Below are 132402 nucleotides of genomic sequence, written 5' to 3' on the forward strand. Positions count from 1 at the left end.
GGGAAGCCGCACAGAAGTGATTCAAGGAACACTTGAAAGCCTGAAGTCCGCTTTTGCCGGCATCCACGATCTAAATCAGATTCAGGAGTGCGCGGAGGCCCTGAAGTCGACTTCCCTTTTTCCATTTCTTCTCGATTATGAATATTATACTCTGGAAAATTGGTTCATGACCGACTTTCACCTCGTTTTCAGCAGTCCTACTACACATCGGGGATTTGCACGCCTCACAATCGTTCCGGAAAGGTCCCGGGCCCGTCCGTCCTTCGCGGTGGACCACTACGCACAGCAGCGATCAATCTCAGTGATACCTTCAGAGCTGCACGCACCCTGTAAATCAGCGTCTCGCCTTCGCTCATTGCTAAGTTCTGCAGCCACCTGGCTGACTGGAACTGTTTATGGGAAGCGTACCTTTTGTTTTAGAAAAGTGGAATATATAAGAGGTACCGGTAAGTCCAAAGCAATGAAGCATAAACAGTTGTCACGGAGAAAACTGGTGAACTGTGCAATTAATTAAATCATGGTAGCGCCCCATCTCGGCTTCTGCGTATACTTATTATACTTCAAAGGCATTACTCAAATTGCAAATCGACGGCGTATGATAGCGCATTAATTGGTTAGATTTTCAACATCATTGGATTTTGTGTACCCGACTCAGGTGCAGAGCGTTTATCTTTTACATGGTTTAGTAGTGGAAAGCTGCAAAAGATCGAGCTGGCTGTACAAGCACTGAACCAACCAGTAGCCAAGTTGCCGAGAAGAGATCGGAGGGAGGTATGTACCCATCTGGCAGCTAAAAAGCAAGGCGACACATTTTCTCTGCTCACTATCCGCCTGATTTTGTAGTAGATATGCATTCCAGATATGCTTGATACAGTAAAAAAGCAAAATATCTTTTCATGGAGCATTCTGCTTTCAGGCGATGGTCAACCGTGCAACTGTCCGCCTACTCAGAAGAGTAATGAATACTGAGGCGTCAGAGACTGGTACCCTGGCTTACCCATCTCTCAGATGGCTGGTGTTCAACTATATAGCTAGCCGATGTGTCCTAGCTGGAGCTTTTCGGAGGGAGAGATCGCTATTTGAAGTTTCAGCTGACACACAGAATCAGGCCTCAAAACGGGCACACAAAGAACAGTACTCGCTAAAGATGAACTTCCTTAAAGAAAGTCGGATTTCAACTGACCCAACGTGGAGCCTTCGCATCAGCGCGCTTCTGAAGCAATCGAAGTACGAGGAACTGGTAGCAGCCTTGGGTTCGCGGAAGGATGTGTTTGTAGATGCACTGGCGAATGAGTACACGAATTGGGTGAACCGCTGGCAGACAGCCTCGTCAGCAACCCAGGAACAAGTGCCAACAGAAGATCAACTAGCTGCCATGTGCCCAGAGAATTCGGATTTAGTGCAGTGCGAAAAAAACTATGGAATGTGGGGGTCTCTCTTCTTTCAAGAATCCATGATAGAGTTAGGCAGTGCTATTGCACAGAAGCGTATGGTTTCACCTTACCTTTTTAAGTACTGGAAGATCAACGAAAAGGTGTCCAACGCTCAACTTGCTATCGCAGATTTTAGAGATTTGGAGGGCTACAAACACAGAATGGATCGAACTCATAATATTGACGTGGTTGGCACACTTCAACCCTCGATTTCGGTAATGCTTGGCAAATATAGTCAGGTTTTGGAGGAAGAAAATGCCGGTAAGGATATTATGAAAGACCACAAGTATCAGCTATTGAAGTATTTTCATCTGCAAATGCTTGACGTATTACAAGAAGCGAAGAATCCACGTGAACGTGTCACAACGGCCAGTCTGTCAAGCAGCCTACGAGCCGCCGGATACGACGTTCTTGTTCGGCTGCCCCTTGCCCCTGAATCTTCGCCCCAAGAAGAGAAAAAACAATTTTCGGTACTGGAAGGGTTGGCAGAATCATTTTATAGCGACCTGCTGCTACCTACGAAGGGCATGCACGTGCGCTCGCTCTTCGGCCTCAGGCTTGGGCTGTACGGGTCGAATGTTTTTCTCCCCTTCGCTAACAAGATGAGAAGAAGCAACCCCTTAGCTACGCATGCAGGCTTTCATCTTTTCCCAAAAGACAACGACATCAGAAAAATCTGCAACTACCGATATTGTCCCCACTCGGTCGTTATGTGGAACCATGTCTATGTTACGCTTCTTGTGCTCGCTCAACTTGTTGAAGTGCGTGGAGCAGTAGCCGAGCTACTCTCTGCCGACACATTTTATAACGTTACCGGGCAGGAGCGAAATGACAAGGACCCTAAGCAAGTAGGTTGCCCTGCGAAGCTTCCAGGCTGTACTGGAGAGCACTCACGGATTGCTTACTGAAGTGCTGATTCTTCGGTATTGCTTGCACGCTGCTGCGTTTCTGGCGTGTGATGTAACAGATCCCATGTTTTGCATGTTCACATGCTGCAGGTGCCTGTAACCTTTGAGGAGAGCTTTATCGCATTTAAAATTGGACTGGGTTATATATATAAGATGAGGGAAAAATATCCAGAATCCGAACCTTTCTTCTCGTCGCCTCTTTCCACACAAACTACCCTCGCGCTGCTTAAAGCGTTTTATGACAAAGACAAAGATTTCCGGTTGCTTTTGATACACATGCCTCCCCCAGAAACCGCGGCCATTCTGAGTTCCAACAATCGTGCAGCCCTTCAAGACAGTACCTGGAATGCTTTCATTGCCCTATGGTCATTCCAAGAAGTTTTTGGCAGGCTTGCGGTAGGCCTATCAGTTGTAACCAATATATTATATCTTTTAAAGCATCGGTAGCTCGTTAAAGGCAGTGTATTGAAGCTGTGTGCCGTGAGCGAGCTTGACCTATCATGCGGTCAAGTGCTTTGCCGATTGTTACTATCAACACGTCTGGCCACACAAACGATGTCAACGGACTCCACACAGCACATTGCCTGACTGTGAATGCGTACTGAGTAAATAGACTACAGTGTTTAGACTACTTAGAGCAGCGAAGTACCGCAAATGGGATTAGAGCTACCATTATGGCTCAGTGAGTGCTCTAGTCTGATTGGTGTGACCCGTTGGATTTCTCAGTATTCTGCTCTTTATGTCCTTATATGTGTCCCCTCAGGTGGACGTTTCTAATATGCTGGCACCTTTCCCGTCATTTGCGCCTCCACCTGTCCGGTGGACTCCTGGAAATACCAGTTTTTGGATGCCGCAATGCGTCCTGAACCCCGTGAAGGCTCAGCTAAAGAAATTGTTCGAGCCCATTTCAAAACCGATTGCGGCTGTAACTGCAGTTGAACGAGCAGTCGACTCGACACTTTATGAAATAAGGCCGAAACTTCGAAAAGAAGGATACATTAGCTTTTCAGATCCCCAGATAATTTCTTTATGGTGGGAGATAATGGCCATCGCCCTTGAACAACAACCTGGCATGGAGGAAGAAATAGAGGGTTTTTTTCGAATTCCTAAGAACACTGAAGAGTTTTCCGCTATAATTCAACGGGGGGCAACTATTTCCGCGTTCGTTTCCCAGTTGCAAACAGCTGAAACAAAGGACGTGCTCGTTCGAGAAGCCCAGCGCTTCGGTTATGATAGCTGGAAGACTCTGGTATCCAGCTTCACAAAAGAGAGGCCAACGGAAGAGGTGGTGAAGAAAACGCTTGACCGTATATTTTATTTGGTATGCCGCATGATTCCAGCCACAGCAGAGACAGCAGCGATCAAGATCCTCGGGAAAGAAACGGATGACATTCAGTTATTCAGGCGACTTGTAGATGCCATCACCACGAGGCTCATGATATTGCAGGCCAATGTTCCAGAAACGCTAACGCACTATCCACTATGCACTGCATTGGAGAATGTCAGTTGCGGAGGTCTGGACGTTGCTGATCAACTGCTTTCTAAGCTTTGCCAAGAGCTATACACTGTCAAAATTCGCATTTCCTCTAAGACCAGATTCTCGCCAGATTTTTGTCAGGCAATCAAGCAAGCAGAAGAGCCATTGAAGGAAAGGTGTGAATGCGCGGAAACTCAACGAAATCATTCCGTTCTCAAGGAATTCTTCGTGGACTACATGAGTGGGCAGCTTGAAAGCAGCGCTATCAAGAGTCAGTGGTCAGTTGTGCTGCAAAACCAAGAGCTCAAATCTAGTGAACAAAAAGTGTTTCCCCTTGCAGACAATACACTAGCCTCCGTGGTGCACGAAGCCAGTATTCAGCTGGCTGAGGAAGGTTCCGCTGCCACTTCCCAAAACTTGCAGAAGATCGCAGAGGATGTCTACCACACAATGTGCAGTTTTGTGGACTATATGAGTGAAGCCACCGAGATGAAAATTTCAAATGCTTGCCATTCCATAACAACGCCTCCGCTTCTTCTCATCGAGGATATCTCTGAGATTATTGAATCGCACATATCGAGAATACAGCTGAGCAGGTTTACCCTGAAGATTCTCCCGTTTACAACACTCACTCTTCATCAGATTTTGGATTCTGAACATTTGCCTAGACACCCAGGAGCCATTTTGACAACGGGAGTGCTGCGTCTTTTGACCAAATATTTTTCGGCAGAAGCAGGTCCTGGGAACCAGAGACTTGCAGCGGCCTACCAGAATGTCCACAATGGACTCGTCAATATGTTCAAGCTGCTTATGAGCAAGCTTTACAAACTAAAGCCAAAAATGGTTGCCTGGCAGAACAAGGTGGTGGAAACGCTGCAGTTTATTCTTAATCATATTGTGAGGATCGTTCTGCGTTCGGCGGAAGGGCTTACATACGTCAACAGAGATGCTCTGCAATTGCAACGCACCGAACAAAGCATCCAAAGAGAAATGCGTCAACGGCTTCAAGGCACGCAAAGCCAATCCAGTGAGTTGTCTCAGAACGGCAAAGGCGGGCAAACAGAGGCAGAGACACCAGTTGGTTTGGTGGAGATCACGGGTGGACAGTCACGAGCAAGTCGTGTTACCTCTTCACCCAGCCAATCGCCAATCTGGAGCAGCATGGTGCTTTTGCAAACGTATCCTGGCCCCACATCAATTTCAAAGGAACGAAGTGGGATGCTTGGGGTAGTGAGGCTTTTGGCGTCCATGCTACTTGCTGATGTACCTCGCTTGGTGTCTGGAGTGGTTCCAACGGTCTTGCCATCTGTTTGGTATTCGATATCGAGTGTGCTTCGAGTTAAAAAGAGTGTGGTTGGTTCGGTCAAAGATACAGCTGAGAAAGTTTGTATCCGTGTGCTGGAGAGCATTGTGCTGCCAAGCTTAATAAGCACAAATTCCCTGGTTCCGGAGTCGTTAATCAAGACCCAGCTGACCCTTCTGGCAAGGAACATCCATTTCGCTGTTATGCCAGAGTCCACTAAGGTGGAAAGCGACTTCAAAGCAGCTGCTGCACGCAGGGGATTTCTCGGAATCGGCGTTTTGACTCGCGGATTGATATTCGCCATCGCAGGTCAATTGGAGGAGTTGCTTCAGAATACTGCGTTCCAGGAACAGGTGGTTAAAATCGTACACAGAAGAGTGAGAGAGCTCTCTGCGGTTATACAGATGGCCTTTAAAAGGTATCTTGTGTCAGAGATCATCTGTCAGAGCGTGGAGGTCGTCATTGACGTTGTGGCCGAGCTCATCAACGAAAAGAGAGACGATCTGGCACATTCATTACTGGAAGTAGTCGAGCTTGACTCTCTTGGCCGTCTTTCCATTTTATTGGAATCTACTATGTGGCGGCTACTAAAAATCTTGCTTGATGGGAAGGGAGCAGTAAACGTTCTTTCACAGGTTCTAGGAAACGTCGGGTTCTTTGGGGCTGCGAAGGATACTGTGAAAGCAATGTGGGACTGGTACGTGGGGAGTCCATAGGCATCTACTATTGGAAGACAGGCATAAGGATACGATGGCTTGGTAGCACGCGCAAATTTAATGTAGATTCATCTACTGTACTGACCAATGCGTTATATCTATTAAGCGCACAGCTCTACTCGGACTGGAGGAAGTTGGCTGCTTTTTTAGTCTTTTCCTTGTGGTGGAAGATTGGATTTATAATTTGGTAGACGCAAAAAAAAATCGATTTTATTTATTTTTTGCAGCTTTCCTGGTGGATTTCCATTCTTGTTTAGTAGGCATACAGGATGCACCACGCATTCCGAAAATGCAAGTAGAGAAAATGCAGTTATGCACAGTAATCACACAGGCATATAGTCTTAGCAGCCAATTTCGCCGGCGAGCTCTCAGTCCGTTTTTAACAAAGGCATAAGTAGTGGAAAGTCACGAAGACATCACAGCGTCTGAAAGTCCCACCTGCGTTCCTTCTTAGTATAGTGACCGATTTATCATTCGGCACCCGGGGCTAACGTTGAACACGATTTTTCTGCATGATACTACACCGCAGATATCCAACTGCCATTGCGGCTGGATGCTATTACCAGATAAACTTTTTCAGAAAGCTAAATACATCCGGGATATATACACATATTACAGCAGTTTATGCGCTTCCTGGTGTACCGCTACGTACACATTAGGCCGCGTAATTCGCTTCGAGTCTACAGTATTAATTCTTCAAAACACCCCTTGTGTACCTGTATGCTTCGAGTGCGCTTAGGCGTTCCTGTATGCACCGTCTGTTCGCTATGCATATCCGTAGGAATACGGATGAGATCAAAGCGTCTAGTTCTACAAGGATCAAACCTGTGTTCCATCTACTCGTACAAGGATTTGTTTCGTGAAACTTTGCACTCCAGCTGCTGATAGAGTACTTGATTGTTAGCAACGGGTCCTAGCTGTCCCCCACCACTCATGGCAGGAACTCTGGGGGGCGCGATCAGGAGAAAGCGGGAGCTCATTTGAGGAACACGCACTTTCCCCTCAGGAAAGAGAACCAATAATTGCCGGTAAGCAAAAGGATTAATTTATAATGCACAAGAAATGCAAATACAGCGTGCTTCGCGTTCGTTGATGCTTGTCCTCTCCAACGCACGTTCTGGCTTTAATTACTGCCTTTATCCAGAAATCTGCTTAAACCTTTGACAACACAACCGAATAGGAAGCCCAAAGTAGGAATAGAACTCTTCGCATAAAATGCGAAGAAGCCGAGGCCCCCAAACAAGTTCATCCGTGCTCACACAAGTAAAAACTCCACGGCAGGATGAAACTGTAAAAGCTCACCTTTTAAATTGAAGAGAACTTCGGAGGAGAGCAAGGTCAAGTGGATCACAGTGTTTCCGCAAACGTCGCAGACATAGGCAAGATGGCGGTAAGCTTAAAATATAGAGGGCGCATGGATGCGTTCTGACTATCTAAAGACAAGACGAGGATCAAGGTCCAATCAGTGTTGAATACCTTTAATTAACGATGCCGAGATATATCTTGGGATCTTATGTAGATAAGGTTGCCTGCTGAGAAAAGTGTTTACTTGGAAATAAGGGATGCAAAACAATTAGCAGCCGAGAGGAGGAACGAGTTCCCGAGTGACACTCAAGTTTCTTGTTTGGAGCTTTTCCTCTTTCCAGATAGATTTTTACTATTCACACTAAGAAGATTCTGTTAGGCTGGATAAAGTAATGAATAGCACCATCAACGAGGCAGATACCGGCTCCATCTGCACTGTGCTTACCGAAATGCCTATTGCTGTGTTCGGCTGCCTACCGGCGAAACAGTGCACGGCGACGTCGATAGGCTCATGGAAATAGCCGTGATGAGAATTTCAAGGAAGAACAAAGAGTTACTATATTCCTTTACTCCAGTAGCCAGATACTTGCTGCGCACAGCTGTTGCAAAAAGATATCCAGCGAGTCAAACATGTACAAGGTCTTCTATGCCACTAGCTGGTAAGATAACCCATATATTAGACGCTAATCATCCTGGGGAATTAATTTCACAGACTAACGTTCTGGAGAACTCAGTTATCCTAGTCGGCGCTCAATCAAAGATCTCCGTGGGCGGGACCTTCGCTCGATATTCTGTACAAGCTTCACAGAGCGACGTAGTCTTTGCCACAAGCGTTTCCTCCTTTCCCTGCCTGCGCTCCGCAGATTTACGACACGAGAGCACGTAGTTGCACCCTCTCAGCACTCCAAAGGTTCACGAGTAATTGAGCCTAGAATCTAGCACATGAACTCAGCATTGCATCTTGTTGTACAGAGCTAACAGTACTCTGCAAGGGATAAGATATACGACCGACCAAAGCCAATGGTAATTATTTCAAGAGTTCTCCAAAAAGCTCAACGAATCCAGTGAAAAGTGTTGAAGGGTTATCATGCTTCTTATATCTTTATATTGACCCTCATCCCGTTACCCATCACACTCCAAACAAGTGCTCCCCTGCTCCGTTCAGGTCCGTCTAGAATAACTGCATGGAGGACAGCGGAAGCGTTGCCGACCTATCGGCCCTTTCCAAGCATGCAAGAGCGTGAAACCGCGCAGCAGAGGAAAAATGTGCACATGAGCCGAAGTGAACTACAGGAGAATAAATACACACGCTGCTTTTGCAGCTGGGGCTTTGTGCTTGACCTCGTTTACAGCCTTTTAATCAGGGCTGTTTGTCAGACCACTTATCTGTCCCTAGAGTTTATACATCTGAGGATCTCCATAAGGAAGCCTTTACTGGCAAAATTACGCCTTAACACAATATAATCCAGCATTATCTCAGAGAAGCTGCTACCTCTGCTTATCCTCCCCATACACGATTTCAGCAGGAGGAAAAAGAGGTTAACACGTAGGCATATTGATGCGCCCTCCAGACATTCTGAGCATTAGAATGGAGCGAGGACATGGAAACATAGAGCACAGGAACTAGCCATATTCTGAAAGAGAAAGTACACAGTGGGCTCATTCTCTAAGCGAGTAAGTAAATGAAGCTTTGTTGTATGGTACCATCGTAATACAAACAACGCTCTTGATCCTTGCATTCTTGGAAATGCTTTCCTAAACTCATGGATGAGGCTCTGCATGACTTATATGCATATCTCGGGCTGGCAAAAAGAGTATGATGATGTGATATTCATACAGCAAACGAGGCTGGACGTTTTCGCCGCAGACAAAACAAGTAGTGTGGCAGCAAGTTAGCTTAAAGGATCTTGCACGTAGTAGAAGGGATGCGTTAGGACATAGACCTATCTCACTAGATTGTCAACCTCCTCATAATTTTAATCTTGTGACCATTGGATTCACATGGGGTGTGGCCCTTGACGCCAGTCAACATAGTGGACGCACCTGATGTCTGCTTTATGGATATAGGACCACCCCAATTGTAAAAGGCAATCCTACACTTTGGCAGCTTTGCCTGTACCAGTCACATTTACTTAATACGTAGCAGTGAAATTGTTAGGTGGTCTTCCTAGATAGTCTATCCTACTTATTTGCAGAATACGCTAGCTCAACAGAACACGAGTCGGCGTTGTGTGCATGTGTTAGATGTTGTGTGCAACTCCTTGTAAATGCTCGAAGTGCTTCAAGAGAAGAGACACGCGGATCCTAGCTGTCGCACTTCCCTTATGCCAGGAACTCTGAAGGGCACGGGAAGGGAAGTGACGGAGGTCCTTTGAAAATTTTCCGATAGCTTTGCAGTGGGCTTGTACTGTGTCTGGACTGCAACATACCACTAAGGATTCATCTGATGCAGTGTTACAGATGGTTTTACCGCACGCTTTACACCAGCTGTTCCCTTACTCCTCCACTCGCTGTCGATGCAGTGGAATTTCGGCTGTCCCTAAAACAAGTATATGGTTTTGATCAATTCATTTAGTGATAAATGATTTGTTTTTCGTTGCAAAAGTTGAAAAATATATCGTTTGGACTTGGAAGTAGTAAACGGCCCAACGCCTGTTGGGCCGGCATAAACCCTCCTAGACGTTACACCAAGCCGGTATGGATCCAGTAGCTCCACTGCTGTCAAAGGGGCATGGCTCATCCCCGATACAACATGTAAGTATGTGCTGATGAAGATATGCAGACAGAAAAAGACAGGGGCCCCAAGGACGGGTAAGTACGCAAATATTTAATCAGCCGGTTGGAGGTGTACTAAGGCCTATAACTCCAGAGATAAAGAAAACCGATCGCAACTTGCGAAATAATCGGAGGAACAATTATTTAAGCGTGGCTATTCTTGCAGCAAACATCTCATACCCACAGGGATTATTACAGCTCAAGCCTTCAAACCTGCCCTGACTCGTGGGGCGTTCGGCAAGACAAGCGCAACAGCAAGCTTAGGATGAATATGACTGCCTAAGAAGGGAAAGCTATCAATAACTCACTATGTCAAAAGTATGAGGCTTTGGTTTGCACAAGCCAGAGCGTGGACAAACAGCTACTCTATCCATGTTTCATCTAGTGTCTACCCAAGGTGATACTTCAGCCAATCTCAGGGTGGGCAATGACTCAGCGATTGAGCAAGCGGCCGGCGGAACTTCCACACATAATAAACCAGGTGAGCTTTCAGAAGCAAAGTAATGCAACTACGACGTCTTTGGCTGAGAAGGAAGAGTCAAGTAGAGATTCAGAACCAATGGATCTGGTCATCCTAATGCTATGTTCCGCGGCATGGGAAGCCCCCACGACATGAAGAGGAAATTCTGGGACGGGCAGCTGATTTGTAGGAAAATGACCAAGTGCAAGAATAGAATAGCTTTTTGACGCCTTATTGGGTGTTGATGCCTGTAAAGAGTGGAAGGAGTAGAAGATGGGGCGTATGCGTTACCTCGAATCCCCTGAGCATGATCACTTGAAGCAAGACGTTGCCAACGCCTCACATTAGCATATTACTTAATGGTATACATGGTTCAGTAGTACACTTGACAAGTGATGTCACAAGCGCCTAACTGTAGATCACCTTGCGACCTGGAGACAGGCGCTAACCGCGTCACACACTTACACCGCATCTTCCTGTGTATATGTATACCATTTGGGCTGCCCAATGACTCAACGGAGCTAAAATATCAAACCCCATCTCTAGATTTGTGCGCCTATCATGAAAGCCTGGAGGGATGTGTCATGGAAGGCTTCTCAATACTCAGCAGAAAGGTTCAAGAGCACCTAAAGCGAGTATTTGGGTTGTCGCGAGTAAAGCAGTGGTATGCTAATGTTTGCGAGAGTCCGTTGTATATAGGAAAACGTGCAAGCGTCGGGTGTGTATTCGAGCAATTGTGTTTGTGAATCCGTCTCTTAAGTGCAGGAATTGAGCCGGATCCAGCAACTACTCCAAGCCATTCTGGGAAGAGAAGGTAAACGAACTTGCCTTCCTGAGGTGCTTCACGGTTTCTGAGGAATGTGCTTGCGTCCTATGCTTTTAGCACTCATGCGTCCGCTACTTCTGCCAACATCTAGAATGGCAATAATGTGAAGCACTACAACGTTGAGGATGACCTGCTGAGGCTTCAAAAATCATGCGGACTCCGACGATTGTACACTGTACCTTCTCTCCGCAGTGCAGCGCTGCGCAAAATACATTAACATGATCTCTAGAGCCACGTTGAGATCTAAGCTAGAGTGGGAAAGCTCTCACGGTCTGTATGGAGGCTTGAGATCAGTCCCACGGCAAACCAGTTTGCGCTGTCGCTTAGATTGTCAGCAACTGAAACCGTCCAATTCTTCTGGACCCGCTGTTTTGCAAAGCCCTTCTGTGCCTACAGGGAGCTTTAGACCCTGTGCTTTTTTGCTGTACTTTCAAAAGTCCAGACCCAGGAAAAAAGCCCACGTTTCTGCCGACAGGCACAGCAGACAAGCTTATTTCATGCCTTGCTCCAGCGTTGTCACGCCTCTGAAGGTCGCTCAAAAATTCCTATTTCGTGTCTGCAAGCTTCTCACACTCTCGAAAAGTGTCATTATTGATAGCGATCCGAGCTTTGTTAGTGCATTCTGGTGTGCACTCACGACCTTCAAATATATAATAATCGCCATTTGACGATTACGAGCCACCATGATGCAGGCGGAAACATAGAGGGCACCAACTGCGCTCTTCTGGAGCAGTTGCAACTCCATGTTCACACGCATCCAACTGCTTGGCTTGAGCATTTATTCGTGTCGAGTAGGTTTGTGGAACAGCGGTAGTGTTTTCTACCCGTTGCTTTTCCGCATCCACAGCATACCAGAAAGAGCTGTTCCCCAACTCAAGCCTGGGCCTAGTGGTCCGGAATCAGCAGCCACCCTTAGCGAACGAGAAATTCAGAAAACTCATGAACCGTGCATGCGAACGTATTGCAAAGCTCGAGTGAGGCAACCACGCGATTGTGATAGGCAGTTTGTGGCGGTAGCTTGTGTGTTTTGACGCTCGTAGTGCTTACAGTTTGCAGCTACGTTCACCCCAGCAATTTTTCGTCCCACATTTCGAGAATTCTTTGGGGCACCGCCACAAGAAAGCAAAAGCTCTTTTGGCAAACACGCATTTACTGGAGAAATCATCAATATGCCATTCTTATGTTTATTTACGTTTTGTGAGCTGGGGGTCCTTTTCCTGACACACCAGAAAGCATGTCGTTTGTTTTGGAGTCACGATGCAAGGAGAGCTGCATATATGCACATAGCATATCTTCAAGTAAGGAGTCAAACATGCTTTGAAACAGTGCTGGTATGAGAAAAGATTAATCGTACAGTTAACTTCCAGCCGAAATTGGAGTGTATACAAACTAGATCAGTGGGAAGTTCAGTTATAGTACCTCTGTAGAGGGTACTCAACAGAGCTAATACAACTCAAGTGGCCAACTCGCTTGTGGACGACCACTCAAGTCCCCGTCCTTTGGTATAAATGAAGGAACAAAACACATCCTGAAGCGTTGAGATCACTACTGCTGAAGAAACTAGCACTAGCCGCTCAAACACTAGCATTGTGAGAGCAGTCCCGCCTTTTGTTACCTTCTGTAGCTGTCTCCTTGTACTTGGAATAACTGGTGGATGTTCGCGGTGCAGGCATACGTATAAGCTATTACTGGCACCTGCTTTTCTCGATTCGTAGCAGCCTGCCAGGCTAAAAGTGTATCCGGTGGTGCCTTGATGCGTATGCTTTTTTGATCCTTGTGCATCTGCAGACCTGAACGGCAAGGATGCTTGAGTCTTTACTTTCTGCAGTTTTCTGAAGATACTGATCTAAGAGTCATTGTCACATATATTTGTTCGTTCACTTGTGTGTTCGTGGGGTGCTGCGTCTCTTCTTTGGCTTCTCTAGTAGGCAGCACCCTGGTTTGAGAAACAAGGAAACAGCTACAAACTAATTTCTCTGTTATTGGGGCATATCCCATACCAAAGACGGAGCGTATCCCGGAAGTTGTTACTGTGAAATCGACGGAATATGGGTAAATTGACAACGCCATGCTTACATACAGCCTGATGCCCCAATATGATGGCATTTCCACAGCGTGCGCCAAAATGTTCGGGCGCACTTACAGCCCTGATAAGGAGTCGACTGGGAAAGCGCACCAATAACGTTTCATCCACAAATGATCGGAGGGCAGTCATAAAAATCAAAGCTTCGGTTAATTCTTGTTTTTCTCATATTCGTATCTATTTTCCTTATTCGTTTGGTGATGCGTATGCAAATATCTGGTCATGGGAGCCACCGACTGACGCCATCAGACCTTAAGGACGAGTCTGCGGTTCTCTTGAAACTCACAACAGTGAGTCGTGTTGCCGAGGCCACACGACTCTCTTAGGCCATCGCTAATGGTGTGTCCACTAGGGTGCTGCTGATAGATGGGATGTTCGTTCCTACGTCATCCCACCTAAGATAGTGCCTAGGTGCACAATTAAAGGGGGGTAAGTCCCTAGCGAGACATGCACTTGAACGCGTATTGCAGTAAGTGATAGGCACTTTAAGGAAGCTCCGAGCAGCGGCGCGTCACCAGGCGGTTATTAAGGTACAGCAGTTTCCTGGCGCCCTATCAGTCGTCCTTTCACAAGAGGTGGAAACTATTCTGCAGAAGCAAGCACGACGTGACTACTGTCAAGCACCCCTGGATGCTCTTTTCTGCCAACAAAAAATTTCGACGTCACACGAAAGCGGGGTGACGACCCTTGTGAACGAATAAAGCTTGCACAATCATCTAAGCAGGAACCTAGAGCGGAATCCGTCACCGCTGGCTTCAAAGACCTTTCGTGACCTGAAAGCTCTATAAAATTCGCCTTGCTTGAACACCAAATTCATGAAGCTGCACTATACAAGACAACTTAAGGGCACTCGCGAGAACTTGTTGCTGTCCTTTGAGTATTACAAATAGCACATTTTCCGGGTAAATGTGTTTAACGGTAACTCGAGGACCTTGATGATTCCGCTAATAAAGGGCTGGGAAGAGAAACAATAACCTCCAGGCCTTGTTCAATAGTTACGAGGTCCAGTTTAACAAACTTGTTGAAGCTACGGACCTCGGTACTGAGCCTGCGAGACTGTGCGTTAATGCAGAAGGCGGAGGCAGACCTTGAGCCATTTCGACCGAACATAGAGCCCCTCACAGAAAAAAAAGAGATTTTTTGACGGGATACAGGGGAATGCGGCAGGTGCAGCGAAGCACGCGTAAGAGCAACAAGCTGATGTGGACCTGGCCGTAGAACGGAATTACTTGTGCAGCAGTGATGTTGGCAACAGCAAGCTCGTGATCGCGAACCTAATCAACGAGCTGACAGAGCGCCCACAACAATTATCTAACGCGGCGATGGTAGATGCGCCTGTCAACTCGGTGGACAAAGTGGAGAACTGCGGGGGCAAAGACAGTCATAATAAATCATTGTTTATGGTGTATTCGCAGGTACATATCGCCCAGGTTGAGGGCTAGTGGCTTCACCTGGAATAGCGTTTTTGGGCGAAAAAGTTAATGGATGCCCGCACAACTTTTCCTGTGGTGCTCTGCACGGCTATAGCAGTGAATATACACATATAGTGTGTACGCAACCGGAAAAGCTGCAAAAAACGCAGTGTCACTGTACTTGCCCATATCACTGCCAACGTGCGGAGGATTTCGCAGGAGATAGAGAAGTACACAATCCACTATTCTCTACCCCACAGTGACTGAACTGGGGGGCAGTGTGCGCAACAGCAGGCCTCATGCAAGAAGGACCGCCACTTCCTCCCGAGATGCATTCACACCGCAGCGACCGTGAGTGCAAACCAGCAATTGTGTGTCGACCGCAGACCGCTGCACCAATCTGCTACGCGAATATCTAATGTATCTCAAATCCCTGGTATTCTTTGGCGGGAAGAGGCCGCCAGTGAAGCATGTGAAATCCTCTACACGGATGCTCATATCATCACAGTGAATCGCTGCGCATCTCGCTTTGTTTTCGGCCGATTATCAGTGAAGTACACAACCAGTTGTACAGCGAAACAAAGAGGGCACTTGCCTATTGTGATAGAAAGAGAAAAAGGCTCATGCACCTGTTGAATGCGTTTTGTCACGAATGTCTTCGTTTGCCTCTTGGGTGGGGTTCATCGCTACGTTGTAGAGATAACGCTTTGGGACTCTGGCACCAGGTTTAAACGTACGTGGTGAGTTTTGAAGGGGCTGGAGTTTTTAAACTTATACCCGATCACCGTTTGCAGTTTTCTGCACTATCTCAAAGTGGCTGAGGTGTGACCCAGTGCAAGATCACAAAATCTGGGCATGTCACCAAAACCCGAAGCTGAGAATGTAGCTGCTGATCCCCTCTAATCGTGCATCACCAACTGCTATTTGGCCCTTTTTTCGAGGCTGACCTAAAGTGGCAGAGTTGCAGAATGGGCAGATCCGCCCTCGACTACAACTACAACAGGACTCGGAAAAAGTGTCAGTAATTTAATGAGAACAAGTTAAACACAGGTACTGCTCGTCAGCTGACGATGAAATGACTCCGAAAACCTCTCTGCTGCTCCGAATCCTCAGCCTAAAAATATCGCAGCACCAGGGCAACCCTCTATTTCATTCTTCACCCTCCACAACATGACATAAAGCCCTGATACATGTGCATACATGCAGTGCCCTGGCTTTGTGCAGGCATAATGCACAATTCGGATGACGCAGACCAATGGACACACTCTGCTACATAGTATCACCGGAAGCTCAGAACAAATAGAGACGCAAAGCTAAATTCCGCTTGCTTAGAAAACTTTGAAGGGCCCTATTTTTAAAAGCATTCTCACAGTGCGCTGGACACCCCATGAATTAATCTGGTTTTGGGGAAGGCACAGTTTAGGATTTTTAAATTCGGGGTTTTCATACCTTCTCTTTTCTGTCGAGGATAAAGATGACCAAGGCGACCAACAGGAGGCAAACGAGCGTAGTCTGAATGAACGAAGCGCAATAGAAAAGGGCATTTTTTCGTGCAACTTCCCACCCCGCGAAGGAAATCCTGGTGCACTTGGCCATTTTAATCATAACGCAGAGCAAGATATCGACGGAAAAGGGGCTTCCACAGATAACCGATTGCACTGTCGAACACGCCAACCTCTTCGAAATTGGGTAGCAAGGGGGACTACATGGTGGAAAAATGGCTTCGAGCTTAAAGCAGCTTACAATCAAAATATTGGCGAAGCTGCAACTGGGGTGTACAGAGAGCTCAAGCTGCCATGACTTGGGCTTTTCCAAGGGGTACGGCATCACTATAACTTGGGAGTTTGGAATGAGAGAGACCCACATGCTATACGCCGCCTATGTTAGCGCAGCACAAAACAGAAGAGCAATCATTATTACGCTCCAAGAATGACTGTTTATCTAATTACGACCATTTTCCTTTTAATTATTGTAACTCATTTAAACTTTTATTGCGCGCGAGGTCAGCTACTTTTAACTCTATATCACTACCTTACAGCAACGCACCAACTGAGCCAGCGGTAACCCAACAAAGAACTCCTCAACATAGTTGTTGGTTTGTCCTAAGCCGAAAAGCTCAAAGGGAAGAGATAGCGGTGCGTGTGCACTCTGTGCCATTTGTGCTCCTGAGACAGAACATACAAGCAGGGAAACACGCAGAATAGAGTGAACAACGAATACTCACTTTCCGAAGATATAAGCCAAGAACCCCTTAGAAAAAGTAGCACTCCCACATACATTTTCGTGGTTTCTTTCTACAAGACAGGCGCATTGCCCCAAACCCCGTATCTAAATCTATGCATCCCCTGTCAACAACCCCAAAGTCTTAATTTGAATCCCATTAAATTCAGCCACTAAACCCAGAACCGTAGCTCCGCTGTAGCGTACCAACACGCGGCGTTTTGGTGCCATTAAGATCCGTCACTGTCAATTTAAATGTGGCACCTGGAGGAAAACAAAAACAAAAGCCAAAGTACCGGACTACCTTAAAGTTATGACAACCGGTGGCTGTTCTCAAATATTTTTCCTGCACGCATGACTAGATAAGAAACGCTAAGCTTGAGAACCAAAACCAGCACTCACCGACAGCTGCTGCACCATAAGGTGGCGGCATATCTGGCACCATCTGCAGGGAGAAAGGCTTGGCCGCTGTTTTCTTAGGTCCGCCTTCTGTGCTATCGGGTACAGCGTAAATGTTGTTGTTGGTGCCCCTGTCGTAGTTGAGGGTGGTGGGTGCCGTCGTCTGTACATCAGAGAGCGATGACAGGGTAGGACGGGTGCAGAAGGAGAAGGGGCATGCCCCGTTTAGCGAGGTGGCTTTGAAGAAGAGAGAGTCTGCCGCCGTCTCCACTGGCCGCATGTAAGTACGCATAGTGGCAAAGGGGCCGGAGGCGGAAGACGATGACTTCGGCTGGCCCTGACAGACGAGATCCAGAGCCCCCTGCATTTTACAGACATAAAAAAAACGAATATGCATATATGAAGGAGAGCATTTCGAGACGGAAAAAAGAGTAAGGAGCTTTTCGCTCAGATTCCGTTACATTAGGCACACCCACAAATAAATCAAGCACCAAAAAGATGACAGTGCGCTGTGGATAGAGACGAACTTCGCAGTTACTACACCACAAAAAATTCAATGGATACTCCATATACGTGCGTGATTCCGCATGTGAAATCACAGGATATAAGAAAGAAACTCTACTCAGTAACAGTTGGAGAAAATGCCCACTGAGTTGCCACAAGCTGCTGCCTGGCTGCAATGTACTGTTAAACTACAAGTACACTCCTAACCTTTTCTCGGAAGTCGAAGAAAGCGACTCGGTTGCAGTGCAAAGTCTCCCCGTCAACCGTCGCCACAAACTCTGCCACCAGCTGGAAATACCGCACTGTTACATTCTGAGAAGACATATAAGGACACCCAACCCAGTGCATTAGGCTATTCCCTCTGAATACTAACGTGTTAACCCACATGGATTGTGAATAGTAAAGGCCATACTGTCATGCTTTGATGTCTAGGAGAACAGCCTTTCCATTCTGGATTGACCCAACGTCAAAAACAGCCCCATTCCTGAACTGGACTCTAAGCCATATGATCTAAAAAATATTCGTGAAACCTTTGTCTGCCGTTTCTTGCCTTGCTATCAGCAGGAACATTCCTGTAAATGCGGGCTGCCCTGATTCCTCCCTCCTTCACCGCCACAAGTGCCACGTCAGCAAACCCATCCCCATCGACGTCTCCAACCTGAGCGACAACAGACGCACACAGTGTACATGAGAGCAGAATGGTACCGAGAGACAACAGAGGACTTCTAGGTTCTCGGAAGTTGTATAATAACAAAGACATGTTACTGACTAGTCCTGTAGCAAGAATAAGAACTTTTCCGAAAACAGGAAGCAGTAAACTGCCCTTACGCTCAAAGTCGGAGGCTTTGCAGAGTCCCCAAAAAAATGAATTGTGCTGTCATCATCAAGAAAAGACTTGGTGGCCTTTTCACTATCGTCTGCAAGGCCAGAAAAAGACATATGTGAAAGATACATATGTCGTACAACCAATAACTGGAGGCAATGTCTAGCGCCGCTGCATTGATGCTTCAGGCAGGCACATGGCTTGTTTGCACTTACAATGAGCAACTGAGAAGTCCTCATTCGGGTCACACAGTTCGAACGGCCGACGGCAATTCTCGACTGTCCGCGAGGTCCACCAGAACGAACCACATAGGCGGGGTTGAGAATTGGCTGCAGAGAAAACCTTCACATACATCAGGCTTTTATTAGGATTGAGTTATCCTTTGCACACAGAGTGTATTGCACCCAAACTATCGAAGAGATTTATCCCCCCATTGCAGTGTGTGTACCTACAGCCCATATGCTGTCTTACGTACACACACACACATCGACACCAAAGCACTAGGGAAGAAAAAGCCTTGAAATAAGGTAGACTCACTAAGCATAACCAAAGCGTCACCCTTAATACAAACGCCTTCTTCATTCTTCTCGCAGACCGGTACAAGGACATCCAAGGTACCTTAAAACAAAAGCCCGAAAGCCAGAAAGCGATATACCGATTTCAAATCTTCATGCCGTAATCTCTTAGCCCTTGCCTCAATATTTAAACACGCAGACCCAATCCCAAGCCCCGAAAGCCCCTGACCACCCCCTGTCAACCCAACACGCAATGCCAGGCACTGTATGCCCATGCCACATGCTTCAAAGTGTCGTGGCTCACCATCTGCATCGAAGTCTGCGAGGACGAATTGTCCCGCTCCAGGGGGCAGCGCGATATCTTCCGTGTGTCTCTTCCATTTGGCGTTCGTTCCGTCGAATCGACTCAGCCAGATTTCAATATGCAAGGAGGAGGACCCCGGAAGCTGCACAGTCTGTCCGGACACCATAGCAAACCCCAAACCTGCTCAAAAGTCAAGTACCAGTAGAACCCCTTAATCCACAGCAAATCCGTTTTAGCAGTAGTAACACTTTCCCCAATATTCCTAACATACACAACCCTACCAGAAGCAAATCAGCGCGGCAGTCCCCATCGATATCTGCAATCGCGCTGCTGTGGGGGTTGGGAATGATGTTGTCCATCTGTTGCTGCTGCTGTGGATCTGTTAACTCAGGTGTATCCGTAGTGCCTGCCCTTTTAAACAAATCAGAGGCAGAAGACCACTTGCGGGGTGCGAAACCTTCTTTTCCTTGGCTCGCGAGGTTTACCCAAAAGAACCGAAACACGCCATCGTCCTTGCCCCCATGGCTGCTGCTGCCGTTCACGCTTCTCGGCGCTGTTTGAACCAGCAAGTCAGGGAAATGGTCGAAGGTGAGATCGGCCACAAGCGGCTGAATTCCTGTAAGGCCGCAGTCCGCCAGCTCCTCGTCTGTCATATCAGCTGTAATATAATCCGCCACAGCAGCTGCAGACGAAGAGAGAGGCTCGAAGACTGCTGTACTGCTTGGATAGCCTTCTACGAACACTCCTGTGGCTCTGCGTGCTGCCTCTGTGGTCGCCTCGGCTGTTGCTTCGTCACTGCGTGCGTGTAGCCTGCCAGCCCCAAATGCAAAAGCAGCAACCCCCACAGCATCTACCGCAGAGTCCTCGACGGGAGGAGACGCAGCTGAATCTTCTCCATTCTCAAGTGTACCCCCTGTGCTTGTTCCTGCTCTCTCATCATCATGCCCAGGTCCCAGCAAATCCTCAGGAACAGCCGCTTCCGGCATCCCGATATCCGGTTGCTGCTGATGCTGGCCCTGTCTGAGAAGCTTTCTGTGCTGCAGCAGCTGCTGCACGAACTGTTGGCTATCCCATACTCGCTCCAGAGCACCCGAAGGCCGCTGGACAAATGCTACGAGTCCGTAGACTCTCTGAACTGTAGAAGCTGAGCCCCTTGCTGCAGCGGTGCCAGCATGAGGCAGCGTTACGGCAATTATGTCTATTCGGCCGTCCTGAGTCCAATCAACGGCCACGATGCTGTCCACGGTCTCCTTCAGGTGTACTGACACCTGATGACGGAAACTGCTCGACTCGGGAGACCATACATACACAGATATGGTGCTACCGCAGTGGCTGCTGCCATTGGTGCTGCTTTCGTTAATGCTGTGATCCTTGTTCATGGGATTGCTACTCTCACTGCTGCTGCCACTCGGAGCTGCTTCGGTAGAGGGAAGCTGTTCTGTGCCGGCGTCAGCGAAAGCAGGGGGCACTGTGCCCGTGGTACTGGTGGTCGTATTGTGGGTCCTGGCTCTAAAGAACCTGCATTGCGGAATGTGTGCACTGCTCCCTAGGAAGATAAAGTCCACGTGCATGTCGTTGTTATAGTCTGCAAGTGCCCCCACCTCGCCCCTCCACCCTTCAGCCTCCAGCTGTTTCAGCAGGAGCTGCTGCTGCTGCTCGGGGGAAAAGAGGTCAGAACCGGGGACAGGCGTGAAGGAGGGGAACCGTGCAGATCGTGAGCCGAGGGAGAGAAGCACAGACTGCTGCTGTTGCTGCAGTTTCGTCTGATGCGGAGGGGGTGTCGCAAACGGAACGGGAAGAGCAACGTCCTTCAAGTCCTGCTGGTGCGGTCCAGCAGTTGCTGCTGCTGCTTGTGTAGGCCCTGCTGCCAGCGCTGCCGAAGATGCAGACAGCGGGCAAGACAGCAGGTACTCATAGTTGCCTCCATGGCGTGCTGCCCCTGCTGCGGCTGCTGCTACTGCTGCTGGATCTGCTGACGGTATTGCAGCAGCTGCAGTGTATCCTGGCAAGTGCTGCACGAAAAAGGTGCCTTGGGGAGCCTTGCGGCGGCCCCCTAGTGCCGCTGCTTCAGCAACCCCTGCTCCAGATGAGCCCGATGTTGGCTCTTTTGCAGCTGCCATAGACACATCTGCATCTCCTGCTGCTGCATCGTCTCGCTGCCAGGGAGAAGTGAAAGTGCCGCGGGGAGATGCGTCTGACAACTGCTTCTGTTGGTGCTGCTGCGTCTCCTGCGCTGTCTGGAGAAAAAGCCAGAGCACTACCAGCACAAATAGGAGAGCCCCAAGCAACAGAAGGGCCACTAGCCAACGCTTCCTCCGCAGCATACCTACTGCTGCTGCTGCTGCTGTTGCGGCAGCTGACGCAGCAACAACTGCCGCTTCTGTTACCGCAACGACTTGCGTTTGAATCAAGTGCCCGGATGATGAACTAGCGGGAATATTGGAGGGATGTACGTCGTCGGAAGACAGGGGAGAGAAGACAGCGGCAGCCACGCGTCTCTGCCTGCTTTGTCTGCTGGAGGGAGACACACTATGCCTCCCGTCTTCCTTGTCCTCAGATCCTAAAGGCCCGAGCCGCTGCATCTAAACCCTTGCAGCAGCTGCATCCGCTGCTGCTGCTCTTGATGTTGCAAGTGTTTCTATGGCTGACTCCGCTGCTGCAGTTTTCGATGCTGATACTAGTACTGCTTCCACCAGTAACGATTCTGCCATAGAAGTTGCTGTGTTCGCCGCCTCCCCTATTGCTGTTGTTGCTAGTCAGACCAAGCACTCCGAATCAAACAGTGTGCAATGAAAGATAGGGGAGCAGGCCAGCGTCAGGGAGTTGTGAAAAGAGCCGAGGTGTGTGTAGGCTATCCGTGCCGGTAAAAGGCGGCAAAGCAGTCATGGCCAACTCCCTTATTTGTTCGAATGCCATGACACCAAAGCAACGGTTAATCAGAAGGCCTAGAAGTTGAGGCATGCGTCGGCCAGTTCGGGGCTTTCAAGCCAAGAAACTTTTCTGCAGAAATACGGCACAAAAAGGCTTTATATCTTGACTCAACAATGCTGACCGCTAATTTTTTCGGGCTTTTACGGCAGGAAAAGGGGTCTGAACTGGATGGCTTTGGGTCTAGCAGCCCCAAACGTCCAACAACCAGCCCTATAGCTGGTTCTTCAACTATGTCGCAATTATCTAGGATTCAGTTCCAATCATTCAGTTTCTGGAGCTCAGTACAAGCTCAATACTCACCCTAGTGTCCCGATAACTTGCCACAGGGGAACGGTATGGTTCAGTTTTGCCCTCCGTAGAAATCTAGCGGAGATTTGTGGCATGCCTGTCTTCTGGGACTTTGTAGAGCTGAGTGTTACGACTCATCGTCACGCGCGTGTTCAGGCTGCATGAAGCACTACGCGGAGCTTTAGCAGGCCGTGCAACTGATCGGCTGATGGTGCGACTATGATCTATTAAATACTATTTTTTCCGATGAGTATATGGCTTAATGATTTTTTCACATGTTTCAGATCAGGCTTGGCTCCACTGTACTAGATTTTGGGCTGTGTATTTCTGCATTAACCACGCTGCGATTGCAGTGCTATGAGAGCGCTGCTCACGAATTCCATCCGTAGAGGGCTCAGTCCAATACTTCCTATCTTGCTACTTCCAGTGGCACAACAAATAGGAACTGACCAAATTAGTTTGCATGTCGTTTCTTTGTTGCAAAGTGCTGTAATTTCCATAGAAGAAGGCAATATGTGAGTGTGCGGTATCTGCCATGTGCAATTACCTGTGAACGCCCGGAGTGCCTAAATAATGCATCTACGCGAAACGTAATTTTTCTTCTCCTTGCATGTCAGGAACTCGGGGAGGCGGGAATAGGGGAAGGAAGCAGAACTTCCACGAAACAATTACGGGAGCCTTCTTTCAATTCTTAGCTGTGTCTGGATGCAGGTATTTCCCTACGGAGACCTAGATGCATCGTTGCAGTTAACAGCCCTGCATAATGCGATGCAGCTTGTCTCCTAGTATACAGTGGTCTTGAATGCAGTGGAACTTCGAGTTTCCCTCAATAGCTGTCTGGTTTCAAACTAGTTGGCAATTCAGAGCTGGAAAAACTTTTAGCAAGCAGTTGGTGGCACGGTGCCTGTCGGGATGGCATATGCTTACCTGCAGGCCGATGTGAACGCAGTAGCGCAATAGCTCTTTAAAACGCACAATATGTGAGCCGAGTAAATATATAGGAATGTGTCGATGAGATGAAGTCGACCAGAAAAGTATGACGGCCCGAAGGAAGGGAAAGCACTTGAAATTCCATCAGCCGTGTGAAGACGTGCCTCGCTTTGTATCCTAGGGCTAAAAAGAAAAAAAGGCACTTGGTGGCATGTTCATTGGAGAAAGAAGTACTTCAATGCGACTCCATGCAGAGGAAGTCGTCTGCCTGCAGGGAGCACTGCAGTTCAAACACTCCATGCACGCAACGCTCTATCTAACTTGTCCGAGGGGAGACACTTAGCTCGAGATCCAGCTGTAGACTGCTTCTCTGTATAACTGCACCCTTCCCCTGCTTGTGTCCCTCCGGGCTTTTGACATGGGGGAAGAGGGGCAGATACGGTGAGTTTCGCTCCATCCTCTCAGCACTCTGAGCATTTACAGCTAGCACGGCATTGCATCGGGCGCACAAATACAGAGCATCGCGCGTTTGTTATCAAGCTTAAAGTCCTCTGCGATTAATTAGATAAACGAAAGCCGAATCAATGGGTCCATTTCCCCTAATTCTTATTTTTGGCATAAGTAGTAAGGTGAATAGCATTTGGCTGAGGGAAATGGGAGAGCTACGGTCCGCGCAGCTACATCTTTTAATCTTTCTTTAACTCGCTCATTATATTTTCATCCTCCTCCTCGCTCCCTGTATTAGAACGCACCCTCCTCGTGTTCCACACATGTACCACTGCAGTTCAGCAAAAGACTCTCTGCTTTATCGCCACTTTTCACGTAGATAAACGCGAAAACAATGCGATTGATAAAAATTCAGTGCTCATCACCGAAACGAGGCAAAATCTGCGGGAGGAAAGGCGCACTTCCTAGCCAACAGCGACCGAGGAACTAAACCAACACGGCCGCGGCGGCACGATGTCTCGCAGTCTTCAAAGCGCTGAAGTGTTAGCCTTTTATAGCGAGAAAACAGAAGACAAGTAACGGTTGTACAGTAAAAATGAAAATAAAGAGTATTTCGTCGGTGCCTTCGCGCCTTATGGATCAATGTCTGCCTTCAAATACATCCGTCTCATGCAGCATACCGAATTGCAAAACCCCTGAAAAGGCACAAAAAGGGAGCTAGAGACAACATACGTGAGAGTGCCTGCGCATGGAATCAAGTGTAGAAAACGTCTTGATAATTATTAGAGCTTCGAGGCAGCATCCAATTACTGAGGTAGCTATTCAGGGCTGAGCATGCGCTGGGAGAGGGCAACTACCAAGAAACGCGAATATACCGTCCACCGAGACTAGTGTTGTGAGGCAAGCAGACCTGCAAAACATTTCACAGACAACGAAGCCCAAAATTTCTCCTCGGTCAACCAGTGAGGTCGGGGAACCCGACTGCGCCAGAGACTTTCTTCCAGTGTGTCATCGGCGCTCAAGTCAAAGAGTCTGGCACCTCTACGGCTCTATGTGGGTCCTTGGCATTCGCTTAGTAGCTTGTGCAGCAAAGTGTGCAAGTGAATTGGCGAGTTCTAAATGTTCTTCAGGCCGCCAGCGTTGATAGTTCTGTGGCACTACTAGCTTCTAAGAAAATCGATAGAGTGAGAATGAACATTGGCTCGTGGAAACAACGCAAACGGTACTGAACACTGGATGATAAAATGCTTCATCTGGTCATCCTCTAGTGCACCTTCTAAGCGCCTGCCGATACACCACGACCAAGGCCCCACGCTTGAAACACACAGGCGACCGCCGCTTATTAGAAGTACATGCTTGTCTCGCTCGAACACGGCGCATATATTAGCGAGCACCTGCCAGATCTCCTCTAAATCCAGCCATTAGGATAGGTCGCTGACCTCGGAACGGCATATGCAACGCCACATCGGAGGGGGGATTCTTGGTGTAGACCACAGATGTGGGCGAGCAACGAGCAGACGAACGCACTGTCAGATTATTAACCCACTCAGCATTCATAGGAAAACGCAGCAGAGCAGTTGGAATTTTTGTCGGCGCATAGTCACCGACATTGCAGATTAGTGCAGATTGTGGGTTCGGTTTCTCCATCTGCTTCACGGGGGTTCGCAGTGGTGAGAAGACACTGATTATAAAGATGCATCATGAAGGCAAGCCGGAATGCACAGATGAACTTTGAACTCTTAGTAGTGACGATACTTCATAGAAATCCAGACGTGAGACACCAACAACCAGGCAGAGAATAGGCATATTTGCCAAGTCTGTAAGCAACGACGTGGATGCCGTTGTGAAAGCTGACCTCCAGCAGTCCCAACATGAAGCCCAGAGTTAGATCAGTTCAAATCCTTCCAAGACCTTGACTGCGTTGCAAGACAGTAACTTTTACGATATTTGTGCAGATTTGGGCTGCTGATAATCTGGGCATGAGAGTGCATTCTCCTTGGGAGAGCACATTCCAAGTCATCAGAGAGATTGTAGACGGTTTTATGCTGTTATTTAAATCCCTTTATGGCCTGAATGACCATGTTCACGTGTATTACGCAGTAGAGCGCTGGATAGAGTTCTTAATGTACGAACGAAGAGGTTCACATTCTATTTTTGAGTCACAGGAGGTCATCGCTGAAGTAGAAGTGACCTTTCGCCGTACTGGATTCTGGCAATAATAGGGAATGCACGAATATCAAAAGCGAAAGCTGCACACATCTTTGGTGGAAACTTTGAACCATTACAGACAAAAGCGGGTGCGCTGCACGAACATGGAGCTTTGGGTGGTCGTATGAGCGCATCAGCGACCACATTGGCAATGTACTTCACATATTACATTGTAAAGTTGTGCTGCTTGATGCACCCAAACCAGCGAACACCTCTGGAGTTATCGTTTATAGTAAAATAGGTTCTAAGATGTAATAAGGACTGGTAGCCTATCTTGATGGTAAACATGCTCATATAAATAGTGTCGGAACGCTTTTCACACTCCACTGCACCACATGGACTTCGTTTTGCCCAATTGGATAGCGCGGTCTTGGTTTCAATGAAGCGAGCAAAATAGCAAGCGATAATCTGCTGTCTTAATTTTCAGGATGCTGCGCATCTTCCAATACCACTTACCTCTACGTCACTAGCATCCGTTGTTATGAAGTGTTGATGCTCATAATTGAGCAGTGCGAGAACAGGAGCCGTATGGGCTCTGATGTACTTCCTTGCTGCCGCATCAGTCTCCTCACCACCGATAGGTGATTGCATTGTCTTGAGTAGATTTCGTCAGAGAAAGGCGGTCCAAGCAAGCCCACGAACACACAGGGAAATGCGATGCATACCAGTAGAGCGTCTGAACTTCCTTCGGTAAACTCAGGCTTGTTCGCTTCAATTGATGCCAGATCTGCCTCAACCGCTCTAACCAAACCATGAAATTTCAAAAATCTGAGTGTTTCCGTGAAAAAGCAAAAACTTGAGTGCAATCACCTACCACCACGTGCCCCGCGCCAGCCAAATCGCGTGTCGTAAGGTGCTGTAGGCGCTCCTGAACGTTTCGGCTAGACACTTAGAACTCTTCCAGAAAGACTCCCATCGGCCCCTCCCTCCTGTCTTCGCAAAGCTCCCCAGTACTTTTTAATGCAGTCCACAAGACTCACTAAAAAGTCCAAACGCCGTGCATGTACACTGGAACTTGCGAGTGAGGGCCAGCCACCAACAATTTGTGCCTTCTGTCTGAGTGAATGGGGATTTCTTAGAAGGGGTATATGAAATCAACTATCCAAATGTTGGTCGTGTAGGCTGCCAAGTAGTCTACCAATATGGCACATCAAGAGCTTCTCATCCACAGTCTTCTTGTTCAAAGGCCAAATGTTCACACGCAGGTGCCACCTTCTCTATCTTCTGGCACCTACACCCGTGTGTGGACATAGGTGCTGGTCGATTCCCGCACGCTGCCCTATCCATCATATTATGCTCCTGACGCTCAAACGCCTCTCCACTGTGACAGTGCTTCCAATACAGTGGAACAAAGCTTGGTGCTGATACGAAAATTAACTCAAAATGGTGCGCTGGATGAATAGCAATTGGGCAGCCTGCTCACAACTCTTCATCAACTAATCCATTCGCGAACTCCCTGATAATTGCCGGTCCCTCCTGTTCCTCAGCTAAACCTTCAGTCGCATCATTCGTGATGAACGTGTTCCAAATACACGCTCAGAACCGTTTTCTCCTACTTTCCTGCAATGACGCAAGCCTGAAGACGCTGTCTCACTACGGCATCGACTCTATCTCGCTCATCATCGATAAAGTACGCGCTGTTGAGAGTACTGAAAGCTGCTGCTTCTCAGCTCTTTCTAGCACACTAAATCTTACTGCGCGCAGCTGTGGCTGCATGCACGCCTTCCCCTGAGTCACCCTTCGCATGCCCTGGATCAAGCCATGGAGGGCCTGTCCAACATAGAAGCCACAGCCATGCTGATAGGGCCCAACAGGGACTTGAACGGCGCGTGGGCGCCGCAGCCTTGCCAGTAATTTCGTCCTTCCGCCCCTCAGCTAACTTGAGCATTGGGGCCGGTGCTCACGAACGGGCAAGCAGATTGCCCATCTGCGCCGTTTCCTCGGATATCATACCAGCTTCACATTTAGTGTCGAGTAGCGGCACTTTCTTTCGAGCATTTTGTTATGAGCGTAAATCAGCGCAGCATTGGCTCTCTGGTGGGCTCTTAACGACTGCTCGATCTTTTGTAGCCCCCTTCGATGCGCTGCAGCCTCGGTAGGGGGCTTGCTGTTTATCTGATGTGTCTTCTGTATTCTCCAAGAAGCCTGTTTCGGCTAGGCATAGCTCCGCTGCTCAAGATCTTCGGCTTTTTGTATGCGTTCTCAGTTCCGGAACATAAATTCTAGTTTCCTACTCCTACAGAAAGGCAGGTACGCTGCTGGACGCCATCTGGGGCTGCATACGAAAATGGGTTTCTTCTCGCTTTATAGCCCATCCGCCATACACTGTAGACTAGGGCTTAATGGCACAATCCCGATAGCCATAAGTTCTACATCCCATTTGTCTGCTCCTTTTCAGCTGAGGGTGAGGGCCTACCGCTTATTGGGTGTTGATACATCAAGAGTCCATTATTTTGACAGCGCCACCTAGCAATCGTTAAGCTGCTGAATGAATGCTCATTGTACGACGACCTCGCAAAACGCTACACATAGGCATGAGAGTAGCCACCGATAGAGCTGCTTTTCGTCTACGTTGGGACTTTTGCAACCCAAACTATCATTGTGCCCGAAAAAAGCTCTATAAATAGGTTTCACTGCTGGAAATTTTGCAGTTTCTTTAAAACTCCTATCAAAATTTGTTCAGTCGATCTCGAGATGAACCAATGGACCAGGGTTTGAATGATGAGTGAACTGCAATAATCTTTGCAGGCAGACGACTTCCTCTGCATGAATAAGGGCAGCATTGAGCTACTCTCTTGATATAACTATTCGTCATTAGCACTTGTATTTCTTCAGGTCTAGGATACAAAGCGAAGTTCATCTTCAACCGGCTGACAAAATCGTCAAGTACTTGCCCTTTCTTCGGGCCGCCATATCTTTCTGGTAGGCATCACCTTATCGACGCATCCCTGCACATGTTCTTAGCTATCGAGTGTGCCCTGTTACCAGCTGTTGTGGCTACTGCGCACATATCGTCCTGCAGGCCACCGTATGCCACCCCACCAGGCATGTTGCCAACAACTTTCTGCATCTCTAAAAGGATTTCTCCGGCATTGAATCATCAAATAGGTCAATCGAAATCATGTAACTAATGAATTAATCCTGATATTTTACTGCATTGAGGACCTGTGGATGATAGGGCTAAAGCTGCATCGAATTGTGCGGCGCTACCAAGTGCAACGCTCCTTCAGAGGTGTCTGTGGGGAGAGACGTAATTGCAGATTACAAACACAATAAAAAATGAAAATTTCCTATCAAATTTTTTTTGAAGGAACTCCATCTATTTCTCTTCTCACTTTCCCGATTTTCCGATCTGCAGTGAGAGGGAGAGCTACGGTATGCGTAGCTGCGCCGTTTAAGCACTCGGAGCAGTCACAGGTAGTTGAGCATCTAGGGCACGAGCACACATCATACTGCTTTGATGTATCGGTACTCTGTAACGAATTAGATGTATGACAGGCAAACTTATTAGTCAGTTGCTCGCCAATTCGTATGTTAAAACAAGTTATAATGTAGAAAGTGTTGGAATCTAGCTTCACCCGCTGCATTTTAGCTGTCCCTCTCCGGTCTTGTCGAAAGCTGAAAAAGAAGACCACAGGGAGTGGGGGAGTTCTTTGAAAGCACTCAATAATCTCATGCTGACCTTATATTGAGTCTGGTGTTGTGCGTCTTTCCATGGAGGCTTTGGATGCAACTTTGATATTCGTTACTAGCTGCAGCACTGCTCGTGCTGTGCAATACTATGCGTTGGGAATGAGTAGACTTGACATGTTTGCGCCTGCAGGCTATTGTCGTTTTGGCTGTACAGAAATAGCATGGTACCTCAGGGGAGACAGTGCTGTGACATGTGCTCCAGTGAGTTCTGAGACAAACAAAATCACTGCCCCAAAGCCAAGGCCTCTGGAGCACCTGTCCACTCTGAAAGCCTCATAAATAGCTCTGTACACACTTGTCAATACGCCAACAGCTAGAGCATTAACAACATGTCCTCGTGATGTGGACCGCATACATTGCTAGTTCCTACGATGGTACAGCTAAAAGGTCTTGCGCCGTCTTGGCCTTCCAAAAACCATAAATTAATTAGCCGCATTGAGCAGATTGGCCCTTTAAAAATACAAAAATAAGAGAGAATAAACGTGAAACAGAGGCACTTACAGGCATACCGTCTGCTTCTTGTCGGGGTGTCTTCCAGTGGGGTCACCGCTGGCCAGCCCCGCCCCGGTCGCCCTTTCCATAGACGCAATTTGCTTCCACGTTGTGATCGTCCAGTCTTTAATCATTTTGGTAGTTTAGGCATATAGTGGGCTTGATGAAAGGGAAGTCCCTTCTTGGCGGAATGCCGTATTACAAACAGATCCCTCCACCTGGTACTCGACGAACTCCTGCCGCTGCTACGCGAGCAGCAGCAGGATTGGCAGCACGAGGAAAGCCGATTGACTGCCTAAAGGCATTCATAAATCTTCTATCCGCTACTTATAAGTGCCTACTGATGTCCAGTGTGCGCGTGTCCCCTCTGTCTCCTCTTTGTGCCACTATCTTCAACCGCTACTGCCAACGCTCAGGGAACATCATAGATCGAAAAACTCTCAGCGACAATCCTTGTGGTGTAAAAATATGCTTTATTCTTGGTTCTTAACTGCAATCGCTTACTCAATGTCCCCGATGAGCTCTAGAGAAGCGTAAGGGCTCACAGTAAAGCCTGTGACGACAGCAGCATCGCACATACCAGCTACTCCTAGGGGACTAATCGCTACGGCCCATCCTATGTCGTAATGGCCCAAGGAATGGGAGAAAACACATGGGGAGCTGCCACCGAGGCGGCCTTTCAAAGAGGAGACGAAGCAGCAGCACAAACTCTCTTGCAAGGGCTAATCGATGAAGTCCGACAGCGTCACCAGCACAAGCAGCAAGAACATCAGGAAAATCAGGTCAACAAGCAGCCTCTTCAGCACACTAAAAAGTCCTCTTCAGTGCTCACAGCCCTGAGAGACATACGGGCCCCACTCGCATTCGCCCTTCAGGTGTTTGAAGCCCAGAAGGGGGCCCTTAGTTCCTTGAAGGGAAATAATTCATCCCTTGAGGGTTTCCTTGCCCCCTTTTCTTCTGATAATGTATGTAATTGTGAGTTTGGAAGCCATTCAATGAGCCCTGTATCTTCCGAAAGTGACCTCACTGCAGGTGAGCGAGCTTCACGTGCAGTCGCGTATTCCGGAGACCTCCAGCATCCGCTTCTGTGGCATTCAGTCACTGCAACTGCTCATGGACTTTTGCTTCCTTGGATGGGGAACAGGCTGCAGCAAGCAGCGGAAGTCGCACAGAAACGAGCACAGAAGCCCCAGCACCAAACTAGCCAACCACGCGTTCTGGAGGACTGCGAGTGTGCTATACTGCTTCATCGTCTTTTGGTCGCTGTTGAGAAGCTGGCTGCAGCCGGCGCAGCAGAGACTGCTGATGCTGTGAAGAATTTGGGTGGACTGCCCTCCGGAAGCTTCTGCTGCTGCAAAGGGAGGCCCTTTATAGCTCTGGAGGGGAGCAGTCCAGAAGCACCAGGTACACCAGGGTTGCTAAGTCTGGTGCCCGCACTGTTGCTGCTTCTTGAAGCCTCGTCTAGAGCTGCAGCCCTGCTCCCTGCTGCTTCCCGTACGGCAGCTGCCATTATGGAGTTTCTTGTGCAGCAGCAGCTGTATTCTTTCCTTTGCTGGCAGCAGCAGTCCGAACGGACAATGCAGCAACAGAGGCAAGAGACGTTTTTTGATGAGGAGCTACGGCGTTGCGGCGTGAGTGCGCGCCGCTCTGGGTTGTGCCTCATCCTGCAGCTTTTGGAGACTGGTGCACAGTTTAGCACTAAAGGCGAGCAGCAGGATCGCGAAAAGCACACGCCTAATCAACAATGCCCACACCAGGGGGTCCAGCAACTACAGTTGGGAGAGAGAATCCGTAAGGAGCATACGGGACCGCCTGCTGAAGCAAAGAGCTGTTCTACCCGCTGGCAGTGCCCCTTTACAATGGCCAAAAGGCTTTTGCTGCTGCTGATTCAGCTTTCCACTGCCACAGGCCTTAAAAGAGCTTGCGAACTTTATACACACCAGCCACACACACAGGATGAGGGCTGCACAGCCGGAATCGCTTGGGGCATCCCTCTTCTCTCGGAAGCTGGAGCAGCGTCTTGGCTCTTTTGCAGCCTCGTGCGAGCAGCAGCAGGTAATCAACATGTAGCAACATCCGCAGGAGCGCCAGCAGTAGTAGGACTCTCAGACGGAACAGCTTCAGCTGCTCTGCGGGTCGTGCAGACTACGGAAGACGTCCATCCATTTTCCTTGCCATTTGAATTTTTAGGGGCTCCGGAAAAGGCTTTAGCTCATGGTTTGTGGTGGCAAAGGATCTGCTGCAGTAGAATGCTACAGCATCGCAGTAGGCAGCATGTATGGCATCAAGCGGAGCTGTTGTTGCAAAGCACAGTAGAAGCCGTCTGTTCGGCTTTATCCCGTGTAAATCTACCAAACGAACAGCAAACCGATCAACAGCACCGCCAACAGCATCAAGTATCCAAAAGCTGTCCTAGATGTAGGTCCACTGTGGCAGCAGTAGCGCTCTATTTCTGTTGCCATGCGGCAACTCGCCTTGCCCACGGCACCGTTCAACAGGGAAAGGGTGGATTCAAAACGTGGGCCTCCCAGACTTTCTGGAGGGTAACTCGCAGGCCCCCTGTGGTCACAGAGACCTCTGCCTTGCTTGTAAAGGCACTCAAAGCATTGCCTATGATAGAGGGGTCTCATACGCACTCAGCAGCCAGTAGCTGCAGTGCCACCAGCAGTGGCAGAAGCATGAGCACAAGGGGCAGTGCTACTACTATTCGCTCGCGAGAGTTGTGCGCTTTTGCTATTCGGCTCACAGCTGTAGAAGTACTTCATCTATTAGGTCCTGCGGAGAGAGAGAAGGCAACAAGGAGCCTTGCGCGAGGATTCGAGGAGTGCCTGCTTCTGCCGCCTTTGTGCGTATTACGCTCTATCGTACAACAACAGCACCACCAGCAACAGTTGGTAAGTCAGCCCACTCAACAGCACTGCCAAAAGGAACATCAGTTTGACCAGCAGCAACAACATTACGGAAAGGAGCAGCAGTGCCCGCCCGGAACTGCTCGTCCTGCGGATGTTTGCCGTCTGATTAGGCTGTCGCCTCTCTCCCCTTTGCTAGGGGCAGCAGCACGGCACCTAGGCTTTGGTGCAGCCAGAGAGCTGTCGGCTCAGGCAGAAATCTCTTTTGCTGCCGAGTCTAGTCCGGATCAGAAGCAAAAGGAGGAAGAAAACACATTGTGTGCCAGCTTCTACATGTGGAGTTGTAGGTTGCATGCTGCTTGCGTCTTATTGGAGACGTTGTCTGCTCATTCTGATGTTTCTGCCAATGCTGGTATCCCCTCGGATGGGGTTCGTGCCACAATTATGGAAGTGGAGCTGCTGCTAGGGTTTGTTGCTTTGTTTGTTGCTGCGTGTCTTCGTTGCTGCCTCCCTCCGATAAACATGTCCCCCCAGCCGGTCTCTCCCATGCAACAGCAGCAAGATCCTCAGCAGCAGTCGCAGCAGCAGGAAAACTGGGCCCGCATTGTCGGGTCTGCGCTGTATGTACATCTGGCGGTGCCTGCAGAGGCAGCAGCAGAGGCTGCAGCCATGGTGCCTTCCCTTTTGTTGAGAGCAGCTGATGCTGTTCCGCTTCCTTCGACGACTAGGCGGCTTTTAAGAGACTTTGCCGTAGCGGCTTTAAGTGGCAGCTGCATGCCTCACGCACTTGCTGCATTCCGCAGCTACGGCAGTAGCATTTACTTTCCCGAAACAGAACTCTTGAAGGGAGTACTGAGGATGGGAGGCCCTCTGGGGCAAGCCGCTGCCACAGCAGTAGCACGGGGAGCCCTTGCCCGACTTGCACTCGTCCTTGAAACTCTTTCTAGCCCTCCGCAGCCAGTGCTGCTGCTCCTTTCAGAATTCTCAGCTCAGAAGCAGGTTCGGACGCTGTTGGCTAAGGCTCTGCACCTAGGAGCCATCGGAGAAGCATTGAAGGCATTTGCTGCTGCGGGGCATTGCTGCTGCTGTGCCCCTGAAACCGCAATCATGGAGATATCACTGAAGGAGCACGACTGGAGCAGCAGGAAGCCCAATAAATCGGACTGCTCCATGCCGCATCTTTGCCTCAGCAACCTCCTTGAGTTATTACAGCTGGCCCAGGAGTACTCTCCATCCGCCGACTACCACCAATCAGCAGTTCTGCCAGCACCAGTAACAGCAGGGGTGGCAACAAAAACGAGAGATAGGATTCAAGAGTCTTGCGTTCTGGTGAAACGTTCCTATTGTTTTCAGCAGAAACAACGGCAGCAGCAGCACTGGCAGCAGCTGCAGCAACGCCTAATCGATGGAGTCTCTGCGTTGCTCTTGCAATGCATCCTTGTTAGAGGGCACCAAGGGTGAGGACATCAGCATTCTTTATGCTTTTTGCGTGCGCCTCTGGTTGATACTGCACTTTTAAGCCTGTTACTTCCACAAATCCCTGCGTCTGTTCTTGTTGCTCATTTGGTCACCATCCTGTGACTCGTGTGTATATGTCCTGACTACATATGGGCAATCGCAAACACTGCCTCCACAGTTGCTTCTGGCATGCGTTGTGCAGCTTGAGACTGACGGCGATGCTGTTGCCGGAGATCATTACTGCAGCAGTGGCTGTTGCTACCGTAGGGGGAAAGATGGGGTCCTTCCACAAGCTGCTACAGCTGTTTGCCCAGGACTCCCAGTTACTGGGTGTCCCTTCCTTCATGCTACCGCAGCAACAGCGACAACAGAAAGGGAAGGAACTGCAACGATTGCTGTGGACTGCCTTACTGCAGCAGGTGGAAGCAGCAGCCACAGCAGCGGCGGCTGCTGAATCCGCAGCTGGCGGCACAGCGAATTATGGAGAGCACGCGCCCACGGAAGCGCGCAGTCAAAAGGAAAAGGCCATCATTACTTTGGGGTTTGCGGCTGCACCACTACCGGTCAGATGCTGCTGCCGCTCCATTGGCAGGTCATAAATAGTGGCCCTCTCCATTTTCACGCAAATTTTCTTGGCGTCAATTTGATCCTCTCGTGCTTCGTTTGGTAGTTCCTGCTGCTGCAGTCCCTCGAAAACTCCCGTTATTCTCCTTACGTGTGGTGCTGGTGCTGCTAGTGCAGTTTTTATGTCGCGGAGGGTTTGAGGTGCTCCAGGAGCGGCTGAGGCCCCTGCTGGTTACGCATCCCTTCCTGCGAAAGCCGGCGCTTGCTATACTGTCCGACAGGTCTGTAGATTTGAAGCCAGCGCTGCTGTTGTTTGCGTTGGTTGTAGAATCTTCTACTGCCCGTTGCCTGGGTGTGCACCCGTGCGGCTGTTGTCGTTTACTCCTGTCGGTACAATTTCCTGCAAACAAGGCGTCAACTTGCGGTTGGCGTTGTTGTGTGAGTTGCGCCTGCTGCAGGCTGCCTCACGAGTTCGCAGCTGCTGTACTTGAATCGCTTGAAGAAGCCCCCCAACTTCGCGTATGGCCGTGGGGAGACACTCAACTCCTCAGCCACCTGTAGCCTCCAGGGGCCCCGGCGCTCACGTGTAGTCAGCAGAGCACTCTAAAAGCTTTCAGTGATTTTTGGTACCTAGGGAATTTCCCGCGCATTGAAGCCTAACCACCGCGTATGCCGCTGCTGCAATGAGGCTCTAAGAAAGCTCCCTTAGCCCTCCTGCAATTCAATTCAATTAATAGGATTGAACAGTCCATCGGCGCACTCTGCCGCCCTCATTGACTCCTATTCAATCCGCCTATTTTATTCTCCAGTCTCTTTTTTGTAGAGCTTCTGAACCTCTATCTACCATTTTTATTGCATCGCTAGAGTCAGCTGCTCTTGACGTCGCTGCCCCAGCAACTCTTGACCTGCCCCCTCAACGGATATAGTATGTGCCGCTCTCTGTTTAACCATGTTGAGGCAAACACTTTGTCTCATGAACCTGAGTACCCAAGGGGAACTGCCCTCTGAACCCCTGAGTGCTTCTCTGAAGGCCCTCTCTTCGGGACCCTCCAAAACTGAGCCAAAAGCGCGCGAATAGTCTAACAGCATGATTTTGAAAGGTTGAAAATTTCGATGCCAATCGCACTCGGGGGCCATCAGGCTCTTGCCCTGCAATTTCCTTTTGGGCCCCGTTTCAGGTGCAGAGCTTGCTTGCCCTTTAGTTCTTTTTTAGGATAGACTATTTGCAGTGTTTCCTTAGCTCTTAGTCATGGACTTCCCAGCCTTGAGGACCTCATCAACGAGGAGCAGCTGCTGCGCAAGTGTGGGAGCCAAGGATAACATCTGTTTCTTCACGATGTAGTTATCCCAGATACCTGCAGAACCAAGAAAACAAATGCAGACCTCAACAAGTCTCCCCTGTCTCTCGGTTTCCAGCTACTGCTGTACTAACCAGTTAGCCCGCCATCCGACCCACTCCCTTCAACCGTCTGACAGATTTCGTCTGAAAGGGCCATGTGATTGTTAATGCCCCAGCATGGCTCGATAGATACGTGTGGCTCCTAATCAGCTAGCTATCTGGAAACGTAGTCTGCGTTATTGGGTCTGTTAAGACAGCTACTCCGATAGACAAAGAGTCGGTGCAGACGCATGTGGCTATGTGTCTTGCCTTCCATAGCAGGTGAGTTGCTTCGTCCGGTTGCAAGGTCGATGCCAACGAGCTGGTTGGACGTCTGATGAGCATCAATAAGGGAGAGAAGCACTTCGTATACATCGTGCCCGCTGTTCTCTGCCAAAGTCTTTGGAATGACCAAAAGCGCATCGGCAAACGCAGCGACCCCCAATTTCTGCTTGCCCGAGACTTCACGCTTGAACTCCTGGAAAAACACCGAGCTCACAACCACACACACTTACGCAAATGTTTGCGCAGACTAGGCAGAAAAAGAGTGGGAAGCGATTGTGGAAGAATCAGTAACGAGGGGAAGCCCGATAAATAAAAGAGGTAGCAGCTTCTACCTGAAGTTTGCAGTAAGCGGCGACTTCGAATGCACCAGCTCCAGGGATAACTGCCCGGTCCTCAATAACGTTCTTTATGGCTCTCAGACCATCCCTCACTGCATCCTTCACCTACAAAACGAAACAGGGCAGACTCCAAACACGAAGAGAGACGCATGCACGTGTGTAGGACACCGGGCAAAACAGCACGCGGGGCTACTGAAGCACATGCAGAAGCGGACTGCTACAAGACGCACAAACGGCAAGCTCACGCGCTGAAGGCGAGACACAGAGACATAACCATGTGAAACTAAATGATAAAAGTCTAGCGACAATAAACGGGCAAAAAGGTTGCGCTATCTTTCCTGGCCTCTCCTCCTTTGAATGCATGCGTGGGTGTATCCCGCTAGGGCTTCCCCGTGTCTCGTGCTCTACGGTTTTGCAGCTCACCTGTGCTACTGCGTGATCGTTGGGGCCCTTAATGAGAATCGTGCAGCTGCGAGGATCCTCCACTCCGTCAATAAAAGTGAACTTATCATCGCCTAGAGACTGTTCGTACACCTGAGCAGCGAAGCCCAGATCCTCAGGTCTCAGGTCATCCACCGAGTTCACAGGGTTGCCTCCGCAGCAAAGCGGCAGTCTCTCCATGTTGCGTCTTTTTACCTAAGGCGATCACACAATGGGAGACGGCAAGAGACAAAGGGGGCGATGGGACGCGAGAAAAGAAGTACAGCACAAAGTACAGACAAAAGAGAGGTGCAGGCCTCAGCCGAAAACAGCAGGCACAGACACATGTGATTCTGCTGCACTTGATGCTACAGCCGAAGCAAATGTAGCTGCTGCAAAGGGCTACAATGCAAGAGCAGCGCCAGGAACACAAAAGGAGCAGCAGCACTAGGCGCAGCAGCACGAGTAGGCTCTAGCAGGCTGACCCTTCTGAGGGCCATAATCCCTTCCTTGGCAAGCATGTCCAGGCTGGGTGGATCGATGCCCTTTTGATTCAGCACGACGAAGTGCTTGTTGTTTTCTGGTGTGCACACAGCTCGCTTAAGGTCGATAATCTTCTGAACTTTCATGTCGGTGAACTGCCTCTCTGCAGCGACCAGTTTGTCTCTCCGTTCAGCTGATGCGTAGAAGAAGCCCGCATTGACTTCACTCTTCTCGTATTCCAGAGAAACATTGCAGGTCAAGATATAGCAATTCTTAAGGTGTTTCGGCATATCTGGATGGCGGCAACCATGATCCAGGACCATGCCCTGAAGCAAACAAAGCCCGAATCGCAAAATTCCATAGCTTACACCAACTCCACAGAGTTTCATACCCTTGAGTATACGCCATAAATCCTGCGAAGCATGGTCCAGCATCGTGAACCTCACAGCAAGAAGAGCCACCCCATACATACACACTGACCCTTTAAATGTACACACAACGATTCATACACACGTGTGGTGGATGTTTTCACCTTGACAAGTTTCGTTTCATCAACAAGTCTATGCTTCATATGGAGGACTTCCACCATGAACAGATCAAGAGGCTCTCCTTCTCTGTAGAGACACCCGATGGCTTCCACCAGATCGTCACTCAGGCGGTCGGCCAAGGGGCTCGGCAGCTTGGTGCGAAGAGAAGAACGCGCCACCGACAGCAACAACTCCCTATCCGGGCGAGGAGAGACCGAAACATTCACCCGCATCTGAAAGAGAAACACAGAGAAAGGGAGGGTGGTGAGGAATACAAAGCGACTGAGACACACAAAGGTAACAAATAAGGCGGAAGACTAAAGGCCGGGAAGGGCTATAGAGAAAGATATGGGTGCAGATACATTCTTTTGTAACTGCCAGGCATCTGGAGCGAGACCGAGGAAATGTGATACAAAGATAACCGGAACCGGGCGAATAGGCACACCAAAAGGGAGAAGTGCAGAATTGATAAAGGCGGCAAGATTAGCGTTCATTTTCAGGTGTCTGTGTACACACTCACCTCGTCTAGAAGCTCCAAAGTGCGTTGTCTGGCCTTATCGAAGCCTGCGCAGAGGAGGCGAGGATGGACGCCCTCAGCAATAAACCTGAATACACGCCCGACAAGTGCTGCCTGCAAGAGTGAGAGGAATGTCTCTATAAATTGATACGCGCTACGATAGAGTGCAAAACAGCAAGCGAACACGTAAGGCATACAAAATGAGACAGGGCAAAACAGGAAACGACACAGGGAAGCATAAAGTGGGCACCAATGGATATTGCACGGAACACGCCCAGCACAAAGCTAAAAAGCATCCAGAAAGAAGGCCTTCTGCAGCCTCTCGCTGTGCCCCCTAGTCTTTGACGGTGTGTTGGACCTTTCGGACTGCCTGAGGAGCTCTCCGATAAAGAGGACAGCACTGGTTGTGCCGTCTCCTGTCACTTCATCCTGTGCAGTCGCAGCCCTCGCGATCAAAGATGCAGTTGGGTGCTGGATTTGCATCTCGTGCAGCAGCACGCAACCATCCTTGGTCAGCTTTAGCTGGCCAGCACCTGAGGGAAGAAAGCCCAGACGGAAAGAAAGCGCCAGTACAGTGAGGGGCCGGGAGGCAGCGGCGCCACTGAATGAATACGCAGAACCGCGTTGAGGGATAGACGACACAGCAGCATCAAGGGTAGATATACTCTGCGGCGGCTTGGTGGTAAAGAGGCACATACTCAGGTGGATTGGACCCGACACAGCAGTTTGAAACCGGTGCACTGTCAAGCAAGATTGAACACGTAACACTGATTGCCAGGGCGAGAATTTTGGTTGAAACGACTGTGGAACAAAAAGATCAACATTACAGAGAGAACGACCAGTGCCCTTCCTCCCCTCCCGTGAGTACCAACATGAAAAACGGTGAGTGTCAGCTGTTGCCTGTCTTTACACTCTGTGGCTAACTTACCCCCCACGAGCATTTTGACAGTACCCCGAGGACCTAGATTCGACTTGAGGACATCCTGAAGACCCTTCGCTGCGTTGCAATTTGCTGCCAGAGCCGCCGCAGCCCGCAGCACATCCGCCTTAGCGTTCACCACTGAGACGCTCATTCCTGCATAGTCACAGAACGGCAGAGAAGCACCTTGAGAGCGCCCACAATTTAGTCCATCAACGCAGCCTTGCATGCATGCTCTAAGAATCATGCTGCTGCTGGCGCTACAGCCAACGGTCATTCAGCTGTGGTGGAGTCACATGCCCTAGCGTGCACGGTAGAGGATCCTCGAGACAATTCGGCTACTTTTGTGCCTCTGAACACCTGAGATACAGATCTCCCATGCCGAATGCAGCTTCTGGCGCTCATATCAATGAGATCCCTGCTAAACTAGCCACATCGGGGGAGCCTTCCTGGGTTGGCGGTGCAGCCCTAGCTGCCCGTGATTCTGCTGTGCCAGCGGCGGCAGGTGCAGCGGCAGACTCAGCGCCATTCAGGCACTCGGGATGGCAAGTAGGAAGGGGCACTTTTCTCACTGGAAAGTAAGAAGACTTGGGAATTCCTAATGCACCTCAGCAGCAGCAACGGCAGCAGCGGCAATATCTGCAGCAGTCCCTTGCTGCCCCTTCTGGTTCGCCTCTCCAAAAGAGACAAGCTAGAGATAAACGGCAGACACTTCAATCAACAGAAAATGCAGTACAACATCGAACTCGTGTGTGCTGAACCCCAAAACCGTTGCCCCCAAGGGGGCTGCGCCGCGGCCCCCCAGTCCGAACACCCGCCAGCCCCATACTATTGCTTGGTTGTTTTGGCAATATTCTTTCTGACTGTTCTTCGGAATATTGGTTGACAGTGAATAGAGCATGCTGTTCTCGCTTTTTCTTGTAGCATTGCATATCTAATTTCATTTGGCGTGCACCCCAAAGGCTCGCAAGACTTGTGCCCCCCACTCGTAATGAGCGAGTTAAGGCTCACCGGTTTTACCTGAGCCTCTATCGATCGGCCTACGACCAGACCTCTGTGTACTTACCAAACAGCTACAGTGCTCTTCGCTAGCTAGTGCGATAAGCTGTAGCCAGCCAAAGGCGAGTTTTCCTCTATAAATAAAGGCGGGTTCGGGGGTGTACGGGCTCTCCGAGTTCCTTGTAGCGGGCTGATCTACTCCTAAACACACTTTACTACAGTATTCATATTTAACTAAGACTTAGGAAAGAATTGAATAAATGGGTCGCTTATTCGTGTCGCTGATATCGTGAAGAGCACTGTTAGCTTGACACAAGACGCAATGCTGTGTGCGTTTGCGGTAGATGCCGTCTCCAAATACCTGTGATTGCTCAAAGTGCTTAGGGAGTGCAGCTGTGCTTGAGCTAGCACAGCGGGGGTCTCCATTGTATGGAGGGTAAGAATCTACCTCTCCAGTCTCATGATTGAGCTTCACATTTGGTGGCACCACATGATTCAACGCAACTCTATCCGCCCTGAGCCAGTGACTGTGGCGAGAGTGGGATCTCGCATTTCAACGTAATGGCTTTCTAGTTTCCTACAAGTCATTTGGTAATACACTGGTTCAATTTTCCTTTGCAAAGGCCTGGCTAAATGCCCTTGGAGATGGTAGTTGACAGTGGTACACCGGCCATTAAGGCGGTAGACACCTGCTATAAAACCGATGTGGACGTGTTATATCCATAGGTGGAGAAAGAGTACGAATTCTTATTGAGTGGAATGTTTATGGAGTTGTCGATGCGGTTATCTCGACCAGGAAAGTGAAAGGAACGTCAGTATAAATCAGTGATCGAGGATTTCGCGGGCCGGCTGGAGATGTTAGCTTGCTCTGTACCATGTAGATGAAGAGAAACGAGTTATTCTTATAGCGCATCAATTGGAGGGAGAAAAACTCCAAAGTTGATTCTGTTTACGAAGAGGGATTCGCCTGCCTGCAGGGAATAATACAGTGTAATCATCTAGACTGTTTCACTACCCGTGACCCATGAGTTAATTCTGCGATCGGTTCAGCAAAATACTTAGGGAAAACTTGAGAAATTTTAGCAGGACAAGCTTTACAAAATTAGCCACTATAATTAAACCCCTAGCTACACGCCGTGCAGTTAGTTGTGCTCCTCTCTACTTCTGCTCCGGTTTACCACTGCACATAAAATTTCTATTCGACTTTGGAACAGTGTTTTCTGAGACGAAAAAGCTGAAGGAACAAGCTAAGAGTTAATTTGAGGTACCAAAGTGCATGTTCTGGGCTTCTAGCAGTTGCGGTATGGGCTGCGTTCCTAATGTGTCTTCCGTTTTACTTGCGTATTGAAAAAGACAATAAGCGTTCATCAGTGTAGACAGCCGAAGGACTTCGGTATTGCTACAAGCAATGATAAGATCCCTAGATGCTCGTAGTCTTGTTGAGAACAACACCCTGCAAGCTCTATTCCCTTGCCGAGCGTAAGGCTGCTCTTGTGGGTCGTACACTGGTGCACCTCTCGTTGCTTTTGCGTTTCAAAGTGTTGAAACAGCGTGCTGTGTGGCAATATTTCTCTTGCCTTTTTTCTTTTACATTATGTGTCACATCAGTTGCGAATTTGGGGGCAAAAGAAGGTTGTCATACTATTTAGTTGTCTGCTATAAGCACAGAGAAGGGAGCCCTTCAGGCTTGGTGTCGGGGATAGGGTAGTGAGTCAGCAGTATTCCAGCAGGCCAAGCAGCTCACGCAGAAAGCCAAAAGTTCAAGGCATCAAGCGACAGTATAGGGACTCGGACGGCCGTAACATCTACAGTGGCCCACGATGGAACTGCACCCGCCATCCCTTGAGCGCCCCCCATCCTATTGTAAGAAGGGATCTTCGGCTAAAAGAAACGACCAGCTATAGCTATTCAGAGCATGAGCTGTGGCTGGAGGCTTGCTTTTGCCAAGGTCTCGCGTTCTACGCTACTGGAGTGTTTTCCAGGAATGGGTGCAACGAATACTTAAGCTGAGCGAGGACTCTACGGGCCTTTATGATCCATCCGGTCACGGATGTCTTGAATGGCGGACTAATAATGATTTTTCAAATAATTCATCTTAAACGCTGTGTATAAATAAGCATAAGATCATCGTCCGTACAAGCTAAAACAAAGACCTTTGTGCCCCATAAAATCTTTCCGTAGGGAGCATTCAACTCCCTCTTCTGTAAAGGATTATTGAGTGTCATTCCAAAATATATTATTCATCGCTGCCCTCAACCTTCGGCGTTTCGGTATGAGGAGGAAACGACAGCAGCTAAATTACGTGTTTTTGGAGCCTCCAAATGCCCCAAAGGTCACACCTAGTTGTGCACAGCGTCAAACGCACATCCACATGATATCGACTCTTCTCGTGTTGAGCTACCGTTTCCCCATAATTGATAGTCTGCAAGCAGCCAAGCCGCACGATAAGTTATTTACCCGCCACACCTCCCATTCCTTCATTCAAAACACACGCTCTCTTATGACACATCTCTATGGATACCAGCTAAGCAAAGGGCATCGGAAGTCACCGCGAAATTGCCACTGCCCAGGCAGGCAGCAATGTGACAAAGGCTAGGTGAAAAACAAAAAGCATACATTAATCCCCAACGGGAGACAGAGGGGAAGAAAGCCGCATAGATTGTCTTGAAAAGGAGAGGGGACCAAAACAACGCAACAACGTCAGCGCATCCGCTCACTAGCTTTAAAAATGGAAGGGCGTGAGCATTCTACTACGAGAAGACAGAAGGGAGCTAGAATATTTAAAGAAAGTCGAAATGCTTACCAGCGTAGTAGTGCCTTACCGTCTCGGAGCGAAAGTTGGCTCACACAGCGTATTTCGTTCGGGTTTCCAGAGGTGCCACAACAGAGAATTTAAAGGCAGCATACATGAGGATTTATACACATAAATCCGAGTGTAGAGAGCATCTTGGTAGTAATCAGAGCTTTTCAAGCGGTACTGACAAAATATAGGACAGTGCGAGTAGCGAAGAGACTGGAAGACCGCTCAGACGCGTCCTTGCTGCTGCATCGGCTATCCTTCATCTCACGGGCTACAACTTTTTTGAACCAATCAACGAAGCAGCGCTTCAAGGAAAACTAGGACTAATCTTGAACCAGTAAAATGCAAACCCACAGGACTTATGAACACCCTTACGGGTGCGTAAAGGTAAAGGCCACGGTTTCATTGCTTCGATCGATGCCAGTTCCGATTCGAATTCCGCAACCGAAACGCAGAGCCCTAGAGACACGATTCTTTTACAAACAACTGTTTAAGCCCTTCCATATATAACTGATGACTCCACAGCCGCTGCTGTACACCGTAGTTGCTGTATGTGCTCTTGAACATTTCGGCTAGACACTTAGAACTCGTCCATGCAGATAGCCAAGCACCCTCCTTGGGAAGGCTCACACGCACCTCGAAAAAAATATATGCCTGCGGCACTTCGAAGTCCAGACAACATACAGGCATACTGGAGTGCAAGCTAAACGCCACTAATTTGTGCCTTCTGTCTGGGTGAATGGGGATTTCTTAGAAGGGGTATGTGAAATCAACTATCCAAATGTTGGTCATGTAGGCTGCCAAGTAGTCTACCGATATGGCACATCAAGAGCTTCTCATCCACAGTCTTCTTGTTCAAAGGCCAAATGTTCACATGCGGGTGCTACCTTCTATATCTTCTGGCACCTACACCCGTGTGTGGACACAGGTGCTGGTCGATTCCCGCACGCTGCCCTATCCATCATATTATGCTCCTGACGCTCAAACGCCTCTCCACTGTGACAGTGCTTCCAATACAGTGGAACAAAGCTTGGTGCTGATACGAAAATTAACTCAAAATGGTGCGCTGGATGAATAGCAATTGGGCAGCCTGCTCACAACTCTTCATCAACTAATCCATTCGCGAACTCCCTGATAATTGCCGGTCCCTCCTGTTCCTCAGCTAAACCTTCAGTCGCATCATTCGTGATGAACGTGTTCCAAATACACGCTCAGAACCGTTTTCTCCTACTTTCCTGCAATGACGCAAGCCTGAAGACGCTGTCTCACTACGGCATCGACTCTATCTCGCTCATCATCGATAAAGTACGCGCTGTTGAGAGTACTGAAAGCTGCTGCTTCTCAGCTCTTTCTAGCACACTAAATCTTACTGCGCGCAGCTGTGGCTGCATGCACGCCTTCCCCTGAGTCACCCTTCGCATGCCCTGGATCAAGCCATGGAGGGCCTGTCCAACATAGAAGCCACAGCCATGCTGATAGGGCCCAACAGGGACTTGAACGGCGCGTGGGCGCCGCAGCCTTGCCAGTAATTTCGTCCTTCCGCCCCTCAGCTAACTTGAGCATTGGGGCCGGTGCTCACGAACGGGCAAGCAGATTGCCCATCTGCGCCGTTTCCTCGGATATCATACCAGCTTCACATTTAGTGTCGAGTAGCGGCACTTTCTTTCGAGCATTTTGTTATGAGCGTAAATCAGCGCAGCATTGGCTCTCTGGTGGGCTCTTAACGACTGCTCGATCTTTTGTAGCCCCCTTCGATGCGCTGCAGCCTCGGTAGGGGGCTTGCTGTTTATCTGATGTGTCTTCTGTATTCTCCAAGAAGCCTGTTTCGGCTAGGCATAGCTCCGCTGCTCAAGATCTTTGGCGTGTTTGCTTGCGTCGTTGGAGAGCTCTCGTAAGCTGCTTAGAGAATGGGCTTCCTCTGGCTTCCCAGCCAATGCACCGGATTGTTGGCTATGGCTATAGACATGACTCCGATATCTATAGGCTCTGCATCCCAATTTCTTCCAGCTTTCTCAGGTGTGGACGCAGAACATCTGCTTAATTGCTGCTGCATCTCAAGTACTCCAACATTTTTAACAGTCCGACCTGTCGGTTGCATAATGGCTAACTCGCTGCTGAGCCTGCGCCTCCACGAAGAGACAACTCGGGAAGACTTGTGAGAAGCCACATAATAACTTAGAAAGCAGCTGTCGGACTGTTTGGCGAGTCAACATTTTATTGTGCTTGAAGGACCGATCTATGGAGATATCTCTCTGCCTAAGCCTTCCAAGCTCCTTCGAGCCTTGCTCTTTGGCCAATCACGCCGTTGATCAACGAGTTTAAGCTTTTATGGAGGCTTGACTGTAACAATCCCTGCAGGCAAATGGCTTTGCCTGGACGGATAAAGCCATATTTGGAGTGCCTCTATCTGGATAAGCATACCGCAAGGAGCAGTCATTCTCTTCATCTGGGGGTAAGAGGCGAAGTACAAATCCAACCGACTGAGTGCTTGCTCATCCTCGTGGGCAGCATACTGGTATGGTCGACCTAGACTTATTGGAGCATTCACACATGTTTTGTCGGTTGACAACCCATGCCTTTCTACCAGCTGTTACGCTACTGCGTTCACATTAGCTGGCTAGCCTGCGTCTGTTGCTTAAATAGTCAATGTGCCAGTATCAACTTTCACGGGCATGAAAATCTTAATTGCTTGCTGTAAAATGAGCAAAAATATTAAGGTACTAGGTGAATTGAATGACATCGGGCAACTCTGCGCCGCTGAGCAGGAAAGCTGTGCCAAATTACACCGTGCTCCCAAATGTGACGACCCATCTGTTTCCCTAGGTTAGAAATTGACTCCAGATTCAGTACATATCTAGTAGGTAGTCAGCGAGTATTTTCGAGAAAGCTTTCTTCTTCTGAGCATTCCCCACAGATTTTCGACCTGAGGGAATAGCGACAGCTAGAGCGTGGGCTGCTGCACCCTCTTCGCAGTCCAAATATTCATGGCTAGCTGCACATAGCACCTAGCGCACAGTAAAGCAACGTTGATTCTTAGCGAGTAAAAGTTCCTCTGCTGAACGAACAGCCCAACCGCATAGTCACCTATTGACTGATTGACTAAATAGAACACGTAAAATGTGGCTTGTGTGTAGCTTCTTTGCCTGTCACACACTCAATTTCACAAAGTAGCTTGGTGCGCAGGTATGCTATGCCCACTCTTTTACCATTGTGCTAAACCAACTAGCGAAAAGTATCACATGCTGACCGGCAATCCCATTAGTCACAAACCTATTTCCGACAAGCTCCGCAGAAAACACAACCTGACCCGTTATCATCTGCCGGTGTGAGCGACATGTATACGTGTACCGCGCAAATGGGCAGTCCTTTTTCAATCAAGCCTCCACATAGGTATACGCAGACAAAAGGTTAAATTCGCCGAAATACGCTTGCTGCCCTTCAAAGTCCACCCTCAATTTCAAAGGACCTATCCCTCGTGGGAAGGTGCGTTGTTCCTACCCCACCTTTGCGCGGCCGCTAAACGAGAAGCTTGCAAGGGCAGCCTAGGAGGGCCCGTCCTAGCTACAACGAGCTCTAGCCAGCGCCCTCAAACTGGGTTCTCCAGTGAGGCACCACACGAGGGTGAGTATGAACGGGATCAAGGACAAAATATACACAGATAATATGTACAAACGCATATATCTGTAGGCGTTGTTAATTCTAGGAGACATTTACATGAGAAACAAGGGGAGGGGGACGACCTGCCTTTAAGGGAACCTCAATTGGATTGTGAGTCCCCACTAACTACAAACAGTGTGAGTGTTCGGGTATATGCGTACGGATGTACAGATGAATCGAGCAATAAATACATGCATTTTTTTGTTGATATAGGCCATAGAAATGCAGAAGGCTTAACGTATGCCTCTGCGCTGCTTGCTTCTATGGATTTGTATTAGCTGCATTCAAGGCCTCTCGCCAAACCAGCTAAATTGGGGCGGGGAAAAGAGTCTTCACAAACTGTAGGCAGATAGCTGCTTGGCGAAGGTTTGCGTCAGTGTTCAAATCTACGGATCGAACACTCTCTACCGGTGCGCGCGCATACGCATACATCTTCAGAGGCGTACGTTGTATATCCCAGCCGAGCAAAGCAGCGAGACAGGAACAAACTCGCTACAATGCTCTCTAGAGCCTGCTGGTGCACCATACAGACCGCAGCTGTTCATACACCCCAAAATCGAAAGCTGCCTCACATAAAAAATCCTCCCCCGCCTGCACCCGATCCTCCAAAAGGGTTGGTTGGAGGACCTCTTCCATACGGCCCCAGTGGGGCCCCGCCAAAGGGGTGCCCCCGAGGACCAGGGCCCCCAGGACCCTCATATGGAAGAAGTGGCGTATGATCTGGGGAAGGCTCTGTACCTAGGGGGCCCATCGGATCGTACCGGGCCCCAGGTGGGAGCGGACCGCCCCCCCTGCAAACAAAAAGGCACATAAAGTGCGTTTTCTCCGTGCACAGGGTTTCAGCACATGCAGGGTTAAGGCCAGAGGGGCCCTGAGTTATGAATATCCATTTAGCATCTAAAGGGCACTCACCTGCTTGCATCCCCCTCTAATCCGAAGATTGGATGGCCAGGGCCCACCAGGCTACCACCGCCCCCTCCCGAACCCCAAGGGACCCCTGTGGATCCATCCAGGCCTCGAGGATCCAATGAAGGCCTGATGTCATCCGAGCCAACAGAGGGAAGGCCTCCCGTGTAGGCAGAGGGAGGAGCTCGCGACGGCACAAGGCTTCCAGGTCCCCCGCCCTGCGTGCGCAAGAAATCATTACGAAGCAAGCGAAAATGCGCATGTGCAACTCACATATATAAAACTCCTAGTTACAGCTACACAGAAACTGCGAAAAACCAAAAGGTGCCACGAAGTCCTTCGGCAGATTTGAGAAGTGATGTGCTCAGATTCATGCGTAGGCCCGTCCTTACCCTCGAGATGGATACACCACTTGCGCTAGGAGTTCCCTGAGCGGAGGTAGCCAGGGGGCCCCAGTGAGGCAGTGGCGCTAATCTCTCATGCAGGAGGGATTCAAGAGACTGCAGCAGAACCATCGCATCGTTATGACCTTACGCATTGACACTTGAAACCTAAATTCTAAACACTACCATGAACAAGCAAAGCCGTTGGCACAAATTATCGGCTTCAATCTGCAAATCCTCAGGGCCTAGATCCTCAAAATATCTAGCCCGGCGCGTTTACCTTGAGCTTTTCCACATCGAACTCCAATAGGGGGTCTCGCGTGCTTGCTGAATTCCTCCCTACTGCTGTAGCTGCATCTGCTACTGCCAGATCGTGCGGTAACTCCAATAGGACAGCTGTATTGCTGTTGGCGTTAAGGTCAGCCCTTAGCACAGCACGTCCCCCGACTCTCCCGAGACTTAGCCGGATACGCTTGCCTGCCACCAGCTGCTGCTGCCCCTGGTCAAGGGCGAACACGCGCCATTCTGGTCGGGTAAACGTGCAGCTCCACCCATCCCCTCTGTCCTCTCCCGTAGGAGCGTACATTACTCTTGCAATATGACCATCGGGTAGCATCACGAGGCTCCCTGGTTTTGTTGAAGTTGTTCCTGCTAGAGTTGTATCGTCCTCACACGGTAAAAAACCCAGGTCGGTCATTTTGGAATGTACGTATAGCTCAAGAGCCCTCTGACCCGTTAATGGGCCCGGAAGGAGCCGAACGAGCTCAACAAATGTAGGGGTTATCCCTGGAGGGCCCCCAGAAGGACTTAGGGGCCCCTGGGGAGGTGCACCTCCTAAGGACGCGCGGGAGGCCCCTTGCCTATGGGCCTCAGCCTCAGTGGCAGACACCGCATCGCCTTTTGATGTCGGCATCTGTCTGTGGAAACCTCGGATTACCTTTGGCGCTGCTGCTTTTCGCACTTACGGCAGGCTAGTGTTGTTGCCGCATATGCCGGGGGTGTGGCGGCTAGTTTCGTGTATGGGCGTCAGTAGTCCCTCATGAAGTAAATCCCTCATCAAATCTTCTCGAAAACCCCACTTTTAACCAAAAACCCCGCCGTAGAGCCCTGGATGCCAGCGCTCTGCACGACTGCGGCGGCAGGTCTGTCTTCTGCCTAGCAAGTAGGCTTCTTGGGAGCTGGTGAAGCGTACACACAGCTGCACAGTGCAATAAAGAGAGGAACAAAGAACCACTGCCCCATTGAATGGTAACCGGAGAAAGAATGGAAGCCTTTGAGAGTAGTGATACCGAACAGCATAAAAAGGTGTGGGACGGGGCCTGCAGCCACTGCTACTTGCGCTGCTGATTGTGGAGTGCGCAAAGACAGCACTTTCCTTCACTGGTAAATGCACACGACTTAAGCATCTAACAAGGAAACCTGATGTGTGAGGGAGCGTGAACCTCTGCCAATAGGGTCCAAGGCTGAGGGCCTCCATCCCGCCCGCAGACAGAGCCTATACAAAGAGGCACACAGAGGAGAGATTACAATGGTGATTAACCATTTTATTGTTTGACAGATCTATGCAATGGCCTCTACACCTAGAGCACAAGAGTGCCCCATTTTTTAAGTGACCACACCGAGCTCGTCTCCTGCCACTTACAGAAAGTCCCTGAAGGGCCATCGGTTTTCAAAGGGCTGTTCCAGGACTCAGCATGAGATAAGAGCTTGTATTCGCGTCACTTCTTCCCCCAGAAGCCCTAGGATACAGCAGTCCTCTGTTTAGAAACTGGAAGGCGTAGCTTCAGCTTGCACTCATGCCATCATAACAACCCCTGCAGTGTTTGTTCTTTTGTCCACACAGCTCATATGGATTCAGACCGAAGCAAGTCAAGGCTACTGTAGTCTAATGGGATGGGTAACGCTTCATCTGAGATCCCAGTAGGGTGATGCTTCATTCCAGGACCAGAATCTACATATAAAAAGGTTACTGGGGATTTCGGGAAGCTTTCGACTTCCGCTTTCCGTGCTTCTTCCACTTTTGGGGACCTGGCCAGGAAGACAGCTAGAGTGCGCGTAGCTGTACCCTGTAACCACTTCGAGTACTCACAGGTGGTTGTACATAGCCCCTTGCAGATAGGCACACAACATCGTGTCTTGTTGTATTGTGCTAACACTACTCTGCAATAAATAAGGTGGACGATCCGCTAAACCAGCTAACCAATTATTGCTAAGTTTTAGTTTAAAGGTATCTAGACATGTAGAAAGCACCGCAGTATATCTTGCCCCACCACACGGTCTTCACACTGATCATGCAGGAAAATTGTAAAGCTTACAAGCGCATATGGCCTAGAATGTAAGGTCAATAGAATAGTAGTGACGTCTAGGCTCTTATGTCCGGGCAGCATGCCAAACGTATGGTTCGGAATCGAGTTAGGGTCGCCGATCAATTTGAGCACATCCCCTAGAGTTGATACGTGGGCACAGATCCTAGCACTGCATGCAAGAGTATTGTTAGCAGTTCTGAAGCCCCAACCCGCATTGCCCCGAAAAACTCCGAACCCTCCAAGGGAGGGCAAAGGCTTTACATGGCTCCACAGCCGGATGCAAGCGATTGCTAACAGCAGCGGAGTCGCCAGCCGTTGTAGCACAAACTTGCAGGCTGTTAATGCCACAACACCAAATAGCCAAATCTGTTACTGGGACTGTTGCAGCAGCTGCTGTTGTTACTACGTCGGACGCTACTAGATGCGCAAATCCTTTCACGCAACTCCGAAACGCTGCTAATCCTCCAGCTGCTAAACTTCATGCTGCCAATGCTGCTAGAAGCGAAGAGGCTACCATAAGAGCCTGATGTTTTTTACCGTCTTTAGCTACTGCTTCACGAAATTGATGCTTTTCGAAGGCTTAAAGTTCAGCCAGTGACGCCAGGTGCGAGCTCAGGTGAAGGCTTTTCATTACGGATAGCCACAAAGTGAAGGCAGTGGTACTGCACCTAACGAAACACAGCGCAGGCTCTGAGGAGGTTGGGTTTTGCCACATGCTTGACTTGAAGGCTTCCAAGCAATGAAAATTGGCCGCAGGAGGATACATGATTTCCCTGTGGATAAGTAAGAGACCACAGGGTTCGCGGTGCGGGATTTATTCTATACGGCTTACCTGCATCATGGACTTGTTGTTTGACGTATAGTAGCAGTCACGCCACTCCACCTTCAACAAGTTAAACCAGTTCTTGATCACTGAGCACCGCAAGTTGCAGACCCTACATCCTAGAGGTCAGAGAGAGTGAGCAAAGAAAGCTGTGTTTGCTCGCTGTGTCTTCAAATCGGTTGGGGTAGAGGCGAGTTATTTGCCGGTGGCTTATTTTCGAGTGCAAAAAAGGATGTTAGTTCTTGACATCTTATTCAGGGCTTTGTGAAGATAAAACGGGTGTGATTTACCTCTAAGTATCTCTTCGGCTGAAAACTCTACGCTCATCTCATGAGGCATCTCGGCGTAGTGGTAGAGGAGGGGCCCCACATTGGCCCACAACCCCCCCGGCCGAACAATCTTTGCGATTGTTTTAATATACACCAGAACATTTCGCGCAGTATCCAAAAAGAAGGAAGTCAAGACCCCGTCAAATACACGTGCAGAGGCCGGTACAGAGTTCGATGGGCTTCCGTACACCTGTTCAGGCGGAAACACCATAAATCCACGCCCTGTGTTCAATGCCGTTCATCTCTACGCGCTACCCACTGACTCTTGCAATAGTCGGCATGATTCAATACATTCTTAGCCCCATAATCTGACTGAGAGCTCGTGCGGCTGCATACCTCCACAAATTCTCCCGCGCACATGGAGAAGTCAGCAGATGGAGCGACGTGTTCGCTGGGTGCGACATCCGGTACCCAAACAACGTCAAGATGGTCAGATTCGCATCGCCTATGGCAGAGACGAGACAGATGCAACGGGAGAAGAGGAGTGTTGGATGATCAAGGAGATATTAAATGACAGGCAGATAGAAATAGCAAACATGGAAGTACACAATGGGCTTGGAAGGGAAATAATTAGGCAACCAAGGAGACCTGAAGGAGCAACGAGAAAGCTCTAGGCCCAACGAACTTGGGGACCCCGGGAAGAGGGGGATGAGTAAAAGCGAAGTCATAAGGGAGCAGGAATGCAAACAAGACATGACCAGGCAATGAGAGAGTAATTATCTCCACAAAGTCAAATGACGGCATCTGGTAAAAGCTCCAGCGAAACACAGATGCACACCCCACTTACACGCAGCATTGACCACAACCCATAGTACGTCGCAAGCATGCACGAGAATTTCATGGCGCTATCCGGCAAGGGCTAGCAGCGTAGGCTTGCCTGTTTGAGGTCGAAAGACAGTAGGGCTGCAACGGTAGAGACTTGGGACTCAGCCGTGAGTTCAAGAGGAAGTCGGATCCTGAGACACCAAAGCGGCAAGCACGAGAGCAGAGATGCCTTAGTGAAAACATTAACGAAATAGCAATATCACAAAAATTGCACCTGTAGAATGCGGCAGCAAAGCTAGCAGAACTCAAGTGCCAGGACAGAGAAAGATATCGGGGTCGAGATGGGCCGCCGATTTCAGGACGAACGGCACTGCGTTACAGCGTGGGTGCGGAACCGTTATAAAAGGAGACGAGTGGGGGCAGACCAGATATAAGTAGACCAAACCTAAATACGGTGTGATGGTTAAACATGCAGGAGAATGGGTGGTAAAGAGGAAGAGTGAGGCAAGCAGACAGACAACGACGGAGAACGGTGAGACAGATAAAGTGGTGCTGCTCGACTAAGGCGAACGAGGAGATGCGTTGCGAGGCCTCATATCCACCGGATCACGCAAATGCAGACAGACGAGGAAACGTATTGCTATCAAAGTCGTGGGCAGCAGACGTCGCATCAGGATCTAGAGTATTACCGATGAGCATGAAATAGGAGAACTCATTGCCTTGGCAAGAGTAACCGCGCCGCATCACCTCAAACGGCAAGCGACCCAAACCCGATCCAGGGCATAAAATTCTGCAGCAAACACCGAAAATACCCGAACCTGTAGACGTTTCTAGAGAGCTGCTATCACATGTGCTAACTCGGGATCCAAATAAACCCAAGGCTCTAGAGCATAAAAGTAGCTTTTTGCAGCTGTTCCTGTATATCTCTAGAGGGTGCTCAATAAGGCTAGAGGGAGTATTGAAGCATAGACCACAAGCCTTGCCTAGGTGGATCTTTGTCCGGTGTAATTGGTAAGTGCTCCTCAAGGGCCCTGAGCAAGGGCCCATACGCTGCCTCTCGCTCCTCTGAACCCTCTTCTGCCCAGTCCCGCACAAATTGACGCAGTGTACTGCGCACCTGCAGCCGCAATAGCAACAGCAGCAGAAGCGTCAGCTGTGGAAAAATCATGAAGGCAGCTGAAAAGCAAGCCGCGTCGTCAGCAGAAGACAGCACAGCACCAGCTGCACCCAAAACCGATGAATATCAGGGGCGGCACTAGGCCACAGGCTCTGCAGCAGAAACAACAGAAGACACACTTTGCTTAGATTCCGTGTCAGCTTTTCTGGGTCGTCTTGCTCGGCTTCCAGCAGCAGACGGCGGCTTTCAGTACTGCTGCTGCTGCAACAACCGCTACACTGTCTTTCTTCCCCTTGTTGGCTATTTCGATTGTGTTGGCTCTGCTCCTCCAGCCTCTGCTGTTGCTGCTGCAGCTTCTTGCGCCTCCTCTTGCGATTCAGCTGTTGTCCCTTGTTTTGTTTGACTTGCTGCTTATTTGCCTGCTGTTGCTGCAATTGCTGCTGCACTTGCTGCATTTGTTGCCTGTGCTGGTCTGTGTCAGAAAACGCCTCCGATCCCTCATGAGGTGTGCATGGGCCTACATAGGCAGCAGCAAGAAGCATGATATCAATAAACTGCTGATTTACACCCACTGCTTGCTTGATAGCCGCCACGCGCTCCTCCGGGCTTGGGGGCCCCAGCAACTGTCTGTCCTCCTCGCTGAGAGACAATAGGTGCTTCTCTATCCGAGCAACATCACATAGAGAGTCTGCCTCGTACAGGGAGAAGGCCCTCCGTACAGATTCCAAGTGCCGCAGCTCTTCTGCCACTTCCCAAGGCTGCATTGAGCCCCCGGGGAGGCCCATGGGGTGATGCACCGCAGAATCTCCAGAAACACCGTCTGCGATACCCTCGGAGAGATTCTCTTGGCAACACCCCAAAGAGCCAATACAAGGTGGGGAATTGCTGGACGAAGAGGAGGCGTCCCTATCGGGATATTTAGGAGCTGCAGGGGTCTCGGGAGATGAGCACGAAGACGCCGTCTCCAGAGAGAGTGGAAAGGGGGCACATGGTGATGGAGACACCGCTGCAGTGCCAAAATGAGGCCCTACCAGGGGGCCCCTTGGGGCACCCCCAGTTGGTTCCCCCAAAGGTATCCCAAAGGGGGCCTCTGCAGAGCCATAGCTGGCGCCGGAGGGGCCCCTACGCCCGTTGGTACCCCCTCCTCGTGGCTTTCCCATCCTGCTCCTCTTATTGTCGCTATTGCTTTTCGCACGGCTAGTGATTCTATTATCCTGAACGCTACTACCAAGTTTGCTCCTGCCGTTGCTCCTGTTGCAATCACCACTCCGAACTCTTTGCGGTGGGCGCTGAACACCTGTTGAGTCAACGCAAAGAAACGCACTCACGCCTTGCCAATTTTTGTCGTGAGTCAGGCAGCTCCTCTAAAAATCGTAGTGAGGGCCCCAACGGCCGTAACTGCTGTGGCTTTGCAGTGGGAAGAGGCCTCCTTGGGGGCCCCCCAGGTGAGGAGAGGCGCTCGTAATGTATAATGGAGAGGAGCAACAAGCACAGGATCTACTTGGAGAATGCTGGGCTGGAAAGCTCAAGCCCTATACCCTAAGCCCTCAGGAGGATTGAGAGGACAGTCGCGCCGCTGCTGGCTGGAAGCAGCCGCTTGAGTCTGTGGTAGCGGGGGTTGGCAAAGAAATTTGTTTGAAATATTTGGTTTAAGACAATCAAGAAGAGAAAACAGGATGTAGAGACAGTTGTTTCTCGGTGTTTTATGCACTGGTGCGGCAGTTGTTGCTGCAGCTGTGCTTGTAAGTATCCTGCATCGGAGTGTCACTGTGGCAGCAGCTGCTCCCCCTGAGAGCCCAGTAATAAACTTTATTCACTTAAAGCATACAATACCTTCAATAAAATACGAAGACGTGCCTGACATGACGACCTAAGGCCCTAAACGTGTTTGTGTGGAAAGACACTTTACAGCGCAGCACCAGCGGTCGGCAGCTCCCGCACTACAGAATACACGAAAACCTTTTGCTCTAACTTAATTCTTCTGGGGTCAGTACCTTGACGCTTGCTCAAGATACAGCATGATGTGCGGCCCAAAGGGGTTCGCATGGCTCCCCCTTTGGTTCGCCTTCATAGCGGCTGGCCCCTGGTATGGCCTTCAAAGGGATTTTCTGAGTGTAGAGGGCCTTCCCCTGCAAGATGACGAAGAACCATTCCCCTGGGAATGGGGAGGCACTCGGTCTGCCATGTGCGAGGCATGTCAGGCTGTAGCCGAACTGTTGTCTTGCAGCAGTCGCACCACAAGCGGCGGCATTAGTAGCCCATGCTATAATACCTTACCGTACCTTTCAAAAGGAACCAAGAGAGATCCAGCGCTGCTTATCCTGGAGAATGAGAAAGATAATGACCCAATTAAGTGGCTGCAGCGCCGCCAGCTGCTAATCTGCGACGGGGGCCTTGTTGATTACTATGCCCGTTCGTCTCTCACCTGCGCCCTATAAGCGTCTCCAATTTTTCTGTATCTCTTCCTTCGTAAATTTGTGTGTATGCATGCGTCATTGCTTCCTGTATAGTCACTCTCACGTTTTTGGCACCCGTTTACTCCCTCCGTCTTTTGCCCCAGTGCCAGCTCTCATCTTGCGGGCCTCCCTTGAAGTGCCTTTTAGCTTGCCTCTCGGCTACAAGTACTGCCCACCTTTGACTCTGTGCTTTTTGTAGCTACTCTCTGTGCTGCCTCTGTTGGCACTCATGAGATAATTCACTGCTTTAGCCCTGTGTTGCAGGTGTAGGCCACCTGCCCAGAATCACTGTTGCTTTAAACTTGGGTGTTCTAAAGAGAGTTGAACCCTCACTGCTGCTGCTTGGCTCTCGGTGCTGGTGTTACTGTAGAACAAACGGAAACAATCCACGAGGCCACATTGGCTGCAGCCTGTGGGGATATCTTTAAAGAGAGAGGCGACCAAATACTGCATCTTTTTTACCATCAGGAGCACCCGCGTGCAATAGGGACAGGAGATTCGGTTGCAATAGCAGCGTCTAACAAGGGGGAAGCAGCAGCAGCTTTGTGCCTCCCCTCGCCGTGTGCCTCTCTGTGGGGAGAAGGTGATGCACCAGCGCTGCGTCCTTCTCGGTCCTCTCGTAGTCTAAGAGACTCATTGCTGTTCCTCTCCCTGAATCAGCAAACCCCCGGCACAGAAACACTGCCATCTGGTCTGCAACTTCGGTGGCTGCACAGACGGCCAGAGGCGCAGCCAGAGCAGACTGTGAAAGGGTGCGGCCCCCGTCTGTTTGCTGTTGCTGGTTTACCCATTGTTGCTGCTGCACTAGACACGGCACGTGAAGCATTCGCTTCAAAATTCGGTGGCATCCTCTTTCCATGCCGTCCAAGTATATTCTCGATATAAAGACGACGACCGCAGCAGCAACACGACTGCTTATTTGTTTACAGAATGTCCCCATGCGATACTTTGGCGTTCTCCCTCGAAGCAATGCTCAAAGATGGAACCATTCTCTTCAGCACTCGCAAATCCGTACGACTTGTCTCCGCCCCTGTTGTCCTCATGTATCTGAGTGCCTGTGAGTAAAGCATCACCTTACTGTGGGCTATGCGGCAGTTCGTGGTCGCTTAGCTGCTTCGACTGCCAACAATACAGCTGCTCTGAAGGCAGCTACTCCCAGTATTGTTAAGACTTTTGCTATTCGTAATGTCATTGATGATGCAGGGTCGTTTCTGGCGTTCCCCACGTTATGCACTGCCCTTGGGTTGGCGCGAGGCAGCCGCCCTTATGAGGCTCCAAGAAGTGGTGCAACTGTTTCTCTCTCCGCAGCTCGCCTATGGGGCAAAAGGATTTAATGGATTTTGTCAGTCAAAGGCGCTTGCTCTTTGTCGTCTGGTGCCCTTTCTGGTGTTCCTAGTGTATCGACATGTGTGACCTATCGTCAACACTGAATCTAGGGCCGGGTGTCTGCCTTTCGTTTATTTACCGCCCTCTATTACCAGTACTCGTGTCATATCGCCGGTGCTGCCGCTGTTACCTCTGCAACCAAGAGACTGTCTTTTAAAGAGCTTAATTGTAATCACGCTGGGTGTGTGTGTCGCCACTTTCTTTCTCTGCTTGAATCTTCCTGCTTTCTTTCCAATGCACCCCTTTTCATCCGTTTTGCTCAGTCGCCTTCTGTCTCTTTCCCTTCTTCCCTTGCTTTTTTCCATAATAGCTTTGAGACCGTCAGATCCCTGGGGTCCCTGCACACTACATAGCTGTAGCAGGAATGTGCCTCATTAATAGAGCATGCTGTGTGTTGGACTCTCCATTCAGACAAGCCTGTGGGCCCATTTGCTGCCCTACTGCTGCAGCTGCGGCTTGAAGGGGTAAACTCCTTTCGTGGCTCTGCTCCTGAATGCACTGCACTTGCTGCTGCTGCTGATGCTGCATACGCAGCATCAGCAGCAGCAACAAAGCAAGCTCAAATGGCTCTGCATGACCAGCTGAGAGATGAGTTCTGAATAATAGTCGCAGCTGGATGGTCATTATTTGGATAAGCACAGAACCCAACAGCAGCATTCGAATCAGAACCAGTAGCGGTACTGACGCTGGGGTCAGGAAGAGACACAACAGCTGATATGAAGATCTGCTCTTTGGTACTGAAATATGCCGAAGTGGACAAGGCGGACGAGAAAGAGGCTCTGGGCAGTCGCCTTGGAAAGGGAGCAAGGAAGATATCTTCTCATCAAACAGCGAATCCCCATGCATATCGGTCTCGTACCCTAGGACAGATATCTCTTCTTTATTGCGTAATTAAGCAACATATTTTTGCAGTGGACACGTAATCGCCTACACGCTTGAAAACCTCTATCTGTTAAACTGACTCCATATGCTCCAATATGAAAAGCACGGACTTCTGGTACTCTTCTCTACTCCGCAACTGGTAGAGCTACGCAATTACTCAAAAATAGAGAGCACAATATGTATAGCTAGAAATCAGCAAAAGCTACAAACTGTCGTGGATTGTGGCAGCAGTCAAAGGGTGGGAGTAACTGGGCTAGAGTGCAGGGGAGCTCTCATGGGGATTTATCAAAGAAAAAAAGACGCTTATACAAAGACACGTTCAAAGCAAAAGAATTTCAAGCTGCAGAGCTGTTTGAAAGAACTTAGCAGAAAACCCGGGTTATACATCCGTTAGATCGAGAGTAGAAAGGCCCCCCACCATCAGCAGGTTCTCTGGAGTGAACGTACATACTCTGAATGCAAGTGCACGCCCGTACAAGCACTGCAACAGCTTTAACTCGTCGACTTCACCCAAAGATGGCGCCGTGCCTTGAGATCCTAAACCAGGGGAATCGGGTACTTCCTGAAGACGACGGCCTTCCCCTCCGCGAGATGCTGTAGCACAGAGCGCATCATAGACAACCAGTACAACTGGTACTTGGACTGGATCTATTTCTGCACTTCTCGTTACAAATCGCTTTGATGCTGCATATGAGGGCTCCTACCAGCTGCAGTGTCCCAGAGTAAAACTCTGCCATCCCCCGTGGTTCCCGCAAGAAGAGAGGAATTGTAGCAGAAGGAAAGAGCCGTTGCATGCGTTTCTGAGGCTGCTGCTGCTGCTGCTGCGCTACTGCAGCCCTCAGCAGCAAACGCGGCAGCAGCCGCAGCATGCACAGCAGGAAGCCCCGCAAAGGCCCTTGAGATGAGGCAACCGGAGGGAATATCCCACACATAGATGTGGCCCATCTTGTCTGCAGCAAGCACGCCCGAAAAGCTTAATTGCAAGCTCTTTACCCCAGCCATACACAACAAAAGAGACGAAAAAGGCTCTTAAAAGGCCGGCATGTGCCGCCCTAGTGGCGCGAATTCCTAGAACCCTCGTTTTCTGACCTGCCGCTGCAGCCAAGCGTCCGTTGGGGGATGCCGTGAGCGCGGAGGCTTCTCCGTTCAGGCTGCTGGTGTGATAACTTTTGCTGCTGAGTGCTGTCCGCCCTGCTGCGCTGAGAAGCCGAGGATCTAAGGGCCACCGCAGGGTGCCATCCACTTGGCTAATTTCTGCTCCCACTGCTGCCGACGCAGCCCTTGCTGCGGCTGCGCCACTCCCCCTGTCTCCCTCGAGATGAGAAGGAAGGGGGCCAGCAGCAGTGGGAAGCTCCCACGTTCTAACGGCGTCTGCAGCCCGTAAGTCGAAAACTCGGACAACTCCATCGGAAGCGGCTGTTAGCAGCAGGGAGGAATTCGGGTGCATGTAGACATGAGGCACGTCAGTTGCTGCCCCTGGATGTTGCAGCAGCCGCAGGGGGGACGACCGGGAGGTGCACCACAAGCGAGCCAAGTTGTCGCCGCTTCCAGAAGCAAAGTAATGCCTGCGGCATAAGCGAATTGGCCACCAGTGAGCGTAAAGAGGTCAAAATTTAGACAGCTATCACAAGGCTCGAGCAACGGCTCCTGGGACTTGTATAGGGCTCACGCAAAGACTTACCCCAGGGGACTGGCAGAAAGGCTCCAAAGGGGGGCAGCAGCTCCTCTATACTGGCATAGCGGTAGAAGATGCGGGTCCTGCTTCCTGCGCCTGCCTACTCCCTCTTCTTCCTCTCCCTCACTGTCTGAGACAGCACTGCCTTGCTGCTGCACTTCGCGGGAATAAGGAGTAGGCCACAGGCGAATGACAGCATCGCTCCCCCCGGTGAGGAGGCAGCGGTCCCCTGCTTCAGCGAAAGTCAACGCTAAGACTCTCCCTTCATGCCCTATCAGCTTATAGCAGCACTTGCTGCTGCCGAGGTTGCTCTTTGCCTTGGAGGGCGACCCGTCCTCATCCATGACCTCGCGAGTCGAAGCAGCGTCATCTGCTGATGCAGTTTCGCCGTTGCTGCTGCTGTTGCTCTTTCCAGCCTTCAGAGCCTTTGCCTCCTCGCGCTGCACAAAACGGACCAGAGGCAGCATGCATTAGATGCAGCTAATGAGGGGCACAAAAGTAAAACATCGACAGCGGCCGCATCACTCGAAAGGCGCAACCGATAACATGGGACCATCTGCCAAAATGGCAACACGCAATGTGGCGAGGGCGCTGGGACTGTAGCAGCTCTAGCTGCCACTGCCCTAGTAGACGCAAGAAGAGGAAACTGAAGCGGCAGCAACAGCAGCAGCATACCGGTTCGTGTGCTAAGTCCCAGAGAAGGATATGGCCGACGCCACCCATCGCAGCGAATCGTGGCTTCTGTCTGCCGAGAGCGACGCTGCAAGTCTCCTGCTGCGAGTTCATGAAGGTGTAGCAGCAAACTGATGGCAGCTGTGTCGGACTCAACGGTGCCTGCAATAGCATCAAAACAGGCAGAGCAACATGGAGCGCACATAGCTCAGCAGCCGCATGCCTTGGGCTGCTGCAGTAATGAAAACGTGTATACTGACTGCCAGAGGAAAAAGCGGCGACCCAGACATTGCAGCACTTTGTGACAGCTGCATGAACGGGTACAGCAGGACCCAACAAAATAACTTCTCACTCGCGCTTCAGCCTGTGACTTGAGCTGTTTCCGCAGCAACAGAAACGCCTCAGTGGAAGCCTCCGGTAGAGGGAGTAAACAGCGAGCCTCCACCAACTCAGACTCCCGCAGGGCCTCCTGGCCGACGACGCGGACCCTCTAATAGCGAAAGGAGACACACACGAGACGAGAGGAAGAAGGGGGATGCTGATGTAAGCCGCAGAGCAACTGATCACCAGGCAGCGCCGGGAGCCTACAGCAATTGCCAGAGCATAGTTTTGCACGAGGTGGGAACGACAACACGAAGCAAACGAATCCAGAGAAACGCCAGGCCCGAGCGAATGCGACTGCAGGTGGAGGATCCACTGGAGGCAGACGGACAAGATAGGCAGAGCGCCACAGCGCTAGCAGCGCTACGCACCCGTTGAGCCAGGAAAACAGGAGACGCAAACGATAGAAGGGGTACAGCGGCCCGCACAAATGCAGAGTGGAGAGGCAACCACGAAAGTCAAGAGGGGCTAAATCTATGCCCTGAAAGCAGCGGGAGGCAGCAGGTGTACCTTCATTTTTTCCCCGTTCGGGAGTGTTAAAAGAACGTCGTCTCTATACAGTTGTCTGGGCAAGCCCCAAAAGACATGTCGACGTTGCTGTTGCTGCTGCTGCTGCTCAGAGTAGCAGTCGAGGCCCCTGAGGTGGGGGGCCCCCAGTGGAGCTTGCAGCAGGCGGACGGAAGACTGTAAGAGAGCCTCTAGAGGAAGGCTTCGCGTCTCAGCTAGCCAGCGCCGCAGCATCAAAAAGGACCGCCTGAAAAAACCAACAAGTGCAGGTGGGGTCCAAGAGCGCAGGGTGCTGCTCGCGTGCCGCTGGTGATGACTAGGGCTTAGGCAGGAGGCCATCATGGGGTAGAGCACGAGGCAAGTCAAAAAGAACACATGGATTTTCGGAAGGCTGGAAATGGTGAAAACAAGGTCTGACGGAGGCACACCGAGACCGCGGCAAGGTGGCACACAACGTAGGGGCACTGCGTAGCAGCATAGCCTCACTCCGATAGGTACAAGGAGTGCTTCTCTTCACTCTGGAAATACGGAAACTGCTTTAGCTGCTGCGGATGCTGAGGTTGCAGCAGTAGGAGCTGCTGTACAAGCGGCCCGTGGCGCGCGGCGTGTTGCTGTCCGTAGACCCTCAGCAAGTCATGCGCTGTATATTATAGGCAGAAGCGAAGGGCAAATCGAAGCCGCAGGCACAGGCAAGCAGCGACAATCAGCGCAAAAGGAACATGATTAATGGTGCATAAGGAACGGTGCAGCCAAGTTCAGTTCCGCACAGGGCTACAGCGGTTGCAGGAGCACGAGAGGACGCGTAGCAACAACTGCGGCTGCCTCTTAGCACTCGCTTAGCACTCAATACTGAGAGAGGAACTCAGAAAATCTTTGTAGCCACAGCCCCACAACATCAGCAGCCTTGATTGCAACAAGGGCATCGCCACTGGCCATAAAAGCAGCAACAGTGCGCATGGCTTACCATCTTTGGGGTTAATGAGCAGTGTTCGCTGAAATATCTTCAGAAGGACGGCAAAAGCCGCATCTAGCAACTCCTGCTGCATTTGGGGATCCCAGAGCCCCACTACCCAAGATACGAAGTGTACGTACAGCCTCGTGTATGCAGCCGCAACAACAGGGCCTACACCGCGCGCCGCCATTGCTCCCGCCGCTGGGGCATCTGCGCCTCCTGATTCACACACGGAATCAGTGCAGCTGCCAGAGACTGGCGAGGCGTTCTCCTGTTGCTGCTGTTGCTGTTGCTGCTGTTGCTGTTGCTGTTGCTGCTGTTGCTGCAGCTGCTGCTGCAGCTGTTGCTTAAGGCCCTGCAGCAACTCTATAGGCACGCAGTATTTAGCTGCAAGGGAGGCCAGAAGCCCATCTTGCGGAGTTCCGAAGGCTCCATCAACTGAAGCTTCCACTCCTTCGCTCGGTGCTGCTGGTGCTGGGTCGTTCTCCATTGCTGCCGTGGCTACTCAAACGTAGGGTTCTTCCGGTAAGGGGAAGGCAATCCTTCGTAACACTGCATCTGCCAGTGCAGCAGCTGCGCCTCCTGTGGAGCTGTTCCTAGGGCTTTCTGCTGTATTGGTCCTGCTGCTGCTTCGGTGCCACGATTGCTCCCATTACCCCTACACAAGCCACCAAAAGTTCAACTTCAGCGGGAAAGAGCGGCCCCCTCGGACTCTAGCTGCGTAATTATCAGAAGAGCCTGGAGGCGAAAAGTGAGAGTGCCGAAGTAGGCAGCGTTTGCAGCAGGAATAACTCCAATGGCCACCAGCTGCGGGGGGCCCTGGTATTTTGATGGGTCTGGTCGCCTCGACTCTTCATGTGGGCCCCCAATGACGTCTTCGCCCGCTGTTGCTACTGCTGGAGAGCCCTCATCCTCTTGAGGCATGCTGCATTACAGAAAAACTATTAGTATTGCTGCTTGGGGCCCCTTGAAAGGGGCGGGCCCCCTGACCGCATGCACCCCAAGAGAGTAGAAACGGGGACCACACGCCCTCGCGGCTAAATTTAGTGGGGAAAAACACACAGGCTCGGAGCCCAAAGACTTTACAGGTGATTGTCACATTCGCTGCATTCATGGCCTCGATCACCGGATTTATGGCACTGCCACACAAACGGAGGAGCAGCAAAGACAGCGCACACACTGGCAGCAGTAACGTCTCGCAGAGTAGGCAAAGCCAACACTGCCCTACAATGGCAACTGAAATCAAAATCGCTGACCCTAGAGTGGGCTTCGTTCTTTTGCCTAGGCACAGTAGTGCTCGAAGGTGTCCTCATGGGCATCGAGAAGAATGCAGCGTAGAGTTCGCTAGAAAGGCATCCCATGGTAACGGTACATTGTACTATGCCTAATAATATCCGTGTATGCCTTAGCTAGGGCTCCAAGGAGACACGAAAACAGCCTAAAGAGGGTCGTCAAAGCACTAGATTGCTCTATTGGGCAAATGTGCGAAGCATGGCGATGCCTCCGGTCAACAAAAATCGGGGCCCCCTCTCTCTCTATGCCCTTTTAAGCCTTTTGTTCTCTTTTCGATGTACTGTACGTCTGTTTTATTCGTTGTTTTTTTCTGTCTCGGTTCTTGCGCCGTCTCTTTAGCGGAATCAGCTACATTTGTGTATTTTCTACTAGATGTGTTAGTTGAATTTCAGCAAGGAATTTACCACTTGCACTGGATGTTCGTATATACTTTTTGCTATAGGGCAGTGCTCGCCTAGTACTGTGAGATTAACGTTTGCGCTTGCGCTTGTTGCTGTGCGCATAGCGGGCGTGAGTGTTCCGATGGCTCAGAAACAGTGTCGTCGCGCAGGCTACCTGACACTCTTCCTTCATGCCGGTGTCCTGAGGGTTGAGGGCATGGAAAAAGGCAGTGCGTTGGGAAGGACACTTAATAGCTATCCATTGGTTTTTGTACTAGGAACATATGCTAAAAGTGTCTCCCTGAAAAGCCTCGCATCAGAGCTTTACAGTCTTTGCTGATTCGTTTCCGTGCGTTTGGATCAATCGCAACGTGAAAGCTTTAAGATCAAACACCCTTTCGTCCATAAGAGCCATAGGATTCATGCTTGTGAATTTCTGTATGTCTAACGTAAATTTCCGTACAAGTGCAGTACATATTGGCGTGTGGTATCCAAATATGCGTGTACTTCTATGAAGACCACATCTATACATGCGCAATGTCACATTCATCATGGTTCGCGCCTATCGCACACAATGTGTCAACATGATTCCTAAGTTTTGGTGCAGGTTCAAGGGTAGGACGTAGTAGCCCCAAGTGCAGTGCTAGCAACAGCAAGTGCCGCTGTTTTTGCTGTAGCGGTATGGGGCCCACTTCAGCACAAAGTTGGTCGCATTGCATCGCAAACGCCAAGGCTCCCAGGTGCAGCCCCTGTTGCAGAGAAAGGTGGATGAAGTGGTGGGCTTTCGTGAAAGTGAGAGAGGCTCTCACTACACCATGCGTGAGGTCCCCAAGGTCTTGCAGCAGCTGCTGTCTTTACTGCCGGATTACTGCTGCTGCTGCATAGCGGTAGAGGGCTTAACAGGTGCCGTGGTACCAGCGGGCTGTGACTCCTTCCCACCTCCCCTACTGATGCCGGTGCTGGTGCAGCTGCTGAGTCCTCCTGCCGCTGGTAGGTGACGGGAGAGGTATACGAGGTACTGCGGAGCTGGACCGTATTCCAGGGAAGCATCTGCTGCAGTTGCTGTTGTGACTGCACCTGATGCTGCAATTGCTGCTGCGGCTGCTCACCATCTGCGTATCGGTAGGGGAGAGCGCGATGAGCAAGCGGCTGTCCGGGTGGGCTCGGCAACAGTACCGTCTCTGACAGTCCACCGTGTGACTTGAGCTTGGCACTTGCGCTTGATGCCGCGTATGGCCTCTTCTTGGCTTCCGCAGCCACGCCGTACTGCCTAGTTTCCCGCGGAGGAGCACCCCTGTACTGTCGTGTCGATGGGAAGGCCGACGTGTCTCCTGTAGCAACGTCTGTGCTGGTCGGTGGGGCACTGTCACAGCTGAATCCCCTGGGGTGTTTCCAATTAGTGTAATTGATTTCATTGTGACTTCCCACTGGGCCTCCCACAGATCGCCCCCCTTCAATAGGGCCTAGCCACTGTTGGTTGTGCCCCACAGGCGGTAGGCGCGCAGGTGACGACAGCCAAGGGGCTGTTTCTGGAGTGGAATGCGGCTGGGGCTGTTGCAGGTCAAGCCATTGCTTGTGCTGCGGGTGTGCTTTGCACGAATGCCTCAAAGAAGTGCCTGCGGGATAACTATCAAAGCTTAGAATATGCTGTGGCTTGTTTTCTTGCTGAAGGCGAGGGGAAAACGATGCAGAAAGCCTTCCAAAAGAGGCACCACCGGTGAAGGGCTGCTGAGAGTGAAATATTTGTTGGTGCTGCTGCAAAAGAAAGCCTTCTCCCCAAGAATTAAAAGCTCCTGCTGCTACTTTTGCTGATGTTTCCCTGTGGGTGAGATTTTGGGGGGGTGCCTGGGCAGACACCCACAGCTGCTGCTGCTGCTGTGGCGTCCGGCTTTGCTGCTGAGACTGTAAGAGTACCACTTTTGAGTCGGCATGCTCATGGGTGTTGCTACTAAACGCGCTAGACTTGGTGCTTGTGCGGGTAGAATAGGTGTCCTGTGACTGTCCACGTAATTGTTGGTGCTGAAGCTGATGCTGTGGCTGGTAGGCTTGAGAGCGCCGAATTATGCGGCTACGGGAGATGGACGGATTCATCAGTGTTCCGTAATGCTGCTGCTGTGCCTGAGGCTGCCGCATTTCCCAGGAGCTAGAAAGGCTACCATCCATTGTTGCCATGCCCGATGGACTGTTTGTGCTGTCGCCTGCACCAGCCACCGTCACCAGCTGTGCGCTTCCTGGATTGGGGCTCTGTTGCCATTGCTGTTGTTGCTGCTTCTGATGCAGCGCATGACTTGACGGAGACACCTGAAGTGACCGTGTCTTGATTCTGTCGATGCTGGCAGTGAGGTGCATCCGATGCTCTTGCAATTTTCGGTGCTCCTGCAGCAATCGTTGTAGTTGCTGCTGCCTATACAGCTGGGCTGCTGCCGCCATTCTTGTCCCCACTTCACTGCTTCCCTCCTCCGTTGAGCTCTTCAGGAAAGGCTGCTGCTGGTCGCCATTCTCCTGTTTTTCTGCCGCTCCCCTCTCGCCTTCTGCTGATGTGGAGGGCATGGATGAGGCGCGGTGACATCTTGGCCCTGAAAAAACCAACAAACCATCTGTGGCGAGCCCCTCAGACAGCAGCGGCTGTGGTTGCTGTTGGTTCTGCTGCTGAAGAATAAGCCTTGCAGTGGCCTGTCTGTGCTCCTGTTTCAGTTTCTCGTGCTCATCTTGCAGCTGCTGTAGTTTGATCTGCTGTGATTCCAGTTGCCGCTGCTGCTGCTGCTGCTGTAAGCACTGCTGCTGCAGGAGTTGGCTCAGCAGCTCTTCACGGGCCATTACAGTGCCTTTTACATGTTTTTGATGCTCCTCATCTGGCTGTTGTTTCTGTTCCTCCGGATACTGTTGGTATTCCTCATGTTGCACCGAGTTGACGGTAGTATATGCTCCTCCACGTTCATCTGGACCGTCAACCGACAGGCTTGATGGCAGTAGAGCCCCCTCTTTTCCCGTAGCATCATGTGCTCCAGGTTTCGCCTCCGCGACCTCTTTCGGCACCTCCTGGAGCGGCTCTGAGACTTTTATCGCGTCTGCCTCCGCTTCTGTACCGGCAGCCCATGCATGTTCTTCTGAGTGCTGTGGAGTGAGGGGGTGTGCGAGGGGCTGCTCACAGCAGCAACAGAAGTCCTCCTTGCTACAGGCACCTTGCGACGTTTCTTTCCTTGAAGCAGGCTCAGGATCCATGACGTCTATCGGTCCTGGAGGTGCTACTGCTTCCGCTGCTGCCTCTGCTTCCTTCCACTGCGTCCGAGTGGTTTTGTGCTTCCACGAGCCCCTCTCATGATTTTCGTCGTTCTGCGGGGACCCCCAAACAGCGTTACTTTCTTCTGCCGGATCTTCCTCAAGTTTCTCGAGTTGTTTAAGCGACTGGTGACTTTGTGGTGTAGGAGTCAATGTCATTCTTTTGGCAGTGCTACAAGGGCTTCCAGACCCTTCACTGCTGTGAGGCCCTGTACTAAGGGCCAGCTCTCCACACGCGGTGCATCTCTGGGGAAGTCCTTGAGCTCCTAAGATTTTAGATGGGATATCCACTCGTTCAAGTGTCATTGCTGGGCTCGAAGGACAGGAAGCTGAACGGCGCAGCAAGCTCCCAGGAAGTGCGGTACAACAACGCCGCAGACTGCCGTGAGTGCCTAAGCTAACAACAGCAGCGAGACATGCCTCTGGTTCCTCATCTGGCTCCTCCCTCTGCCTCTGCTGCTGTTGTGCCTGCTGTTGTTGCAGCTGGGTCTGCGGGGTACTCGCGCCCTGCTCGAGCATTTCACGCAGCACTCTGACCTCCTTTTTGAGAGCCAGGAGTACGTGTGGCATGTCAGTCAACTTATTAGGTTTGGCAGAGAGGCGAACTGCTTTGGCCCGAACAGCCAGACGCAGCGTTGCCAGGGTCTCACGGATGCATAGGGAAGAGGGGGAGATCGTGCATATAAAAGCTGTGAAGCAGCCCCCTCCAAGGGACTCCTGCAGTAGGCGCGTCAACGCCGAGGAACGGAATGACACAGTAGAGCCCTCCTGAAACACGCATGCGCCAGCAGCATCCATGTGAGCATTTCTATTCGGCAGTTATTTTCAAAAAGTCACCACCCTATCAATGTGGCTTGAAGTATGTCTTGTGAGACACGCTGAAGGGATGCGAGCAGAGATGGAGAGAGGCAGTAGGGAAGAGAAGTACAGAGAGGTTCCTTTTTTCAGCAGAGGCTACTCTATAGGCAGGCAGGAGTCAAGGGGTAGCTCGAGTGCGACGCTTATTGGTTCTCACCGAGTTGAGCTGCTGGATGCACAGGATGAGAGCCGAGAGACTTCTGTTTATTGCCCCCATTTCTTCCATATGACTCTTCCCAACGCTCTTCATGGGGTCGCAGCGCTCGTTGCCTGCAATAAAATATTATTCACTCTTAATGACAACAGATCCTTCGCTGGGCACTGCGCTTAGGGGTATCCGACAGCTTGACAGATGGCTAGCTGGCTTGGAATACCGCTACGTGGGCAGAAATAGGCATGGCAATTGACTCAAAATACAGAGAACTGTGAGGAGTAAACAGCAGGACGAAGGAAGGCCGACCTGCGAGATCCACTAGATTCAGTCTGGCCTGTCTGAATACTGCCGAGTTTGTGGGGAGGCAATGCCTCAGCTCCACCTGGAAGATGGCGTGACTTCTACTACTCATAGGATTCATTCTTGTGGCCCGAAAGGTTCTGTAGAAAGTACCCCTCAAGAGTAAGTGCAACAATTCCTCGCAAGAGGTGACCTCAAACAACTGCAGGCCCTGAGTCGCAATAGCAAACACCACAAACATCTATGCATTCAGCCTTCCCGCACGTCCTTTTCCTGCTTAAACTGACAGCTATCAGCATTCATTCTCAGGATAAACATCTGCACACTCTAGCAATGCGATGTCTGTCTCGCTCTCCGATGTCACAATGCTTTAGTCGCTACCCCCTTTGACACCGAGCTGTCTGTACAGCGAGTGGATGCACAAGGTTCCCTACGCACACTTCATTTTCTTCAGGCAAAGCTGCCATGTTGGAATCATGTAACGCTAGATGGTGTACTTTAACGGTACCTGAACTATAGTGGCGGTTGGATTGGTAGGGCTTCGAATGATGGTGAGAGGTGTCGGCTTTGCGCTCGGGTCCTTTGTTGCACACAGCACGCAATCAGGAGAGGCGTAAAGTAATTCTCAGTGGGTATTATAAGGCTGCTGCGAAAGTCAGCGTGGCTGGTGCCGCATTTGTCACTACTGAAGGAACTTACTGCCAGCAGATCTACGAGCTTATCGTTGTAAACTTGGATATAGGAAGCGAAAACCTTAACGTGAGCTCCGCTGTCCTCTCCGTAGCGATTTCGCACTCTGCAATCACAGGCGTCCCGCAAGTAGTGAACCATCCTCGTGCTACTACTTCTGGTAACAAAGTCAGGCGGGTCTTCACATCAGAAAGCCAAAAATGGAGGCTTGTGAGCAAGGTTTCACTAGAGCGACTTGCAGGCATAGTTCCTGCAGCTATCGCATAGAGAAGAGACGTACAGCTGAAAGATCCTCTCGCAGGCTCGCGGAATAATGCCGCAGGACTTGGACTTCAGCAATGATGGGATACGGCTGCAGAAGACAGCCATACCACAGCAAAATATCTTGGGGTGTCTGAACCATATTGGGCTGTCGCTGCCTTTACAGGCTCATTGAGTGTCCCGCTGGCATCCATAGAAGAAACAAGGAGCGGCATAAGTATTTTAAATGCTCACACATTAGACACGAAAACACAAGGCGCTGTATTGGCAGGCTGCCGACTGAGGGGCCCTGAATCTTCCTGACCTGCTGGCTAAAGAAAGTCGTTTCTGGATGAGTTGGAGTCTTGCAGCTTTGCTGCTGAGCTGTATTTTAGGATCAGCGCATCCGCAGCCCCTGACTATTTCTGGTCCCAGCATGGTATACGTCTTGCCTGTACCGGTTTGCCCGTGAGCAAAGATCGAGCAGCTGTATCCCTCCATCACACGCTCTATACATCGTTCTACGGGCTCCCATATGTCCTGGTGGTTAGCAGACGGACCAAAGACACGATCTACCTCAAAGGCCCATCGATGGCGCCGTACTGAATCCGAAACCTCCACTCGAGAGGCTGACGGCACTCGTAGCGCAATTTCCGCATCTTTCTCGCGCCCTTGCGGGGGGCGGATGCGCACAAATGTGCGTATCCGGCCCGAAAGCTCCGGTAAGCTTTCCCCCATTGCAGATCACAGCCCCTAAAATCAAGGATGCCAACACAGCTGGCCAATAGCAAGCCAAGATGGCTGGCCAGTGGCGGACAGCTACATGCGCACGATATGCATAGGCAGCGAAAGGCTATGAGGAAACAATCAGCTCTCAGCAATAAAAGACGGAGGTTTCTTGCGTTGTTGCTTCTTGTATGGGGTAGCTCTGCTACTCAGTTTGTGGGTGTTTCGCTATCGAGCGAGGAGTAGAGGAAACGAAGAAACCGAAGAAACGCGAAGCCCAAGGAAGACATGAAAAGCAGTATAGAAGTCTCTCTCTTCATGAGATGGCGTGGTCTGCTGCTACTGCTGGTAGTGCCGCTGTTGCTGTACGTCCAGCTAACATACCCCAATGTCTGGGCAGCTCCTTGTTACCAGTAAAGACCACAGCGGTGGTTCTTGGATAGCGAAAGGCAGCTAAAATAGTAAACGAAACGGAAGGAAAGAGAGGAACAGCACGGCTTACTGTTGGTCCAGTAGCCCTTTGTGCAGCAGCCGCCTCAGGGACTGACAGTCTCCTTGCCCTCGATGCTGCATCCAGCGTGCTGCAGCAGCGCTCCTGATATACTTCATCTCCAAAACCCACGAGCCAGCAAAGAAACCGACACACAGCAGCCCCCGCAACGGCAGTGGCTGCTGCTGCAGCCAACCAGCTGCACTGCCGACGCGACAGCAGAAACAGCAGCGACTGCAGCAGAAGAACAGCTGGGTCTTATTTGCTAATGTTTCTTTTGACAAGCAAATACTTCGTACAACTAACTCCTATTCATAAATGTATTGTCTCAAAATTCATACCCTACGAATGATGCGGGCGCAAAACCTCAGCAGCAGCGTCATAGAAACAGCGGACCTTACGGGCGCCGAGCTCTCGGCCCACGCCTCGTGCAGGTTCCTGTTTCTGTGACTCGTCCTCCCGTTTGTAGCCATCTTCTGTAACTCCTTTGGTTTTACTCAAAGAAAATATATAGTAGAATACGTCTCTGGCTCAAACAGAGGACGCTCTGGCTGCCTTCCAGCTGCTCGTGGACCCTAGAACAAGGACTTGAGACTCCAGTGGTCCTATGCTGTGCCTTGTCCCGAAATTGTATATCTAATTCTGGTCTGCATTATAAAGTGTATTCATAGTCTCCAGGAAAGTTTCAATTGAAATGTGTAGGCAATCTACCATAATTAGAGCTTGACTCATGAGTAAAAATCACAGCAGGCAGCGAAAGACCGTTTTTATGGAAACGGAGTGTAGCGCATTTCGAACACGCTCAAAGGGTACTACCCAGTAGTACCATTGACCTAGCACCAAAAGCGTAGCTAAGGACAAATCCGCATGGCTGTCTGAATAATGTCTACACGCTTCTAGGGGATCAAGGAGGTGCACATGTATAGCAGGGGCAGCCCACACACACCGATAAAACGCCCCTATCCACAATACGCTTGGGCGGGCCAGCATTTAAGAGGGGGCCGTGCCGCCATCAAAGCTGCAAGTACTACTCGCGCCAAACCATGGAGCTAGAATGACACAGAGGGTAACTCGCATTTGGAAGCAAACATTTATAGGAAGCGAGCGCTCACACGCTTGTGGGAGTGTAGAACAAGATTTCTGCTCACAGCCTCGAGCAAGCCTTCAGTGAATCCACGGGAAGCACGCAATCATCGTGACTTTAGGACAGCGCCACCAGCATCGACTTACCTCGAAATATGAATTCACCACGTCCTTACACTCAAGGATTCAATGAGGAATGAGTTGAAGCCAGCCTCAACAGCTTCACAACTTTATATGTACCGCCTTTCTCTCTACTAATTTTTAAAAACTTTTGAGTTCATGGTATGCATAGTTCCCTTGAATTCAAGCTATAACCTTTTCTGCAACCAACGGGATATTCAAAAGCCGTCGTTGCCCGCCGGGCTTCCAGCCCAGGCCTCCCGTAGCCCGCACAGCCACATGCATCACACAGTGTTATTCAGAGAAATAGTCTTAGCTAGGTGCATATTAAGCAGCGCGGAGGCCTCGAGAAAAACGGGAAAACCAGGTATATTTGCCTCCCCCATTGTACCGCGGTCCTCCACAGTAGGCGCGACTTTCGCGGTATTGTAAGCACCGCGGTACTGGCTTCCCCCCTAAAGCCTTATCTTTCTTTAGATGCAGCAGCGGGCGTATCACAAGGAAGGCTCCATCTGCTCCTTCCATCTGCATTGAAATGCTGTCAGAGGATCCCACCAGAAGAATGCCCAGGCGTCTAGTCGCATGTGAAGATGCAAAGAGAAGTGCTGAGCTGTGGGCGACTCGGATCTTCAGCTGTTGTCACGTAGGAATCATCTTGGGGCAGACGCCTGTGTAAAGGGGGACTGGACAGGAAGAGTGATTCTTTCAAAGAAAGATTTATTCATGTGCCGCTTGTTGATATTACAAAATCAGGCGTTAGAGGGGACACAAGAAGCACCAGGAGGCGCTTCTGGGCGCTGATTAAGAAATACTCATGCTGTACAATATAAATTTCAGCCTATTTAATCTCGAAGAGGCATATACACCATGATTTTTTTCGGGCTTACGGACTACGGTGCAGGGACTACTATGCTTTTGTGTCATTGCGAAATCGTATACGTACGTTGTGACGTCTAATTTTTTCTTCTCATCCTTGGGTATGTAATACCCTTCTTCCTGAGCCACAAGCATGAAAAGGTTTTGTGTATTGCTCGTGATTTGGCGTCAACAATTTGTATATTAAACCCTCAAGAGACCAGAAGCACATACGGGAGGTTCTGCAATGCCAAACAAGCTCCTAACATGCAGGCCACATGTTGAAGGGGCAGCCTTAGGGCCCTCCATTTGCACTTACTTGACCCTGGTCCTATCTTTGACCCGCTCGAGGTATTCCGTTAGCGTCACTCTCTTCTCCGGTCCTTCATGCTTCCTGTCTTCTTCTCCAAATATCGCTTGGATCTCCTAAGTGCGCACACAACACTTGGAAGGTACCCGGGGTAGGGGTCACTGGCGTGTCTGGAACTTAGTTCCCGCATGCTTGAGGTTGTGCATTCAGGGACTGCGGGTATAGATCTACTCTTTAAGGGATTAAGGTATGAGTATTATTCTTGTAATACGACAGCATCTAATACCGTAAGATTTTTGTATCATTGGTACCCGCGCAGTCGGTTATTCACATATTTTTGCATAGTATATCAAAGCCCAAAACTCTACACGCTAATCCTTAAAGCCGTCGTACTTCGTCAAGGAGCTCGCGTCCAAATCTAACAAAGAGAATTTGTAGGGTTTGCTCGACACCGATTTCACCCTTAAGATCTCTGTCGTACATCAAGAACTGAACCACATGGAACAGCCCACGTGGCTCCAACCCTAAGCAGGGCACCAGCAGCAGAAGAGCCAGCAACAGCATCACAAGAGGCAGCTGTATAAGCAGCCTCACTTGTAATGTCAATAGGCACAAACTGGGCGGGGTATGAGGAATACTAAACATCTAAACAGAGCTTCCCAAGAGAAGTTGTGACAGGCCTAGCCAGTGAGTGTTCCTGTTTCTATTTTCTTTTGTTCAAGATAAAAGAATGGACTGGTGGACCATCAGCTCCACGTCTTGCGTACTTTACAAAAATCCGGGTATTAGTGTACGTTCTGCCACTACAGTTCGGCTTTTTGGGATTGGTGTAGGGTAGTCATGCCTGTAGCATCTCCGGTGCCTCTTTGGTACAGCGTCAGGAACTCGGACCAACTGATGTGCCCATCAAGGTCTTCGTCCACCTCCCAGAGCATAACCTCCACCTCTTGCTGCAACAGTGGCAGCAGCAGGGGAAGCACCAGGATATGCATTAGCATCGAGAGGATCAGGAACGTAAGCTACGACCTGGGCTGTTTTTACAGCCACTTAGGGACCACTGCGGGTGCCAAACTCTACTGCTGCTTGTCCTGCTACAAGAGTCCTGCTGTTGCAGTGGTATATGTTTGCCCGTCTGCCCTGGTATTTTGATACTACAGTCCTGATTGCTTATGTTGGTGATCTCTGTGTGTCGCCGTCACTTCATCTTAGATTCAGGCCCTGTCTCCTGTCTAGGGTGCCAGTTCAACCGTAGACACGCTTCATTAAACTGGGCGCCTTCTTGTGCTTTGGGGTTTGTTTGGTGCATCCAGTCAAGCTTGTTATCTCATAACCCTATAGTGGGGCTTACTATAGTTCCCAGTGTTTGTATATAGAGCTCCTGCGTGTCTCCTCTGCCGTGTCCCTATTGTGTACTGTGACTTTGTCGCTGTGTCTTATACATGCTTCCCCTTTGTTCAAATTGTAATTTTACACACGCATTCTCCGTGAGTTATTCCCTCTCCTGTATGCGTGCATTTGCGAGGCTTGCCCGTGTTATTTTATGGCGTAGGCGGCAGAGGGTACTGAGGATATCGTGAGAGCTCAAGCGACCATCCCCATCAGCATCCAAGGCATTAAAGGCTCTTTTGAGGGCCTCCAGCTCCACCTGAGTCGGTAACTCGGTGAGTGTGAGGCTGTTGTGACTGCCGCAACTGGAGGTGCCCGACATCCCTACAAGGCACTACCAAAGTACTGTTTGCAATTGAATGTCAACAGGGGTACAATGTTTCCCCGTAGCTTGAGAGCCAAGGCCTAAGGTCGCTCACGAAGGTATCCCGTTCAAAAGAAGGGGCCTTTGAGGGTGTTTCTTTTCATTCATTAACTGAGCTACTGACTGGCACGAGAGCATTGGCCGGGGCTGGCGCCCTGTCCGCGCTCTTGTAGGCCAAGACAGAGGTCTTTTACTCCTGTCCAATGCCTGACAGAAATATGTGTAAGGGAAGTGAAATGAAAGCTCTTCAACGGTGGGACCCCTTGACTCGCAAAACATGCGGACTTCCAAGACCCCGCACCGCCCGCTTGCTGGCTGGCATTCCATCGTGCTTAGTGAACATCTTCAGTAAGAATCCTCTTGGGTCTCAATAAATGTGTGTATAGCTAATCTAATGCCTGGCTTGTTCATAAAAACAGGAAAGGCAACTTACAGGATGCATCTGACGATTCCTCACAACCAGGGTCACCTTTGTAGTCCCTGCAGGGAGAGGCTCCCGATGCCACCGCTGTGCGGAAAAGAGAGATCGCGGCACTTTAAATGTGCCTTATGGGGCCTTGCAACAGCAATTAGATCTAAACGAAGGCCACTAGTGGCTTGAAACGCTGCCAGTGGCCGCCTCTCCAGTTAGGATGTGGCTACATGTAGCGTTTCCTATTTATACTTCCGTGCACTGCCACCACTGCTCGGGTTGCTATTGCTACTGCTGCTCTCTGCGCCTAGACATTTACCATACTTAATAAAGCCCTGCTTCTACTTTCTTTGTTAGTCGCGCTTATGTGGCCTTACAGAAAAACCTGTGGGGACATGGGCTCAAATGTGGAGTGCGGAAACAAACAAGGGCCCACCTAGTATGCGGGTGCCGTTGCTGCTGCGCCTACTCCTGTTACTGCTGGTACTGATCCGACAACTCCTTTGAAACCAACCGCAGGTGATCTAGCCACTTTGTTAATTCGGCTACTTTGAATCTTAGCTGCGTACATGCATTAGCTCCCTCAAGGAACTCAAGGAGCACGCGTGATGCAACCAGTCGTAGAGACACCCCACTGCATAAAATAGGAGCCACGTTTAAATCGGCTGCCGCCTCAACAGCAGCTGCTGCTGAATCCCCTACTGAGATGTACATCGCTGCTGCGTCAGTCAACGACGGGTTCGGTGCTACTGCAGCAGCTTCAAGAAATCCAGGGATCCTTACGATAGTTGAATCCGGGCTTCCTGGTGTGTTAAGTTGCGCACCCTTGCGTATGTGGCATTTAGGAGCCCAACTATCAGTTGAAGGCTCATTTGCCTGTATGGAACTGCCGCAGGCGCTCGCCTGTGATGTTTGTGCGATGGCAGCTGCAGCTATTTGCTCAGCAACCAATGTAAGGAGCATCTCAGCCCGATCCAGAACAAGCTTGTAGTCGAGAAGCCCGACGTCCTCTCCACTATCAAAGGGATCTCGAGAAAGTCCTCTGACACTGTTTTTGCCACTGTTGAAGCTGCACAGGCTAGCAGCGATTGAAGACCCCCCTAACCAAGGGAAGGCCCCAGGCAAGTACCCTTCGGCTGCTGAGCAGAAGCGGCAGGAACAGTCCGCAGTTGCCCCTTGCTGTGAAAGCCTCTCGGAAGATCTCCCGATAGAGGTTATGGGGAATTCATGTGGAATTGGGCAGGAGGCCTTGGGGATCTCTGATCCGTCATTGGCGCTAGGCACTAGATGTTTTGTGAGACGGACAGGAAGGCCCCCCGTAACAAATGACGCCTTGGACGTCTCACAGTATGAAGGCAGGTGTGGCGGTGCTGCACGCTTTGGCAGCCGCTCTTGCTGCTGCTGATGGTACAGCAGTAGCAACATTTCCCGGTTCTTCTGCCGTACCGGCAGTGGCGGCAGCACCAGCAGCGGCGGAAAAGGTGATATGTTTGAGGTGCTGGAAACGACATCCTGCGAAAATTTCAAGCAAAGCACCCGAGGGTCTTGTAAGGACCACAGCACACCCGGCACAAAACGGAAACAGAGAAAACGCAGCACCCATGGCGGGGTTAGGGCAGCAGCACCAACGACTTGCCGTGGAGCTGCTGATGGAGAGACACCATTTGGCCAGCAGCAAAGCAGATCGGAAGACGATGCGGCAAGAAAGTTCTCCTGAGACACAACGAGCAACAGCAAGGGGGGTAGCTAATTTTCTAGATCTTTACATCTTTGCCTGAGCTTCTACTGCGTCCCTCAGAGAGCGGCCCCAAGGAAACACCGGCTTCAAGCTTCCTTTCAGCTGGCCTAGCGCAGCAACCAAATCACGCATGCTGCTGCCGTTTCGCTGCTGAAAACGCTAATTTTACTGCTACTGCAGCCACTGCAGGCAAGGTTCCGGCGCTGACGTAGGGAGTCGCATCAATCCAAGTCCGTCGTGCAATCTGCTTTGAACGCTCACCGACAAGGTCTGTAGCCAGCCTGAGGGATCTTTCGGTTGCGGCCAGGGCCTTTAGACACAGCCGTGCAGCTGCTGCAGCAAGAAGACGTACCTCGTGCTGCCGCCTTCCTTGTTGCTGCAGTCGCTGTCGCTCTTTCTCCTTCTGCTGCTTAAGTTTTGACTGCACCTGCTGCTCATGTTTGAGGCGTATGGCCAGCCCACTGCAGTATCGAACTCCAGTAGCAGCAGCAACTGCAGCAGCAACCTTCAGCAGCTCAGCAGCAAGCAGCAGCGAATCCCCTCCAAGAGCTGCAGCACCTCCACAGTCAGCCCACGCTGCCGCGGCTTGCCAGAGGTCCCCCCACTCGGAACCGTCTGCTGTGTCAGTAAAGCTGCTGTTTTTGCAATTATCGTCAGAGGGTTCGTGCACTGAAGGCTCCCACGGCAAACAGCCGCCGTTTCCAAGGTCCTCTACATCTGCAACTGCACGAATCGCTGCAGTGGCTGCAGCGTCATTCAGGCCGTCTGCTGCTACAGGAGTGACTGCAGTCGACGCTGCAGCACCCGGCAGAAATGCCACAAAGGCGGAAGCCCCAGCAGCAGAAGTAAGACTCACACTGGTAGCAGTGTCAGGAGCACAACCAGGTGCGTCCACAGAGAAGCTTTCAGGGAGGAAAGCAGTAGAAGACGAACGCCGAGGAACTGCATGGCAACATTCAAGGTAATCTGGCGTATCCTGCGCGGTCGGAGGAGCTGCCGCTGCTCTTGGCTCCTGTGTCGGTTCTGTTATTTTTGCCGCACTTGCTGCTATGGAGGGAACGGCTGCTTCGTGGTGAAGAGTCTGAGAACCGAGCAGGGAGCCACCCCCATAAAGCCCTGGAGGCAGCAGAGCTGCCGAGGAACGCAGGAGCCTCCTAAACCACAAGTAAGCCCAGTGTCTGGTGCTCGGAGGGCTGAGTGTGTTACTGCTGCGTACAGTGTTGCTGCCGTGAGCACCACTGTTGCTGCTGGTAGCGATGGCGCTGCTGATGGGCATCGGCGTAGAACTGGTATTTACCTGCTCACCGAGAAGTTGGGTGCTGTCGCGTTTCTGCTGTAGCGTCTGCTGACCTTGAGGTCCATTCGGGAGAAAACAATACACCTCCGCCGTGTTGTCGCTGCTACTTCCTCCTGTGGGGCTGCTTCCGCTGCTGTTGCTTGTGCTGATGTTGCTTGTGCTGATGTTGCTTGTGTTGGTGCTGCTTGGGTTGATGTTGCTTTTACTGATGTTGCTTTTACTGATGTTGCTTGTACTGATGTTGCTTGTGCTGATGTTGCTTGTACTGATGTTGCTGCCCTGAGGAGCCTCAAAGCCCAACCAGGCAAGGCTCCCATCGCCAAACGCAGACACCGCACCCTCTGCTGCTGACCGCGCCGATGCTAAAAAAGCTGTTGATCGGACTAGCTCTGCTCGCGAAGTCTCTTCCAACCATCTGCTTCTGGACGCCGACGGAAGTGCTGCGGCAGGCAGAAGGGACGAGAGCAGCCGCGGCTGCGATGGAGGCTCCCGTCGGGAAGTCTCACCATCTGCACCCGTGGAAATAGTCTCAGCCTTTTCGGATTCACAGGGAGCCAAGAGGGGGCCTTCTTGATAGGCCTCATCGGGGGGTGACCTTCTGGGGGCTTTCCCCATTGACAACCACCGCTTGCTGCTGCTGCTGCTGCTGCTGGTGCTGCTGCTAGATCCGATGCTTCTGCTGTCCATCCATTTCACTGCTGCATTACGTGCTGTGGAACTGCGTGGAAGGATGCTGCATGCAGTGTGCTCCTGTAGTAGCTGCTGTTGCTCTGCGAGGCCCTTCTTCACGTTGCTGTCCCCTCCTGTCTCGAGAAGGCGCTGTAGCAGCTGGAGGCAAGGAGGAGAGAGCTCCACGGATTTCAGAAAATTGTGGGGATCTTCAGAAGGTGCACAATCCCCCTTGTCACTACCTTCAAAGGTCCCACCTACCATAGCTGGCAGAAAGTGTTATAGCCTGCGCCCCACTACACATCGGTTAGCTGAATAATCCAGCAGAAACACGTACAGAAGCGTGCACTTGCTCGAAGTTTCGTTTGAAGGACGGTCTGGTGTCTGTATTGCAACTGGCCCTGTGGCGTACTGCTGAGGCAGCTGTTACTGCTGGAGGGTGGGCTGCAGCGGAGCTCATGCTGCGGCGGCTGACGTCACTGAAGACACTAAAGGGACGTCAAGGGCCGATTCTGCGTTCTTAGAGAGTGTAAGGCCCTTGGTGTTGCCCTTGCGATTCCAAGGGATGCCTGATGGCTGCTGCTGGTGCTACCGGCTCCGTGCAGGTACTGGTGTCTTCTGTCGGCGTGCAGCTGATGGAATCCCTGCTTGTTGTAGCCACACGAAAATAAAGAATGCCAAACACTTGTTTTGAATTGCAAGCACCAAGCACACCCCAAGCAATGCTGCCGTTGCAGCGCACGCTGCTGCTGCTGCTGCTGCTGCTGCTGGTCAGGCGGGGGTCAAGGTCGCTCGCCGCTGCAGTCCGCAAATGCTGCAGCAGATTCTGTGTGTTGGCGCTGGCTTCCACGCCTCATTTGAGACAAAGATGCGGTTCAATATTGACTGGAATTGGGGAAACAAGGAAAACTTCCCCGCGCAGTACTCGGGGGTGTGTGCATGCCGTCCGTGCGGCGAAGGGCTTGAGTGCCTCCAGGGCGGAAGGCGACGTTCTGGGGAGGTCCAAGTCACATGACACTCCAATCCTTTCCTTAGCCTTCAGCCCCGATGAAGTCACTATTTGCAACACTCAAGTAAGGCTTTTGTGCTGCTCTGTTAGAGATCCCGAATGGCCTCTAATGCGGCTGGGTGGGCCCCAGAACCCCTGAACGAGCGCGACGGGTGGTGTGGGGCCCTTGATCGGTGTTTGGTGCCCTTGCCTGTGCTGCTTTCCCTTACAGATAAGCTCTCAGGCCCTTTGCAGGATCTTCGCGTTCATTTGTTGCCTTTAGCCTGGAGGGCAGCCTCCTGCCTCATGCTACCTTGGAGAGGCCCTGGGGGGCCCCCCGTCAACAGCACCTGCACATATCCTTCCGATTGCCCGAGAGAGCATGAGCTGGTGAGTTGTGCGATTTTCTCTCTAGAGAAGCAGCAACAGCTTCAGCACCAGATTCCGCAGTAACAACGCCTCGCACTCTTGCCAGCCGGAAGAGGCGCTGCAGCACCTGCACCGACGTGCAACACTGATGGCCAAACCAGTTGCACCCGCGGGCGAAGAATTCAAGAGAACCTGCAGCTGTGGCATTCGACCGTTAGCGTGATTTTTGCTGCAGGCTTTTTGGGGGGGCCCCTTCTGCCCCTACCGAGGCTCCCGCCAATACGGATAAGGCGCTTCCGGAGTTGCCTCCGGGACTACAAACCCTCCCGCCTCGTGAGGCTCACCTCATAGCAGTGAAAGCGAAGTGTGCTTGGATTAGAGCTTTATAGATGGGAGCCACGAGCACTGCAGCAGTTGAAGCAGCGTATCTACGCGCAGATTTGCACTGGTAGACGCGCGCCCATAAAAGCCGAAGGAAGAAGGCTCTGCCAACAACGAGTCCTTTTGCCGATGCGCCTTCGCATGCAAGGGGGGCGTGGTCTGTTATGCATGCTCGAGTTTAACAGGACTGTGCTTTCCACATCGCACCTTCGTGTGCTGCAGCGCCTGCTCCGAAGGGCGTCATGGTTTCTTCGGCCCCCTTCACCGGCTTTAGTGAGCCTCCCCCTTCTCCCCCCGTATCGACAGGGGCCTCCCGGGGATCCAGTGCTCCATTTTCTTTCTCTCCGTCCACAAAGGGCATTGACTACAACAGTGAGGACTTCTCCAAGTACACGTGAGACTACCTTCCCGTGCTATCGCTTTCTTGCTGCCAGCGAATGCGCAACGCTGCCCATTGTGATGTGCTTCTTCTGCTCATGATATAGCAGTGGACGCGTTCTACTCGTGTACTGCTGATGTTGCGCTTTTTGCGACTCTGTCGGAAGAAGCCACAGATAGTTGTCGCAGCGTGAAAACACCGCCCATGCGTCTTGCTCCCCAGCGGCGTGTATTTTTGTCTGCTGCCCCGTATTGTTCGGTTGTTCCCTTTGTAGGTCACCGTACAACGAGAGCCCTGGCATCAACGATCCTCACTTCGCGGCGGAGTACATCTCGCGGGCTGACAAAAAGCCCTCATGGTTGGATGAACACGTCACCAACCCCCGCCTGAGAGGCTGCATCGATGCCGTAAAGATGGGCATGAAGATGGTGCGACCTCTTTTTTTGCTCATCCTCTGCGCCGCGGGCGCTTCCTTACTTTGGTCTTTTGCTGTTGCGCCGCTGTGCCTCGTCTGTCTGGTCGTCGTCTCCCTTCGTAGCTCCCTCTTTGCAGACGCGCATGTGTGCCTCTTTTCACGTGGCACGATTAAGTGGCTCCTATACTCGTGCTGCCTTCGCTTGTGACTTTCAGGGCTGCGCCGTTGGTGGTATTTTTGGAGGCCTCACGGGCACCTATGCGGCTATAACGAATAGGAACTTCCTCATCCTCCCTCTTTCAATGGTAAACCCTAACCTTCAAGCGTGCCTGGCGGCAGACAGGGATAGGCACAACATGTGAAGGGGCTAGATGAAGGGATACGGAAGGGCAAAATGCGGCAGTAGCGGCGCACACCACACACAGAGCACCTTTAACGACTCAAATCTTTGCAGGAAAACCCACAAGCAGGCCAACACTGCAGAAAGGCTTCAATGGTTTCTTCTGGAGTGTTCGCAGGTGGGGGGTGCACTTTCGTTCGGCTTCTTCCTGGGTTGTGGTATGATTATTCGCTGCGACGAACCTCGGGGTTCTCGTAAGTTCCAGGGGCCCTGGGTCTTCCCTATGGCCCCAGGGTACACCTACAGGGCCTCCTCTACTCTAGGCCTACCCTCTCAGACCCTCTCCAGTTATACCGATGGTAAGCACTGACGGGCGTAGATTAGCAATTTCACTGCTGGTCTTCAGACCACAGTGTTTCACATAGACCCTTGTGGGGCTCTTCCGCCACCGTGGCACTGCCCCTGTCCCTGGCACGGTGAGGGTATGAGAGAGGGCCTGCGTAGCTGGATGACAGGCCCACAGTGAGGCTTGCCGTTAACGCATGCGGCTTCGCCAGCGGCTGCGCATACCCACCATTTTCGTTAGGGAGATGTTTCGACGGGGAAGAAAGTGCAAGGATGCGTAGAAGGTTACTCTACATGCGTCCCCTGGCAGCAAGATGTTTCATGACACACCTGCAGGGGTGCTAGAAAACCGAAGAAAAGAGGCTGGGGAGAGACCGCTACACACGCTACAATAGAATACATAGTTAAGCACTTGGGCCTGTCAAAGATACTGCCACTTGAGGACCTGAGTATCGCATGGGGGGATTTCACATCGGCCCTTTAGTACCCCATATTTGTGCTTGTTTATCTAAAACGGGATCGGTACAGCTGCCAGGCACTATATAGCAACCTAAACCGCGGGCCACAATGCCCACAGGTACGGTTCTGCGTAAGCAGAGAGAGGGCGCCTGCGCAGACAAGGATGGCAGAAAAACACGTAACGCACGGAGAAAGCACCAAGCAACGAGGCCTTGCAACAGCTCTTCCCAACCAACGACCGAACTCAGGGGGCTGCTGCTGCGGCACTGCACGTGAGTGCTGCCACAGCAGCTTCGTTTCTTCCATATAACAAAATTTCGTTGGCCCTAGCCTGCGGTCATGTAGAATATATTTCGCTGCGTCGATTCCTTCGCAGCGCACCTTACATCCCTGCAAGATGGGCCAGGGCATCTGTGAAAGGAGGGGCATATCTAGGAGTGCTTCACGTGCAACGTCAATTCTTGTGGCAACCCGACACCTCCGGGGCCCCTAAAGTGCCTCTAAATCCCCACGCAGGGGGCATAAAGAATGGGGTCCCTTCGAACCCTTCAATGCTTTGCACTGAGAGCTAAGCCGGGTAGTAACCCTTGGCAAAGAGCAAGAAATTTAGACTCATGTGTCTTTAGCCCTGTATATGTTTAGATAAAGTGTAGTATAAAGCAGAGACGTATTATATTCAAGTGCCGTGTTCAGACACAAGATTCCTATACTAGCAACCAAAGAGCACATTTCTTGTGAACGAGCACAGCCCATTGCAGACTGTCCCACTTGGCGCCGTGCAGGGAACGAAAGCATTCTTGCAGAGTGCAACGACACCTTAATTCACATTGTACGATCTTTCAAGTAAAGTACTGACTCAGATACTACTGAAGCTGGTGTCGGACACCTAGACTGGTGCTCAGATGCATTTCAGGAAGTGACTGCATCAATGGAAGAGCCTTCTAGGCAGGCAGCCGAACGGTGGGGCGTCGGAGCAGAAGAGCGCCACCAACCTAATCTGTAGTGTCTTGAGCACTACATTGTTGGAACCGGGTGAAGGCGCTACTTGGAGGTCTGCGAACAGATGAAACTGTCTGGTTCTGAGGCTCTTGATGCTAATTTTATAGAATTACCTAGCTATAACAGAGCAGCAAAATTGGGCAGGGGCTTTCTCGCTGCCTTCAGATATCCCCATGGTTTCACAACTACTCTTCAGCGCCCAATTCAGCTGGAATATATTCATTTTGTCGGCGACTACTTCGTCCTGGGGAAACATATTTGGGTTAAAGGCCTTCCTATGTTATGGCTGTTTAAAACACTACTTCAACGGATTTTACTTGAAGTCGCCATAGTATCTAGTCACATGTGTACTGCCCGTCCCTACATTGTGAGCATCGTTGAGTCGTCCGGATCTGAGCAGCGAGAAACGTGCCTTAACATTATGCAGCATATTGCTGGGATATCTTATCCAACGACTCTGTAGAGGCGCCAAGCTTTACCTAGGCATTTCAGTATTGCAGAGTAACATCAAGTTTATGGAACATCATGAATTCCCTTACTTACTTGTCGGTTGTATTTTCTGCTTGTTTCACTGCGTGATAATCCCCGTATACACAGAATCATATCTGTGGATTTGGGCCTAGTTTCAAAGCGCAGCTGGGTAAGGATCCTCGTAGCGCTCAGACGGTGCAACAACTCACTGTCTAGCCGGCACTTTCCCCGCATGCCAGATTCCTATGTGGTAATGACAAGGAGCAGAGAGGAGCTACTAGAACAGAAGTCTGCTAACGGGAAGAGGGACAACAGGAGTGCGATTTGCTGCACCTTAAATCCACTAAGGGTAATCGCAGCTAGTTACATGCCGCATTTGGCTCACACGCTAACAGCATTGAGCCTTATTGCACTAATCTGGCACCACTGTGCAGTAAGTAAGTTGTACTAAGATAGAACCAAAGTTTCCAACTCTTTTCCAATTCTTACTTAAATGTGAATCTGGTAGTAGAGCGTGCCTGTTGTGTAGCTCCGCCTGCTCCAGCTACGGGTTCTGCTCGCAACACAAAGCATCCTCTTGCTCATTCGATCCAGCGAGATGTAATAAAGACCATGAATAAGGTACAAAGGTTATTCCTATCTTGTCATACGGCAAAGGGTATAGAAATGCGCCCCAGCTGGCTTAAGTTCGGCACTGAGGCTCTATTACGACCCTTCGTTGTGCGTGGTCGTGCACTAAATCTTGAAATTCACACTCCGTGCCTTCCAAGCACACGTGTACAGCTTATAACAAACTTATCTAAGAAATATTTGTCTTCATCTTACAACTGCCACACAAGAAATGTATTCAAACAACGCCATGAGCCGCCTCGGTGGCCCCACATGGCAAGTGGGCCATGTGTGCAGGCTCTCGTGTAGATCCTGGCAATTCAGGCGACTTTGCAGCCATTGCCTCTTTATGGAATCAATTCACAGGGTTTCGTGCTAGCAGTTGTTGCACATTTCTGCTTGCATTAGTCCAAGATGGTGCCGATCAAGTCCCTCTCTGCCAGCAGCGCCTCAATGCTGCTCCTGGCCAGCGCAAGCCTGCAGCTGCAAAACTGCGCTGTAGAATCTGCGCCATATTCAGTAGCATTTGGTACTCCTTTACCCTTAAGTTCAGGTGGTGTTTTGCCTATGAATAGAGGGGGTTGTTCGTTTTGAATTTACTCCTAGGGGCTAAGCAGGTTTCAAGATCTCGTAGAACAACCGGTACTGAGGTACATTGTATTGCGTGCCAGGTATTCTCGAGTTGAGACGCTTGCTTGAATGATTCGCTTTGACTTGATATTTGTTGGATCGTATGATTTTGGGCAGGCATGGAAGGTGCTTGCTTGGACGAGATCAACAACGCCCGCTTGGCAGCTGGACTAAATGGCTTTACACAGGCAGCCGAAAGCGACTTACAAAGTCGCCTGCCAGATAATACATATATTGACACCTGGGAGCCTGTATGCGAAGCTTTGCTTCGAGTGAGCTCTTCTGACCGCCACTTCATTACTGTCGCTTAGCACATTGACACCGCTGCACATCAGAAATGTGTTGCGGCCTCCTTCCTGCGTGTTTCAGACTGGCACAAAAACAGTTCACTCTGCACGTACAAGCATTTCAAGGTTCAAAGAAGGCTCATATGCATTTGCGTTTCAAAGTTCCCCCGACCCCGATTGCAGTGTCATTGTGAAGAAGTGGAAGTCTGCACACTCTAACTTCAGTGGCCGCCCCCCGACGAGGAGCGCTAACCCTGAGCTATACAAGAAGCAAGCCAATGTTTCGTTTGTGGCCTTGTATAATCCTGCACCCGATGCCACTGCAGACTGCCGAACCGTCATCTGCACTGAAACTAACCCGCTGAGCAGTGCGGTGCCGCTAGAGGGACAACCACTTGTCCGCGTATTTTCTACAGAGGAAGACGAAGAACAAGAAGAAGTAGTGCCTGAAGAAAAAGATGCAGGGGAAATTACTGAAAGGAAGGGCTACGCGCTGCTGTGCATGACGACGCCTGATGCATTGGCCAATGACGATGCTCCCCCATTTACGTAAGCTGATCCTGCAATGTTCTGCCTGCTCTTGGCATTCCATTGCATCCTGATGAGTTTGTGGTGGATTACACTCTGTTTGTGATGGCAAATGATGTGCAGGGAGTCTAAATGGAGCAAGATCACTACGTCCATCTTGAATTCCTCATCGGTCACACTTCCGAGTCTTCTGGTTCTTGCCACGGCAGCGATTGACTTTGCTTTAGTGTAATGTCTTATGAAAGCACCGATCATGTTGGATATATACACTATACTACAGGTTTCCCCATGCAGTACTAAATGCACCTGCTTAGGGGGCTTTATTGCACACTCCAGCTGTCTAGAAGTGCACTGTATCATAACCGCTCTTTATATTGCTGTACCACCTGACTGCTTTCATTCAGCATAGGGAGCGGACATGCAGCTTATTCCACCCTATGTACCACTACGTTCTTTTTGAGTGATAGTCCTACATGAGACACGAAAGTTGGACCCTGACTGGAATACCTGGTGCATGCTTGTCGAAAAATGGAAAGCATCAAGAGGGGATATCCACAGAATGTGGCCCTCTCGTAGAGGCGTGTCTGTATATGTATGGGGCAGGAAGCAACGATTTGTGTTAGCTGCAAGTGTTTTGGCAGCTACGTCAGCACATTCATTGGCCAGGAAACGATATGGAAGGAACATGTGCAATCGCCTTCTTCAAGGTGCCTTCTGCAGATAGACCTCGAAGATCTGCAAAGACTGTGCTCAGTACGTTCAACGACTTGATTTGTATATTTGCTTTAGTGTTGACAGCATTTACTGATGAGTCATCTGCATGAAAGTTCGTGCTCTCCTAAGCATAGTTACCCTTTGCAATGTTTTGAACAACATTGTTTCCCCTATCAAAGGAGCTGCTCTGCCAACATAGTTGGGCCTTTAACTAATGCATGTACACACTATTTACAATCTTGATCTTACTTTCCTTAGATATCAGGTTGTATCTATTGGGCAGAGCTGCTCGCTGCACTGCGGTGGTGCACCATGCCTGCGTTATTAACTAAAGCCTCAACCGTATGCCTGTAGCTTTTGGCACTCACTATGGCACAGATTTTTTGACATGCATCCAACGCTGCAATTCAGGCTTAAGCATTGACTCAAATATTTTTTCTGCCCCTAATTGCTTAGTGTCTTGTACCTGGTAGTGGACCCTCAATTCTTAAGGGCGTGAAAATCTTAGTGTGCCTGTGTGGCACACCAAGGTATCTGCGTTTCCGCACTTCAAAGGGTCTCCAGACGTCGACGACATGTGCCCATTCGAGGATGGTGGTGGAAAGGAACACACTAGCGGGACGGCGCGAGAAGGGGAGAAGGTGCAGTCCATCCCTGGAAACTGGCACAAAGCGGGGGCCGCAACTTAGCTACAAAGTTGTGGATAGGCGCAGCATGCACCTAGCGGTGAAATACAATCGAAAAATATCGTTGATGTTCGTGTACACACGTGCCTGCCACAAGCTGGAACGTTGCTAAGTAGTTTTGTCCTCTAATCGCACTACTTTGATGAGAACTCTCTCAAACCGTACTGTAAGTGCTGAAACGAAATTCGACTACGAGCCTCTTCATAGCACCGTATCTGGGCATGGAAGCATTGAGCTTATATCCAGTTTTCCGGAATATTAGGAGCCCAGTGATGTCCCTGCAGACGGACCAGTTGCCGTGCCATGTCACATTTCACAAGGTTATTGGCTGCCTGACCTCATCGATATCTGGGGGCATAAAAGCGGTGAGACGAAATGCCCTGAGAAATCAATCAAGTACAATCACTTGCGGCAACAAACACGGTACTTTGTTTCCTGAAGGACAGTTGGATGCACCTCTACGGTGATGTTATCGACACTGAGATTTGCGTGCATGCGTGCTCCTAATACTTGCACTGTTAATATCATACCTGCTTCCAGATTCCCCTGGTGTATAGCTTGTTGTGTGCAGATCTGTACACACAGATATTATAGGTGGCGATATGAAGTATTTTGAAGGCTGTCAACGGAATGGTGGTGTTACCTTGGTATGCTGCACGTAACACTAGGATGTGAATTATGCAGGCTATACCGACCTCTGGTGTGAAAGAATCACTGCTTCCAGCATGCATCTCAAAGTACTACAAACACTTTGTGCTTGTTCAGATGTATTTATTGGTTGCTACACAAGTTAAGAGCGCTCCGAAAGAAGGCAGATACCTCAATCCCCATGGCTGCTAACTTTGTGCCTGGGTGAAGCGAGGTTTCGCAGAAACCAAATGGGATACGTTTCACCCCAAGCCGCCGTGAAGTCGAATCTCGGGAGCTCATGCAGTTATAATGCACCAGCTTCAATAATCAAAACAGCAGTAAAGTATGTGTCTAGCCTGTGGTGTAGGGAACATCCTAGTATTTTACAAGCGTACTTTTATTCCCCAAGCATGTCACACTGACTAAAAGCAAACGCTTTACCTCATCGAGTTGACTGAATTTCCACCAAGTGGATGACTAGTAAAAGTTTTGCTTCTACAAATGCTGCTCTAAGAAGGCATATCTGCTGATAACGCTGGTGCTGAGCATGTAAACACGGCAACTTTCAATCGATGTACTTTTTCAGTGTCTCTTCCCAGTTTGCACCGCGTCGGAAAGTACCCAGCCACATGGATTGCATACGTTACACGCGTTTACAATCGCCAATCCACCGCCACAGGACCCATACTTGACTGTTACCGGTTGAAAAATACCAATGCTGCAGAAGATCTTCACTGTTTGGGGCACGACGAGGCCAACAAGACGCTTGAATTATCTTGCAGAGGCTAGGTGCCTTCGCCCAAGACAAAATTAAAGACCGAAGAGGAGAATAATTCCAGCACAATGAACACCGCAGCCTCTCTGCCCAGAGTGGGTTTTTGATCAACAGTTGTGCTAAGGTTTTAGAGTCTGGTTATCCAGGATAGTTTCGGCCCAACCCTCTCAGATGCATAGTTGCTATTGAGCAATAGGGTGCTAAGAGCTTATAAATTCGCGAGTCCCCATAGAAACAGAGGATATTTTCTATGTTGCTCAGCTGACGGGTGCATCAAGGGTCACATCAAACCTGCACGAGATCAGCGTTTATTCCAAAATTCCGGAACTGCAGATCAACGAGGGGTGAGAACATCACATGATATCGAAAAAAGCCCCATGTGTATTTGCCCGTGACTTGGAGACTCCGGTTTTACCACTGAAAAACACGTGCGTGCTGCTCTCGAGAGGGCCACCTGTGGGGCAAACGCCCTCTTCAAAGCTATCCAAGGAGTTCGAGGTAAATGCAGGACAGAAAAACTTGAGGAACTACTTTGCGCCCAGATTCATTACGCGCTTTCCCTCATTCTTCAATTCTGGTAGCACAACGGGCAAAAACAACTAGCCCGGGGTGCGAGGGGCCCTCCTTCCACACCACTGCACCGTTGAGGCTCTGAGCCTTGTAGTACAGCTTTCTCGGCCCATTTCGAAGGTTTAGGATTACTTCAATTGGCTTCCTGACCCTGGCTAATGCGGATACTTTAGAGCAGAAGGCGCGAAGTGTGTCCGTACCATGGGTGAGGCCGACGCTGTTAAAGGAATCCTCCCATCATCCGGTTGTTCGGGGGCTGATATCGTGGCGTACAAGATACAAAAGCAGCACCATGACCAAGCTGCAGATTACCCGAAAGAAGGAGATATGGTGATCCTCTATGGATCAAGAGATAATATCTTTTCCTGTGTACTCAAACAAGGTGGTGTTTGCCAAACACGGTTCGGCAACTTCGCCCATGGCGATATTTCCAAGACACCAATAGGGCACAAGGTGAGGAGGCTAACATTGACATCCAGTCAGGCACCTCCAGAAAGCACTACCCTTGCTGACGTTGGAGCTTGGAAATTTGGCCGAGCACATTACTGCAGGTCGATGCTTGGCGCACTATCCACGCACTTTTTGGACTCCGTCATGTAATGTGGCTGTCCAAAGGAATATCTTGAATGGGTATGCTCTGTGGGATGCTTAGGTGTACGACAAGCACAATGGCAAGTGGCTGGTGGTCCTGCGTCCAACTCCCGACCTGCATACTCTGGCCCTCCGACACCGAACACAAATCATTGTGAGCATGTGCCTCTTCCCTACACTTTACTTCCTTCTTTTATACATTTAGGTGTGTTTGGCAAGTCTAGGATCAAGAGCTCGGTGTGTGTTTATGCGCAGTATCACGCGGACATCTCGTTGATTCTGAGCCTCCTACACGTCCGGCCCGGGAAAACTATTATTGAAGCGGGTATCGCTCTTGCACTGCTCAGCATAGTAATGTGCATGTTGCCATTGTAGTTGCCGCTGAGGCTTGTGCCGCTGTGCTTTCTCCCCGTGCCGTTGGCCGTTTGCGTCTGCCTCTCTAGATCTGCCCCAGAAGCCCAGTAGTTACAGAGGGGCCTCAGTGCACCAATCCAGTGCTTTCGTGTGCATCTAGACTAACCTCAAGACATACTGCTCACGCAAAAGTGTGGATTTGTTGCTTCCTTTTAATGCAGGAACTGGTTCGGGGTCTCTCTCGTTTTCTCTGGCGGCAGCGCTGCGGCCTGGAGGTCGTTTGTTCACTTTTGAATTCCACGAAAAAAGGTGGCAGGAGGCAAGGTAAGGAGTTTGAAATAATGCTTGCATAGGCGCTTAGCTTTTGATCAAACCAATACTGCAGCGCCTCATGCTCTCCTCACAGGGAGCTCATTGATTTCACCTCACATAGGCAATGAATTCGCTTACTGCTCATCTTATGCTCTTTGCCGTCATTTCTACAGTGTCCATATACACCTGCTGTCATTCATGTGCTCATGATAAATAGTGCATCCGTCGGGAAAAGTGCTGGTACGCGCATTTAAGGGCTTTGTCATCAGGACGGAATTCAAGCTTCTTGGTATTTCCGATGAGGTTGCATCTTTTCACCGTGACGTCTGTACCGAAGGATTTTGCACGCAAACACCGGTAGCAGCAGAGGAAGGAGGGAAGCTCCCAGCTCCGTGTTCGGCTGACGGTGTGCTCCTTGACCTCCCTTCTCCATGGCTGGCGGTAAAATACGCAAATAAGGTCCTCAAGGTCAGCTGTGCCTGCCTCCCATGTGGATATCCTTCTGTCAGGAGACACGCTAGCCGGACTTGCTTTGTTGAAAAGCTAGTCTGAGGAATAGGTCTTTGTATAAACATTTGAAAATATCGGTCTGGTTTTTGTGTTTGGAATGCCTGTTACAGGGTGGAGGCCGCTTAGTGACGTTCTCCCCTTGTGTAGAGCAGCTGCATAGAACCCTTGCTGCTGCGCAGGAGCTTGGCTTTCAGGGTACGCTCCTCCTCATTCAGCTGCAGAAGGACTTAAGACAGCGCAGACACGAGCGTTGTTTGTATGTTGTGCATTTCCTTGGCCTCTGATAAGGTCTGCCAACGTTAGATTTGAAGCGTTCTTCCCGTCTATCCCATGCAGACTCAAGGGGACTGTGAGCGCCGCAGCGGGCAGTCACCATGAAATAATCGTTTTCGCCCCGTCCTCTGCATAGCTGGCAACAGATTCACTGCTTCCCCCGAAGAGCGTTGCCACGTTGCTTCCGGCATGCCACGTGGGCCAAGTGGTGGCCATGTTTGTAACCCGATTTGTTGTATTGGATAGCTGTGCTGCGGGCTGTGCCTCTTTCGTCTACAGACTTCCAGGCCTTTGAAGTTCTTGCCAAACCATGGGGAGCCTGCGTCTCCCGCGCTACCCATGAGCAGCCACGGAAGCAAGAGAAAAAGAGGAAGAGAGATGCATCCGCTGAAGCACGCCGCCAGGCAGAGAGTGATGATGAAGCGCAGGTGACACAAGAGAACCAGCAGCCTCAGGGTAGCTCATTCCCTGTCCTTCTATCTCATTTCTTGCAGCAGCCTCTTCCACATTCCCTTAGTGGAAGTACTGTGCCTGCAGCTGCAGCAGGTGCCAGTTCAGTAGCCGCTGCATCAGCAGCGGGAAACGTTTCCCTTGAAGATGCGCTTCGCGTCAGTAGCTATCATTATCAATTGCCTATGAAAGGGCACACGGGATATGTGGCCGTCTGTATCAGGCCCAGCGAGGATGAATCGTTGCAGCCACTTCCATGAAACGATGTGATAGCACGTTGGTCTCAATTTTGTGTATTTTGGCTTTCTCTGCTTTCGAGTCTACAATCAGACTCTTGTAGGCTCGCCAGTACTTCTAGCTTCTGTAATAATAGTGCTCGCTAAAAAAGACAAGGAGAGGTTTTGCAGCACTTCGACATACTGCTTGGGGTTTAGTGGTTTTGGCTCTACAAGGGCTCTGACAAAGAAACAGCCTAGGCACGGCATTCACTGAGGAAAAAATCGTTGAACTGGTGGCAAAAACGATGCCTAAGTATCTTGAGCGGGGCTTTACGATTCCATGTAAACAGCAATTACGTCGGGTAGTTAGTCCCAACCACCCAGACATAGGTGCACCTCTCTGCAGGCACATGTGAGTATGCACATGCGCCGTAACGTGAAGTACCGTGCAAACCGCCAGCGGCCGCGCGTGTGGGCCTGCTCATAATACGATGCCTCTTTGGAAAGAAGCATTGAAAGGCCGTTTGAGGCCACGAGCACCTATCTTATCAGTCTACTCCTGAGCTCGCATAGATATGTACTTTCGTGTGATGAGTTGTAGATTTGCAAGAACTCATGCTAAAAGAGGCTTTCCAAAGGTCTAGTTTGCGCTCTTGCGTTGAAAGTCTTTGGCACGAATGGTTTTCATAACCGTTCCATTGAGAATGACCTACTAGTGTCGTTTTTTGCTGCAATGCTGAGCTTTACTTGCTACATTACACAGAGAAAACCAGGAAGCAAATTTCCCTGTTGGTTTGCTCGTTTGTTCACCTAGCTTATATGTAGGGTACAATTAGCTCAACACGAAACTGCTCAATGCTGTGTGTGTGTGTGTTATATGCTGTGTGCATCTAGCTGTGATGCCCGAAGTGCTTTGGGAGTATATTTACGCGACTCCTAGGTGTCCATCTCCCCTTTTGTCTGGAACCCTGATGTGCACGAGCTGTGCGATTTATTATACTTGCCGGCGCGCCGTTAGAATTCGCTATGAGCCCTTAGACATTAGCAGTTTTCCGATAGAAAGACACCCTCTAGTTCCCTTAGTTTGCGCCTGAATACTATTTTGCTGTAGGGTGCTTTGCATAGTTTTTGATCACTAATGGGGTTCCTGATCGGCACGTGTCACACGGCATAGTGGGAGCACAGGCTTTAAGCCGGGAATATATGCAAGCGAACCCTGTTCGGCGCTTCTCTAGTCTTTTGGTCACAGTGATGCAGGTTTTTGCCCGCTGCACAGCCTAGAAGCGGATCAATCGGGGTGTACAATATAGGAATAATGGCTGGATCACTGAACTTCGCCCTTTCCAGCATAAGGGGGGCACTGCATATGACGGAATGATCGCGAAAGCCGCTGCTCCCTTTCTCTTGACGATAGGAGCCAACCCAGGTACACCCTTTGCTCTGCGAGGCTAGGCGCTTGCCCACAAGTGGGCAGGGTACACAGGTGATGGGTCTGAGCTAGTAGCGACCAGAGGCCTCTGGCGTTTGACCTTCCCGCTGCAACAAGAGCACATTCAGAAAATGCTCCAATAAACCCCGGATACGCGATACGGGCAACGTCTCTGAGGCTTGTATGTTGGTCTGCAACCCCTCACAGGGCCGCTTTCCCTTCGCACGTTGCCAAAACGGCATCGAGACTGACCTGTCTGTTCCACATAGAAGCATACAGCCCGTTAGGCTTTCTCAGAAGGCCCCCATGTGTTCCGATTTCTGCAACCCGGCCTCCATAAAGTACAGCTATTGTGTCTGCCCCCGCAACAGTGGAGAGGCGATGAGCGATGACCAGCGTGGTGCGGCCATGAGATACCGCACGTAGAGCCTGCAAGTAAAAAAGAGCAAACCACGAGGATACCGAATACAGCGCTTGCATGAAGAACAAACCAGCCTCCAAGGTAGGGGTAGAGCGAGACAGAAGGCCTGCTGCAGAAAAATTTGCGTTCCTAGGAAGGAGGACGAGTGTCGCACTTTCAGTATTTTGTGCTCCGTGTGCGTATCCAACGCGCTGGTCGCTTCGTCAAACAAGACGATTTCTGGATTCCGCAGGAGGCAACGCGCGATTCCTACGCGCTGCTTCTCTCCTCCGCTAAGGCGCAAACCTCGATCACCAACAGGCGTGTCCAGACCAGCGGGCAGCGACTCCACCAGATCTGTGAGCTCGGCTAGCCGGATGGCCTCCTGTGCGCAGAACCACCAAGCAGGCGCAGGGGATCAAACGGTGGCTTGTCTGTGCGACGCTGCAGGGCATTCTGTCTTGGGAGATTGCCAGAAGATATGGCTGATTACGAACAGTGGCGACTCAAGTAGACTTTGCTGGGTATACATTCAGCTACGGTTGCCGCATGCAGAAATGGTTGCAAAGGCACCATGCAGCTGACAAGGTGAAGGCTTCACCTTGACTTGTTCGTCCGTCGCATGCGGACTACCGTAGCGAAGATTGAAGTCAAGGGACTCGTTAAAGAGCGCTACATCTTGGGGGACCACGCCAATGTGCCGCCTGCATGTTCCGGCAAAAATGTAGCAGTCATTCACCCCACACCTCTGGAGTCCCTCCTCACGCAACCACACTCTAGAATTACATCACCACACCCTAGAATTACATTGACAGTCGCGAAATTTGCAAGGCTTGGCTCGAGCTGAGCTTTCCATGGAGTCTGCCCCTAACGTGCAAAGACTGTACATTAAGGTGCGCATGAGGTTCACGCGACAAGCCCCTCCCAGGAATGCGCCTTGCATGCCCTTGGGATTTTGCCAGCTACCCAGCGAAACGCAGGAAAGCACGACTCTCTTCTTTTCTGGTGACGAGGAATTGCTGTCCTAAGCTTCTAGTCATAGGAGACTGTTCTTCCGCTTGCTAGTATGACGCAAACTGCTAGTGGCCCCCTACCCTTGGCTACAAAGAGCGTCCCGCGTTCTGCCCCTGCGAGGGTGCCCACTGCGTTTTCCAGCGGACCCTAAGAACCCACCCACCTAAAAGACATCATGGGAAGCGTCTTCAGGTCTTGTCCATCTATGGATACAACGCCGCGAAGAGGGTCAGCGAGGCGATACAAGAGGCGAATCAAGGTCGTCTTGCCAGAGCCTGATTCTCCCACCAGTGCCACCCGCCTGCCAGCAGGAACTTCAAGAGAAAAGCCGTTCAGAACCAGCTTGCCTGAGGCTGGCGCGGAGAGAGACGTGGGGCTCTCTGCGGAAGGCTGCTGGGATTTCTGACCACGCTGCAGCAGCATTCGATCGAGGGGCTGAGAGGGAGGATACGCGAACGTGACGTCCTTGAATTCTACAGAGCCGCCGCGCAGTTGAAAAACCACAGGATTTGGAGGGTCTCGTACGATTGGCTGCAGCTGCAGAAGTTCCTGCAGCTTTTCCAAGTCGATCGTGTTTAGTGTGAGTTCTCTGTAAGCGGTGCCAATGAAGTTCAGGGGAATCGCCAGCTGCAACAGACACCGCGTTCTCATGGACTCTTGACGCAAGTACATGCGAAAAGGCAACAGGACCAGCCGCGGCAGCCGCGCTTTCGTAGACTATGCAGCACAAACCGGTACATTCTAAACAGCGAAAGACGCATCTCTGCGTTCGCGAGTGAAACTGCCGCTGTAGCGGCATGTCTGTAAGGCTACTGAGTGCGAACCGCCTTTTCTCTCCACAGCCTATCAGCTCACCTGCATGAGCAGTGTGCTCACAAGGACGATTTGACCAACTGGCGCTAAGCCGGCAGCCACGAGATTCGCAGTGTGCACAAGGGCTAAGGCGAGGCCGCTGGTGAAGATGAACTGCTGACCGAAGTTGAGGAAGGCAAGAGACTCGTTGACTTTCGCCGTCTGCTGTTCTATTTGGGATTGCACTGCGCCGAAGCGATGTGCCTCGTGCGCCTCGGCAGTGAAGTACCTCACGGCCTCTGCATTCGCCAGAGAGTCTACCAAAAGCCCTGAAACAAATTCCGACACGAAGACACGTGCAGAGGGGGGCAGCCGGTGTGGACAACCCTTTGCCAGTGCTAGCTTGGAAGAAAGCCTTCCCGAGTGCAAAGATGCGCTGTACGGTTAAAAAGGCCTCAGACAGCAAAAAAGCGAGCAGCGGCGCATCCCGTCACAGCCTTTTGAGGTGAGGCATCGCACAGGAGCCGCCGCGCCGAAAGACGAGGAGGAAGGAGGGGCAAAGAGCCTTGGAAGGAGTCACATGCCGCTATTTGTGCAATCCATGCAGGGGGAGAGGGGAGGGAGAGGGGAGATTATTTTTGGAGCCGTGAAGAGATACCCGCACTAAGGCTCTCGAGGCGGTTCATCTCGCGTCTCAGCTTAGCTCGCTTTGTCGTGATAACAGCTGTAAAAGCCCAGTAGGCGGAAATTGTCGCTATGGCAGTGGCTGCCACTGTCCAGCCTACTCGCAGCTTCAGCAACGCCAAGACCATCAGGAACTCGAGGGTTGTTGGTACCACCTGCGATTTAATCAGAAGGCTGTAGAGGCACAAGTGGGGTCAACACGGACTGCAGCTTCTCCGACAGCCGGCAAGCGGCACGAGCGCGAGGAAGCGGCACATGCAGCATCGCCACAAGCACTATCGCTCCCCTGGTGCTGCTGCTGCCTTTTGCACACACACACACATACATCCCCCAGTGCTCTCGAGAGGTGTCTGTACCAGCCAGCTGAGGCCTACCTGAAACAGGAGAACGTTTAGCAGCATCGAGATGGCACGAGTTCCTCGTGTCAGCACCGAAGTCAGCTCCCCAATCTGTCACGCGCATCCGCAGACGCACAAGGCTCGCCTGCCGAGCGGGTGGTCATACAAGTAGAGTTGCAGTGCCAGAAAGCAGGTGTCGAGACAGCAGAGACGGAGTGCAGAATCGGACAGGACAGCAGCCCCCCAACAGTACCTTGTTAATGTTGGTGAACGAAGTGGAATGCATGTGAGAAAAAGCAACGGCCGCCAACTCGCAGGAAGCCCGCTGCGCGACGCGGGCGAAAAGAGCGGTGCGCAACTCGGTGAAGGCTGCATGCATTCAAATACAGGCACACCAGCCGCCATAAGCCCCATGAGCGAGACACGAAAGGCATTTTCGCCCGAACTGTATGTCTACGGGAGCGTTAAAATATCGGCCGTGAAAAAAGTTGATCGCCCACGAACACGTCGAGCAGCGCCTTCCAGTATCCATCCACCATTGGGTAGCGCTTACCTGAGGCCCCTAGTCTCGCAAGGGGATAGCTAATTACCAAGCCCACGGGAAGGGCAGGATGTAATAAGAGGGCCCCATACGCAGTTGCCCCCGCTGCTGCTGCTGCTCCTCCTGCTGCTGCTGCTGCTCCTCCTGCTGCTGCTGCTCCTGCCGCTGCTGCTGCCCCGCCTGCGATTTCTGCCATCCCTTCTCCAGCAGCCACGGTAAAGTGATCAACAAGACCTGCCAGCGCCACTGGAGCCGCGATGGTAAGGCACTTCGCTGCTAAAAGAGATGCGAGTGCAGCGGCCACACGCACCCGCAGCGAACGGCTCACTGGCCACACTCCTGCTGCAAGAAACCTCCACAGAGGAGCCGCCCGTACAGAAGCGCCGTCCATCCCGAAGGCTTTCATGAACTCAGACGAGCTGCGATTGGCTTCGTTAGGTGGGCTGGAGTGGGCAGTCCCGGTACTGCCAAGGCCTCCGTTTAGGCCAGTCGACTCCCTCTGAGTTGCTGCACTTTCTGCGCTTCTCCTTGCCTCTGTGAAAGAGGCTTGGCTGGGAGGCACAGCCAAGCGCTGCCTGCATCTCGGAGTTGGGGGGAGGGCAGCACAAGGGCTCGATAGAATCCTGGAACTCGACTGGACAAAGAGGCAACGCGTGAGGCTCTCCGTGCGGGTGGAAGGGGCGAATCTGCGCGAAAGGCTGCTAGAAGCAGCTGCGCAACGAGAAAGCGCGTGCCAGGGTGCCCGTGCGCTGCTCGCAGTAACAGGAGAAGGCACAGGGCCTGCTGCCCCAAAGGCGGCATGGGATCGCCACGCGTGCGCCCCTCCGTCAGGCAGGCGGTGCATGCGCTTGGGGGAGAGCTCGAACACCAACCGGGAAACACCCGTCATCAGCGTCATCTTCGAGCGGGAAGTGTTCCTGAAATACGCCAGAGCCGTCTGGGCCCCCTACGAAATAGGGGCCCCCCCTTCATGAGCCGCGCCGTGAGGTGCCATGAGACGATAAAATATCTGCATACATCTTAAGAAGGTTTTCTTAGCGCCCTTGACGCTCTTGAACGCCTATGTTCTCTCGTCCTGCTCAGGACAAGCAAACACCGCCTTGCACATGAATCTGGAGGCTCCCCCGGGAAAAAAGGTGGCTCTATTCGGTCTTGAATCAAGCTTATAATGTAGAATTCGTGTTCCAGCGTGCACAGACTGAAATGCATGCCGAAAGATGGACAGGAATTGAACTCGAAACCGTCGAGTTGGCTGCACTGCTTTGGGGGGGCCCCGGGGGCCCTTCTAACCGCCGCACTCGGGGGCTGAGCCTTCCACCTAAGATCGAAGGCTCGGTTGCAGCGCATCTAATTTCAGATGAAGCATTTAATGGGCAATGCTGCGGCCGGAAAAAACAACGGGCCCTATCTGGCGTAAGAGCCAGCACGGCCGCTGTGTTAGCCGCGGCAGCGCTACACCGCACTGCCTCTATTCTGTTCGCTCGAGTGTGCTTCGAGGAGGTATTGCAAGCCCCTACCTGGCTGAAACGGGATTGTTCGATGGAGAAACGTCCCAGGAGTGCACAGCAGATGAGCTTCTCTCTTGAAGTTCATCGTTCTAGTGTTAGAAGGAGGAGCTAAAGCGGGTGACTCTGCCTGAAAGGCAAGGGTTGTTTCGAGGCTCTTTCAGGTACACACTTTGGGAGTGCTTGGGTCAGCGCTTTGGGTAGAGCGCTCGATGAACAGCGATAGGAAGATTTCGGGGGTGGCCCTGTCCGTTTAACATAAGGGCACGGCACACCTAGTACTACACACTTCTTATTCGATTCCGTTGCCCTCGTTCAGGCTAAGCTTCAGAATGAACCAGTACCGGACAAAGATAAGAACGTTTCTTTGGGGTTAGCCGCGTGGTTAGTTCCTTGTCTCACGTAGGAGGCGCTACGAGAGGCACTGCAATGCAGTGAAGAATGCTGGGCCGTTCCTTTTTTTCGAGAGCCCAGTAAACACACTTTGACCATCCATTTGGTCCTACATGCAAGGATGGCATACAGGGGGAGACGCGAATGGAAACACTCTCCGCTTGAGTCTGCAGAGCCCTGTGTACAATGACAGCGGCTGTACTTTTGTGCGGGAAACGGCAGAGGCACGCGCGAGCTGCTGGGAAAGTTATCTCACGTGGTGCCCCGGGGAGAAGCCCTATCCTCGGACCGCTTCTGCGCTCTATAGAAAATGCACGCAGACGTCATCTGCAGCGGCATGCACCTGTCTGTTCTAAGCGGATTGTGGAGGGAAGATGGAATCACTAAGGTCTTCCACATGCCTCCTGCCGGTGGGATGTCGAAGCACACCAGCTTGCGGAAGATCCGAATGCCAACTCCACGATAAAGCGCTTGAGGGTCAGAACCTTAACTGCATTCATGGGTGGCCATACGTTGCTTAGTTGGCTTCACGAAGGCAGCCATGCACCTCCTTCCTTCCAACGTAACGCTCAATCTTAGGTCCCCGCAGGACGATACCTCACACCACGCTCAATACAAACTAGTGTGTTCTCGAGTGTATGCAAGAAATGCTCCCGCCTTCGCGTGCTCTCGCCCCCATCAAAGTTTCGCCATGCGAAGAGAGTGCCAACCAGGGTGCAGCTACTCGCACCCTGGTTGGCACTCGGAGCATATACAGCTAGTTGTACATCGCGTCTAGTGCACACGCATAAAGCACTGCGCTTTCATACATTGAGCTACGTCTATCCTGAAATAATTCCAATACACGACCGGGCAAACTAGTTATTCAATTCTCCACTGATTCATTATTAAATAGAACTACTGCAGTACAAAGCGTTTAGGTGCAGCCTAGCCCGCTACATACTAGAGCCCGCTGCTCTTTGTCTCCTGTGTCACAGTTCAAAGCCCCTTGTTCACCACGGGAACCGACCGGGGAGCAGGAGAGAGCCTCTCAAGTGGATTTCACCTGGCTCCCTTCACACCGTCTAGAAGTCTGAAACAACGGCGAGCGGAGAAGCAGAAGACCTCCCGTTCAAGGTGCTTTCCCCCATTCGTGGAGCTGCATGTCAGTGCAGGGTTAGCCTCGGGGTATAACAGTATGGCCAGAAGAGACCTTCAGATGCATCACTCCGTAACTTAGCTCACCCCTAGATCCTTTTGCAACCTTTGAATAACAGCGACGCTAGTGTCTCCCCAGAAGGCTCACCCACTAACGGCTGGAAACGCAAGACTCCCGTCGCAGCAAGAGGCCGCCATGCCTGTAGAGGCTCTTCAGCTAGCTATTTGGAGGTGGCAGAGTCCCTCCTTTAAAATGCAGAGCTTGGGAACATACAGAGCCTCAAAGATACCCGCAAACCCATAGAAACCCTAATATGCGACCAATGGACGCCATGGAACAGACCCTTCATTCGCAGCTCCATTGGGTGGAATCGTCATCCAGCTGCACCAACAGCACGAAAAGCATTAATACTGAACGAGAAGAGCCCTATTGGCATTCAAAGGTTCACCAAGTCCGCTATTCGTTACTGCACCCGTCGAGTGCCTGTCCACCCCTTCCCCCCCCTAGATCCCTCAAGGGAATGACTGTGCATAAAAGACGGGGTACCGCTTCCTCCCTTCCCCCCCTCTCGAGGCATGCAGGGTGGCCGAGCCGTCAGTATTCCTTGTTGATAACAAGGGGCTTGTCGGAGAACATCGTGGGGGTGTCTATCTTGAGTAAACAGCAGATTCCAATGAAGCTTCCAAAGAATAGGACCAACAGCACCAGTAATTGAGCCAAAAGATCCTGAGGAGGGGAGGGCACGCAACGCATACACACTGATGAACCGCCCCCCTTCCAGTCCCCCACACACCAACACCCTTCATGACAAGCTCCGGTCCTACCTACCCCATTACACCCCCCAAATCAACCCGGTTCGCCCGCCACCAGCGGCAACAGGAAGAGTTCAAAGACGCCTCCTCCTCCTCTGTGGCTTGAAGGAGACGCGGATTTAGCAAAAGGGATGGCTGGCCCTCAAACAGCTCCACACCATGTAGGAAACACCACAGCAACCTACACGAGAGCAGGAACAGCTCTAACTGCAACGAAACCTGCCCCAGAGACGTGAGGGTTGCAGCCTCACGAGATGTATAGCACCAGCAGGTAGAGCAGCAATCCGGAAGCAGAAGACTGGATACTTACTGCGGTGACATAGTTGAATGGAGTTTCTTTCTTCTGCTCCTCAGCGTTTACAACTGAGGCAACTGCAAGAAACAGCAGCACCACGTGCAGAGCCAGCGTGGTCAGCCCTCTGGGAAGCCCCATGGTGTTTGCGTTCGTTTCCTGCGATTCTTCGAAAACCAATGAGTAAAACTTGCTGGGATATGTGTGAGTGGACGAAAAAGGTGCCGAGGTACGGGCACAGCCGGAGAGCCAGCTGTGCTGTTGCACGCCCCTCTGGGTGTTGCTGGATTCTAGCTCTGTTCCCTCTCTGTAATTTTGTTGTTGAAGAATGTTATTAATTGCATCCTCTCGCGTAGATTTCATTGGAGATGCAGACGGTACAGCACCCTAAGAGCATTGGATGTGCCCGCTGGTACAAAGCCACGTGGGACTGCATGCGCCCGCTCACACAGGAAAATTCCCGTGTTTCCCCTTTATGCTGCGATACCACACCAAATTAATGTGTATTGCTTCTCCAGGGGTCTTTACACGGCCATCAGGAGAAGTTTCGCCTTCTTTTGGCTCATGGCGAAAGTCTATTCAGACAGCCAGAGTAGAAGGAAGCCGCACTTTTTATTCCGCTCTCAGTTAATAAGACACTCGGAATTGTTAACGAACAAGCATCTCTCGAATTAGCGAGGAAGAGTCGTAACCGGCGCGGCCAAGAACTCCCAAGTGTCTTAGAGGGCTGCTCCTGAAAAGCCTTGTGGTTTCTTCCTGCTGGGTCTCCTGTGTGGCACGGCTGTGGAGGATCCTGGCGCCAATGATGCAGAGGAAGCTTCTTATGGACGTACAAAGGGATTCCTGAGGGATACCTCCCGTTGCAGCTCCCCCTGGCTTGAGTGTGCCACAGTTTTAAGGGGTTGTGGGTGTGGAGTGCGAGCAAGCAGTAGTGCAATGTGTGAACGTGGAGTCTGGCAGCTGCAGCAGGTCCTTCTGCGCTACAGCGAAACGGGTTATAGTAGCAGTGGAGTGCGGTTCTATCTGAAGCATTTGCTTCCGAGTTGGGAGCAGAGGAATCCCCAGGTGCGCCCTTGTTTGTACACGATCTGCCCAGTATCCCGCCTCACTGCAGAAGCGCTTATCCACCATTGCGGTTCTTTTCCTATGTAGGTGGGGATGCATACGCGTATACATGTGCAGGCTCCTGCGCAGTTGTGCCCCTCTGTTTGACGTCCCAATAGGAATCACGCTTTTCAAAGTAGTATTTCTAGAGTATACAGATGTTTTGTGGAGAAACATTTGGATAGGGGTATCTGTGAAGTCCTTCTTTATGAAATCCACCTGCTGCCCCTAAAGATCCAGCCGCATCCATTAATGTATGTATGGAATAACTGGTGCTGGGGAGCTCGCAGTCCTGGTTGTACGCCTCTACTTGCAGCACCCCTTATATTTATGCGGCGTTCTCTTGCGCACTTTTGTGTTCAGGTCAAGGTGCTGGTACAACATGACAAGTATGCCCAGCCCCAAGCAACCTTCGTCTTTGCTTCAGGCGCACAAGCAGACGCCCCCCTGGCCAACTTGCAGCCGCGGCAGTTAGAGGAACTCCTACAACTGCATCGAGACAGTGCAGGCCCCAACCACTTTCTGAAACACGGGGGACCGAAGGTGTGGACAGAGAGACGCTCGATTCAGGTAATGCTTCCGGGGCTCAGGCAAGGGCGAAAATCCGACGTTTGTTTCCATCAGCCCGAAACCCCTGCTAGAATTGAGGCATGCACAGCGCCTCATGCGATTTCTTTTGCGTGTTCTTGTGGTATCCTTCCTTTTTCCTTTTCTACAGGGTCTATGGCGTCCGTCACTCCCCTCACAGCTGTTGGCACTACGGTGGTTCAGACGCTCGCGCCCACCCCTCAGGCTCCCCAAGTACTCCGCCGAGGGCCTCCGGCTGTCTATACAGGCCATCCGGGGTGAGGGCCGATGGGGCTCTGAACGGGAGTTCCCAAAGGGTTGGGATCAACTAGCCCTCAAGTATGCCCACTGTAACCCTCTAATGCTGAACCCCGTGCCACCCGAGCCACAGCAGCAGCCGCAACAGCAGTAGTTGAAGTGCGCAGCAGCCCACTGGCTGCTGCACAGTCTGCAGAATCCCAGGGGTTTACTGCGCCGTCTTCATTTTACTCCCTTACTTTTTTTGCCCATGAAATTTCTTTGCTAGCTTTCAGTGCACCCACAGGCTGAATGGCTTAAAATGTGGGCACTTCGGGAACGGAAGCCCGAAAGTTCAAACTGTCTGTACACGCAAAGAACACACAGCTCTCGCGAGGTTCTTTCCCTACCGCTGTTGCCACTACAGAATAAGTAGATTACCCTTATTTCGTAGGAAAATTATCTAAGACCAATTAGATGTATAGTGGACCCAGGCCACGAGTTCGGGATCCGCTGTAAATTCAGGGGGTTCGGTTCCAGAGCGACCGACGATGAATTATTTTTCTTCCGCTTGGTTCTCTGCAGCAGTTCTCTAGATGTGATGATATAATGGGCAAGTCACTAGCCATGCAGTTTTCTTCTTGTGCTTCTCACAACAACTGCAAAAGCTAGGGCCCTTTGGCCCCCTGTCCTCGTCTTCTATCCACCGAGGGCTTTCCTTCTCTCGCCTTGAGTTATTCTTCGGTTGAAAGGCGCCCTCAAGCGCAGTACTCTTCGATGGCGTAGCCCACTTTACGCTGGCTCAAGCCGACAACGTAACTGAGTTGCTGCTGTAGCAACAGGAGCACCAGTGGGGAGGGCCGTCAGTATATATGCACATTACTCAGGAGAGCGAGAAGGTGCAGTAGCTGGTTACTTGTAACCAACCTCTAGCTGCTGTCCCCTATTCCCTCCCTACGTGCATGTATTTTCCATATATCCCGTGTGCAGAATCAAAAAATGCACCTTGAACAGCGACATGTGCCTGTCCATGCACCCTATTTGCGTGCAGATAATCCAGAATACTATTTATATTGACTCTCGGGTTCCTGCACTAGGATTAGATTTCTGTGGGCTACAGACTAAGAATAACATTCAACCGTAGCGCGTAATCTGTTCTCCTGGTGAGCCTCCCAACCTTCAGTTCGTGAGCTGCAATTCCTCTCATCACCGTTCATTTCGTAGAAGCAAAAATCGGGGTCAGGAAAAACTGCATGCACGGTGGTTTGAGAGGGCAATGCTACTGCGCAAGACAAAGATTACCTGCATATGCCGTGGGGACTAACCCACCAATCATAGCACAACAGTGCAAGTGGGATTATCCTTTCTGGTGGAACCACCCTGTGCCTTTATGTAGGCGCGAAATGGCCCCAAATAGGCCACAGGTATGCTTTTTCAGTAACATGCAAAAGCCCAGAAAAGATTAACCACATGAGTCTGAAATACTCCCTAAATAGGGGGGTTTCTAAATGAGTCTCACAAGGCCCCCAAGGGAGCGGCCAAAGAGATGGCGCGTGTTTAGCTTCTCAGAGGATTTCTAGCTGCTTGTTCCTCCATCCGTAAAGCCCCTTATAGGTGTCAAAGATGCGTCTAACTTCTTCCACGAGGAGATGGTGACCGGAAGCAATATCCTGCGTTGTCACAGAGCCAGAACGCCGTAGTGGTTGACAGCACTACTGCCATAAAGAAAACGCAAATTCATTCTAGTCCACGTCCCCAATCATGCATGCGCAGTTTGTTCATCCTCCGATGCCATGCCTGAGGCCCTAAGTGGGAGCACCCATGTAAAAGTGCAGGGGAGCGTCTCTTGAAGCGGAAACAAAGGGGGAAAGAGAAAGCATACTTCTCTTGAGGGTTGATCCACTTGAGGGATTTGCAGGGGTCGCCCTATTGCGTAAAGCAGGGGCACGCGAAACGCTACAGGGAGGCCAAAGCGGCCGTAGAAGGTAATGAGCGCAGTGCGCATCAGCCTGTCCACAGCAACAAACTCATATTGAGCTTGAGCAACCGAACTCTCCGTCAAGCAATGACTCCTCTGCTGTGTGGCATGTAGTTCACCGGCCAAAAGCTCGCTAGAGCCGTCTCTTTCTATGGAGAGGCGGGAGAGCATCATGCGAAGGTGTGCGCATGCAGTGGCACGGAAAAAAGAGCACTTAGAAAGTCAAATTTTACCCGACGATTCCGCCTTTCGTCCGCGTACACCTCCGAATACAAAGGCGAGTGCTTGCCTGCTAAGCACCCGCCTTTGTATTCGGGATCGATGGCTGGAAACCCCCCTGAGCGCACCTGGCAAATGGCTGGAGGAATCGGATACCCCAGGGGAGGCGGTAGGCTTGGCTGTTGCCAAAACAGTAGACCGGCACCAACCGCGCCCCTGTTTGCATTGCGAGACGAACAATACCCACTCGGTCCTGTAGGTGAAGGCGTTCCTGAGGCATCAGAGGTAGATGAAAGCAGAGGCAATTCGGTGACCCGTCAAAGGAGCAAATAAACAGAGTAAAGGCACTCATGCATGTATATATATATATATATAAAGCAACTAGGAAGGAGACGGACAAACAAGTACCAGCCTGCGGAGCATAGCCGCCCATGTGATGAGTGCGAAAACAGAGAAAGCACGGTCTGCGCTTTATGACTTGATACTCTTCATGCGACCCGCTTTCTGCTCCACTCCCTGCGCTACAGAGAACGTGGCGAGACGGACAGACATATGTACGGGTAGGCAGCCAGTTACCTCTGTCGGATTCGTCTCGTATATTTCCGCAATGCCTCCCGGAGACACCAGGAGGCTCCCTCCGTCCTCAAGAGACTGTTTCATTGAGTTTCTAACACACCAACCCAACCGCAACAGAAACTAATATATGCAAGGGGTCTCGAGAAAAAAGCGTCTGTATTTGTCGCTTTCTGCGGTTCTATAGTGGCATTCATAATACGCTTATACATATGCACAGACATATATACACATATGCTCTGCATTGTTGCGTGGCTTTTCCCCTACGTGGTTTCCCATCATTTGCCTCGCTCGAGCGCGATCGATCAAATTCATAGACACTCCTAAAATTCCCTGCCTACCCCCTCCCCAAACACGGCCCCCCAGAAAGTCTCTCCAGATGCCCCCATTGGTTACATGAGGCTCACATACCTGTCTGCTGGGATCGCGTCTGAGAGAAAGATGAGCTGTCCGTACACCACACACCAACGCACTATGGAAGCCGCTGTCAAGCGAAAATAGCCCAAAACCTTACCAAAGTCCGCAGTGGCCATTGCCGCCTGAAGCAACATAGACAAAGAGATTGAGCTGGGAAACCATCATGGCGGCAGACACACATAAGTTCAGAAGCAGTTTGTAGAGTGAGAGAGACATCGTGCTGTAGGTGTCCGACAGCCGAAAACGACCAGCAAGGATGCAATTCCCACTCCGTGCAGGCCTTCCCCCCCTTTTTCTCGCTTTAAAACCAAACAAAAGGCATGATGAATCGCATTTTTGGAAGACTTTGCCGAAGTTAGCAATTCGCCATCCTCGACAATTGCTTTACCCTCTTCCTGGATAGCCCCTACTGCCCATTGCCGTATCCTCCATGCATGCTCAAAGATTGCTTCTCCCCATTCCTGCACGCCATTATTTAACTCATGACACGTACCGGGGCTGTGGGAACTATACCGTGTGGGAAAACAGCGAATATAGTTGGTTCACGAGGTGGAAAGCTTTCTGTACCCTCGACAATGGCCGACGTGCGATGATATCTGTGTAAGCTGCGCCAACCCTTCCACCTCCGAACGGCAGGCCGAGGGCGAATAGGAAAAAAAACTATAGACAAAACAATCAAGGCAAATATCATCTTCCTCTTGCGGGTTGTACAATGCCGCCGCCATATCCAGATAAGCAACACCGGAAACCACATAAAAGAGCCTTGAACCAGCAACTGCATCAACAAACAGCGTATGTCCTCTCCCAAGCTCAGCTGGTCTGGGGGGAGTACGGGAGGTACTGTGCGCCATGGTACGGAGGGGCCGGTTCCTAGCCCTCTGCTCATGCTGTTTCCTCCGTCCACAGGTGCGTCGGATGCTCTGTACCGCAGCTTGGAGAAGGCAGGGAGTGGACGTGAACGCTGCTGCTGATCCGTTGAAAGACCCACGCCGGCATGCTGTGAGTACAAGGAAAGAAAGTCGGCGTCAATTACCACCGGATACTGAAGGGGAGAGAAACGGTGAAGAGGATGACGTAGGGCTTGCATATACTTCTTAAGGGCGGATGCGTGCTTCAGCCTGGTCTCCATGAAGGACCAGTCCATACCCACGCTGGCGCAGCTTTTTTCAGTAGAAAGAGCATCCTTATGAGCTGTTTTTGTTGAATATAAAATACCCCGCGGGACCCGCGGAGTCAGAGTCAAACCCAAACGGGTCCTTTCGCTGGCATCGGGGGCCTTCATGGCACTATGGAAGACAGATCGCTGGTATATGCACTTGTTAGGTTCTCCTTGTACCGATCTACGGGTGCCTATGCATGTTAGTGCTGTCTGTGCTCAGGTTTGCCAAAGATGGAAGTGCTGGCGAATGCGGCATTGAAGTTCAAGAAGGAAATAGCACCATGGATATATGAGCGTAAGGAAAAGATTACTGCCACACCTTTTCAATGTTACAAGAGAGGAAGAAGAGGAAAAATGAGGGAAGGGATGTGGGGGCTATTGCGTGCAAGACAGAGGATCAGCTTTCTCAAGTGTGGTGTGTTCCAAAGCTGCGGCCCATTTTGCTTAACATGACGAGATAGTATAAAGAGCTAGCCAAATGAAGATCGAAAAGCTAAATCCATCCACCGAAGGCATGCAGAGCGTCTTTCTTTTCAGTGTTTTCTGCGCCCAGGGCCGACCTGCTATTGTCGCGTGGTGGTATTACATCAAATGGCGATTACACCAAATAAACACCAGTCCAGTGCCTCACACTTTCAAGTTCGAGTTTATTTATGTAGAAAACCAAGCTTACTAGTTTCGAGGATGCACGGGTCAGGGTGGATTTAGATGAATGGCCGGAAGTGACCACGGGCGATGACACCGGTGCGTGGCAGTCTCCAACTTCTTCGATTAATCGCTCAGGTTGGTTTATCTCGTTGCTTTCGTTGAGTTTGGTTTCATTTTTTAAGTTTCTTTCAAGTTTACTGGGGCACCTTTCCTTTCTTCCAAGCCAGTGTCTTTTACCAGCCAGGTTGCTACGCTTGTGATGCACGCCGCTTTCCTCTGCTGCCTCTGGGTTGACAACAAAGTGCTACAGAAGCATAACATCCTCTCAGATGGATGCATTGGACAGCTTGTCGGGAGGTTTAAGCCTTCATGGAGGGACTAGAGTGAGAGCTGCCCGAGTATTATTGAAAGACACCTACTTGTGCGCCTCGTTCTTTGTCTTGTTTCATACGCATTCAAGTGAGTCTTCCAGCAGACATTTAATATCTAGATGTTTGCCTGCCTGTTAGATTTGCATTTAATTTAACGCAATTCCGTACTTCAATAATGTGGGGAGCTGACGGGGAAATCGCACGATTTGGGGGCACCAGCCCTTGCTATCATCCACGTTACAGGATTTTACGGTAATTGATTTTCTGCTCGCTTTGATGGCTGACTTCCACCCACCTGCATGGCTGCAGATATTACCCCTTTCTGGACAATGTGGACATGCTACGCCATGGCACAAAGTTCAGTGATTTATCTTGCTTTTCTATTCCACTACCGTTTACTGAACACAGGAAAAAAATACACAGTCCCCAGACGGCCTCAGATTATTGGACTGCACCCTCTTCCCGAAAAATACTGATCATCTGACCATGCTGCACCTAACATTAGTTACCTATAATGAACGATTCTATGAAAATCAGTCAGCTGATTTGGCCGTTCTTGTGTCGTATTTTCGGAGAGTAGGATAGCTCGAAACAAAAAGAATCAAGTGTGTGCGCCTGTTCGTTAGTCATAGCGTTCATCTAGCTATGAATACTCCAAGTGGCCAGAGGATAAAGCACGTAGCTTTGCCTGTCCCCGCTTGCTGGAGCTTCCAACGGTGAGGGCAAGGAAAGGCGGGAGCTCTTTGGAATAGTGTATTGGGTTTGAGGTCCGTGTGGCACTACGGAAACATTACATGGAGCTTTACACACTTCGGGGTGGGGATAGAAGGAAATGTAAAATAAGGCTGGTTGACTACTCACGAATCAGTACGAGCAGCCAAGGGTCGGTGATGGACTAGGGACCGAAACTCTCATGGTGACGGACTACACTGCTCTATTTTTAGTGCCTGTTGATAACTCAGACCGCATTCCTTCAGCCTGCTTTTTGCATGTTGGATACTCAGCCCTTGTCTCCATGCTACTCCCTGGCTCACTGTTGCTTATTTCGATTTTTAGCACCTCCCTGCCACCATCAAAGGCTCCGCTGAAGGCTTGCGGGATATCTAGAAGATCAGACATTTACTTACCTTGCTGGCACCAGAGCCAAAGAGGCGGTACAACTTACAAACTCTCTACTTTGCTCTCTTTTCTCCGCTTGTCAGTGTTTTGCGATAGCCCTCCAACTTGAGTTCCAGTTCTCTCCCCGCAATAAAGAGCTTTATTGGGGTTGCTTTTGCTCCATCTTCAGACCTTATGGGCATTTGGTTTGCTTGGCTGGATCCCCTCATCAATGTGCTGCGGCCAAGTCAGATATTAAAACATACACATATTTAGTGGAAGCAGCAAGAGTGAATAATGTTCACATATATCAGCCTGTGGACTATCTAGGCAGGTGGTACTGAGAGTGATACGGTCTCAGGGCCAAACCAAAACACTCTCATGACCTGCCAACCCGTACAGGATGCCCATTTGATCTGAGCTAGAGATGTACTTCAAGCATAGCCGGTATGCTGAGGCCATACATGCCTGTTTCATCAGGATGGAACGCAAGGTGCGACGAGGTATCACTATACCGTCGCTTGAAGTGGTTCTCAAACGAAGCTAGCACAATTAGAGTTAGCATGACGTGAGAATCGGAGTGAGCAAAGAACAAGTGGGTTTTCTCGGAAAAGTAATTGGGCTTACGAGGATGTAAAGAGAGCAGCCCTTGGGCTGACTCTTGAGACAATACAGCGTATGTACTGCATTTGGCCTGAAACCAAGGCATGTAGCCCCTGTAGCCACAGCTCTTGCACGCAGCCATACAGATTACATAAAGATTATTCGTTGTTTTGTAGAGCATCGTGTAACCGTTTCGCTTCCAGCGGGGGCTTGGCGCAAAGGATGCTAAGGTGAAATACATTTGCCTCCCCTCTGCGCATACATTACGATGCTGTTGGCCCTGATGCCACGGCAGTGCTAAATCAAAAAAGCAACATTTTGAATTTTGGGGAAAAAGTCCGAGGACAGCTTTTGAGCCTCCGAACTGGCATGAAAATGCACAGTTAAGTCAGGGACGGGCTCCCCACCCTCTTGCACGTTGTATAAGCACTGACACGGTCGTCCGCCTTCGGGTTAAGCACCAAGAGGTTTGTTGATTTGTAGAGAACCTTCTTGAAGCGTCTATTAGCTTGGAGACCCGTACCCCAACCACCGTATTCCTTCCTCACAGGTCTTCAAGCAAAGCAGCCAAGTCGTAGGCAAAGAGAGAGCAAATGGCAGACGGTTTACCGCATGTAACTCTCCTCTACTCCCTCTTAAGAAGACCTTCTGAATGGCCGCAGTCCAGATAAAGCTACCCAGTATACCATCAAACAGCTTTACTCGATATGGCGGGATCACGGTCACCAAAACCCCCGCATATACTACCCCATTACGTTTTTATCAAAGCCTTGCGGGCGCTGCTGCAGTAACTGCATATCGTACGATTTCTGTAAGAGCACTAGTTGGGTGTATGCTCGGCCTTAGACCATGAATGGGCCATTCACCCTGAGATAGATTATTGTTCTTCTGCATTTTGAGTTCGTCTGTTCTTTGCTCAGCATACGCTAGTGTTTAGAGTTTAAACGTGTACTCGAATATACAGAAGCAATGGCCCAGGCAATTCTATATGACGGGGTCCACTCAACCCTTTGGGTTGTAAATTGTTCCCCTAATCAATGCGCCCACATTCAGCCAAAACCCATCGGAGGTACTCCGCGCAGGATCGTGAAGCGGCAGAAAGACAGTATTGCGGGTTTTTTAATGAGATTTGTAGGGAGAGGGTAAATCCTGGTAGTATATACTTCTTCACCTGTCCATAAGAAAGCCCCTAACCCATAAAACGTATCAAAATTTGTGAGAAAGCCATGAATTGGCCCGTTAAAGAAGGCCCCTACTAACTCTCCTAGTCGTTGGGTTACATTTTTCCGGCATACGCTGTAAAGTCAAAGCTAGAGTGCACGCCGCCGCACCGTCTGAGCACTTCGAACATCTGCAGCAAGTTGCATACAGTAACCTTGAGCACAAGTAAACATTATTAGTAGGCGTATTTCTGAGTTGAATTACCTTGCTCTACAATAAGTAACCTATACGACCACCCCGAACAACCAGCTGCTTTCTAAATACAAGTCACATAGTTAAATCCGTCATAGTGTGACCAGGCTGCACACAGTGGTTCCTTAGGGCTTCTTAAACGCTTGCTTAAGATGGTGTCGTGGACTGAAGGCGCGCCCAGAGTTAAAACGTGGTAGGCCGGAGAAGGCCTACCTGCAGCTCAACTATATAGAAGCATATAGGATGCCCTAGGGAGACATCCATGGGGCAGCAAAAACTTGAAGGAGCTTAAAAGAGGTGTTAGGATGAGTGTTCTCTCGGGCGTTTCCACACTTGCACACAATTTACTACGCTAGATACATTTGATCAAGAATGAGCCAGGAGGATTCAAACTTGCTTGGTTGTTCGTGCATTCTATCTGCTGCGGAACAAAAAACTTTTTAGTGATATAAGATTTGGTATTGCGTGCATGTCTGCTAGTCTCTTGGCGCACTAGAGTGTGAATGTTTGAAGTGCCTGAAGGGATTGGTAGCAAAGTACACTCTAGCTCACTGTCCCTCCTCCCCGTCATCCTGGATTTTCGCAGGAAGGGCAAAATGAATAGAAAATTCGATTTTCGATCCCTTTATAGCTTCCTACTAAGCATCGTATGGAGTTCGGCGCGAAAAGCATCCCCGTGTAGAGGGCATTACAGGAGCGGTACATTGTCATGGGAGCAGGCCAGAGAAGAACTTAGCAAACCTCTGAGGGAGCTTCAGGCTAACGCTAGTGTGTCTCGACGGATTTATGAGGGAAAATGTTGGCATTTTTCAATGAGGATAATCTCTGCGAATTGTTTGAATTCCGCTACTCTGCGGGCCACTCTTAAACTGGGATGCCCAATGGGTAGTCCTCACAAACGAAATGCGTTTAGAAACAACGAAAGCTCCAATGAGTGGCAAACCAAGCTGCGCATAATACACATTAGTATACAGCAAAAGGGATAGAAGCGGTGGTCCGTCCACAGCAGAATTGAGCTTGAGTTCCCGCGGCTCAACAGATTGATGACGAAACAAGGGAATATGTGCACAGGCCCATACCTTATTCCTTTTGCTGACTATATTCCAACAGAACTATAAAATTTAATCAGGGGAGAGGCAAAAGGTAGTCGAGGGGGAATTCATGGCAGCAACAAAAGCAACAAGGAGTCGCGGCGGCGGCTGTCCGCCGCGGAAGCCGGTAGCAGCATGTGTCCTCGTCAGGCATCTGCTGCGGCGAAAATGCGGCGTCCGCCCCGTTTTTTGTTTGCTTTAATTCTGAGTAAGAAACCTCAGAAAAATTCACATAGTCCCTAGCGGCCTGCCGTTGGATCCCTGCTGCCGCACTACACTGCCGAGGCAGCCCGCCCCCACCGTAGTAGCTGTTCTCTTCTTCTGTGCTTTCATCAGCCGCATAAGCTTGAGCGAAGAGACGCAAAGGCACTCAAGAGCTTATAAGAGAAGCAGTCAAACAGAGGGACTTGGCCAGCGTTCCGGTCTTGCCGGCACCAGCATCCGCAGCACGACTCAACGCTTACTCTACCCGTCCATCGCCGGCGCCACACGAGGAGCGTAAACAACAGCCGCACACACTTTTATGTTAATCATCTGGACAAGATAGTCGCTGCTGCTGATGCTGCTGCATGCGGCTCAGCTGCAGCAGTCAACACCAGAAATCATAGAACAAGAGCCTAATATTCCCTTGATTGGACAGTCATTGAGGTTGCCCGCTTCTTGGTCCTTTTGTCTGCTTTAAGCGGCTGGGGAGTTCGAGGGAAGTAAGGTTCCCTTTACTTCTTGCCTCATCCCTGGCCCCGAGACTCCAAGCCGTTGAGGCCTTAGCGGCGAAAGGGGGCGGCGGTCGTTCTAGGTTTTCCTTCTCCTCTTGCCGCGCTGAATCTTTGATTTTTTGTCTCGAAGATGAGTGAAGCTGTCGATAAGCACGTCCTCCGCAAATACGACATTGTTCAGAAGCTCGGAAAGGGGGTGAGCTGCGCGCAAGTAGCCTTTGAAGTAGTACACACAGGGCCCCAGAGAGTACAGCGGCCGGCAGATGTCTCACGCTACGTGGCATGTGGAATCGCAGTTGAGCTGGCAAGTGCGGTAGCGCTGCGAAATGAGAGAGGGCTCTTTCGCTTATTATTTTGAATTCGAAGGCGAGGCGGCTTTTGGCTCCATGGTGGCGGGTGAAGCGGGATGGCCGCTCTGACTGCTGCCGCTTATAGTGTGTCTGTGGCTTGTGAAGCTGAAGTGGGAGCAACAACAGAGTTGGTTGCTCTTGAGATTCTCTTTTGTGGGCGTACGAGGCTCGGGGTGGCCTTTCTTGGCGTTCCTGTTTTTAACGCCAGGGTTTGGGGGATGTGTATTCATTGGCATATGCATGGATGAGGCCGCGGAAAAAGTTGTTTGGCACTTGAAGGGGGTTCCGTAATCGGTCTGAAATCGGATGTTCAAGTGCCTTGGAAGGGTGGACACCTATCCTCTGTGTTGCCAGCCATAGAGGGCTCTCGTTCATTGTATCCTCAGTGGAGGATGGATGGAATTGGCTGCCTCTGTATGTACGATGTTCGTGTGTGTGTGTATATGCGTGCTTGTTTGCTTGAAAGTTAGGGCTGTCATAGTGCATGCGGTGGTTCTGGTGTTTGCCTCTGTGATGCGTTAATTGTATTCTAGGCCTATGGGGTGGTCTGGAAGAGCTACGATCGCAGAACCAATGAGGTGGTTGCCCTAAAGAAGATATTCGAGGCTTTTCACAACGCTACAGATGCGCAAAGGACCTTCAGAGAGATCATGTTTCTGCAACAGCTGTCTGATCATGAGAACATTGTTCGGCTGATGAATGTCTTGAAGGCGGACAATGACAGAGATATTTACTTGGTCTTTGACTTCATGGGTAAGGAGTCGCATGGCTTGAAGGCGGGTATTCTGAGAGGCTTTTTCGGTGTCTTAACGGCTGCTTGCGACGTTTTCGTGGCAGTGCAAAAGCGTTCCCGCCTGATGCTTTACACACGGCGGAGAACCTTCCGCAATGAACTTTGCGGAGAAGCGGTCACAGTTTGCCGGCCATGCCTGTTTTGAGCATGGAACCCCTTGAACACGTCCGCATGCAGACAGGGAGAGGAGGGATGCGGCGGAAATATGGTTTGCAGGGAGCAGGGTGAGCCGGGGGGGTGGCAGCATTGGCAATTGACACTTGCACCTGGTGATACTGTGCGCTCAAGGGTGCTGTGCTCGAGCGTCTTCGCGTGTCTGCTCAGAGACGGATTTGCACGCGGTTATTCGCGCACAGATCCTTGAGGCGATCCACAAACAATATATCATTTACCAACTCCTCAGAGCCATCAAGTATATGCATTCGGGTACAGTATGTGATAATACTTTGACATATGTTTGTTAGCGAACCTCTCGGAAAAGCACCAGGAAAGCGCCTCAGCAACGGAGGAGCTGCAGGGGGCGGCATGTGTGTATGCCTAGGGTGTTGTTTGTGCAGACGCATGTGTATACCTTTAGCTGTTGTGTTTTTGTATGTTTGTATGTGTCTGCTGAGCCTCTCGGCGATTTGCCTACTTAGTTGCAGAAAAGTGTCTTTCTTTGCGGCTCGTCTATGGCGCTCGCTTCATGATGGACAGCCCTCTTGTCGTTTGTGTTGTTGACTGTGTAGGGGAGCTCCTCCACAGAGACATGAAGCCCTCGAACATTTTGCTGAACAGCGAATGTCAAGTCAAGGTTGCGGATTTTGGGTAATTTTCGTGTTTTGTTTCATGACTGCGTGCGGTGTTAGCTTGATTCCAGAGTATTTCCGTGCCGCTTTGAGGCGTTCAGTTGCCACAAGCGGTCTTCCCACTTGGTTTAGAGAAGTGAATCTCCCGCAGCTCCTTAGTGCTGCGGGGGAGAGGACGGGGGAGAGAGGGGAGAGAGGCGGCGCGTGCAGTTATTATTTGCTGTATATTTTTTTCTCAGCTTTTTCGCTGAACTTCGCAGGGTTGCGTCGTGCACGCCTTCTCCTGCACGCGTTGGTGCGGTGTGGTGTGTCTGTACAGCTTGGCCCGTTCAGTGGCGCATTCGGAGGGTGGCGATGGCGGCAGTAATCCGGTGCTTACAGACTATGTGGCAACGCGGTGGTACAGGGCCCCAGAGATACTCCTGGGGTCGACGTGTTACACGAAGGGGGTGGACATGTGGTCGCTTGGATGTATCTTGGGGGAGCTTCTGTGTGGAAAGCCTATTTTTCCTGGTCAGTCAGCAGGCATAAGGCGCATGGAATTCTGTCCCTGATTGCGACTTGCATCTTTTTCTGGATTGTCACTTGTCCAGTGTGCGGAGATGAGCAGGGTAGTGGCGATTCTTTTGTTGCTAGGGAAAATGTGGTAGTGGAAGGGGAAGGGAGGGAGGCAAGGAGGGCTACTCCGGTTGGGCGGCTTCGAGGCCAAAGTTTCTCTCGTATCTTTGCAGTGCCTCTCCTATGAAAAGGTCAGATTTCGGTGGGTTGTGGGGTGACCCTCGTGCTGCTATATCCCCGTATTGCTGTTGCTGCGGTGCCTTCAGGAACTTCCACGATGAATCAGCTCGAGCGCGTTGTTGCTATAACGGGGCGACCCTCTCCTGAAGACATTGCGGCTATCCGCAGTCCTTTTGCCGCGACAATGATGGAAAGCTTAGCAGTAGTTAAGCAAAAGTCAGTGACACGCAATACGCTTTTCTCAGGGTCGTGTGTCAAGGACCTGTCTGTGTGAACAGCTGCCTTTTACGGTAGAGTGGGGGTTACTCTCGCCGTCATGGGGGGGTGTCTCCTGTCTCGACACATCAGTGCCGCCGTATTCCTCCTTGAGCGCAACAACCTTGCTATTCCCCATCTTCTCCGCAGTCTTTCCCTCCATAAGCGTTGCACACTGCATTGCCCGCCCTACCGAATTTGCTGCCTTCCTGTACTCCCGCTATCTGAACGTCTCCTGTTTCGCCCCCTCCTCTTGTGAATGCATGCAGAAATCTTGAAGATTGCTTCCCAGATGCACCCGCAATGGCACTGGACCTTTTAAACCAGCTCCTTCAATTTAATCCTCTCAAGCGCATCAGGTAGAGAGTGCTTTATTTCCCACTGTTTCTCTCTCGATGATATCGGTCTCTCTTTCTCTCTGTCTCACTCTCTCTCTCTGTCTCTCTCTCTCTGCTTCTCCGCTTTTTTTCACGGGGGCTCCTATTTCGTGCCTTTTCGCGTCAAGTCTCTTTTTGCCTCGCATTCCGCCGTTTCTGCTGCTACAGAAGAAGGGCCGCATGTGAGCGTGGCAGGTGTATGCCTGGTGGTTGTCTGTGTGCAGCGCGGCAAAAGCTCTCGAGCATCCCTACGTGCGTCAGTTTCACAACCCTGACGATGAGCCCGTTTGCGACCACATCATTACCATTCCCATCGACGATAATACCAAGTCCGTACACAGAGCATTATGGCTTCGTGTGTTTTAGAAAGGGGTGCTCACACAAAAGAACCGTTCTCCCCGCACATGCGGATGTTCTTCCAGTGGGGGAGTCTTGTCTCCGTAGAATTTCTAGGTCCATGGCCATCTTCTCCTCCCTCTCGTTTTACGATTTTTTTGATGCTTGTTGCGTGCTCTCTCACTCTATCGGGCAAGGGACTGCGGCTTTCTGGCGGAGTCTCCCCTTCCTCCAACCCCCCTTCCCCCCACGCACAGCTAGCTGTGCATGGCTCTGTGTCGCTGTCCTTCTTACCCCTCCCCCCTTCTTCGAAACAGGCTGTCTCCTTTAAAAGCCTTAGTTGGTACGCACGGGGCCCCAGTGTAGGTACACCCGCGTGCATGCATATGACTAGCGGCGCATCGGTCCTAGTGGTGGAGGGGCTCCCACGTGTTGCATGCTGCCTGACGCAGGTACTCGGTGGAAGACTATCGAGAGAAGGTGTACAACGAGGTGATTCGCAAGAAGAAGGAAACAAGACGCCATCGCCACGTGCCCTCCGTCGCAGCGCAGAGCACCCCCTGCTCGACAGCCACCACAACAACGGGCAGCAACAACAGCAGTGGATGTACAGCAGCTCCCGGAGGGGAGAAGAGTGCGCATCGATCCAGCTCTCATTACGGATCCTCTAGGCCTTCTGCAGGGGCTTCCTCTGGCAGCCACCAGCAGCAGCAGCCTACTACGGCAGCACCCTCCGCTTCTCCCGTCAAGAAAACAAGTGCCTCCATGTATCCCCCGCAACAGCCGCAGCACCGGCCAGCCCCATCGCCTTGCGCGTCTCCTGCGGGGGTTGCTCCTGCATGCATGCAGCAGAACCACATGGCCTACGCTACGACGACTCCTCAGCGAGAGGGATCGGTGGCAGCCTCCAGTGCCTCAACGCAGTACAGCGCAGCGCACCAAGGCTCCGTAGGGGGGGCTCATCATGCCGCCCCCCACTCCAGATACCCCTCTTACCCCTCCGCGACAGGAACTGCTGTCGCTCCTACGGCTGCCAGTGCCTCGTCTTTCTACGCGACAGCGGGGGCTTCTGCCTCTCCAGTGTACACCCGCTACGCTACAAGCGCTGCTGGCAGCAGCAGCAGCAGCGGTCCCGTCATGAAACATCGAAGTGGGGAGGATCGCAGCGAACGCGGCACAAAGAGCAGACCACAGGTCAGCCTCTTCTTAGCGGCAGCCAGCCTCTCCGGTAAAGAGAGGTGGCGTTGCCGCCTCCTCGTGTAGACATGCCTGAGTAGAGCAGGGCAGAGCAGGCCAGACTGCTCCCCCCTTCCGCTTTCTATTCTCCTCTGCGAGTCGGCAAGAGAAAGAGACAGAAAGAGAGGACCGTCTGTCCTCTCTCTCTCTCTATTTCTCTCTCTCTCCTTACCAGGGAAGGACGGAGGGGGGGCAAAGGCAGGAAAGGGATAGTTGTTTTTTTTCCGTGGCATAGTTTTGTTCACTTGGACTTCTTCATGTTTTGCAAGTCAACGAGGGGAAAGGGCCAGCACAAACGCCTTTGGAGTCTTGGACAGACTGTGTGTGTGTGTATGCCGTAATAAAGTTGTTAAAAGTATTGGGGGTGGGGGTGGGGGGCCTTCGCCGCACACGCATGCTCGCATGCGTTCTCGGAGCTATTCATCAAGACGGTGGCATCTGTTGCGCATGGGGGTTGTCTGTGTGCTTTTCGTTGCCTTTGCAGTACTGAGTCTCGCTCGGCGCATGCCGCTTTCCCCTCCCCCTACCGTCAGCTCACGCGCTGCCGTACAGGCCAGGGGCACTAGCCTACAGCAGAGGACGGAGATGAAAAATTAGATTTTTAGCAACGCCTGCGGGGCAGTAGGCATTGCATGGAAGGTCTTTAGGGACGGCGCGGAAGGCCTTTTTTCCTTGTCGGTTGTGTGGCGAAATTTCGAGGGATAAAGGGTCTGCGCATAGAGAGCCGCTTTTCCGTCCTTGGGGCCGGGGAGATCTCTGGATGCTTTTCGTGTTTTTGTTGGGTGGCCGTTGCGAAGACGCGGTGCTAAACGGTGCCGGAGGAGGAAGAAAGGCTGCCCTTGCGTCAACTGCAGGGGCGAGGGAGGGAGAAAGGGTTGGCTAGTTGAGACGGGGGAGGGGTGGTAAGCTTCCCCGTGCCGGCAAAAGTTGTGACGCGCAGTGATGCAGCAGCGGCTCATAGTCGAAATAAAGCCCGCAGCTGTTTGGACTGTGTTCTTTTCCTGGGGAGTCGGGTGTTTTTGCGCATGCGCGCACGCAGTGGCGAGGTGCCTGGTGTGGTGGCTGGGGCCAAGTGGGTTTGCAGGAGGGGCAAGAGCGTCGAAGGGGGAAGTTGTGTCTGCGTGGGGTGGCTTGCTCTTCCTGTTCCGGCTGTACCCTGCTGTCTAGTGCAACTGCTGTTTAGCTCTTGAGGCCAGGTCTTCAGTGTGACAGAACGGCTGTCTTAGTGTCGGCAGCGCGCCGTAGAGGAAGGAGCTTTCACGCCGTGGCAGAGAGACGCGTGGCTAACCGTTGTGAGAGACACGCAGTCCGTCTGTTTGCTGCCAAGTCAGGCAGCAAGCAGCAGGCCCAGGCCGCTGAAGCAGGACGGTTCGCAATTAGGAGGGAGCAGATAGAATCAATAGAGCCCACACCTCGCGGGAGATGCGAGAAGGAGCGGCGGAGGGAATGCGGCAGGGGGTTCCTTAGGGGAGAAGGGGGTTGCAGCAACTCTGACTTGCCCTTAAGGTCGGTTCATGCCTTGAGGGAAACCACCGCCTTTGCTTTAGAAGAGGCGACACATGAGTAAGAGACCTTTAGGGCTAAACGGCCGTTTAAAGGCCAGTAATTGTTTGCTTGTCGCTGTCTTACTGGCTGGTGCGCGCTCTTCCATAAGGAATGAGAGTTGGAGTCGGGGTTGCTGCTTCTCTAGTGAGCACGCACTGGTAATTGTGGCAACAGCGAGACTGCGTCTTCTGTGCCGAAAAGGACAAGGGCCTTCCCTCTGAATGGTACGCGGGCGTGCGGCGAGCGGTAGAGGCTGCAGATGTTCTAGACCCTGCATGCTGGGTGAGACGGCTTTTTCGTGTCTTTTTCAATTCCTTTCTTCATGGCACCCTTAAAAAGGATTGAGAGCTGGTTCGTCGTCCACACCATCTTTGTGTAGCATGGCAATAGCGCGTCCTTAGGCACGCCTCCGGCGAGGCAGACACGCGCGTTCCTTAAGCACGCCTCCGGCGAGGCAGACACGCGCGTTCCTTAGTACACCTCCGTACTGTGGGGTGAGAAGGTCATGCAGAGGAAAAGCTGCGCACCAGGAAAAAGGGAGCAGTTCCCCCTGGCCGGGGCGCTTGGATAAGCCTGCTTACTCCTGCCGAGTACAGACGCAGTCTGTGACTTGAAGGTTTGTGCAGCTGCTCCCACGAGAGCTCTGCTGTGAAGGTCTGGCCTTATTTATGCCTCGTATTTCTCTGTTAGCCTTCCCCTCGTCCTGGCGACCCCTTAAAGCCTGTCGTCTGCTGGCTTGCAGGTGGCCCCCGCTGTTTCCCGGCAGTGCTTCTGCAGTTTTTGGTGCTTCTGAATGCATCTGCTGGATGCAGTGTACAGCCACCCTGGGCTAATGCATGTCAAGCAGCTGAAGATATATCTGAGAAAAGCGCGGCCGGGTAGGGCCCTGTGGCCACCCGTCGAGCGCTGGCTAAGAACTATAAAGGTTCGAGGGGGGCACGCGGGGAGGGGCGAGAGCCTTGCCGCTCGAAAGTGAAAGCAGGATCTCCAAACGAGGCTCGGTTAAGAGGGTCCACGCGAAATCCGAAATCTATTTAGGAAGACGCGCAGCCGCCAGAGGCACTCTGCTTCCGTTCGCGAGACGCGAAAGAAAGAACGCGCACGGCGCGCTCTGCATGCGTGCCGTCTGAGCGCCCGTCGGCCGCAACAGCAGCACTTGGCGTGTGAGCGCAAAGCAGCAGGGTGCACTGCTCGCGGCCAGGCGTCTTAACAGGCAGCTTCAGCTGCATGGTGCTGCTCTACAACGTGTGCAGCTGCGCGTGGCAGATCGCTTCCATCGAGCCTTTTGTCACCTTTGCCTGGGCTGTTGCGCTGGCGGGAAGGAATACAGCCTACTGCTATTCCAAGGCCCCAAAAGGTAATGCGCCTTGTACAGGTTCTCCCCAGTGGAAGAGGCATTTGCTGGCCCCTCTGCAGGCTCTACACTTTGCGCTGAGGCCTCGCCCGAAGGGGCCTCTGGCCTCGCCGTCTCAGGGGGCCCCCCTGCAGGGGGCCCCCCTGCTTCTGCTGGGGCTCCTTGACGCTGCGGCAGCAGCTCTTCTGGAGCGGCCGGCGGAGCGGCATTTAGGAAGAAGGAGCGCAGCATGCGTTCCTCGTCGGGCATGGAATCTGCCTGCTCTAGAATTTTTTGAGAGACGTGCTTGCGTTGCTGGCGATCTGCCTTTTGCAGTTCACCGACAAGGCCAAGCAGGTGCTCGATCTTTGCCGTATCCGAGTGCGTGTCACCCCCCCACAAAGCCCAAACGTCGGACTCCTCAGAAGGCCCTGATGATAAGTCCCCTGGGAGTGCCGTCCCCTCCTCTACCGCTAGCAGCAACTCCTCAACAAGCCGTGTCTCTAGGAGGTCTTCGTCGCCTAGGGCACTGCTGCCGCTAGGCCCCTCCCCCCCCCCTCTGCCATACCCATTCTTCCGCAGCACCCTATACTTCAGCAGCATCCGCTCATAAGGCAGCAGCTGCCTCCCCAACAGATATTCGCAATCCGTCTCTGCCTCCAGCAAGCTGGTGTCTTCCTCCCCGTACGCGCTGTGCCCCGTCCCCCCCTGTTTCTTGCTCATGCTGCTACCGCAGAGAGCAGGCAGATCTGCAGCATCAGCAGCGACTGCACACGCCGTGGCCAGACTGCCTTCCTCCTCGTGCTGCCCTTCAGCAGCGCATGCCGCTCCTCCGGGAGCACTGCCGCCAGACACACTTCTTGCTTGGCAGACAGAAAGGGCAGCTCCAGGAGGCCCCAGAGAAAAACGGGGGCCCCTCACGGCTTTCTCAAGACTGCCGCTCAGCGCAGCGGCTGCTGCGCGCTCGACAAGCCTTGAGCGGCTCGCAAGAAGATCTGGCCGCATCCGTCTCTGTTCGAGGAGAGCTGCCACCTCGAGGCGGCGCTGCGTCTTCAGAATGTGCAGATGAAAGGCCCCTGAGAGGGCCTCCAAAGACTTGACCAGAGCGGCATGGATAGCCTCCGGAAAAGCACCAACAGCGGCACAACACGCTGCTTCCGCTTGCTGCATCAGCTCCTCTGCCCACTCGCGCACTGTCAAGGGGCTTCCCGAGGGAGAGACACGCCGAGGGGGCCTCCAGCCCGCACTGGCAGTGCGATTTCTGCTGCTGCTGAAACGGTCTACGGCAGCGGAGAACTCTGCGGCGGCTTCAGCGGCTGCGGCTGACTCCGTGTCGCAGCCTGTAGCAGAAGCGGGAGGCACCACTCCTTCTCCACGCGCTGCTTCCAGTAAAACGTCGGAGCAGGCAGAGCCTGAGCTCCTGGCACCTGCTGATCCTTTCCTGAGACGCAGGGAAGGAGGCAGAGAAGCTCTGCGCCTTCTTGGCCTTACGCGCCGCAGCAAACGGCGCCAAGGATCCGAACACTGCTGCTGCTGCTTCTGCACCCCCTGTGACATGTTTTTGCTGCTGACTTGCGGCAGCGGCAGCAGCAGGGGAGCTGGCAGCCGTCTGTGATGCCCGCAGGGGCGGTGCTCTTGCTGCTGCATCTGCAGTTGCAGCTGCAGGGAGCGAGCCTTGACGAGAACCCCTCTCGCTTTTGGAACCGAGGCAGAGGAACGCAAGCGCCTGATGAGCTGTCCGAGGTGCCCCTGCTGCTGCTGCAGCTGACCAATAGTCTGCCGGCAAGCTGCGGATGCCTGCTGCTGCTTCGTCGACGACAAGCTGCTGAAGAGGGCAACCATTTCTCCCGCCAACTGGCGCCTCGTGGATGCATCGGAGGCCGCTTGGGGGGGGGAGGGGGGTGCTGCAGGGGTGCGGGCAGTCAGGCGGAGAGACCCTTGGGGGGTGTTTCCCCGCCACTGATTGAGCGTGTGCAGAGCTTCGTCTCTCCTCTTGAGCTCTGAGGAGACTTGCTGGCGCTGCCGCCGATGAAAGGCCTCAAGAAAGCTCACGCTGCTGGAGCCTTGAGGCGAATTGTGCCCCAAACCGGAGGATCGGCAGCGGCGGTACGGCTGTTCTCCTTCTGCATGGGCGGGCAGCACATATGAGGACTGACATGCAAGCGGCACGCCTAGGGGAGGCGGAGATGCGGGGGAAGAAAACTGCCGGGAGTCGTCGGGGTTGGGGCCACTCTCCTGAACAGTTGTGCCGGAGTGACGCCGCATTTCTGCATGCGGCACTTGTGCTGGAGGAGAGCGTGCTGCTGGAGAAAAAAGCCCCGCGGGTGTCAAAGGTTCGCCGTCGTGGTTCAAAGCTCGTGCATTCGTCACATGCGGCGCAGGCTGACAGTCAGCAAAGCTGGAAGGAGTCACCTGAGCAGAAGGCGGCACCGTCCGCGGAAGATCTGCCGCCACTGCGAGGCCGTGATCTGCATCTCCTGGCATTGTAGAGTGTTCCGGAAGGCTGTGAGGATGCGAGGAAGCAACAAGAGACGCTGAAGTGTAGTCAGCTGCAAGAGAACTAGGGGACTATGACGTCCATTTTCCCGCTGGGGTTGTGGCGTTTGGTTTTGCCCGTCCACATAAGAAAACGCTCCAGACTGCTTAGCGCACGAAAAGTCATTACTGCCTCAATTCAAATGCACCGCTCGATCACTCGGGTTGCAGCCGGCATGCGGTAATTTCCTGCCGCAGCCCCAATTTGCCTGCGAGAAATAATTTACGCTGCGGAGGGCTCTTTCTTAGTTGAAATTCAGTAGTTGATTTTACCTTGTTCCTTCAAATTAACAACGAGAGACCCCCGTGAGGTAGAAGCTATGCGGTTGTGCCCGCGGTGGCAGTGGGCTACCATCATCGCCTCTAGGCCCTCCGTCGCCTCCTCGAGAGGCTTTGGTAACTGTGGTTCCAATTGTAAAATTCACAATTGGAAGAGATGATTAAATTCCTGTTGCGCCCGTCAGATGGTCGAAAGGCAGTCACAACGCGTCTCCTGGTGATCGCGCATGTCGTGATGAACCGATGCAAAACATGCTGTTTAATGGGTAAAGTTTTGCTCCAATGCCTCCGGAGCTTTCTACGGCCTCTTAAGGTAGCTTTTAACGTATATTTAGAAGAATAACAGGGGGCGGCTTAGCGCTGCTGAGTCGGAGATACTGGCGGCACACACTTCGATTTTTCTGGTGAACAATGAGCTATATCAGCACAGAGAATGGTATCCCGCGGGTCGCACTTCACCTGAATAGGCGCTGCAGCGTTTTTCAGTTCCCAGATGCGGTACGAGAATCCTATGTTTAGGTGCCCCCAGGTTTGCCATTGGCTGCCAAAGGACCAGGGGCTGACAGGCGTAACTGCCAAGGGTTAAGCGTAAAACCCAAGGTACATACCAGGTGTGCACTGCACATCCTTAAGACTGCGCTTGGCGCCTTTTATAGAGCGCTTCAACACAGAAGTTGAACTCGGATGCCAAACTGCGGAGGACCTAGAACCCTGGCCAAGACTCCCTCTGTGTATACCGGCTGCCTGAAGAGCTCAGCTTGATTAGCTGCCTTGGTTGCACAATTTCTGCAAATTCTTGTCCTAAAACGGCTGCTTTGCCCCCAAAGCACGCCATCTTTGTCAATTCCAACGCCACAAATCGTTCATCTGCCTGGTTCCTCGTAGATCGAGCTGGTCAGCGGTGCTGTCGCTGTTGTGGGAGAGTTACAGCCATCTAATTCTCTATTTCGCGCCCTGGATATCCCTAGAGCTACGATTTTATATAGGGGGTTGTTTTATGAGGAGCCCTTCCAGCAATTAATGGCTCAGCTTGGGAACAATACTGTGAGCACTATCGTTTGCCTTCGTTGGCAGTCAATGGCAGCAGCAATTGCACTAGCCTCAACACCATTTTATATAAACGAACCTGAATTTTCGATCGAGTAAGTAAAATACCTTTAGCGGGCGAAAAAGTACTTCCAAAGAAACACCGACCCGTTTGTACGGTAATACGGTGGGGCCGATCTACATCCACACGTGCGATCAAAGGCCAAACCCTGTTTTCCCCTTGGGCTTTCCAGAATAGAGCTTCGCTGTTTGGGATATTCAAGCTCAGAGTTCGCCCAGATCTCTGTCAAAATGGATCTGCGAGGAGTAAATAAATCGATACGCCAGACATCGCGATTGCGTCTATTATCCATTGTGCTTGGTTCCATCTATAGATATTTACGGAAACACACCATGCTGTAAAAAAATACTTTTGTATGCACACAGTCAAACACATATGTATCTATTCGCGCAATATATCTCTGTATCCTCTCTGCTGTCGGCGTTCGCGTCACCTATCAGCCTACCAATTGATGGCTCTCCACTCCAGCGTGCTTCCTCCTCCTACAGCTGGAGAGGAGCGAAGCGTATGACGCCCAAGCAAGCGGAGGCTCCCTGCTGCTCTGCTTAATACGGACACTCTACCTCGCGCCTTCATATCTAGAATATTAAGCAGCTAGATTAATCCATGGACGACACTTCGTAGAACAATTGAGGCACTCCAGCCTACGAAAGGCTCTTTTTTAGAGTCTTGGATGGCAAATAAAAAGGCATTATGCATCCTATCAAGGAGATGGATGGCTTGGGCGTTATCTGCCTCCCAATACTTGAATGCAGCAAGAAAAAGCTGGAAATAAAGAGTCGTTGCTTGGGCTCTTTTGCTTATGAGCCTGTCAGCCAAGCCTGTGCCATCCTATTGTTGCCTCTAGAGATGCAGGTGATGGCGTGACACAGAGTACTGCTTCTTACGTGCTGCGCGTCCTTCTGCATTGGCCACACAGTCACGAGGACTCCACACGTGCAGCCCCCTGCCTCTTTCCTGTATCCTGAACCACAAGCAGTGATGACAAATATGGTGGAAAATCCCAGAAAAGTAGCCGCTTGAACGCCAGATAAGTAAGCAATACACTCATTCACTCAGCACTCCTAGCGGCAACGAAAAGGGTCTAGGAAGCTCGGGCGGGAGTCTGAGCTATGTACCGGGCAGTACGTACTACTCGTCCTCTGTACTAAGGATCTCAGAAAAGGCAAGCCCTTCTTCTACAATAAGTTTCCCGGCAACTGGTGGATATGACAGAATGGTCCTCTCAACACGTCGGTCGGGGACTTCGTGCCGTGCTTTTTCCGCTGCTTGGTTATATTGCTTTGCTTGCGTGTGTGCACATTACTCTATTCAACTGATCCTTTTCGATCCCAAGTTTCCTTTCCCTCTATGAGTGCATTCTCATATTATCGGGAACACGCGGAGGTTCAATTGATTTTTCTGAAAGCCTGAAAACGCGTTTGCTCTAGGGTTTGGCTGTCTATTTCCTGTAAATCAGGGCTAAGTTCATGTGCGAACACAGTGTGTGCAGTTGCCTGTACGCTAGACTACTGTGTATCTACTCTGTTCAAGTGGCAGGACTATTTATCAGGAGCAATTTTGTGCAACGCTGCTGTACTTTCTCCCCTCAAGCCCCAACCATGTGGGGTGAGGACGACGACAGCCTGGACTTTCTTGAAGGAATACTCATCTATTGTCTTGAGTGTCTTTCCGGGGGGCTGCTAAGGGTTGGCGTACGCAGACACCGGAAGGAAGGAGCGCAAAGCGGAAAGGAGTTAGTGTCGCGGGCTTTGTCTCATTTCAGCACTTCCTACTACACATGTTGCTTTTGCAGAATTACTCATAAGTTGACTAATTGATCTGCCTGTTTGTACATCTCATTTATCGCAATGCAGTGTTTGATCGACACAAACAGACACAACAATGTATGCAGATGTGTTGGATGCTATGTAGGGCTAGCTGTGAATGTTTGGAGTGCTTAGAACGTGCAGCAAAGTGCACCCTAACTGCCCCTCTTCGTTCAAACGGGGAGTCCTGAGGAGCGTGTGGTGATTGAGGGAGAACCTGTTTTGTAAAAGCACTCCATAGCTTTCTAGCATGTATGTAGAGCCTCGAGGCATGCATGGAGCCTCACACCTTGCACCTTAAATGAAGCGCTTTAGACCCCTTGACTCCGGCAATCGGTAGCATGCTTCCAATTCAGGGTTCAGGATACTGATCGGTAAACACATGGAGCTCATGTATTAACCTTGGAGAAGACTTTGTAAGTGCACAAGGACTTAGCCGGAGATTTTTATTACCGATCCAAAGTTTCCTACTAGGGATTGGGTTTGAACTTGACGCCAGTCGAGGTATTTGCTGTTCACACTGAGTGCACAAAGTCCGCGCCTCAATGCGGAGTGCATGCGTATTCTACCAGCCATAAGGACACAAATGTGAGCATGTCCATATTCAGGAGGATATGCTCTTTGGAATTTTATCTGCCGTTCTACTTGGAGCGGCCTGCCAGGCATCGGGAGCTTTATCGACATGGGGCTGCCCCTCAATTCTTTAGGTTATACGTTGCAGATCTCTCTAGTGTACTGTGATAACTGAAGAAGACGGAAAACAAGGATCTGAGTCATGTTTTTCAATATGCTGTTGGGGCGCGAGCCAATCTGTTGGCATTGCTCGGTGTTGGCTCGCATTTGGCTTCATGCATGTAAAAGCCGTGTGCTTCTGTAAAAAGGGAGAGCATACGCCTTTTACCTTAAAAGCCCACTGTAGTACACTGTCGATTTCCGGGGCCGCCGCTCAGGGCAGCGATGGGAGACAAAACGGACGAAGAGATGAGGGCGGGAGGCTGTGCCTTCCTCGTCTGCCTCAGGGCTGCGGAAAGGGCGACGCCCAACGCATATTGATGACCAGTCCCGGAGTTCTGACCTTGAAACGACTTTTTACGCCGATATTTTAAATCATTTTGAACTTTTGGGGGTGTTTTAGGCCGAGCCACAGACACGGTGTCCCTGGTGTACAGACATCTCGGGTATCGCTTGACCGGTGGTGCTGCAGCCGACTTCTATTGGAGAACGTGTATCGTTTTCCCCATACTTTGTTGAATTTCTTTTGCAGATCTTTGAAGCTTTTCATTTGTACCCAGCATCTGGTCTCTTTACCTCTTAGTTGAGTGTATTCAACCTACTGCACGTCTGGCTTCTGAGGTCTGTTGTTGCCTGCAGTCAACAAAGGAGACCGCCGCTAGAAACCGCATATTTTCTGTCTATGATTTCCAAATATCTTTTATTGTGCATCTCTTTAGTCGTTTCTTATCAAACGAAGCGTCTCTCCCCCTCTCAAGGACCCTCATCCTGTTGCAGCAGGCAATCCTGTGTCCCTCCAACAGCCCGTAACTGAGGTCTTTCTCTTCTCCTTGCGTTGAAGTGTCTAGCCGGCTTATTCTCTCGCTTGATGAGAGCTTTTATGGAGAGTGAGACAGTCTATTAGGAGTGCGCATCACCCCAGGAAAGCTCCGGAGATCGGAGGCCCACAAAGACACGTGTTCTTTCTGTACAAGCCAGTCGCGTGTCTTTTCCATCTGTCTACGAGGGCTCTCTGACGTTCCGCCCTTCCTTCCAGCGTTGAAAAGGGGTACCGTTGCCGATTTCCTCTTGGGGCCTTGGCGGATCTGCGTATCGAAAGACCCACTAGCCCCTCAAGGCTTGTTCTTCATTGCAGTCCGACATGTAGTGCCCTTTATTGTGCATTGTTCGAGCCGCTACGCGCGCGAAGAGCTTTTTCCAGGAGCCTCTGCTTAGCGAGGTCTCAGCATTCGTGCACAGTACAGAAGGGTGCCTGAGAGGAGTATCACGCTGCCAATATGAACTGCAACAACAGAGGCCCCGAAGGCTTCGCGGGGGGAACAAAGGGGTCTCAACCCCTTGGCGCCGTCTTGCAGCCCTCCAAAGTGGCGATGCAGCATTCCTTTCAACACGGGGGGGCCTTTCAGGATTCCCAAAGCAGCGCCCCCCTCAAAATACATCCCGGGGGAGTGCAGACATTTAGCCAGGGGCCCCCGGCGGCCTTTCTCTGGCAACAGAAGGGTCTTAGGGGCCAGAGGCCCCAAGCTCAGGCTCAGTTGCATGTCGGCGCAGGAACCGTGCAGGGATCTGCGCGGCTGTCGGCTCGCCTGCCTCTCTGCGGGTTGACTTCCCAGCAGGGGCATGGCCTTATGATGCCACTCTTCATGAATCAAGGCCTCCACTCCAATTCGTGGGGTAACCCTGACATGTGCCAAGGCTTTGTGAGCACTGGGGGGGGAGTGCCACAAAGCCCTGCACAAACGTTAATATCTGAGGCTTCTTCTCGAAAGGGCCACAGCCGAGGGGGCCCCTCGGGGCCCCTGAAGGGAATCGTCCAGGGGCCGGTGATTCCCAACGAAGGGCAGCCGCTCGCGCATCCTCTTGCCCCCTTTGTTGCGCGACGGGGGCCCCCTTTCGTGACAGCTGTGTTCTCCTCTGGGGTCCCACGAAGGGCCCCAGGGGCCCCTCCCCCGACCCCCGGGTTCAGCCGCCTCGTCTACAAGGGGCCCCTGGTCCCCTCGAAGCTCGTCTCTCCTCCGTGCAATTCAGTCTCAGTCTCTCCTCCTACGCCCAGTAGGGAAGAGCAGCAACATCATCGCCTGCAGCAGTGGCAGGCCTATGCCATGCAAACTCAGGGTCGCCTGCAGGGGCCGCAGCAACAGCTTCCTGAGAGGACCAACTTTGGGCCCCCCCCCCCCTTCACGGAAGGGCCCCTCCACCAATCTATGGAGGGGCCCAAAGGCGTCCCTGGGGGTGTCGTCTTCATGCAGCAGCAGCAGCAGAGACTACCACGCCAGCTACCGGCTGCCGCTGCTGCAGCAGAAGTGCAAAACTTCGGAACGGCCTTGCTCGCGCAGCCTCCGGACCCCCATGCGGGAAATAAGCACCACCACCACGCTCTCAAGAATTTGTTGGGTAACTTAGAAAGAGAGCAGGAAACCCCATATAGGATAGGCAAGGAATATGCAGAGGGCCTGCAGCTAGAAGGAGAGGCTCAAGCACCCCAAAGTGCGCTGCAGAGCGAAGGTGAGAAGGCGGGAAACGCTGTTTCCGACCCTAACGGGGGCAAAGCTCAGAGCCAGCTGTGTGACACTTGTGACGAGGACCCCGCCTTTAGTTGCGATTTAGAGGAAAGCTCCAGTCATTCTGCACAAGAGGGTCCCCTGTGGACACGAGCCTCAACTGGAGGCGCCTTGCCACGACGTAACTCATTTAGTCAAGCTGCTCGGGGCCTGCAGGGTACTTTAAATGGTGCGAGAAGTGCAGGCTTTCGCTCTGCTTCTGCCCAACCTGTACCGAGCACGCATCCCCAGGAGGAGATTTCCGATGAGCAGTTGCTGCTACACCACGAGGCTCACATCTTTAGCCCTAGGAGTGCTCTGGCCTCTTCCCAATCCACGGCTGCTCCCTTAGGGGGACCACCTCCTGCAGAGGGTTGCACAAGCATGGGTGACTTAGCAGCCTCGCAGCAAGAGACAAGGCTGCGTGAGGCCGGGGGGGGGGACCTGACGAGACAGAACCGTGAAGAAGGAGCCATCGAGGAGAGGACGGCAGAGACAGGAGAGGGAAACTGCAGGGGGCCCTCTACAACCACGGCTTCGGATTGCCAAAGCACAAGCGACAGGGATACCGAAGATGGTCTTGATGAGGAGAGCAAGGCACTTAGCAAGGCTGATGGTGATGGGGAGGAACCCCAGCCTCAGCCCGAACGGTATATCAAGGTACTAGTACCAGGTTACGTGGAGTGGAGGCAACGCCAGCTGAAGGAGCTGGGGGGGGGGGGGGCCTTTCTAGTGAGTTCGAGGACTCTTTAGAGTCTCGGAACCAAGGGACGACGGGGGAGGCTGCATGCACAGACTGTGCGTGGGATACTGAGCTTGTCGTTGAGACATCCCGAAAGGGCTTGGGGCGAGAAGTAGTGGTAAACACCAAGCAGTGCAGAGCAGAGCGACCCCTCATCAACACCTGCGTAGAAAGACTGGGGTGGACGCGCGATGACGAGACAAACAACAAAGGTAACAAACAGAGAGAAGGGCAGGAAGGCAGCCGGGAGGACGGGGAGAGG

At 51.3% G+C, this 132402-nt stretch overlaps 20 protein-coding genes across 20 annotated transcripts in view; 9 read left to right on the forward strand and 11 right to left on the reverse strand.

Moving 5' to 3' along the window:
- LOC113146841 overlaps positions 1 to 6176 on the forward strand; it is a 7207-nt gene extending 1031 nt beyond the window's left edge. Inside the window, exons 1-6 of the mRNA XM_026335383.1 lie at positions 1 to 446; positions 656 to 771; positions 917 to 2332; positions 2432 to 2737; positions 3105 to 5818; positions 6065 to 6176. The exon at positions 1 to 446 is cut by the window's left edge and continues 1031 nt beyond it. Coding sequence (XP_026191168.1) covers positions 1 to 446; positions 656 to 771; positions 917 to 2332; positions 2432 to 2737; positions 3105 to 5818; positions 6065 to 6176 — 5110 coding nt within the window. The remainder of the gene's footprint in view (positions 447 to 655; positions 772 to 916; positions 2333 to 2431; positions 2738 to 3104; positions 5819 to 6064) is intronic.
- A 9582-nt stretch (positions 6177 to 15758) lies between these two features.
- Positions 15759 to 21838, reverse strand: LOC34617505. The gene is made up of 13 exons (XM_026335386.1): positions 19745 to 21838; positions 19464 to 19614; positions 19182 to 19262; positions 18860 to 18973; positions 18650 to 18738; positions 18380 to 18479; positions 18029 to 18153; positions 17321 to 17678; positions 17126 to 17182; positions 16745 to 16863; positions 16442 to 16576; positions 16148 to 16210; positions 15759 to 15812 (listed from the first exon to the last, which is right to left on the reverse strand). Exons 1-13 carry the CDS (start codon positions 21785 to 21787, stop codon positions 15759 to 15761), a joined length of 3489 nt encoding a protein of 1162 aa, XP_026191171.1. The 5' UTR covers positions 21788 to 21838.
- A 9252-nt stretch (positions 21839 to 31090) lies between these two features.
- Positions 31091 to 35358, forward strand: LOC34617504. The gene is made up of 2 exons (XM_026335387.1): positions 31091 to 34758; positions 34962 to 35358. The coding sequence occupies exons 1-2, from the start codon at positions 31091 to 31093 to the stop codon at positions 35356 to 35358; spliced, it is 4065 nt and encodes a 1354-aa protein (XP_026191172.1).
- A 1201-nt stretch (positions 35359 to 36559) lies between these two features.
- Positions 36560 to 40344, reverse strand: LOC34617503 (T-complex protein 1 subunit zeta 1). Its single transcript, XM_026335409.1, has 9 exons — positions 40200 to 40344; positions 39630 to 39804; positions 39275 to 39359; positions 38760 to 38987; positions 38230 to 38553; positions 37748 to 37960; positions 37319 to 37429; positions 36972 to 37179; positions 36560 to 36678 (listed from the first exon to the last, which is right to left on the reverse strand). Exons 1-9 carry the CDS (start codon positions 40342 to 40344, stop codon positions 36560 to 36562), a joined length of 1608 nt encoding a protein of 535 aa, XP_026191194.1.
- A 7870-nt stretch (positions 40345 to 48214) lies between these two features.
- Positions 48215 to 49848, reverse strand: LOC34617502 (pre-mRNA 3' end processing protein WDR33). Its single transcript, XM_022730871.2, has 4 exons — positions 49216 to 49848; positions 48945 to 49052; positions 48559 to 48770; positions 48215 to 48437 (listed from the first exon to the last, which is right to left on the reverse strand). The coding sequence occupies exons 1-4, from the start codon at positions 49846 to 49848 to the stop codon at positions 48215 to 48217; spliced, it is 1176 nt and encodes a 391-aa protein (XP_022589723.2).
- Positions 49849 to 51828: 1980 nt separating this feature from the next.
- Positions 51829 to 55435, reverse strand: LOC34617501 (carnosine N-methyltransferase). Its single transcript, XM_026335388.1, has 8 exons — positions 54455 to 55435; positions 54142 to 54275; positions 53848 to 53948; positions 53271 to 53349; positions 52730 to 52838; positions 52355 to 52583; positions 52074 to 52153; positions 51829 to 51909 (listed from the first exon to the last, which is right to left on the reverse strand). Exons 1-8 carry the CDS (start codon positions 55433 to 55435, stop codon positions 51829 to 51831), a joined length of 1794 nt encoding a protein of 597 aa, XP_026191173.1.
- Positions 55436 to 56293: 858 nt separating this feature from the next.
- LOC34617499 lies at positions 56294 to 58065 on the forward strand. The gene is made up of 3 exons (XM_026335389.1): positions 56294 to 56687; positions 57102 to 57599; positions 57827 to 58065. Exons 1-3 carry the CDS (start codon positions 56294 to 56296, stop codon positions 58063 to 58065), a joined length of 1131 nt encoding a protein of 376 aa, XP_026191174.1.
- A 1600-nt stretch (positions 58066 to 59665) lies between these two features.
- On the reverse strand, positions 59666 to 62468 carry LOC34617498. Its single transcript, XM_026335390.1, has 4 exons — positions 62238 to 62468; positions 60681 to 61114; positions 60089 to 60486; positions 59666 to 59949 (listed from the first exon to the last, which is right to left on the reverse strand). Exons 1-4 carry the CDS (start codon positions 62466 to 62468, stop codon positions 59666 to 59668), a joined length of 1347 nt encoding a protein of 448 aa, XP_026191175.1.
- Positions 62469 to 65552: 3084 nt separating this feature from the next.
- On the reverse strand, positions 65553 to 71118 carry LOC34617495. Its single transcript, XM_026335391.1, has 10 exons — positions 70706 to 71118; positions 70150 to 70246; positions 69959 to 70030; positions 69457 to 69661; positions 69154 to 69266; positions 67670 to 68906; positions 67307 to 67435; positions 67016 to 67160; positions 66036 to 66678; positions 65553 to 65840 (listed from the first exon to the last, which is right to left on the reverse strand). The coding sequence occupies exons 1-10, from the start codon at positions 71116 to 71118 to the stop codon at positions 65553 to 65555; spliced, it is 3342 nt and encodes a 1113-aa protein (XP_026191176.1).
- Positions 71119 to 73600: 2482 nt separating this feature from the next.
- LOC34617494 (calmodulin-like protein 5) lies at positions 73601 to 75672 on the reverse strand. Its single transcript, XM_026335392.1, has 5 exons — positions 75478 to 75672; positions 74809 to 74914; positions 74358 to 74488; positions 73979 to 74080; positions 73601 to 73795 (listed from the first exon to the last, which is right to left on the reverse strand). The coding sequence occupies exons 1-5, from the start codon at positions 75670 to 75672 to the stop codon at positions 73601 to 73603; spliced, it is 729 nt and encodes a 242-aa protein (XP_026191177.1).
- Positions 75673 to 76600: 928 nt separating this feature from the next.
- On the reverse strand, positions 76601 to 79776 carry LOC34617493. Its single transcript, XM_026335393.1, has 4 exons — positions 79463 to 79776; positions 78126 to 79018; positions 77719 to 77839; positions 76601 to 77624 (listed from the first exon to the last, which is right to left on the reverse strand). The coding sequence occupies exons 1-4, from the start codon at positions 79774 to 79776 to the stop codon at positions 76601 to 76603; spliced, it is 2352 nt and encodes a 783-aa protein (XP_026191178.1).
- A 1424-nt stretch (positions 79777 to 81200) lies between these two features.
- Positions 81201 to 81966, forward strand: LOC34617492 (branchpoint-bridging protein). The gene is made up of 3 exons (XM_026335410.1): positions 81201 to 81208; positions 81423 to 81520; positions 81791 to 81966. Exons 1-3 carry the CDS (start codon positions 81201 to 81203, stop codon positions 81964 to 81966), a joined length of 282 nt encoding a protein of 93 aa, XP_026191195.1.
- A 4033-nt stretch (positions 81967 to 85999) lies between these two features.
- LOC113146842 lies at positions 86000 to 88433 on the forward strand. The gene is given in 5 exon segments (XM_026335394.1): positions 86000 to 86165; positions 86306 to 86487; positions 86585 to 87051; positions 87154 to 87258; positions 88253 to 88433. Coding segments are annotated over 5 exon segments (1101 nt in total).
- Positions 88434 to 90606: 2173 nt separating this feature from the next.
- Positions 90607 to 93155, forward strand: LOC34617491 (tRNA (adenine(58)-N(1))-methyltransferase catalytic subunit TRMT61A). The gene is made up of 7 exons (XM_026335396.1): positions 90607 to 90858; positions 91058 to 91150; positions 91252 to 91321; positions 91572 to 91674; positions 91932 to 92130; positions 92283 to 92367; positions 92725 to 93155. Exons 1-7 carry the CDS (start codon positions 90607 to 90609, stop codon positions 93153 to 93155), a joined length of 1233 nt encoding a protein of 410 aa, XP_026191181.1.
- A 1455-nt stretch (positions 93156 to 94610) lies between these two features.
- Positions 94611 to 99209, reverse strand: LOC34617490 (iron-sulfur clusters transporter ATM1, mitochondrial). Its single transcript, XM_026335397.1, has 10 exons — positions 98324 to 99209; positions 98024 to 98139; positions 97807 to 97881; positions 97407 to 97587; positions 96812 to 97077; positions 96120 to 96583; positions 95544 to 95646; positions 95118 to 95327; positions 94795 to 94971; positions 94611 to 94649 (listed from the first exon to the last, which is right to left on the reverse strand). Exons 1-10 carry the CDS (start codon positions 99207 to 99209, stop codon positions 94611 to 94613), a joined length of 2517 nt encoding a protein of 838 aa, XP_026191182.1.
- A 4178-nt stretch (positions 99210 to 103387) lies between these two features.
- On the forward strand, positions 103388 to 104534 carry LOC34617488. The gene is made up of 3 exons (XM_026335411.1): positions 103388 to 103516; positions 103919 to 104125; positions 104274 to 104534. The coding sequence occupies exons 1-3, from the start codon at positions 103388 to 103390 to the stop codon at positions 104532 to 104534; spliced, it is 597 nt and encodes a 198-aa protein (XP_026191196.1).
- A 1390-nt stretch (positions 104535 to 105924) lies between these two features.
- Positions 105925 to 108961, reverse strand: LOC34617487 (diacylglycerol O-acyltransferase 2-like protein 6). The gene is made up of 7 exons (XM_026335398.1): positions 108913 to 108961; positions 108355 to 108737; positions 107541 to 107668; positions 107133 to 107223; positions 106685 to 106827; positions 106242 to 106368; positions 105925 to 106029 (listed from the first exon to the last, which is right to left on the reverse strand). The coding sequence occupies exons 1-7, from the start codon at positions 108959 to 108961 to the stop codon at positions 105925 to 105927; spliced, it is 1026 nt and encodes a 341-aa protein (XP_026191183.1).
- A 5814-nt stretch (positions 108962 to 114775) lies between these two features.
- LOC34617486 (extracellular signal-regulated kinase 2) lies at positions 114776 to 119545 on the forward strand. The gene is made up of 9 exons (XM_026335399.1): positions 114776 to 114841; positions 115529 to 115748; positions 116113 to 116214; positions 116517 to 116595; positions 116896 to 117089; positions 117401 to 117530; positions 117839 to 117928; positions 118171 to 118275; positions 118735 to 119545. The coding sequence occupies exons 1-9, from the start codon at positions 114776 to 114778 to the stop codon at positions 119543 to 119545; spliced, it is 1797 nt and encodes a 598-aa protein (XP_026191184.1).
- A 2806-nt stretch (positions 119546 to 122351) lies between these two features.
- LOC34617484 lies at positions 122352 to 124880 on the reverse strand. Its single transcript, XM_026335400.1, has 2 exons — positions 123174 to 124880; positions 122352 to 123110 (listed from the first exon to the last, which is right to left on the reverse strand). Exons 1-2 carry the CDS (start codon positions 124878 to 124880, stop codon positions 122352 to 122354), a joined length of 2466 nt encoding a protein of 821 aa, XP_026191185.1.
- A 7372-nt stretch (positions 124881 to 132252) lies between these two features.
- Positions 132253 to 132402, forward strand: part of LOC113146843 — a 5750-nt gene continuing 5600 nt past the window's right edge. The window contains exon 1 of the mRNA XM_026335401.1: positions 132253 to 132352. The gene's annotated coding sequence lies outside the window, so the exon portion shown is untranslated. The remainder of the gene's footprint in view (positions 132353 to 132402) is intronic.

The sequence above is a fragment of the Cyclospora cayetanensis genome, unplaced genomic scaffold (assembly GCF_002999335.1).
Source record: "Cyclospora cayetanensis isolate NF1_C8 unplaced genomic scaffold, CcayRef3 CcayRef3_contig_68, whole genome shotgun sequence".
Taxonomy (NCBI): domain Eukaryota; phylum Apicomplexa; class Conoidasida; order Eucoccidiorida; family Eimeriidae; genus Cyclospora; species Cyclospora cayetanensis.

Bases quoted from the DNA above. Each gene is read 5' to 3' on its own strand.
- LOC34617505 (XM_026335386.1), bottom strand. From the start codon at position 21,787: ATGCTGCGGAGGAAGCGTTGGCTAGTGGCCCTTCTGTTGCTTGGGGCT. The intron at 19,615-19,744 runs GTAGGGTTGTGT...GTGTCCGGACAG, and splicing joins GCCGCGCTGATTTGCTTCTG to ACTGTGCAGCTTCCGGGGTC. The intron at 16,577-16,744 runs GTGCGTTGCTGT...GCGCTAACATAG, and splicing joins GGTTACCGCTGGCTCAGTTG to GCGGCGTATAGCATGTGGGT.
- LOC34617504 (XM_026335387.1), top strand. From the start codon at position 31,091: ATGGGAGAAAACACATGGGGAGCTGCCACCGAGGCGGCCTTTCAAAGA. The intron at 34,759-34,961 runs GTGAGGACATCA...TGCGTTGTGCAG, and splicing joins CTTGTTAGAGGGCACCAAGG to CTTGAGACTGACGGCGATGC.
- LOC34617503 (XM_026335409.1), bottom strand. From the start codon at position 40,344: ATGAGCGTCTCAGTGGTGAACGCTAAGGCGGATGTGCTGCGGGCTGCG. The intron at 39,805-40,199 runs GTAAGTTAGCCA...TTCTTCCCTCAG, and splicing joins TGTCAAAATGCTCGTGGGGG to GTGCTGGCCAGCTAAAGCTG. The intron at 37,430-37,747 runs GTGAGCTGCAAA...TTCGTTTTGTAG, and splicing joins ACGATCACGCAGTAGCACAG to GTGAAGGATGCAGTGAGGGA.
- LOC34617502 (XM_022730871.2), bottom strand. From the start codon at position 49,848: ATGCCGACATCAAAAGGCGATGCGGTGTCTGCCACTGAGGCTGAGGCC. The intron at 49,053-49,215 runs GTAAACGCGCCG...GTTCTGCTGCAG, and splicing joins TCGATGTGGAAAAGCTCAAG to TCTCTTGAATCCCTCCTGCA. The intron at 48,438-48,558 runs GTGAGTGCCCTT...TTTTGTTTGCAG, and splicing joins TTAGAGGGGGATGCAAGCAG to GGGGGGCGGTCCGCTCCCAC.
- LOC34617501 (XM_026335388.1), bottom strand. From the start codon at position 55,435: ATGGGAAAGCCACGAGGAGGGGGTACCAACGGGCGTAGGGGCCCCTCC. The intron at 53,350-53,847 runs GTAATACTCTAG...TTGGTGTCTCAG, and splicing joins CTCCTATTTCATGCTCATCG to GATCCGACTTCCTCTTGAAC. The intron at 52,839-53,270 runs GCAAGCCTACGC...TCTCTGCCATAG, and splicing joins TGTCTTTCGACCTCAAACAG to GCGATGCGAATCTGACCATC.
- LOC34617499 (XM_026335389.1), top strand. From the start codon at position 56,294: ATGATGTGCGGCCCAAAGGGGTTCGCATGGCTCCCCCTTTGGTTCGCC. The intron at 56,688-57,101 runs GTTCGTCTCTCA...GTGTTACTGTAG, and splicing joins CCTTGTTGATTACTATGCCC to AACAAACGGAAACAATCCAC. The intron at 57,600-57,826 runs GTATATTCTCGA...GCTATGCGGCAG, and splicing joins CCTCTTTCCATGCCGTCCAA to TTCGTGGTCGCTTAGCTGCT.
- LOC34617498 (XM_026335390.1), bottom strand. From the start codon at position 62,468: ATGCTGCGGCGCTGGCTAGCTGAGACGCGAAGCCTTCCTCTAGAGGCT. The intron at 60,487-60,680 runs GTAAGTCTTTGC...CCTGCGGCTGCT, and splicing joins CTTTCTGCCAGTCCCCTGGG to GCAACATCCAGGGGCAGCAA. The intron at 59,950-60,088 runs GTCAGAAAACGA...TGCTTGCTGCAG, and splicing joins ACGCTTGGCTGCAGCGGCAG to ACAAGATGGGCCACATCTAT.
- LOC34617495 (XM_026335391.1), bottom strand. From the start codon at position 71,118: ATGGGGGAAAGCTTACCGGAGCTTTCGGGCCGGATACGCACATTTGTG. The intron at 68,907-69,153 runs GTGAGAACCAAT...TGCGTGTTTCAG, and splicing joins GCATCCAGCAGCTCAACTCG to GAGGGCTCTACTGTGTCATT. The intron at 67,161-67,306 runs GTGAAGTGGGGA...CGGTCACTTCAG, and splicing joins CTCAACGGAGGAGGGAAGCA to GTGTCTCCGTCAAGTCATGC.
- LOC34617494 (XM_026335392.1), bottom strand. From the start codon at position 75,672: ATGTCGGGCACCTCCAGTTGCGGCAGTCACAACAGCCTCACACTCACC. The intron at 74,489-74,808 runs GCATGACTACCC...TGCCCTGCTTAG, and splicing joins AGGCACCGGAGATGCTACAG to GGTTGGAGCCACGTGGGCTG. The intron at 74,081-74,357 runs GTACGACGGCTT...GTGCGCACTTAG, and splicing joins GACGCGAGCTCCTTGACGAA to GAGATCCAAGCGATATTTGG.
- LOC34617493 (XM_026335393.1), bottom strand. From the start codon at position 79,776: ATGGGGAAAGCCCCCAGAAGGTCACCCCCCGATGAGGCCTATCAAGAA. The intron at 79,019-79,462 runs GTTGGGCTTTGA...CTTGTGGTTTAG, and splicing joins GGCGATGGGAGCCTTGCCTG to GAGGCTCCTGCGTTCCTCGG. The intron at 77,625-77,718 runs GTTTTCTCTGTT...TGTCGTTTCCAG, and splicing joins AACCCCGCCATGGGTGCTGC to CACCTCAAACATATCACCTT.
- LOC34617492 (XM_026335410.1), top strand. The intron at 81,521-81,790 runs GTGAGGCTCACC...CGTGTGCTGCAG, and splicing joins ACTACAAACCCTCCCGCCTC to CGCCTGCTCCGAAGGGCGTC.
- LOC34617491 (XM_026335396.1), top strand. From the start codon at position 90,607: ATGGGTGAGGCCGACGCTGTTAAAGGAATCCTCCCATCATCCGGTTGT. The intron at 90,859-91,057 runs GTGAGGAGGCTA...TGGGATGCTTAG, and splicing joins AGACACCAATAGGGCACAAG to GTGTACGACAAGCACAATGG. The intron at 92,368-92,724 runs GTACGCTCCTCC...TTTCGTCTACAG, and splicing joins GCAGGAGCTTGGCTTTCAGG to ACTTCCAGGCCTTTGAAGTT.
- LOC34617490 (XM_026335397.1), bottom strand. From the start codon at position 99,209: ATGACGCTGATGACGGGTGTTTCCCGGTTGGTGTTCGAGCTCTCCCCC. The intron at 97,078-97,406 runs GTATCTCTTCAC...AATTTGTTTCAG, and splicing joins CCTCGAGAGCCTTAGTGCGG to GGCTTTTGGTAGACTCTCTG. The intron at 95,328-95,543 runs GTGAAGCCTTCA...TTCTGCGCACAG, and splicing joins CGACGGACGAACAAGTCAAG to GAGGCCATCCGGCTAGCCGA.
- LOC34617488 (XM_026335411.1), top strand. From the start codon at position 103,388: ATGTGTGAACGTGGAGTCTGGCAGCTGCAGCAGGTCCTTCTGCGCTAC. The intron at 103,517-103,918 runs GTGCGCCCTTGT...TTTTGTGTTCAG, and splicing joins GGGAGCAGAGGAATCCCCAG to GTCAAGGTGCTGGTACAACA. The intron at 104,126-104,273 runs GTAATGCTTCCG...CCTTTTCTACAG, and splicing joins CAGAGAGACGCTCGATTCAG to GGTCTATGGCGTCCGTCACT.
- LOC34617487 (XM_026335398.1), bottom strand. From the start codon at position 108,961: ATGCCGCATTCGCCAGCACTTCCATCTTTGGCAAACCTGAGCACAGAC. The intron at 107,669-108,354 runs TTGGGAGAGGAC...ATGTTGCTTCAG, and splicing joins TCCCCCCAGACCAGCTGAGC to GCGGCAATGGCCACTGCGGA. The intron at 107,224-107,540 runs GTATGTGAGCCT...TTGGTGTGTTAG, and splicing joins GACGCGATCCCAGCAGACAG to AAACTCAATGAAACAGTCTC.
- LOC34617486 (XM_026335399.1), top strand. From the start codon at position 114,776: ATGAGTGAAGCTGTCGATAAGCACGTCCTCCGCAAATACGACATTGTT. The intron at 116,596-116,895 runs GTAATTTTCGTG...GTGTCTGTACAG, and splicing joins GTCAAGGTTGCGGATTTTGG to CTTGGCCCGTTCAGTGGCGC. The intron at 118,276-118,734 runs GTCCGTACACAG...TGCCTGACGCAG, and splicing joins CCCATCGACGATAATACCAA to GTACTCGGTGGAAGACTATC.
- LOC34617484 (XM_026335400.1), bottom strand. From the start codon at position 124,880: ATGCCAGGAGATGCAGATCACGGCCTCGCAGTGGCGGCAGATCTTCCG. The intron at 123,111-123,173 runs GCGTGTGCAGTC...AGCATGAGCAAG, and splicing joins AGGAAGGCAGTCTGGCCACG to AAACAGGGGGGGACGGGGCA.